The following is a 144,179-nucleotide window of genomic DNA, read 5'->3' as shown; positions in this document are numbered from 1 at the left end:
TGGGTCTATTTTAATTCCAAAGGCCAAGGGAACTTTATCAGGATACATATTATCCTGGATCCATGAAATAACTGGCCTTTAAAAATAAAAATCTGCCTGACTCTATGGGAATTTAACATAGGGGGGGGCCTGACTTATGCACCCTGTATTTTAAGGAAGAACATTTATTTATTTATGATACATTATTCATACACAAAGAAAATTGGTGTCCTTAAAGGTTGGATTTTTCCTCATTTTTCTAATTAAGGCATTAAGATCAATTTCCAAAAGATGATTTTTTATTCCTCTTTTTAGGCAACTTTAGCATGGGGGTAATAACTTATTCACACCACTGTATATATATATATATATATATATAAGTAGGAACTTGAAGACAACAATGCATATCCAGATTCAATATTTGTGTCACTTCTGTTGATTGAGATATCTTGATATGATATAAATATATCTGAAAAATAATATTTGAATAATATTAAATAATTTAGTTGTGATATGTCATGCATCTCTAGTTCTGATTCTTTGGATAGACAAGGTGTCTTCATGCTCAACCGAGCAGTGCCTGTGGTTTTGGACGCAGCCTCAGTGTGCAGGTGGTGTGATTTTGACCTCTTGTTCGTCCACCTGCCTGTGTGCTTTGGCTCATGTGAGTTATATCTCATTCATGGTGCTATCATTTCCCATTCCTTGTTCTTTTCCTTGACATGCCCTCGCTCTTTCTCCCCATATCCACTTTTTATTAACTCTGTCACTTCCTGTCTGTTGTCCACATCCTTTCATCCCCATCAATATTCTTTGCTCTCTTCTTCTCTGTTTCCATAGAGATGGTTCATTTGTCCTTTTGAGCGCAAGACACAGAAAGTCCTAAAGATCTCCTGCACTATTATTTTCCTAGACTTTTTTCATCCCTCTCTCCATCTATATCTCAGCACTCGCTCTCTTTTCTCTATCCTTCTACCTCCCCCAAGACTATCTCTCCTCTTCCCCTCCCCTTTCGTATTTTCTTTTTTCATTTGCTCTTTTCTCTGTCAATGGACTGATTTCTTTTTATCCAGGAGCACAGCAAGATTAGGAGATATTGTATCATGGCCAAGACAGGCAAAGCCCTTTTCTGTCCCTGACATCTAATTAATGGTAATCCTTTAAGCTGCTGCTTGTAGAGCAGACCTCTTGGTCTCTGTCTCATTTGCAGTTACAGAAAAGAGAAAGGAGAAGTGTTTGGAAGTAGGGAGGGATGGAACCTTCTGCCTGCTCAGCATGTCCGGTCGCTCGACCTGTATTGAGAGACAAAGGTGTTTGTGCTGGGCAAAGGTGTGTTCATAAATGTTGGGTGATAAGGATTTGTAGTGCATTCATTCAGTAAAAGTCTCAACAAGCAATTTGGACTCCATTCTTTCCATCTCTCTTTCTGTGTCCCAATATGCATATTTCAGTCTTACACAGTATGCAAAAAAAAAAAGTAGGGATGGCCAAATATTCATTATTCATGATAGCAGACATCTGTGCACTTTTTGCTAAGTTAAGGAACCATAAGATTAGAGAAAGTTGAAAAAAAAAATAGAGAAATTTGAGGCAAGCAGCTCTTTAAAAAAAATGTTTTATTCATTACTGTAAAAAAATGTGTTTGGGTCAGTAAAAAAAATTGTAAATACATTTGTAAGAAGTTTCACCAAGGCTGCATTTACAAAAATATTTTTTTTGAAAAATACAAAAAAAATTACATTTATAAATATTTTGACTGTCCCAATTTAATGCATTCTTTCTGAATAAAATAATTAATTTCTTTAAAAAAATAGTGTGTCAGAAAGTATAGGAATGGTAAGCTGGCATTAGAAATTAGACCATTTGCACTGTAGACTTGGTCAATGGTCATAATCCTGCAAATCAAGATCCACAATTTCTGTAGCTCAAGCAGTGGAGCATGGTGCTAACAACAACTTCAAGGTCATAGGTTTTATTCCCAGGTAAATCAAGGGCTGATAAAATGTTTGCCTTAAATGCAAAGTAAGTCACTTTGGACTTTTTGGCCTAATGCAAAAAGAAAATGTAAATGAAAACAATGAAAGAAACTGGGCAGAGGTTGCAAATCCTCCCATTTAAATGAATTTTAATTAAACAGATGTAAATAATCGCTTTCAGCCCACGTTCATTTGTAAAGCAGTAAAAATCAGCTATAAAACCCCTTCTCGCGTTTGTCATAAACATTGTGGATAACTCCACTATTTTAGTTTCTCATTTAAAGATGATTAACATGGAAATAGTCGCATTTACACCTGCAACATTTCAGCTGAGTCCTGAAGGAATATTTCCTCCTGCCGTCCTTGAAATTATGTTGTTTTCTATTATTGCTCAAGCTTTGAAACCCTTGGCAACATTGCTCTGAGTAATTGTCCTCTCGAAAGATATAACAGCAAAATAGATTCAATTAAAAATGAACAAAGAATGCCATTTGAATTGTATTTTTTCCCGAGCCAGCCGTCCTTATCTGGGCAGTCTGTTGTTCCGTGCACTGTTTCCATCAATGTGTCTCAGTCTTTACCAGGACAAATCTATTAATGTTTGTTTGAGTCTGAGATGTCTGACCTGACTCCATGCCACCTTCAGATGGAGGAAGACCATTGTGAGAGCCAATATTCACACCTGCTGATGTCAGTAGTGTGAAAACCACAAAAATATATATTTTTTGCTTGGGCAAGACATGTTTTCACTCTTAAAAATAATTATAACACACCCACATGTTCAAACAAAAGCCAGACTGCACCTCCTACAGAGCAGTGATGAATGTTTGAATCACACATTTGTGTGTGTTATTAGCTCCCGACATGCTTGTTGATGAATGGGCACATCCCGCTTGTTCTGCATCGCCCTTCCCAGTCACTCCCACGCTGGTCCCGTGCCCAGCATAGTGCCACACGGAGCACTCAAACCGTAGTGTGCAACAATCTGACACAGAGGAAGTCAGGTGTGGGTGTTTCTGTGTGAAGACAGAAAATATGATGACCACACCAGCTGACTGACAATGAATACATTAACCGACATTGGAAGCAGAGGACAGGAGCCATTCGTTGGCCATATGTGCTCTGCTTAGCTGGATGGGAAGTTCATTGGGGACATTGTCTTTTATTATGCAATGATACAAATGCATGTCCGTATCTGATCACACCATATGTTCCTAACCCGCATTGTGGGTGTTTCAATTAGAATCATCGGATATGAATGTGTTTATGTGGTGGTAAACAAATGGGTCTATGTTTAGTCGACAGCATTTGTTGAATTATGGTGATTGCCATAGAAAATAATGCAGAACTTAGAAAATAAGGCAAAAAATCCTACAGCACTTTCAAATGGTAACTTCAACTGTTTTGTGTAGCCAATTTCAGAATGAACATTTATGTCAAACTATGCATTATTATGTTTTCTAAATTCAACAATTTTTTTTTTTTTTAAACAAAGTAATAGTGTATATGTGAATAAAAGCCTAAATTAAATCTATTTATAATATAAAGCGAATTGTGTCTATTCAGAAGACTTGGATTAAACCACTCTACTCAAATAGATTTTTTTATTTATTATCTCTTTATTTGAACTGTCAGAGTTTTGGGTGAATAGACCCAACATAAATCTCTCAGATTTCATAAAAAATTTCTTCATTTGTGTTTCAAAGATGAAGGAAAGTTTTATGAACAACATGAGAGTAAGCAATTGAAGACAGAATTTGGTATTTGGTATTTTGATGGTCCCTTTAACACATTTTGTTGACTATAAGTAACTTTGCACCTCCATGTCAACTAACTCTCATTAGAGTGTCAGTAAAGTATTAGTAGGGTTAGAATAAGTTGACATGTAGTTGCAAAGTTACTTCTAGTCAGTAGAATGTCTGTTGGAGAACCATCACAATAAAGAGTTAGCCGATATTAAGCAGACAGTCTACTAATACTCTAATGAGAGTTAGTTGACATGTAGTTGCAAAGTGACTTATAGTCATCAGAATGTTCAAAAGGGACCATCAAAATAAAGTGTTACCCAGAATTTTCTTTTTTGGGTCAACTATCCATTTAAAGGTTTGCAGAAGTAGCAAAGTGAGTAGAAGTATGTGTTCCCACCCAGGCACACATCAATAAAGCAGCATAGAAACTGACAGACTTTGATGGTCCTCTCACAGTGTCCCTGTGGAGTTTTGTTACCTTAGAGCGATTGTGAGGGGTGGGGGAGGGACTAGAGCGGCCAGCTGGAGTTAGGAAAAGCTTTTTTTGTGCACCGTTACCCACGACACATTTCAAATTAACCTTGCTTGCTTCACAAGCCCTTCCGCCGGGAGCCCCATCAGAGCTACCCACCACTGGACAATGCTCTATTAGGGGCATATCTCGCCTTTCTTCTGTTCAATCACCCGATGGCTCCTCTGGTGTGATAGAGGTCTGGCAAGAAGCAGTGAGATTTGAGCTGTGACAGTTGGAGATGCACCTTTGTATTTATATTGTTAGAATCCAATTCAATAAGACTGAAAAGGCCCAATGAAAATAACGTTGAATATAAAGAAGGAACAAATAAAACAAAGGTCTCTATTCCCCATCCGCATTATTTTTACAGCCTTGATTTTGTTCCCTCTCCTCTTCGCTCCTCATCTCTCTAGGTAGTTTCTTTTCTCCACCCTGTTTGTTGTCTTTTACACCAGGCAGTGTCGAAGAGACTAAAAATATATGTGTTTGCTTGTGAACGGTCCCAGTAGAACCCCTAGCTATGGAACAGGATGTGTACACTGATCAAATAAAGCCCAAATCGGAGGCACTGGGTCTTTAAGCACTTTGCTTGAGTGAATAATATAATCAGCGGATTATCGATTTATAACCTAGAATAAAATGGTACATAAATTGGACTAATCTCATTAAAGTTTAATCTAACACCCTTTATGAAAATGGACTTATCCAGAGTGATTACTTTAATGGATTGTTATGATCTGATGGCTGTAAGTGTTTAGGGAGCCTGTGAGGAAGGTTCTTCTGAGAGAAACATAAAGAATCAGTGGTGGAATGGATAGAAATGTCAGATGGGGTGTGCAGCTGTTATTTGTATTTTTATCGATCGGTTGCGTTGACATAAGTATTTGTTTTTGAATCTGTATTCAGATTGAATCGGTTATGGGATGGGCTTAAACTAACTGGAAAGCCCAACTCAGTTGCATTTACATGCTATTTTCTTTTTTATTCAAAGCTAAGGTGCACTATCATTCAGTATAATTTTTGAATGAATACTTTTATTCAGCAAGATCAAAAGTGACAGTAAAGATTTCAAATAAATGCTGTTTGCTGTTCATATTAGAATGATTTCCGAAGAGTGGTCTAAGAGTGGTTACAATCACCTTAGAAACATCTCCTAAGTATGTGATGTTCTCTCCCATTCTGACAATGAGAAACTTCTTCATGCATTTGTTACATCTAGACTTTACATATTGCAATGGGTTACCAAAAAGCTCTATTAAACACTTTCAAAGAGTTCGGAATGCATCTGCGCAAACTCGCTTTAAAATGAGAAATCTCATTACAACACTCATATCCCATCACTGGCTACCTGTATCATTCAGAATTAAATTCGAAACCCTCTTAATAGTTTCTAAATGTGTTCATGGTACTGCCCCAATATACTTTTCTAATTTGTTGAATCAATATACTCCAAGTTACTATTGGATGTTCAGAGCGATCTTGCTGAACTTAAACACAGCTAAACATTGGTGAGTCAACCTTTAGTCATTTCGGTCCCAAGCTATGGAACTCTCTTCCTGACAACCTATGAGCAATTGACTCACTATGCACTTTTATGAAGTATCTCAAAACATGTTTGTTCACTGTGTTCACTGTATTTATTTGATTGTTGCTGTTTTTTTCTATCAAAACAAAAGCACTTTGCAAACAGTTGGTCTCATTCACTTAGCATGCGTACACGCAAAGTTGTGCTTGAAATCTGCGTACAGACATTTTCACAAATAAATCATGATTCACCAAAAACTTTCATACATATTTTTTTTTTTTTGGAAAAATGTTTTGAAAACGACTTATATAACGACTTATAAATAGCTCTTTGGCCGTGGTTCGCCCACAAAGACTAACCTTACTGACTGCTCTCCCCATACAACGTGTATAAATTGGAAACATTGGCTGTAAATTTCCAAATCATTTATGTTATACATTATAACATTTTCAACTTCAAGCCTGCCAAGAAGAGGATTTACGCGCAATGGATGAACCGCCCACCAAGCACCGTAGTGGATGAAGAAGAAACCACACAAACCTCATTGGTTCTGCATGCACATACAAAAAACAGTTTGCAAACTTCATTGGTTGTGCGAGTATAAATGTCAACGGTGACAGATTTGAATGTCTACAACTGTATACATCAGTTAGGCTTCTGTAAATTTCAACAGCAACGGTAATCCTGACTCTAGGCGAGCTCAAATCCGATACAATGCTGCTCAGATCAGTATTCGTTTACAGAAATCAGGTAAACATTACCTGACTTCCACTAGATGAGAAATAATATCACAAAGCTTTTTGCAGAGAGTGGCATATGTTTGATGAGAGTGACTGAGATGGTTTGGGCATGTTTTATGCAAACGACTAACCTCGTGCATACTCCCGCTCATTTAGAATACTCCAAATTCACTAATGGCCCGTCTTAATCAGCTCCCTATTTCCCTAATCAGGGCACTGCAATTGCAAAATCCTACCAGTGCACTGAAATGCTCGCTCCCTAAAAAGTCTCACAATGCACTATGTAGGGTGCATTAATGCTCACTATGTTCCCTTAACGGAAGTTAAGTAAATGCAGCCTTGATGAGCACAAGAGTATAGTGTACTAGTGTACATAACATTTAAATGATAATATATAATAAATGCTTTAAATATATTCATTAAAATATTTTTCTATAAAATGCATTATTGCATTTATTTTTTATTTGTGATTCGTATTGAAGTCATAGTCAGCTGCCTTTTTGAATAAGGACTTTGGGCACATCCCTAGTGTCGGACCACAGAGTCGCTCTCTCTCAAATGTGAAGTACAGACGGAGAAGGAAGTGACATTCGGCTGACATTTGGTGGCTTACTGGCATTTTACAAGATAGATGAGAGGAAGCTTCACTTCAGCTGAGTTTAAGACCAGGCGTTCCACAAAACCGCTTTACTCAGGTCTCTTTTATCCTGAGGCACATGCACTAACCTCCAACACATGTGAATACACACACATTCAGGCGTTACTCTGTCATTCTCTCTCACACAAGCTGTCAAAATCTTCTGAGTTCTCATGTTTCTTTTCCACTTGCAGTGGAAAGGAGAACACCATGTATCCCCTCTTGTCGCTGTGACCCTGATCATAAACTCATGTTCTCCGCTCTTGAAAGATTGAAATCCAGCGAGGCAAAGAAACATAAACTTTTCATCAAGTTTCGCTCGAGACTGTCTCTTTCCTGCTCCGCCCCGCATGCTTCTCTCTTTCCCATTTCTTACATCTTTCCCCCATCTCTGGCTTTCTATCCATCAGGGAGGGCTCCGTTGGAGCGCGGCGGGCCTTGCAATTGTCCTCATAAATTGTGTGAGTGTCAGGGTGAGGAAAGGAACTAAGTGTGCAGTAAATAACAAAGGGCTCCGTCGACAGCGCCACATTCTGGTCAACGAAATTACCCAGCGTGCCCCGGGAGAAGAGAGGACGCACCCCTAACATGATGAATTGCGTTGAAGGATGGCACGGAAGACCACCCGGCGTCCTCCTTACCTGTGCCGTGAATGAGCGTGGCCACCCCAAGAGCCCTTGATGATTTAAATGGATGAGTGTCTTTATTTCTCCGTAAAAGAAGCTGTTTGTCTCTCAGCTTGTGTAATAACCGATCTTTCACCAGACGTCGGTAACTGCTATCATTTTTCATTCCCCCTCTCCATGATGCGCATGGGCTTTTTTTTTTTGCTTTAGCACTCTCTCCATTCTTTTTCGATCTCTTTCACTTTCTGTCCTGTATTGATCACACATTCATAACTGCCAGCACATTTTTGTTGCTCTTGATTTTCACTCAGGCTGTGTCATCCCCCCCCCCCCTCCACCACCTCCCCAATGTGTTATTCCATTAGTTTTTCTGTTTCTATCACTCTGTCCCACAATCTTCAAGGCTTTATTTTGCATTTTCACATTCAAAGGACATTTTCTATAAAATACAGCACAGTTTTTTTTTTGCTCAAATGTGTTACTGCATGTTTTCCAACCGTTACCCACACTGCAAAAGAAAAATTTCTTTTTTTAAAAACTCGTTTTCCAATGTCAATGAACCAAGCATAAGATATTAAGACTTGTTTTCATATATTATATATACAATAGTTCATTCTGGTTTTTTTTTTACGAAAATGGTGGTGCGCTGAACACCCTGTTCTGACGACGCAAGACGCAAGAGTTGCAACTATGGCAGCTGAGAAGGCCATTCTTTGTGTTCTTTTTGAAGTCTTTTTGGAGCCTGATGAAATCAGTATAAATACGTGTTTAATACTGCAAAATACGCTCGATGTTACAGTCACTGCCCTTGCCGTCCAGAATAAAACAGAACATCCTAATCAATTTGTGGATTTGTGGAAACTGTGGTTCCTAATTATTGTGATCCAACATTTGCCTCGCATTTCAGGATGAAAAAACAAACATGTCTTCAATTGTTGCGTATACCGAGCTGCAGCGGACACATTTGTAAACGACTTTACTTGGACCCATTGTGCGAGCTGTCTCTTTAATACCACGTGGTTTATATACATGTTGCTGCTGATTGGGCTGACATTTTTGACACACCCACCAAACAAGAGAAAACGTAGCCTATCTCAAACCTCGTTGCACACCGTTTCCAGGAAACATGTCGTTCAACCCGAAAACAGTACAAAACGTTGCGCACCGGTTTGAGCTTGAACGTGCCCCAGTATCACCATGGGAACCGTTTGTATCACTCCGCTTGCAGCGTTTTTCAAACCACCATCATTTTATAAATACTTTTATAAAGAAAATGGTGACGTGAGTGGCTTCAACTTGCTGACTTGAGCATAAATTTGTTCTTCACTTGCTGAAATTGAATCGGAACTGAGTGAAATACTTTACACTGCATGCTAAGGAGAATAAACGACAATCCAAATTAAAGAACTTCTGGTTAATGAACATCAACGTGTTGGTCTTGACAGACATTTTTTATGCACAAACTACGCATTCTGATTTTGATTCAGACATTCATGACTTTAATATTATTTTCTATTCTTGACTGATCTTTTTTTCATAGTTTTGGCCATAGATTAACTGTTGAATAAGTGTCACAGTCCCTGTGGTCGTTAATTGGTGGTGGTTGAGGAGATTCCCCCCTTCTATGTAAAGCGCTTTGAGTGCCTAGAAAAGCGCTATATAAATGTAATGAATTATTATTATAATTATAATTATTAATTTGATTCTCATATGCTGATGTAATATATTATAAACTTGACAGGTGATTTTTATAACATTTAGTTTGATCACTATCTTCTCAGTTGTTTAAAAGATTAAGGTAATTATACAAGTTTGATACAATGTTTTTAATTGTACAATAAAAGATCATGTCATCAATTAAATGACCCCATAGCAGATTTTGACTCCTATCTTTAATTAGTTTAATTAGGCTAATTTTACTTAAATTTAGATCTGTTTAATGTAATTTTATTGCTAAAAATAGTGTGTGTTTGTTTGTTTGTTTTGTTGTTAATCGCAGAATTTTTAACTGGGAACAGAGATACAAAAATTTTTTTATATATATTTAAAAAAAATTAAATACATTTTTTAAATTAAATTAAAAAAATAAACACATTTAAATTGAAATTCAGACATTGTCAATCAACAGTAATAATAGTTAGCTAATAGTTTAGCACCTCTTGACCATTTGTTGAAAAAGAAAAAACTGCAAAAATAGATTTAAAAAAAATAAATAATTTCGAAGCATTTCTGGTCTTTTTTTTGTACCTATTCACTTCAAGTACCAGATAACTATTTTCTCACATGCTGTTGTGCCCTCTTCCCCTCTCGTTTTTTTCTCTACACGTTTCAAAAACAGCGTTCACATCCTTTCCTAACTAACAGACACGTTTTTGCTCCTTTTCTATCATTCATCTCACTGTTTCTGGTTTTCGTTCTCTCTCACCTTCACTATCTCACATTCCCTTCTCACACTCCGCCTTATAACACTTTTACTCTTTTCTCCTCTATTTTTTCCTCTGCTCGGGAGCTTCATTATCTCGCATGTACCTAGAACCTATAATCTATTTTGTCAATCATAGCTCTCTTCCCTCCTTCCTGGCCCAATCAGATGTTTTGTTTTGGTCTTTCTCTCAGTGCTCCATTACCTGTGAGATATGGGCTTTTTTGGGCATGTTACACAAGCATTGTTTCTCTGCTGATAGTTGATTGACAGACCCTGATTTATGTTATGAGGTAATGTGGTTTGAACCACATGGAATCAAATTCCTTGACATGATAGAGACGCCATCACACTTTGTGCCGATATCCCATCCAGGCTGTACAATTTCTTTCCCAGCTTACACTGGTGACAGCCACTAGAAATAAGATGAATTGGTTTAAGAGAGAAATATTCCTCCTCCTTTTTTTCCAGGAAATTTCCAAAAATAACCTTGCTGTAAGACTTTGAGTGAATGGAGTATAAATGGTTGCATTTTTGGTATCACGGGCCGAACAATTGAGGCGAGTCCTTTTTATCTTTAATGCCTCGTTGTACAAAATACCCATTAAATTTTCTTTTAAATGGTCTCATTTTCTCCATGCACTTTTCAGATGGTGAAACATCTCCAAATAGACATGCAGTGCAATAGATATTGGATTGGGTCAATAATATATTTAATAGTTTTATTGTATAATCTTTTTGAGATTATTGATTTCTGTTCCCGTTTCTTGCTTGCAGGATGAGGGCTCACTTTGGAGTGTATTGACTGTGGTAGTGTTATGATACGGTAAGACTTGCCCTCAGGCTCCACTCAGACGCGTGCTGGGCCGCAATTATTGACCCCACTGACCTTCCAACAGCTCTATTTCATACATGCTGCCTTATGCATATAATCTTCTCTATAATGATTTCTATGAAAGTGCACAGCAGTGCCATCCCTTCCAAATGCCTAATTTTTTATCTCAGACATCAGCGTTTATCTCATCTTGCTGTAGTTTTCCATGAACACTGAGGAATTTAGGAACAAATTGCACCCACTGATTGTGTTGTTTATTTGCACATGCTGTTTGCATATTACTGTTTTCACTCTATATTTGATCAAATAAATGCAGCTTTACTGAGCATATAAGCTACTTTCAAAATAATTTGAACAGTAGTGTGTGTATACACTCACACACACACACACATCTCTGTTCAAATGTTTTTAAAAGAAGTCTCATGCTCATGGCTGCATTTATTTGATTAAAAAAAAGTAATATTGTGAAATGTTATTACAATTTAACATGACTGTTTTCTATTTTAAAATCTAATTTATTCCTGTGCTGGCAAAGCTGATTTTTCAAGAGCCATTACTCCAGTCTTCAGTGTCACACGATCCTTCTCAAATCATTATGATATGCTGATTTGCTGCTCAGAACACATTTAATATTTAATAATTCGCTCAATATTTTTGTGGAAACTGATATGTATTTCTGGATTCTTTGATAAATAGAAAATGCAAAATAACTGCATTTATGTAAAAAATCTTTCCTTTTGTAACATTATAAATGTCATTACTGTCACTTTTGCTTATTTTAATGCATCCTTGCTGAATAAAAGTATTCATTTCTTTCAAAACAAAAATCTTAATGACCCCCCAATATATGTACAGTATATATTCATGCTGCATGGGTTGGAAGTATTTCACAGGGATTGCTGCACCAATGCCAGTTCTGTTCTTTACCTGACCCTGTAGAACCCAGATGACTTCTTATCAGTTCCTTCATACATTTATCATTTCATCTACAGTTACACGGGAAGTGGTCCCATTGCATCCTGAGGGCTTCTGCGGCGTGCAGGCGGAGAACCGCTGGCTGCAGTCCTCTCTACTCTAATCCAAATCTACTCTTTCTTTCTCTCTCAGATGTTGGGTGTGTGAATCAGTGGGCTAGAGGTGACCCCCCAGCCCTATTACCCAAACTCACCGTCAGCAGCCAGAGCACATTTCCCAAATGAAAAGCTTCTCCCCCTCAGTCTCAAAGCTCCATCACACTCCTCCCTCCATCAGATTGCTGCCTCTCTTCTTTTATAAGTCTCTTAATGGTTTATAAATTGCGCGTAATGATTCCTCCTCTCCCCTCTGCGCTTGGAGATTTTTTATGGCCTTTCTGGTTTTGCGAGGCCAGTTTTTGTAAATGGGCAGTGATATCAAGGGCTGTGTGCAGAGCTGCAGAGAGGCAGGAGGTTAAACTGCATGAGATGTGTCTTATGCAGTGTTCACTTTGGGAGGAGGGGTTGGCTGGGCTTAATTCTGTCGAATTATTGCCTTGACATAATGCGATTGTGTTTTTTGTGTGTACTGTTCAGGCAACTTTTCTTCAGTAATCATCAGAAGTGGCTAAATACTCCCAAGTGTGATCGTGTTGTGATGTCTATATACTTTACAGCTTAAAAGTCTGGGGTTGGCAAGGTTTTTAATTTGTTTTTGAAAGAAGTCTCTAATATGCTCACCAAGATTGCATTTTTGTAAGATTCTGAAATATTTGTACAATTTAACATAACTGTTCTCAATTTAAAATGTTATTTATTCCTGTGATGGCATAGCTGAATTTTCAGCATCATTACTCCAGTCTTCAGTGTCACATGATCCTTCAGAAATTATTCTAATATGCTGATTTGGTGCTCAAGAAACATTTCTAATTATTATCAATATTGAAAACTGTTGTGCTGCTTAATTTTTGTGTGGAATCAGTGATGTACCTTTTTCAGGATTCTTTAAAGAACACAAAGTTCAAAAGAACAAAATTTATTTGAAATTAATAAATTGAATAAATACATTTCAATATTCTGTCACATTTGCTCAATGTAATACATCCTTGCTCAATATAAGTGATCATTTTTTTTATTTTTTTTATTACTGACCCCAAACCTTTGAACGATAGTGTTGTTAAAGCGGCAGTCCGCAGTTTTTCCTCTTTGTCGCCATCTCTGTTCGAAATCTGCAATTGCAGTCATTCGCGGAATTATCAACTTTAGGTGAGTTGTAATTCGACACGTCACAGCGCGGATTAACACAATGTTTGAGGAGAGTTGTGAGGCTGTCAGTCTCCGCGCCGGTGTGGATACTGGCATTCAGAATCCCAGATTATTCTTTTTGGAAGTATGACCATAACAATTTTCACTGGAAAAATGTCATCTGAACAAGTGAACACTTTTGTTCTGGTTCTGACATTGCAGTAAATCGCGTTGATTAAATAAAAAATCTCTTATCATATCACTCAAAACCGTGCAAATTATACTTTGTTCTCAAATTGTTAATGTTAACAACGTCAGACTCAGCATTGCGTGACTACATGTAATATCCTTCCGATATGTATCCTTGTTTTAGCATGGTCCGGTTGCAGTCTCTTTTTTTCTATAGCCACTCCGAAGTCCGAACAAAGTCTTTTGCATTTTACAACGGGTGAATCTGTTGTCACTGGTGATTGTCGTTTGAATCTTTCTATTAGTATAATTGATAAGTTTAATTATATCAACTACTGTGAGAAAAGGCTATAAATCTCCACCTCCAGCATCCTCACACGCAATATAGCCTACTAGCCGAGACTGTGTACAGATGTGACGTAATGACGCAAAGACATGCTCGAATCTCCCGCGGAAATCCACCAGTACCACTGGAATTAAAAACATTATTACAAGCCAGTGTTGTAGTCGAGTCACCAACTGTCGAGTCCGAGTCGAGTCTCGAGTCCCAGTGTTCGAGTCCGAGTCCAAGTCCGAGTCGCCAAAGAAGAGTCCGAGTCCAGTCCAAGTCGAGTCACCATTACCTGAGTTCAAGTCCGAGTCGAGTCTCGAGTCCCGTGTCCGAGTCGAAATTATATAGGCCACACTTAAGCTAAATCAAGCAACATTTTTCAGGCACTCTTTCTTGCAGCTATAAATGTGTATGATATCACTAGAATTGCCTTTAGCTTAGTTCAAATCATTGTCAGCTAGCTGTGGCACGATTATATTTAGGCTATTTAATTGTTTAAATACATTTTTGGATGATCAGTCAACTGGAATGGATAAAGAAAAAAGAAAAGAAAGCCTAATTGGACAGAGGATGAGAAATGCATTCTTCTTGACGAATATGGTAAAAGAAAAACAATTTTGAAATTTTGAAAAGCAAACTAATCCCAATGTAACTGCGGCAAAAAAAAAACACAGAAAATGCAGTGCTATAAGCAGTTGTAACTCCGCAGGAGAAGGGTGGTTGCGATGTGTGACATAGTCAAGGTCGCCGTCTAGTTTGTCAGCTAAAATAAACATAGGCCTAATTGTGTTATTGTATGATAAACGGGATTAAGCGCTGAGCGCGTCCGACTTTGGCTCAGCGCCAGCCATAGCACGAAAGCACAGTTTAAACCTGGCAGTGATGTCAAGTCACTGTACGTTCGCTCCTTAGTGGTCAGCTCAGCTGCTGCAAAGCGTGCCAAAATCGAAATTACTGATTAGATGTAGAGGAACTTATCTAGTGTTAAATGAGTGTTACGTTATTTTTCTCACGAGAATACAGCGTAAAATGAGTGACGTCAGTGAGTGTGTTGTCAAGCAAGGAGAGCGAGCGGTAGAAGTGTCTGTGAGGGAAAAAATAGATCACGGCCGGTCTTGGACCCCGAAACAGGAAAAGTGTAACATCTTATATCAATTTTGTATAACCTATTTAGTCAGAAACAACGTCATTCATTTGATGAATGCTCAAGTCCGATTTTATATATTCTCGAGTCCGAGTCCAAGTACTAGTCATCAGTCCGCGAGTCCAAGTCGAGTCACGAGTCCAGAGCATGGGGACTCGAGTCCAGAGAATAAGGACTCGAGTCGGACTCGAGTACTCCATCACTGTTACAAGCTTACCGTTTTGAATCGAGTTAAGGCAAGCATATAGCTTTGAACACTGGCTGGTTATGTATTTTCTCAAATATGTATTTTGGATATTTTTTAACCTAAAAAAAGCTACGGACTGCAGCTTTAATATATTTGTTAACATATGTACAAAAATATACAAAATCAAGATGATTTTAAAGTTAAATGAAGCAGGCTTTTGACATAGACCACCGTATATCTGATGTCTACCCAAGAAAGCCCACAATTCACTTGAGATAAAGAGTAAATGGTTCTGAGCTGTTTCATATTCATAACACATGTGAAGACGTTCATATAATCATCTTGTAACAGAATGACATGAATTCATCAAATAGGTCACAAATCTTTCTTTTAAAGGAATTGCAGATAACCGTGTCCTCAAGATCAGTTACAACAGTGACAATTTTGCTTAGACCATATTGAGTAATACTGAATCAAATTCATCATTATAAAAATACTAATGTGCTCACCGCAGCGGAAATTATGCATTTCTACGAATAAGCAAACAACATGCCTTAGATATGTAGGCAGAGTGTGCTGGAAGAGCTCAGATATTAAGAAATGATATTGCACTTCCTGTATAGATCTGAACTTGGATAGTGTAAATGAGGTCCGGTGTGTCTTTACTTGAAAAAGTCAATTTACCTAGATGATCATTATTATTATTGTCTTCATGTAAAACTCTAAACTGCCTTAAAATAAAATAATGCATACTTGACAAGTCAAACTGCATAAACTTGCAGACTGGTTTTCATAGAATATGTCTTGATTGTTTTTTTCCAAACATAAGAAAAGACAATTTGCCAGTGGGGTAAGAAAAATAAAAGTAGTTCAAGACATAATATACACTAAAACCAAGTCTTAATGTCTTCTGCAATTTTGTTTCTCAAGAACATTTCGTGTTTTTTTTTTTTTTTTTTTTTTTTGCACCAGCAGACTTGATACTTGAACAATTTGGAAAACACTTAATTGAACAGTTTCAGTATATCTCACATCATTATGCAGTGACACACTCAATACGTTTACATGCACTTTAAAAGTTCAGTTGGATTCAAGTAATAATTTGCCTTTCTAAAATGTCAAATGCTTTAGTCCTGTTGAAATCGTACCAGCTCATTTTTTTGCGAACTAACAGACCTATAGAATGCAATGTACATTTACACATTAATCAAAACCAAATGGCAATAGAATACCAATAAAACTAACTTTGAGTCTCATCATATAAATATTCATTGCATTAAAACACGTTTTACACCTGGGTCTCTGGGGTCTATAAGACCCCAAATGCATGTAACGAGGACGTTTGAAGTGTGTTATCAACTTTGTAATCATAGGAAAACTCAAGACGTATCATTCTTATACTTTAATAATAAGATTGTTTTGTTGAGATATTAAAAAAGAGCCTCGGGGTCTCTTCGACCCCTAGCAGAACATGAGAGTTAAGAAAACAGCACTAAATTTCATTGCAATAGAATTACTGACTCACTAATGCGTCTCTGCTCTCTCTCTCTCTCTCTCTCTCTCTCTCTCTCTCTCTCTCTCTCTCTCTCTCTCTCTCTCTCTCTCTCTCTCTCTCTCTCTCTCTCTCTCTCTCTCTCTCTCTCTCTCTCTCTCTCTCTCTCTCTCTTTCATTCTGTTTCCACTTGATCTCTCCCTCCAGCAGCATGAGGCTGGATGCAGGAGAGAAGAATGGAGGGAAAGATTGTGCTGAGTGCACATTAAGAACACATCTGGGGGGAGGAAGCTTAATAAAAAGACATTCTCTCTGCCTTGTCTTCTTCTGAGCCTCCATTTATTTCCACTCGTTCTTTCCTCGACTCCCTCTCTTTCTCTCGCTCTCCTCCCCGTCTCAATCCATCTACCTGCCTTCATCCATCCTCCCCATAGGTGGGTAATTACAGAGAGGAGAAAAGGGAGGATTTTAATTTTCAACTGGTTCATTGAAGGGTTGAGAGTAAGTATGGCTCTGCTTCTCCCTGTAGAAGTGCTGCTATTCTGACACCATATCATTTCCTGTCATTACGGTCCACGGCCCGGGAGGGAAGGCAATGCTTCTCGAGGTTTGGGTTGTGGAAGTTACATAAATACACCTTTGAGACTCAGAGTTGTGTTGTTGAGCAGAAGTTAGCCTGTCTCTGGCACAATGTCAAATGTTTTATATCCGCATCCATCTCTGTAGCGTTTACCTGTCTAACCCCTCACAGACTTCCTGTCACCTTATTGCACCTCATGCCAAGGGTGCCAAAACTTTCACCTTTTGATTGTCAAAAAATAGTTCACTCTTAAAAAGAAGGGTTCTTTATTTGCATCCATGGTTCCTTTATATATACACTCACCGGCCACTTTATTAGGTACCCCATGCTAGTAATGGGTTGGACCCCCTTTTGCCTTCAGAACTGCCTCAATTCTTCGTGGCATAGATTCAACAAGGTGCTGGAAGCATTCCTCAGGGAGTTTGGTCCATATTGACATGATGGCATCACACAGTTGCCGCAGATTTGTCGGCTGCACATCCATGATGCGAATCTCCCGTTCCACCACATCCCAAAGATGCTCTATTGGGTTGAGATCTGGTGACTGTGGAGGCCATTTTAGTACAGTGAACTCATTGTCATGTTCAAGAAACCAATTTGAAATGATTAGAGCTTTGTGACATGGTGGAAGTAGCCATCAGAGGATGGGTACATGGTGGCCATAAAGGGATGGACATGGTCAGAAACAATGCTCAGGTAGGCCGTGGCATTTAAACGATGCCCAATTGGCACTAAGGGGTCTAAAGTGTGCCAGGAAAACATCCCCCACACCATTACACCACCACCACCAGCCTGCACAGTGGTAACAAGGCATGATGGATCCATGTTCTCATTCTGTTTACGTCAAATTCTGACTCTACCATCTGAATGTCTCAACAGAAATCGAGACTCATCAGACCAGGCAACATTTTTCCAGTCTTCAACTGTTCAATTTTGGTGAGCTTCTTTTTCCTATTTGTAGTGGAGATGAGTGGTACCCGGTGGAGTCTTCTGCTGTTGTAGCCCATCCGCCTCAAGGTTGTGGCTTCACAAATGCTTTGCTGCATACCTCGGTTGTAACGAGTGGTTATTTCAGTCACTGTTGCCCTTCTATCAGCTCGAACCAGTCTGGCCATTCTCCTCTGACCTCTGGCATCAACAAGGCATTTCCGCCCACAGAACTGCCGCTCACTGGATGTTTTTTCTTTTTCGGACCATTCTCTGTAAACCCTAGAGATGGTTGTGCGTGAAAATCCCAGTAGATTAGCAGTTTCTGAAATACTCAGACCAGCCCTTCTGGCAACAACAATCATGCCACGTTCAAAGTCACTCAAATCACCTTTCTTCCCCATACTGATGCTCGGTTTGAACTGCAGGAGATTGTCTTGACCATGTCTACATGCCTAAATGCACTGAGTTGCCACCATGTAATTGGCTGCTTAGAAATTAAGTGTTAACGAGCAGTTGGACAGGTGTACCTAATAAAGTGGCCGGTGAGTGTATATATATATATATATATATAAAGGTTCTTTAGATTTTTTAAAATGCTCTTCAAAGGACTGTTCACTGAAAGATTCGTTGGGGGAACCTACAAACCAGAAACTTTAATATTAGAAGTAGACTTTCTAGAAATGTTTGGGATTTTTCCCCCTCACTATCCATTTTCCATTCCTTTTCTTCACCAAAAGCATTGGACACCCATCTTCAGGTTTACTAGCTCTATTCACGCCAATATCCACCCCTGGCCCACCATCAACCGCACACCTGTGTCCCATCCACCATTGCAGATTCTCATCCAACGCTTGCCACTGACTGTGTGTGTATACCACCTGCATCCCTCAAACTTGCATGGTGCATGAATTCATATTTTTTAGATGTCATTACAATCATTATATTTAATTAGGCAACAAATTAGTCCAAATTTTGTGATTAGTACTATGTGTGTGGATCTGTTCAAATGAACACTGCGGAATGTTTGCTGATTAGCATATATTTAGGATTAGTTAGCTAGCCCCTACTGGTAGATTCTGTACCTGCATCATCTGGCTGCAAATTTCATTTTTTGTTTTTATGTTTTATTTTTCAAGCTAGGAGGCATTCAATTGATCAGTTGAGACATTTTATAATGTTTCAAAAATATTTCTATAAAAAAAATTAGCAAGGCCATCAGGGTTCAAGCTTCATACCACCAGGGTGTTCTGCAGTCAAGCAACTGCTATTGAGATGAATGGTAATGTTAACAGCTACAGTAGCTTTCTCCAGCTATTACAGAGCTCTTTGGTAAGCAGCATATTGAAAGTTTTGAAAGCCATTTGAGATTTGATGTTGGCATCAAAAAGAAGTGACACAAAACGCTGGTCTCAATTTAACACAGTAGGGAAGGGAATGTTTTATGGCGATGGTCTTTTCCTGAGCTCTGATAATGAGAAGCTACAGCCTCATAAAACGCTACCTACAGGGCCGCAGGGAGCTGTCAGATCTGTGCTAGCCATGCATGTGCGCAGGTGTGTGTGTGTGTGTGTATGTCTGTGCACTCCCATTGGATCTGGATGCCTTCATCGCAAACGTATTCCTAGACATCTGCCTTATTTCTTTAAGTGGGCTGCAGCTGAAGATGGGGAATAGTTTGTTTACAGTGTACAGAAATTGTTTTCAAATTTCTTTTGTAATCCAGAGATATGGTGTAACCGCCTCTTTCAACCTAACCTTGCACAAATATGGACAAGGCAGACCAAAGGCCTTTAATGTTATTCTCGTTCTCTGTATGTGAGTCAGCGAGTAACATGAATTTATCTGTATGGTCCAACAGTAAGGGCAAAAAGGTTTTAAGGCCGATCAAAATCCAGTGTTAATTGCCTCACAGTTGTACTGCCTCAGGGATGCTTAACAAGATAAGCATAATTACTTGCCTAGAGTACATTTTAAAAGGGAAATATACTTATAATACCACCAAATAGTTTTATTTGATAATCCAGTTGCCTCTTTTAGACCTAAAGTGTATTTTCTTGACATAGATGCCTGCGGTGTACCCCATAGCATGAGGACATGGCCGTCACCCTCAAGCACTCTCTGTTTACACACTTACATATGAAATAAAATCTGTCTGCAGCGGAACAGTACAAAACCAAACAAATGTGTAAATGTCATATACAACCAGTTAATTCTAGTTTCCTATTTTAGAATACTTCAATATAGAATAATAGAATTGCTATACAATATGTAACTTTAAAGTGCATGAAAGAAAAGCAGTTCTTATAATGTTCCCAAAATAAAATATTTAAAGATTTCTATTTCAAATGCATGCTCTTCTTTTGACCTTTCTATTAATCAAAGAATCCTATAAAAAGTCTATTGTGGTTTCCACAAAAATATTAAACAGTAAAACCGTTTTGAACATTGATAATAATAAGCAATGTTTCTTGAGCACCATATTAGAATGATTTAGTAATGACTGCTGAAAATTCAGCTTTGCCATCGCAGGAATAAATTGCATTTTAAAATATATAAATAAATGCAACCTTGGTGAGCATACGGTAAGAGACTTCTTTCAAAAACATGAATATACATATCTGCATGACACATTTCATGTTACTAAAGGCCACTGGGAGACATTTTACACTTAATAAAAAAGTGCAAACATACTGATGAATAATTTCTGAGTGAAAACATTTGCGTACACACGGTAAGTGAATGAGCACCAGTGTGAGCAGGATAGTCTGTTTGCTGTACATGTTTTGAAAATAGATGAGGCTTTATCCTTTTGCTATAGATGGATTTGGCTTTTGCCCCAGTTTCTCCCACAGGCTCCAAATCGCTCGCAATTCCCTCTGCAGCATATCCAGACATGCCATGGTCCTGAAACGGGCCAATCCAAGCTACGGAAACATTAAAGAAGAGAAGAGGAGACACCAGCGGGCAAAGGAGATGCAGAGGATCAGGGAAGAAAGCTGTACGCCTCGTTCATCTCTGTTTACTCCAGCTGTCGCAGACTGAGAGAACAAGAAGGGGGTAGAGGAACAGGCGGGAGAGTTACACACCAAGCAAGGAAGGCTGAAAGAGAGAGAATGATGAAGATATGCCGGTGGACACTGCGGTTTCGCAAGGGCAGGCAATGGGGAAAGGTTAGTGAAAACAAAGGAAGTGGACAAACACACACACACACATACAGGAAAGTGCTGATCCATGGTCCCCGTCTGGGAAGGAGGAGAAGGTGCATTGATTGTGCACAAGCCACAAATGAGAAATCCATTGGGGTTAGCTGCTCCTGGCTTGAATGAGAGAAGGGGGCAGAGGAGGTCAGCTGGGTCAGCTGGGCGTCCATGTCTTTGCCAGGGCATGGCAGAGCTGGCAGCAGAGACACAGAATCCATTAAACAGAACATGGCCAGGAGGGTCAACAGTTTGTACCAAGCCACGAGGTCATTCAAACACTAGGCGTTTAGCCAGCTGGACAACATGTTTAGTGTCAAGCCATGGGAAATGTTTCATTCATCAGCCTGACACGCACACTCGCATCCATACACGTGTCTCACATACAGTCAAGTGCATACATGTAATCATAGGATACACAAGGGACCCTAGTGTAAAAAAGATATTTGTAGAAAAATGAGAGGCGCCAAGCATTTTTTTTAATTGAATTAATTATTTTAAGTAAATGTGTAGGTATTTTAAATCTTGGAATAGTGTAACATTTGTGTGTATTGTAACAGTTACTTATTTAGATAATATTTTTAAAGTATCAACCTATCAGTTTTATCTATGCAATACTTTTAACTTTAATTTAGGTGGTTTAAAATGTTACGTTTTTTTAAACATTAAGTTTCATCTTATATATTTCTACTTTTTATTGTTTTTTTTTATTTTATTTATTTCTACTTATTTAATATGCATTTTGTGTACACAAAGGACAAATTACATAGCATTGCCTGTTTTTCCCATGCTTAAGCCTAGTCAGTCCTTTTCAAAACTGAGCATATACACAGTACACCCAAGGTACTGTTTAGTAGCGTGACGTGCGTCCCAGTTAATCTTCACGCCATGGGTCTCTCCTTCGTGAGACTGTAAATCTCTGAACTCATACTTCATCCACCCACAAAAAGTAATTTAGAATCCCTTCATGCCCCTCTGCCACCACTCAGACCTAAAATAAAGAGCAGCCGTGGATGCCTGCTTGCTTTTCATCAAATCATTTACCGTTCCCCTGATGCTAGTGAACGGAGAGAGTCTTTTTTTTTCTCATTATCTCCCACCTCTGTTCAACTCTATTCAAACATGGCACCAGAGTCAAACATAATCTCAGCTCCGATATGATAATCCCCCTGACCATTTCAGATGGAAACCCACCAAATGCAAAGAAGGGAGAGGATTCATTACCAACGCCCCAAGGGCGAGCAGGGATAGAGGTTTTGGGCGGTAGGCAATGATGTGTTCAAGACAAGTGTGGCTCTCCTACCTTGATCTTACTGCAGAGTCAGCCAAACCCATCTCCGCTGGGACATTGTAACCGGACAGATAAGCATTAGTGGCAGAGGGTGACAGGTGAAGGAGAGTGGGACGGGTGGGGCAGGAGCGGGTGTGGTGGATGCTGATTGGATTAAAAATGACCGCTTTGCTTTTATTCAGTTGTCACACTGTGTTAGTCACCTATTGAGCCCGTTGAGGCGTGCCACACCTGTCATAAGGGCCTATCATGTCTATCGGTGTCTGGACATGTGTGGAGTTGGATTTGTGTTGGCTTATGAAAGATTTATGAAATTGATTCACCATGATTCTTTCGAGTATTCAGTTCAGTTTTCTAGCATCTGCAAGAAATAGAAATCATTGAGTGTCATATATTTTATATGTTGATATATCTGATGGTTTTATGGTCAAACGTGTTCCTTTAGGAATCATTCTAATATTTTGATTCGGTACTCAATAATATCAATTATTATTGGTGCTCAATTATTAATAAAGTTTCTTAATATTATAGATTTTGGTCTTTTCTATTTTTGTAGAAACAGTGATACACATTTTTCTTCTTTCTTTGATTAATAAGTTCAAAAGAACAGCATCTATTTGAATTTTACCTTAGCAAAATTATGAATCTTTTGCTAAATGTATGCATCCTTATTGATTAAAACGATTAATTTCTCTCTTGTTTTAATATTGATAATAATAAATGTTTCTTGAGCACCAAATCAGCATATTGGAATTGAGTGGTAATGGCTTTATTGGAGAAAAACAGTAAAGAGTTCTTTTAAATTGTAATAATATTTCACAATATTAGTGTTTTTTCTTTATTTTTAATCAAATAAATGCCACCTTGGTGAGCATAAGAAATTTCTTTTTATAGCTTTTAAAAATCTGTAATGCATATATACTGTATGTACATGTAAACATATAAAGTGTGTTTTATATTATTAATTTCCCCTACACAATTAAACCCACAAGCATGAAACAATCTTTTGTTCTGTGAAGGAAAGGGGAAAAATGTGATGTCATTGAGTTGCTTTGGAGAAAACCTTTAATTGATGCTTAAATCCTCTCCATATAGTTTTCCTGTTTGCTTTGGCAGAGTTCTGTAGGTGTGATAGCTCACACCATGACTGTTGATAATGTTTTTGAAACTTCCTCCTTCAAATACGTGTCTATGCGCATGCTCCAAAAATGGTACCAGCGTTGCATCAACTTGTCGGAAAAATATCTTCTTACTGTGATCGGGCTAAAGAAGAATCAAGTGCAAATGGGGAATGAGAGACATCAGAAAATAAAGAAAGAGATCTGGCCAATGAAAGTGGCCTCTTCACAAAACCAGATGGCAGTTTGTAGGCCATTAAACACTAATCCTATGTTTTATTGCCTCAGTTAAGCTTCCCTATTTATCACAGGTCATAATCACACTGTTATGTGGCCTAAGAGAATGGGGAAAACTGGTGCAGTGATATCATCTCTTGTGAGTATAATGTTTATGTAGAACTGAAGCATGTACATGCAAAGTCTCATGTCATTTTAAACAACTTTCTTTCAAAAAGTAGATTTTACACAGACTGGTGTGAATTGTTATTTTAGTATTATTTATATACTACTATTATAGTATTTACTTATTTTGAATTAGCTTTTATTTTTATATTTTCAATTTTAATTTTTGTTTGTTTTAGCATTTTTGTTACCTGCTTTTATTGTTTTTATTAATCTTTTTTTTTTTTTTTTTGGTCCGAATGACTTGTGCGCAAGTCCAAGTCTTCTGAAGTCATACAGTAATTTTTTATTTTTTGTTTTTGGCTCTTGATCATTAAATCAGTGAGTCAAACTTCAGAACTGGTTCAGACTAATTCGTTAACGAATCATTAAGACCAGGGCTATGTCTGAAATCGCATACTCTCTTGAGTAGGTACTTATTTTTGAATGAGTAATTACTTCACGACCGCTAAAAAAGTATGTTCTATAGTATGAATGTGTGTAGTATGAATGTAATTTGGACCATAATACATTCGCCATGTTGTCATTATCATGTGACCTACCAGCGTCAGTTACGTCGGTTCACTGCCATTCACAAATCCTCTCCAGTGGTATCATGGGATAGTAAAGTGTCCTTCGTATGCACACTTCAGAATCTCGCCGTAAGTAGTAGGTCATCCTGGGACTTTTTGCCGGACATGCTTTTGTCACACATTGTTTTTCGCATATAGTAGGAAAGTATGCGATTTTGGATGCAGCCCATTTTTGTTTACTGAATCAGCTGATTCACTAAAAAGATCTGAATCAAAAGAATGATTCTTTCACTAATCAGACATCTCTACTTATCTCATGAACGCACAAAGAGTAGCAAGATTAAGATTTTCAGTGAATAACTTTTTTTTTCTTTCTCACCACATTTACCTTTCAGAAGCTTAAGTCCCCAAAAAGGTTCTTACAGTTTTGGAACAAGATGAGGATGAATATATTAAGACATTTTTTATATTATCTCTTTATCCTGAATTTCCAGAGTAAGTCAGTCAATGGGAGGAAAAACATTTTGTGCCCAGTTTAATAATTCTGTACATTTTGTCTGTAACATTTGTTTGCAGTACAGTGAGCCATTACAATACCGCCAGACATTCCTATTTAGGCTATCTGTTGTTTAATTAGTATAATAACATTGCTGCTCAACAGACCTTCTCCTTCAGTGTAGTGATTTTAGTTTGAAAGGCATAGAAGTGAAAACGCCTGAGGTGTAGACGAAATGTGAGAATACAAAGCTGTTATAACCGCCGGATGCGTTTGCTCTCTCCAGACGGAACAGAGAGGTGGAATGAATCTTTGATAAAGAGGGAACGGGACAGGCAGGATAAAAGAGGGAGTTCGGTTAAACGGAGACATGGATGGGACAGCGAGATTCTCATGAGCGAATGAGAGCGAGAGGAGATGGAGGGACTTTAAGAGAGACAGAGAAAGTGAGAAGAGACAGAGAGGGAGCAATGTGTCCTCTACCGTTCCAGCCCCGAGGCGCATGGTCACCTCAGAGACTGCCCACTGAATTACCCACAACTCCTGGCTGCTCTCGGGAGTGTCTGGACAAGGGGAGCGAACGGGAGAAGTTAATGAGGGGAAGAGACGGAGCAGGTCTCCAGGGACCCCTGTGGGGTTTGGTGTGACAGGCTGAAGGAGTTTGCCCACTGTGATTGGGTAATTAGTAACATGGATTTGGCCCACAGAGTGGGAATTGATTGATTAGGTAGTGGAAGGATGTTTCTCTGCCACGTCTCTAGATGCTTGGATACTGGGAGCCCAGAGGATAAAGGTGTGCACACACACACCTACACTTACATTAACACTTTATTGTCTGGTTTGCCACATTTTTTTACACCTCTGTGCATACACATTGGTAAAAAAAAGATTATTCCTAAGGTTCTAATTAATTCCATGCAACCTTAAATTAATTAATTATATTCAAAGAATAATGTTAATTACTGCTTTATATTTGTCAACACAATCATCATTGGCAAGAGAGAAGAAGAGGTAAAGGTTAAGTAACTATTTCAAACAGAAGTTGCTGTTTACGTGAGTGATAAATATTACTTGCTTTTGCCTTAAGCAATCTTTTTTTTTTTACCTCTTTGGTATTCGTAAGTTTGTGTGTGTTTGGATAAATGCTGAAACTTACAATATAAATGTACTGACAAAAAAACATGAAAGTATTTCTCATACAGTCCTTTTATTATGTTATAATTTATTTTAAGATATATATATATATATATATATTAAGGTGTGTGTGTGTGTGTATATATATATATATATATATATATATATATATATAATATATATATATACACTCACCTAAAGGATTATTAGGAACACCATACTAATACTGTGTTTGACCCCCTTTCGCCTTCAGAACTGCCTTAATTCTACGTGGCATTGATTCAACAAGGTGCTGAAAGCATTCTTTAGAAATGTTGGCCCATATTGATAGGATAGCATCTTGCAGGTTATGGAGATTTTTGGGATGCACATCCAGGGCACGAAGCTCCCGTTCCACCACATCCCAAAGATGTTCTATTGGGTTGAGATCTGGTGACTGTGGGGGCCATTTTAGTACAGTGAACTCATTGTCATATTCAAGAAACCAATTTGAAATGATTCGAGCTTTGTGACATGGTGCATTATCCTGCTGGAAGTAGCCATCAGAGGATGGGTACATGGTGGCCATAAAGGGATGGACATGGTCAGAAACAATGCTCAGGTAGGCCGTGGCATTTAAACGATGCCCAATTGGCACTAAGGGGCCTAAAGTGTGCCAAGAAAACATCCCCCACACCATTACACCACCACCACCAGCCTGCACAGTGGTAACAAGGCATGATGGATCCATGTTCTCATTCTGTTTACGTCAAATTCTGACTCTACCATCTGAATGTGTCAACAGAAATCGAGACTCATCAGACCAGGCAACATTTTTCCAGTCTTCAACTGTCCAATTTTGGTGAGCTCTTGCAAATTTTAGCCTCTTTTTCCTTTTTGTAGTGGAGGTGAGTGGTACCCGGTGGGGTCTTCTGCTGTTGTAGCTCATCCGCCTCAAGGTTGTGCGTGTTGTGGCTTCACAAATCCTTTGCTGCATATCTCGGTTGTAACGAGTGGTTATTTCAGTCAAAGCCCACAGGACTGCCACATAATGGATGTTTTTCCCTTTTCACACCATTCTTTGTTAACCCTAGAAATGGTTGTGCGTGAAAATCCCAGTAACTGAGCAGATTGTGAAATACTCAGACCAGACCGGCCCGTCTGGCACCAACAACCATGCCACGCTCAAAATTGCTTAAATCGCCTTTCTTTCCCATTCTGACATTCAGCTTGGAGTTCAGGAGATTTTCTTGACCAGGACCACACCCCTAAATGCATTGAAGCAACTGCCATGTGATTGGTTGATTAGATAATTGCATTAATGAGAAATTGAACAGCTCATCCTCTAGGTGAGTGTATATATATATATATATATATATAGTTACAATTATATTTGATTCAATAGACCCTAACCTCAACAATTTGTATAACCTAATAGGCAGATACATTTACATTGACAACCATTTTGGTTACGTGTTTTATATTGATATTTTAGCCTCACATTTTCCAAAGAAAACAAAACAAAAAAAAGATTAACTAATAATTACATTATTAATTTCCATTTTTTTCCCCCAGCACTCACTAGCTGGCCTCCGTTACACTCACCCCCCTAATCCTCAATCCCATCCGGGTCACGGCACTGATATAAACCATCTGGTCCTAATCACCCCATTCTTGCAGGATTCGAACCGCCATTTCCATCATGGGGCGCGCATGCACGCTAAAAAGGACGCGAAAGACTGTAGCCTCTGGCATCAGTCGCTGGGGTGCCTCTCTTGAGATCAGGGGAGTGAGGTTTACCGGCACAGCTCTCACTTGCTGGCCTCCGTTACACTTGGATCCACCTCATCTCACTCCAGCGTTACAGAGAACATTTTTAATAAATCACGGTAAATATGATAATTCAGCCTATTAATTCCATGAAATGTTTTGATCCCATAAGAATTGTAAACATGTGTACATCTATCAAGTTGTACATATGCAAAATGTTTCAATTTAGTTGCTGTCAATGCATTAATAGTAAACGTTTCACACGTGACTATGCAAACATGAAATTGTATATGTGGCAGAATCACACTTCGAAATATCTTTCTCACTCGCATTGTAATTCAAAGAAATTCACTCAAGCTTGTCAGTGTATTAATAAATTAACTTAATCAGCAAAAAAAAAAAATATATATATTAAATCCAAAAAGCTTCACAGATCTTTATTGGAAAGTGCATAAACAATCTTTTTCATGCTCGTTCAAGTTATCATAAACAATTTTTGTACATGCACCTGTAGCGTCTGGACCAATCAGACACACACAAATTATTCATTGTATTTAATGAACAATCCAGCAAACTCACTATCCCAACAAAGGTCTGTGAGACTTCCCCCAAATCAAGCCAACACAGTGGCAGAACTCGGTGTCCTGTTACAGGACACAGTTTCACGACCCAAAAGAATGTGCAGGGAATTGTGACACTCTCCTAATTCTTGCTGAGAAGAAGAAATGAACCCTTTTAATCCTAAATATTCTATATATATAACCATGTGATAAATGTCTTAACATGTATCTAATTTTACATCTAATAATTTTTCTTTTATGTGGTTTGGCCAATGTATTCATTCTCTCTTCTAAACTATTTTGGTCTGAGACATGACTTGCATACTATGGTTAACCAAAATCATATGTTTAGCATGTTTAGTCTCTATAAACTCCAATCTTCGTCCCCAATTTGTTAATTCACATTACATTTTGCTAACTTCTTGAAGATTCTTTTTGTAAACACCCAATGAAATTAAACCTTCAAATACCCTGATAGAAAACAAAGGGTCGTAAAGGGTCGTAAAAAAACTCCCTCCAAAGGGGCAGCTTCGCATTGGCTCACGCACCTCCAGAGGGTGTGACATCTTTACACTTTAAAAATCACTGATCATCAAGATCAACTCTCTCTTGTCCTCTTGTCTTCGCTGGTCCTCTCTGGTCCTCTTGGCCTCTTGCTCTCTTACTCTCTTGGGCCTTCCTGACAAGTCCTAACGTGAAGGTGATGCTGAACTAGAAGTCCCTCAAGGACTCCCAAGCTTGCGCCAGGCTGCGGCCTTGTCTTTCCATTCACCAAAGACCTTCTGACTCCCACTGGTTCTCTCTCATCAAGACCACATCAGCAAAGATCAACTGGAGCCTCAACAAATTGCATCAGGACAGTTTAATGCAAATGGACGAGACATGCAAGTATCAAACTTAGTCTCATTATTTGATACATTAAGTAGCCTTACCCCTTTTCAAGAAAGGCATGTTAGAACTAAACTGATGGTTTGTTCAGGCTGTTGATCTGCTGAACATCAAACAATGCTATAACTTCTTGCTTTCCTGTATTCTGTTCCAGCTCTCTTTCCCTTGGTAAACTCTATGCATGTATGTATCTGTATTTTAGAGTAGTTTAAATGTTTAGTCTAGTTAATAAAGTCTTTTTCATATCACACGTAAAGTTGTCCATGTCTCAAGCTCATATCTGGAGTCACTAATCATAGATCTTGACTACTTGCTCTTACTGTAGTAGTACTTAGCAAGAAAGACATTTCCCATGCCCCGGAAATGTACATTTCGGTAACACTTTATTTTAAGGTGCTTGTAATAAGCAGTAATTAACAGTTAATAAGACACTTATAAGACCTTATAAGATGCATATAAGATGCATATAAGCATTAACTAATTGTAATAAATAAATAAAATTAAATAATAAATTTCTCAAGTATCAATACATTGCACTTTTAGAACAGCCGAACAAACATAAATGGTAACACAAGCTCCCAGTCCCTTAAATATTTACCTTCCCAAGAGGGAGTAGTTTCCCTGATCTCTTCAGGGCCTGGACCTTTAATTAACCCTTATATGAAGTAGTTAATGCTTATATGCATCTTATAAGGTCTTATAAGTGTCTTATTAACTGTTAATTACTGCTTATTACAAGCACCTTAAATTTCTATTAATTAATTAATAACCAATATTGAGTGTTCACGGGATGAACCGAGTAATTGGTTGTAATGTTACATCAAGTTAACCCGATTAACTGATCCAAATATTCATAATAAATTATAACAAGTTATGATTGATTATTAATATTTCATAGAGCTAGTTTGCTACACACCTGTGGAACAGTCTTTAAGATGCTAACAGTTTAAAGGTGGAAGAAAATTAATGTCACTACAATAACTAAGGACATTAAAGAGACCTTTCTACTGACTCACCTGTGTGAACATGCCATAGTCCTGCTGCAGGTGGCATGACGACTGCAGATGTGGCCAGAGCAAAAAACTGCAATGTCCGTAATGTAAGACGTCTGAGACAGTGCTACAGGGAGACAGGAAGGACAGCTGATCGTCCTTGCAGTGCCAAACCACGTGTAACCATGTATTTCCCCAGATGTGTTTGAGAATTTCGCTAGTGTCTTGGTGGAAGAATGGAGTAACATCTCACAGCAACTGGCAAATCAGCTGGAGTCTATGAAGATGAGATGCATTGTAGGACTTAAAGCAGCTTTTGGACACACCAAATACTGACTGACACTTTTGATATTGACCCCCCGCTCTGTTCAGGGATTCATTATTCATTTAATCATTTAGCAGACGCTTTTATCCAAAGCGACTTACAAATGAGGAGAGCAATAGAAGCAATTAAACTAACAATAGGGCAACAATATGCAAGTGCTCTGACCCTTCCCAGTTTAGTCTTACGCAGTATACTTTTTTTTTTTCTTTTATAGATATAGAAAAGAAAGTGTTAGTATTAATGGATCAAGTTTCACGTCTGTGAAATTTGTTCCGTTTATGTCTCAGTTGTTGAATATTTTTATGTTCATACAAATATTTACACATAATAAGAAATTTTCTGGGGACGTGGGAGGACACTTCTTTTTTTCTTTTCTTTTTTGCTGAGTATAAAGTCAGTTTGAGATACTAAAAAATTTGCTTTGGCCATCATAGAGTACTAAGAGCAATGGATTAAGTATTTCAATTATTTGACAATAATCAGCTTGGCCAAATCTACAGAACAAGAATGTTTTCATCAAATTCAGCTTAAGCTTTTAGTTTGGGGATTTTTTTATAGCGTTTAATGTGACAGACTAATGCGGGCCACAAGAAATCGCTTTCCCTTGGATATGAAAAGGCATTCTTGTGTGATTGAGACCTTTATTGAAAACCACCCGTCCTCTCATATCAATCATGTCTAATCTGTCTTCAGGGAAAACAGCGCAAATCCACCGTCACCCCGTGGCTCCTGAATGTGGCTCTGGGAATGGCACAGGGGAGAAATCTTTCTGTTCGAGGCCCAGCTGAGAACATTATTGGATCGGCCAGATTATGGGGAAGAAAGCAAAGAAAAAAGAAGGTCCAAGCAAGCCGGATTTAGCTCTATGGAGACTGTCAGTGACAAGATGGGAGTTTGCAATGCTGAATGCTCACCAGGAGCTCCCACGGTGGAGGTTCACCCATCCCAAAGGGCATGCTGCTTGCTTTGGGATGGCATGGGATTAAAGGCGGTCCAGTCTCAGTGGAGCCTCAGGTTGGCAGGATATTAATTAAGTAATTATCATGCCGTGAGGCGCAGCTATGAATTATGCATGAGGTCTTGATTGGTACATTTGTGATTGTGTAATCTAATTCCAGCCATATGTCTGACGCCTTTAGCTGAGTGTCTAACATCCGACAGCCCCCAAGCACAAATACACACAAAGACATTTTCAGCTTTTCAATTATATGTTTAAAATTCATACTTACTTACTTACGTCATCATCATCATGGATATATTCGGAAAGCCAATATATTCTTGATATGTAGACTGGGACTAGTCACACTTTTTATTGTTCTTTTAAATTGTTTTTTATTAAATCGTTTATTGAAAGCACTGTAACATTTTGTAACAACATTGAGGCATATACTATAGCCATTTTATAGAGAAAACATTACATCATTTTAGAATTGAAGACTCAAACTAAGATTTTGAGTCAAAAGTCCAATATGTTTCAACAATAGCTCCAATCTCCCCTAATATATTTATGCTGCAGTTATTCTAAAACATCATCAAACAATTATTCATATTGACTAATTTACATACCTCTGACCTGATTTGACATTTAACAGAACCAATTTGTCTTTGGAACAAAAGACCAATTTCCTATTGTGGTCATTAGAGTGCAATTAATTCATCAATTTGGATTATTCTTCATGTTGATAAAGACTGAGCCCAGATTAACTCTCTTTATCTAGTTCACATAATGGTATTTGCTCAAGTGTAAGATTATGCTAATCTGAGAGCGTATAACAAAGATCAATAGACCAGATTACTGCATGATAGAAATAATGAAATAAAAACAAGCATTTAAACATTTGTCCCTGAAAGACGGATCCCAAATCATGCAAAGATGTGAAATTGTTAATGCATACCGTTAGCACATCAGATCAAATCTTTATCTATAACTTTTTATTTCCTCAATATGCCTGGGTATCTTTGTTATTTATTTATTTGATTGATTTAATTATTGCTGCAACACTTCAGAAGACTTCAGGAAACAATTATCTTCTTCATGATACACTTTGCAGGATATTCATGATAATGATTTTTCTGATTAACAAACTTTCGTTGGCGTGGTCGTTACTGTAATGATCCCTGTAAGATGCTTGTAATGGTACTCGATCTGCAAGAAGGCAATAAGAAAGTCCGCACAAATCAAAAGTGTTATTCTGAATTACACTCCAGCTGAAGATATATCTGTTGATTTTAGCACTGACGGCATGCTGTGCCCTACTGTATCTGCTTCCGCTTCACTGTGTTGTATTACCACACTTTTCCTTGTTTTATTAATAAAAGAATGTCTGAATGGTGGGGTATCTTTCGGTTCTCTCACTTCATGATTCAGGAAGAAGCCTCACATCCACAAGTCAATAATGAGCAAAAAATCCATGCAACACCATGTACTGATGGCTAAAAAAAGGGTTTGTGTTCTAGTATTTGAATTGTTTCAGCGCTCTTCGAAGGTCTGCCTGCTCCAGTCTGAAGTGGACCAGAGGCTGAAACACAAAATTAAATAAAGTTTGCTTTAATATAGCAAATAAAGTAAATCATAAAATTAGAACTTCACAAATATCCGACCCTGCTATTAGGAACTGACTAGTAAATTATAAATATAATGATGTGTAGAGGTCTATTCAAACCAAGAAGGAAAATTGTAGAGATAACTATATTAGCATTCGTACAATGTACAATAAAGTTGTTTATTCTACAACGCTGCATGTTCACCGATGCAGAGATGAGTTACTTTTCAATTTATTCCATTTGGGAGCTGAGCTACACGTTCGGACAGGGGACTATGGGATTGAAAGCGGATCAGAGAAAGCATTGAGAGCGCCTACAATTTGAGAAATGCTCAACTTTATGCAAATGTGAGACAGAAAAAAACCGTCCTGCATCGCCGTGTGGTGCAGGTTGCGACGTCTGTCATGCATTTCAAAATATGCTGTCTGAGCTGTTTCTGCTGGATCTAGTACATAAATCGTATTTTGTATGTTTTACCATACAGTATTTCATTCAGAGTTCAAATGCAGTTTGGATACTTTAATTGCAACTAGACAGGCTTGGTTAACAAAACTGTATTAAACTGATAGTCTATCTTTACTTTAGGCGTATATAAATCAAGCTTGCATCTTTCCAACTGTAATTATGTGTATATTTGATTTATATTGGTTGTGTACTGAAAAAAAAAACTATACAGTAGATAGTGCACTGTGTTTTTGAAGCAATAATGGACATAAATTGCTTTGTAAATGGTATTCCATAAGCCTTAAAGAAACTGTGTAAACAACTAATGGAACATGAATTCAAATTAGATGTTGCCTCCTCATATCAGAAATCCACCACAAACCCATGATATCAAAGTATACACGGATATTTGCATACGGTGCAGTTCCACCCTATACTTATCATCAAGGAGCTCATCGATTCAGGTGTTCTTCTCTTACTTTTTTTTTTTTTTTTCACTCCTTTCTTATTGATTTTGAACATCTGTGTATTGGGCATTCGGTACGATGCTGAATGGATTGCATGGCGCCAGAATATCTCTGTGCGCCTGGTAATTTGTATCTGAATCATTTATCTTGTCCAGTGTGTTCTTGGTCGGGCAACCTTACAATCTGATTCTGATGCCTGACTCTAACAACTGTTTGTCTCTGTCCCCCTCCTTTTTAAACATTGTTTTTCATTTTCTTTTCTTTTTAGGTATCCGTTGTATTATATTTTGTCGGTAGCCATTTGGGATTTGCAGTCTAACCACAATCATGCAAAATCGCAGTAGAAAAGTACATGAGAGATGTTGTAATTCAGCTTTTACAGTATAAACAACTGTTCAAAATGCATCTAAAAAAGTGAATGTAGCACCATTGACTCGCTGCAGATTTATAGAGCTCATGTTCTGTTACATCTGTGTACGATGCGCATCCTCAGGTTAAAGAGATCCCTAGTGCAACGGCTGCCCTGGAGAAGAGATAAAACACAGACATAAGAAGGAAAGGAGAATAAAGAAAAGCGTTTCTCCTCTCCCGAGAGCGGCAGCCGTTCTCCCCTTCTGTGTTGGGTTTGAGAGCAGTTCTTTGTCTTCTGTGTTCCCTGGACCCCTGCTGTCTGAAAAGAGCCCACTGCAGGGGCCTGACTGAACTCGGACTCTGATTTCTGTGCTAAGGGTTCACACAGTGTAGAGCCCGTTCCTGAGTTAAAAGCACACAGTGAGTTTCTTCTAAATTGTTGATTTTTTTTCCTTCATCTGACAGTCTTTATGATTGAATTATGCTTCATGGTTGAGCTTTGAAGACATTTGATTTTATTCCAAAGTACGCCACAATTTAAGGAAAATGCATGATATTTTTGCATAAGCGGTGTGTTCCAGAAGTAAGTGAATTGCCTACTAACTAGGCAGCAGCCTTCTAAGAGAACACTCTAAATAGTTCACTTAAATTGAAAAGTTTGGGGTCAGTAAGATTTTTTTTTTACATTAATAATTTTAGTCAGTGACTAAAATTAAATGCTGTTCTTTTGAACTTTCTTGTCCATAAAAAAAATCATGAAATTTTTTTGACAATTTTGTTTCCACAAATTATTATTATTATTATTTTAAATTAAGCAGCACAACCATTTTCAACTGGGATAATAATAAGAAATGTTGAGCACCAAATAAGGATATTAGAGTTTACTTCTGAAGGATCATGTGACACTGAAGACTGATGACGGTATGAAATGTAGCTTTGCCATCACAAAAATAAAATCTGTTTTAATAATTTTTTTAAATAAATATTTTAAATACATTTTTAAATATTCATATAGAAACAGTTATTTTAAATTGTAATAATATTTCACAATAATGCTGTTTTTGCTGTATTTTTAATCAAATAAATGCAACCTTGGTGAAAATGAAAAAGAATTATTTTAAAAACATTAAAAGTCTTACCAACCTCATTCCAAGCATTATTGGGTATAGTACATTTAAATTAACATTAAAACCATTTTTGTCAATAATGTTCAGTACTGCATGACATGCACATTTATTTATTGCCATTTCTGCCATTTTGGATTTAGTTTTTTTACTAAACTCGTTGCAATGCACTATATCATTGTTTCCTCATAGTTTTCCCATTAGGTGTCACAAGAAGCAGCATAATTAAGATTTGTTTTGGCATTGAGCACTTTAGAGTCAGCTCAGGTTTTGGAACTGACCAAGTTTGACAGTTAAATTTTTTTTCAGTTTGTTCTTTCTTTGGGAATCAAACCCATGATCTTGCTAGCACCATACTCTCTTCTTTGAGCTACATAAATAACATAAATAAGTGTGTGTTTCCTGCTATAGACAATGATATCTTAATTCTTCTTATTTTTTAAAAAAGTTTAAATCAGTAGGGAAACCGTAATTTGGGCACAGTCGTTTCCCCACCAAATTTTTTACATTCCATCTTAAATGTTTAAAATCTTAATAAATCAAATTTTCACCTTACTGGTGTGACATATCCCTGCGATGGTAAACTTATGCTAGCGGTAAGGGATGGTAGACACACATATGCTAGCGGTAAGGGTATGACGTGTGTGTGTGTGTGTGTGCGTGTGTGAGCCAGAACAAGCGTGTGTCAGAGTTATATTTAGCTTGGCTTGTGTGCTCATTGTGTGAGGACCGTTGATAGCTGGAATCAGGTGTCCAGGTGTCTCTCTGCGTTTAAATTAGCACCTCTTTGAGCTGGCCTGCTCCCGTTTAGACTCTGAGAAATATGTGCTCTCCTCACACTTAACCAAGAAAAGATAAAACACTGCAGGCAAAAAACCTTTTATTCTGTCACGTGCCCCAACCCCAACCCCAACCCCAACCCATCTTTGCCTATATTGAGCAATCTTTAATTACCCCATGTGGAAGTGTCACTCTCGCGCATCTCCTCCTCGTCTTGCCTCTATTCACTGGCATCAAATATCAGTTAATTAACTCAGGACAGTGTCTGTAATAAGAGTGAGTAAGAGCATACACAGGAAAATATTGATTGAGTCTTTTAAATTGACCTGTGCTAAAACATTATTACATTTTCCTTATAGTTCAATACATAACTTAATGCAGTTCTGCTTCTGTTATCACTGTTTGTTCAAACAGAAGAGTGTAAGACGGATTAGACTGGTGGATGATTCATGCGGTTTGAGATAGAAGTATCATCGGGTGGTTGGCGGATTTGATCACAGGATCAACAGGAGGTGGAATCGAACCTACACCTTGGGCTTACATGCTGCTGCTGATGTGCTCTTGGGGAGGATATTTAGTCAGTGAGAACTGTCCAATAAATAAAAAATCTAGTTTTTGAGCCCTGCACAAGTGACTGGCCTGATGTATGCCAACAAAGGCAGCACAAGGAAACTATATAAGTCATTTGTTTATGCTTTAAATAGCCCTCCAAGAATCAGACACTTTTAACACACTTGTTCTAAAAAATAAATATAATTTTTTACGCTATACTGTTCAAACGTTTTGGGTCAGTATGATTTTTTTTTAAAGAAATTAATATTTTTATTCAGATGTACTGAATTGATCACAATTTACCATTTTTACAAAAAATATATATATTTCAAATAAATGCTGTTCTTTTGAATTTTCTGTTCATAAAAAATAGTGGTAATATTTTTGCGGTTTCCAAAAAAATATTAAGCAACTGTTTTCAACATTAATAATAAGAATTCTTGAGCAGTAAATGGAATGATTTAGAAAAGGATCTTGGGACACTAAAGGCTGGAGTAATGTCAAAATATTATAATATATCAATATTATTGTTTGTAATGTTGTATTGAAAGAAATGCAGCTTTGGTGAGCAAGAAAATCTTACGACCCCAAACTTTTGAACAGTAGTGTGTATATATATATATATATATATATATATTATAAGTTTGCTTTTAAAAGATTACCACAATTTAGAGTGAAATACAGGAAAGTAAATGGTAAAAAGTTTCTAAAGAATTAATGATGCATCAGATACTGTTAAATTATAATAGCCTACATTTCATGGTTTGATAATGTGGAGGAAAATATAGATATATGCTTATTTATTTAAATGATCATTCAATCAAGTCTATTTATTTGTTTGTTTGTTTGCATGGCCGTAAATTGAGAATGATGCTTCTCGTGGTCCAGATGAAGTTGAAATTGAATAAATTCAAATGTATTGTAACTGATATGGATTTCTGTGAGAAAAAATATTTAGTTGAAATGGTTACTTTTACACTCCTTTCTTATTGATTTTTACAACAGCCGAAAGCAGCATAAAACACCTATATTTTAATACCCATCCTAGATATTAAAAGAAACACATTGTTATATTGAAAAAAGGGCGAAACATATTGAAAATTCCTTATTAGATAGTTCATGCCTTATTGCTTGAGCACAGCAGTAATGTAACATCTCACACTTCACAAATGACCACATAAAGAAACATGGTATTAAAGAAATCTTTCTTTTTATGTTCTTATTCCATCCTTCCTCCCCTGAGGAGGTGAGATTGGTGTGATGCAGGAGCTTGAAGGCAAACAGAGCGTACACACACCTGGACCTTTATATGGGCCTCTAATAAGGTGACCAACACAGCACACAGCTGTAGTCTAGAATAGAACATTCACACGTTATTATTCTTGAGGTCATAAGACTCATTTATCAGACAGTCTCACAACCAAAGGTGACAGAAGGTGGCTTTAGGTGGTTATTAGATTTCTCAAATCCATTGTGATAGATAATTTACAAGCATTTTCCTATCATCTCTCTGTCTGACTTCACATAAAAGGTGCACTTTGTGTCTATTTTGCTCCCTTTTTATAGCTTTTCCAAAGAGCCGCTGTTCCATAACTCTGTTCTACTTTATCCCTTGCTACCTAAAGCTAGTCTCCACTTGTCTCTTTTATAGAGTGGGGTTGAGCAGTGGGCCCATGGGGGTCTCTATGTAGCTGCAGTGAAGGCCAGCAGCAGCTGAGACCCGTGGCTTGCTGGCGCTGCAGGAACACCAGAACTTATTGTCACTCCATGGCACCCTCCATCAAAACCATGATTAATAGAATGGGCCTTTTCTTTCATATAGCCTCCAGCGCTTTCTCACCTTCTCCATTTGTACTCTGTGCACAGCGCTCCTTCTCTCTCCTGTCCGATAACATTGGGAAGCTCTGCTCACGTGGCAGGCAGATGCTTTCTGCTATCCTTGACAATCGTTACACATACTTTCATTTTACCGTGATACTGCAAAACAGTCAATACACATCCAACTGCTCATAAAACCAAGACATTTATGAGATCGACAACCCTTTAAACGCTTTATTGGGTGGATGGGTTTAATCTTGGTGTAAACCTTTGAGTCGAGATATTAGTTTCCTTTCTAATTCCACAACATATAGAAGGTGAGGTGCGATTACAGTTGAGCTTTATTTAACATTAGTTCCTTACCAATTTGATTGTCCGAGGGGTGTTTCAAGAACAGCAGATGTTTCACTTTTTGTATCAGAGTTCTGCATTTGCCTGTTTCGGTCTATATACATTAGGGGGTTTTCAGTGACTTCAGTGACAGAGTCTTAATAAGCAAGTCATGTGATCATTAATCATTCAGTCGATTCATTCAAAAACACGGAATTCATTCAGGAATGAAACAGGCAACTGTCTTTATTGAGTAGTGCAGGGATGACGTATTTTTGTTGGCCAAATTGGAAGTAAGCATTCCGCCAACTCCTTCAGTCTTTATAAAAAAAAATTCCCTGAAAGTGTGAATTAGAATAGTTTGCAAGAGCGTGATTATAAACACAATGAGGCTGTGAAAGCAGACTAGTGTTATTAGGCTGTTTCTAAATGGGACTACATACTTTGTCAGGGACATTAAACATCATAATATCGAACAGGTAAACTCATCTACCTGTTCGATGCGATGACGATTAATGTCCCCAACAACACCATTTAGCTATACTTGTTAGCAAGCGCCTTTTTCAAGACACGTAAAAGCTTTAAAAAAATCATGATTCGGGTATATTGTAGAATAAGACATGGAAATAGCTTGAGTTGTTAACCAAAATCCCATTCAAAAAACCCATTAACTTCGGGATAATGGAACTGGAAGTGCTAATGCTAACTCGTTTCCAGGTTTAGGTCTACAAAAATGTCATCACTGCGCCACTGTTAGTAAATCACTGATTCATTTACTCAATCAATTTAATTAAAAACATGGATTCAATGAAACAGGTTATTGTATTTATGAGTGAGTTATTGATTAATCTACTCAAAAAGACTGATTTATTCGGTAATTAAATACCACTAGGCTTCATTTTAAACTATTGTTGTACTGTAGATGGAGCAAAAATTAATTAATCAACTGGCAATATTGTGTAAAAAAAAAAAAAAAAAAAACGTTTATGCCATTGAACAAGCGTTTCTGCACCCTTCTTGATCAGCTTTAGTCTTTGTTTTTGGTCATTTGAATTTGAAGCAAAGTTTATCCCCATGGTTTTATTGTTTCTTTAGTAGCAGAGCCATGACTCTGGGAGGTCAAAGACATTACAGATTTTATCAGCTGTTTCTGATCTCTCTGCCAATGAAATTAACACCAGCACACTGTCTTTCCATCACTCTCAATTCCACCGTCACCCCTCAATCCTTCTCTCTATCTCTGTGACTTCAATTCAATTCCTTCATCTTGTTTTTCTTTCCCTCTTTCCACATGTCATGCTCCCTTTTTTCAAAATTACATTATCTCCAATCCCTTTAGGTCTTCCTCTTTTTTTAGTCTTTCACCCTTTCTTTAATTCTTCCTATCTCTTCCCCTCTCCCTCTTTCCCGTTCTGTCTCCAGAGCTCCTAGTAAATGATGCATAGCTGGGTCCCAGACTCTGAGCGATCATTAGTGAGGTGGTCCAGGAGAGATGGAGTGAAGGATGATGGAGGGAATAAGAGAGAACAGCAAAAGACATGTTTCTGCCCTTGGGCGTTTCCCCGATTCGTCACCAAACTAGGTTGTTTGTGTAAAACGCCAGTAGGTGGCATTTCCTCGGCTCATGCTCATTAATTCTAGTGTGTGCACGGCACACACACCCACACAGATATGTTGCACAGTATAACACTTTAGCACAGTTTTTTTCTCTACGGTTGCTACCGTATGGCTGCTAGTTTACTGTTGCAGTGGTGAATGTTCCATTTCATTCTGAAGTGCCCATTAATAATTAGTTTCTTTTGTATAAGCTGATGTTTGATTAAGTGGATAGTTAAGACTCAAAATTCTGATTGGTTGAGCCACATTTAAATATTTATCACACCAATGAACACACATTAGATTTAAAAATGAGCGCTTCATTCATAAACCCGTAAGATCTTACCTTCATGCTGTGGAAACGCAAACCAGAACACAATGAACGGAGCGCTAAAAAGGGTCGGGGCTACGTAAGAGGCTACACACAAAAGGCAATACCAAACAATATATAATATACAACAACATACACACATTATGAATTGTAAACCCAATATTTATTAACAATGAATTTTGCACACAAGCTCTAAAATATAGGGAAACAGAGCATCTTACCATTGTCTCAAGTAGCCTATGCATTTACACCAAATTACTGACTGATATATGTGACCCATGTTGACATTTGAACTTTAAGTGTTCATAGTCAGTGTTCCCACAGGCTTTTATGCAGACAAAGGCTATTTAATTAACCTTTTAGTCTCAATAAATGTAACACACATAAATGCATGTACACACCAAAATAGTGCAAATTTATTCTTAATTTGGATAAATCAACTTACATCTCCCCAATGAGATCCATTTGCTCTGCTCATTCTCTGTGCATTATGCGTGAGCTAAATGTGTGAGGAGGACAAACTAAATAAATGAGCAGAGAAAGAGAGGAGAGGATGCACAGATGTGAACTCAATACGCTGGGAAAAGAAACACAGCCTCAATAGAGCATAATCTATTGCCACTTAGTCTAAATCAGTTTTGTTGCATGTATAATGCATATGGAGTAATTGTGTGGATACTTCAATTAAAGAATATTTAATGAAACAAATATGTTTCATGGCGATCAATTGTGTGGATTCTTGAGGAATCAAGAATATTTCATTTATATCTTTCCGTGCCAAATAGAGCCAAAACAGATAGCTACTTGTAAAATCAAATATAATTCAAACAATATTTGCTTATTTGGAGGAAATATTGTAAGTAAGTCCTTTTCACATTTAACTTGGCTGCCAGGTGCAGAGGCCTTCTTCTCAGCTGACTGTTCCATCTTCTCAAATCTCACGTTTCGTGCTCAGGTATTTACCCAGGTGACAGTGAGATGTGAGGACTGGATCACTCAGATCTGCGCTTCTTTTATGTGCTCTAAATGCCACAATGTGTACGCATCAACCAGGACCCTTTTCACGGAGCTCTGACTCATTCCTGTATGAATAGATCTGTTTACTTTGGAAAGCAATTTAAGATGAATCTTCTCACATAAAAAATAACCTACTATTTAGTGACAAACCTGCATTTTGTGTGGAATACAGTAGGTCTGACAGCTCTGAAAGGTATTGTGCTTCTCTCTGTCAGCATGTAATTACAGACAAAAACACGCATTTCAGATTAAATTCTGTTTACCTGTGCCACCCGTCGACAGGATTATGATATATGCCGGAGCCATTTGTGGGAATTTATGAATTTGTCTTGCCTCTTTATAAAATTATGGTATACTCTTTTTAAGGTTTGTGGTTTATTTTTTATACTTTAGAACTGGTATACGCTAGTTGTACAAAGTTTAGCAAATACCTTTAGCTGAAATTAATAGGACATTTCTTGGGCCCTTTATCACTAATAACTAATTTCTTTTTGTGCAAGTTTTGCACAACTTGGATCTGTTTCTCTCATTAATGATGCTAGCCATTCACGGTTCCACATTTTCCAAGCTAGGGCTTCTGAAAATGAAAAGTCAGAAGGCAAAGACTCTTGTAAAACTCTGTCTGACCTCTCTGCGATGCTCTTTTACTTTGCTAGCTTAAGGCCAACTCCTACATTTCAGCATGCAGCTGATGGAAGGGTTCAAAGGAGCATTTGAACAGAAAATATTCATTTTTCCCAATTGTTGTGGCACCTTTAATTTCATTAGGTTTTCCCCATACCCCGCAGGAGAGCTGAGTTTCTAGGGCAACAATCAGAGTAATAGTCTTGTCCATGCAATCTGCTAAAAGGCCCCGCGGCCCACAGGCCCAGGTGTACCTGGGGATTAGTACAAGGCGGGACAGGTGAACTCAGCATGGAATCACTCACAAGTCATACTGATGATAACCACGCACCCATTATTGCAGGGACTTTCCATTGTTGTCATATTGAGCGTATTATTTTTTTATGTTATAACTTATAACCTTACTCCTCACCCACGCAGAAACCTTTTTGCGTTTTTAGATTTTAATTAAAACATTATTTAGTCATTTTCCTCATGGGGACCATTGGGAGGTTCCCAGAATGCAGGTCTGGTCAGGTTATACCATCCTGTGGGAACAAAATGTGTAATATTGAGTTAATTATTTTTCTAGTTATTTTATATATCCTAAACCTACACCTACACTTAAATATGACCCATATTTGCATTTTTATTTTTTAATTAAAGCATTATGCCCTTTATGTGGAAAGGTTCCCAGAATGTAAATGATTTCAGGTTTTTCAGGATGTATGTTGCCCACAAAGTTAGCAAAACATGACCTGCACACACAAACACTGAGGTGAAAATAAACATTTTCCCAAAGAAAGTATAGAGAATATATATAAATATATATGTATGTGTGTGTGTGTGTGTTCAAGTATCAGTATTAAATGGTTTGAATATTACATTTCTTTATGGATATTACATATACATTCATACATACAGCCCATAGTTGTAATGTAACACATAGTGTTACATGAGAACATGGAGGCTACCATACTAATAAAGCTTAGTATGATCAGAAGAAGAAAACATATCTTTCTTGAAATCTATGGCATGACTTCCTTTCCGGCACAGCAGGGATAATTAGTCTGTGGTTTGGGTCAGCTCGATAATTCCTGAAAATAATTTTCTGTTATCCCACTCCATTACTTACAGACTATTTTTAGGGCTTACCCTTATGAATTTAAGGGACAAGTGCTTTTCAAATTTTGAAAGACAAAGCTAATTTAATGTTAGCAGCTAGACATTTATTTGAGCATCTTTCTTATAATGACAATAATAGCATGTGCGTGATGTTCTCATTGTCTCTCTTCAATAAACAGCATCATTTTCCATTATTCACCCTCTTTACCCCCACCGTTCCGTCACTCTCTATCTCTCTTTATGTCCCTCACACTCCTTATCTTCTCTCACCTCACTGTTACACGGCTCATCATGAGTTACATTTCCAATTAATCTCAACGTTATTCAGTCTGAAGCACTGCAAATCTTATCACAATTACCATCTGCCCAGTAACTGAAGATGCGTTTGAGATATGCATGTGAGGTAATGAAAGCAAACCGTGTTCCATTAGTAAGCTCTGAACTTATCTGAGCCGATGACACTTGCAGAGTATCAAATCGTTATGACAGTTTTCTCAGCTATAACGTCTTATGGACTGAATTAAAGAAGCAGAAAAGTAATTCTAGGTCCATGCTCACAAATCTTTTATCATTATTAAATGATTCTTAAACAGTAATGTCAATCATTCACTCTTTTGGTGCTTGTAAAATCCTTTTTTTTTGTTTTGTATTTTATGACCAGGTAAAACTGTGAATTCTGGAATACATCCATGTTCCATGAAACTAAAGAGGGAGAGTTAAGGGGAATCATCACTGGTCTGCTGGAATTATAAGCTTTCAAAGTCAGGTTTGTATAAAAGACTGCCAGACACATGTCATTTTAACAAGAACATCGTCTGACACTTTTAATCAGACTTTTTTTTCCTAACAACCATTTTTAACGTGTCTTCACAGGATGTCTTCACAGGATAATATTTATTTTTTAGCCACTTAAGCAGGTGTAAATAAAGTGTATATACACGAATTTAACCTGATATATGGTGAGACAAAGTAAAAGTAGTGCTGCATGTGCACCCATGAAACCCATGTCAGAATTTTTTTCAATTTAAGATCAGGTCTAAATTCTCAATAAATATAAATTATAAACATAAAATAGTTGTTTACAGAGCATTTTCCCATGTCTGCTTTTAGCAATACTGCAGGTCAGCCACTCTTCCCAGACTCTAATAGATGGTCTTCCTCTATCTGCATTACAATTACAATTTTTCAAAAGATTCCGCTTCCTTAGGTAAGTGGATGGCCGTTTGAATAACCTGTTTAGATTTTAGCCCCTGCTTACACAACCAAAACCAGAGAGATCTGACTGCAGTGTTCTGAAGGGTAGCATTGTAGCAGTGAAACCAAATGGACAAGCTGGACAATTAGTCTGTATTCAGCATCTGAAATGACTCAAAAGCACATATAAAATCTGTCGCCCTCTTGTGGTTTACTTGAAAACACTTTCATGAATGCATGCACTGATTGAACCTGATTGAAAAATGCTGGGAGGCATGCATGACTGTGAATTGTAATTGTGTTACTAACACTATTACTGAATCTATCATTAATAGCCTACTTTCTAACCATCCTTCATTATCAAACCACCCTTAATTAGCCTAATTATAATCATAGAAGATCAGAATTAGAGACAGCCAATTACATGGTAAAGGCCAAAATTGAATATCATGGCTAGGCTCAGGGGCGTCGGACTGGGGGTAAAACCAGTACTGATTACCAGGGCCCCAAGGGGAGAGAGGGCCCTTGAAAAGTCTGGAATATATTTTATTTGGAACGTGGGGGCCATCAGGACTGCCTATACATAGGGCCCGGGATCTTGTGCTACGCCCCTGGCTAGGCTATAATACATAACTTAACCAATTTTCTTTTGTTATGTTTAAAATGTAGTACATTTTAACAACAACAATACTAGCCTACTAGTACTGGCAAAGTAATGCAGCTCACCTTGATTAAGAAACAATGAAAATGGCTATGAATAAAACTATTGTAATTCTATCAATAAAATATAATAGTATACGTATTATGTAGGCCTATGCGTGTGTGTTTTATAAATTTTGTAACAACATTTACATGTCGTAATAAACATTTAGTTATATATTAACAACATTGTTGTTAATATATTAAATATTTTTTGTCTTCGTGAATCCCGGAGTCCGTCTCCGGGCTTTTCGTGTTTCCATTCACATCTCAATTCTTGGCTGTGTTCGCCAGCGCTCAGTGTGGGAAGGTTGATGTTGATGATTGGCTGATGGGAGATGAGAGTCTGGAGGCTCGCGCTTCATACCCGCGTCCGTGTGTTTACACTCAGTACTCGAGACACAGACGAGCGGCAGCGTCAGGACTATGGCGCTCCACAGATAACAGCGGAGATCTCACAACTATGGCATTATATTCAACGCTTACGGACAACTTTTCCTTCTCGTCCCAGCAGGAATAAAGCTGTCAAGTACTTTTGTTTTCGATTCGTTCGCGGAAGATTCGGTTGTTTTCATAGAGTTCAAGAGAAAACGCGTTGGCTGGTTCAGTGGAGTTGTGAATGAGATGAACTTTACGCAGGTTGGCTGCTATCTTGTTTTTTTTTCTACGGACAAGGACTGCAGTGCAGTGTGCCTAATTGAACATTTTGTTTAACTGTAATTCCAATTTTATCGCGTCCTTATTTGGGGAAAGTTCTGGAGCAGACTGTGCAAACCACAGTGCAGTCTTTTTTTTTTTGTAAGTTTGTGAAGTTTGAGGAGGAACCCGCCTCCACATTTCACACTGTTTGAAGTAAGGATTCAGCTAAACTTCAGCCGACTGGAGCGAGAGCACCTGGGGGGAATTTGGCAGTAGCGTGACCGGGTGAAGATGCTCTCAGCGTGGATACACCGCGACCAGCCTCCCGCTCCCTTTCTCGGTTTAGTTGTACTCTGCGCAACCTTTGTGATCCATGCAGGTACGAGCATTTTTTCAGTTTAAGAAATTGTACTAAACACTTCATTATACATTCAGTCTTTAAACATACGGTAGCGCAGGAGTGTGTTTTCTAAGCAGGCATTCATAGGCTACATACGTACACACCCAAAACACAGATAAGTTTAGTGATAGTGAGGTCGTCAAGCAGGATTTGTATTTCCCAACATTTGACGACTATCAAGTATTAGGGATGCCTTTTGATTTTCTTTTATATAATCAGATGATTCATGGGTCGTTTAAAAGAAAGCTACATTGGCCTATTAGGCTACACTTTTTATTGGTTAAAACTAACTGCTACCTTGCTAAATCATTAATAGAGGAATTATGGAGAAACATGCATTGAACAATTGCTTGTGTTGTTCCACATTACTAAATCTATCCACACATTATATCTTAATTATAACAGGTGGCACTGTTCAATTTAAATATTAAAACATGTGCAGTGGTCTATCCATCCATCTATCGAGCATGTGATAGGTAACTAAGAACCAGATGAAGGGATGTGACTGCTGCATGTGCACTCATCTCTCTCTCTCTCTCTCTCTCTCTCTCTCTCTCTCCCTTCAGAGAGGAATATTCTGTTGATCTCCTCTCTTTCTGCTTGCCATGCTGAGCTTCCAAGTAGCGGATAAAAAGCAGAACCCCTGGTGTTCATGGAGTAATTAAGGTTTAGCTCAATGCCTTCCTGGCTCCTGAAAGACAGAAAAAATAATAAACCTTGTACAAAAAAGGAAACAACATCTGAGGGAAAGCAGAGATAGTCAGTTCTGAATTTAAGTGTGCTGCTTTAAAATCTGTCCCTCTCTTTTATTTAACTTTTTGGGTTTGATGTAGTTTATGGTTATGTTTAGCACATACTCTTGATTAAGTGGTGGTAGTCATTTCCCTGAAGATGTTTTTAAAGCTTAATTTTGTATTGAGTAATAAATTGTCAAAAGTAGCTTAATTTCGTTGTAATCACTGATGTAATATGCAAGGCCTAAGATGCCCACTACTGCTTACGGACTTTGTATAGAAGAATTTGGAGGAAACAAAGTGGATTTGGCAGCAATGATTGTGCAGCAAGTTCCACATCCCTCTAAAACTCATTCTGAAAATGAATAATAAAAATAACCAAACCATTTGCTGACATCTTTGACAAGTTATGGATGTAATACATACATATCATACAAAGGAGAAATATTCAGGAGTAGATCATGTTGTGATGTGTTATTGTTTCTGCATGAAGGCTAGCTTGCCTTCTGTCTGACCTTAGAAGTGATGGGAAGCAATGAAGCGTCAAAGAAATCTCTCTCCCTCTCTGCGCTCTGGCCACATATGTAATCAGATTGACATGGAATTGCACATTCAAAGCGTTTAGCTGATTGGTTTTCCAATGGGAGTTAGAAATCGGAAAGAAAAAGGACAGGTTTGACTTAACTTAAGATGTGGAGATGGATGTGTACTGTAGTTTAAGTGTCCTTCCCCTTAATGAACTACCTGTAGAAGAGTCCGTGGTAGAAAGAAAACATGCCTATTTCGTCCTGGTGGTTTTAATAGGAATGAAACCGGGGATAGTTGTCTCACAGGGAATAAGTCTAAAAATAACTATAAGGGTTTGAATTTGATCTGAAAAGCTGAAAACTGTTCTGAGGATATTTATTTGGGCAAGTTGTCACGCATGTTTTTTAATGTTATACATAGATAAAAATTTCCATTGGTGTTTTTGCACATCAGCTTCTAGAGTTTTGCTGTTTTATGAATTGAATTGTGTTTTATAATTGATTTCCTGTTAAAATTTTACAATAGAGTGTTGTGACACATAATACTGTAGTGAGACAACATGTCCTGCTGGATGTGTGTTCAGTGATCTGCGTCTTTTGTCCTAAACAATAACAGTGTAAATGTTCAGTTGCTTTTTTGTGTAATCAAGAGACAGAAAAGAACTAGATAAACCCAGAAATATTCACAGTCATATAAAAGTGTGACAATTTGTCCCGGTCTCCCCTATACAGTATGCGAGAAACTCATTGCATACATCAACCGTTTGCAGAAGCCCGACTCTCGTTGAGGAGATGCCATATTTCATATCATCCATAAAACATCAGAGTCAAGATGGATAACGTTTATCTTCTCTCTCATTCTGTCCATTCCTGTATTCTGCCTTTCCCCCCTCCTGTCTGTCTGTATTGTGGATGTGCTGAGCTCAGATTTCCTGTATGGTACAGCTCTCTTAGTGTTGACATACACATTAATTACCCAGACTGCCAGGAACCCATTTCTGTCTCCTTTGCCCCATCAGCTTTTCTCCTCCCTGTTTGTGTGTGTGTGTGTGTATGCATACAAGTGTGTTTGTTTGGCAGAACATTCCTGTATACACGCTTGAGCTGGATCGAGACGGGAGACGTGTACTGTTGTGTAAGTAATGGAGTCGCACTGTCTGGATTTGCGTGCGCGTGTTTTGGGAGTTGGAGAAGATAACACACTCAAGACTGCTCTGAACTCAATAGGATTAAGTTTAGGCCCAGTGGCCAGCACTGCTGGTTGAAAAGTGGGCGGGGATAGGTCAAGCTGAAGTGCCTAAGGTCAAGATGGAGGAGGGAGGTGTGCTCTTGCATGCCCATCATGTTTGGAGAGCATAACATGTCGGATCCTCCCAGTCAAGGCTGCCGGAATTCTCCGCTGGTAGTCCAGGGCGTGGGGGGATAATTGGTTATCTCTGTGAACAGGTCATCTGTGGTTGAGTTTGCTTGCTGTGTAATGTAAGATACACATAGCAAAATTCAGTTTTCAATGCAAAATCTACAAAAGGCAGAAAGGAGCGAGAACTTAAGAGAACCAGTAAGCCTTGCAATTAGGTTTAGAGGAAGGGAAATGCGAAGGAAAGAATGCATGGATTTGTGCGAGGTCTGGCGGAGATCTGAACCGCCAGTCTTGTGGTGTGCATTAGCTTTATGGCCACTGTGGGAGGCAGAGAGAGGGGTGAGGAGAAGGCATTGGAGGAGATCGCTGGTTTTCAACTCACCCCCCATACTGTATTATTCATCACTGTAAAGTGGCCCTCTTTAATATTTTAAAGCAGTCTATGGTTGTGTCTGTGATCTGTTTATGATGCAATCGAATCCTTAAGTAGTATTGGACATGTGTCGTCTGTGCATGCAGGCGTGAGTGTGTCGGGACAGACACTTGTTGAGTTGTTAGTATTATTGCCTGACTTGATTACATCCTGAACTGTCAGATGATTTTCAACATATCTGTATCAGTCAGTACTTATTATTATTATATTATTATTTTATTACATTTTAACTATACACATGTACATAGTACATTACCATGTAACAGAACAAAAAACAACAACAACAACAACAACAAAAAAGCTTCTCAGTATTTTACATTGATATTCAATACCACCTCTTTTCTTAGTCTTCTATTAACACCTTTCCAACTTAACCACATTTTAAGAATGATCTGAATGGTCCCCAAACTCCATCAAAAACTCTATATTTATCCCTTAAAATATAAGTTATCTTTTCCATTGACATATTTGTTACCATTTCTTTTAGCCAACATCCTATACTTGATGTACAAATACTTTTCCAAATTTAAAGAAATAAGCCGTTTTGCTAGAAGAATACATATAATCATGAATATATACTCTTTCTTTTTTTACTTGATCACCTTAGGATATTAAGGAAATAAAAAAGTGAAGGTGACATTGGAATGTTAACATCAAGGATCATTTCTTTCACACCTTTCCAAAAATTCTTGGCTTTTACTCCCGAAATGATATAATGTACCTTTAAACTCACTGCATCTTTTAAGTGTCAGGGACATTTTCATTATATATATATATAATATATATATATATATATTATACACTGAAGACCAAGTAATAACCACTCAGCTTTGCCATTACACGGATAAATTGCATTTTAAAATATATGAAAATAGAAAACTTTTTCAAATTGTTTATTTTTCACAATTTTACATTTTTACTGTTGCTGCACGATTAATCATATCGCAATCGTAATCGCGATGTCAAGCCTATGCGATTATATGACGCAAAATACTGCGATTTTATATGAAATAAACAAATTAGGGCTGTTAACGCAGCATCTGTTATTTTTTGTCATCCTTTGGCTAGTGTTACATGATCCCGCTCTTATTCTTAAACCATTCAGCGAGACAAGTCAAAAGAGCGCGCTGCCTGTGAATGTCCTGACTGAAAGACGCGCGCCAGTATCATGCGCATGCACAGACCGCGCGCCAGAATACAGTTCTCTTTCCGCTTGAAGTGAACGAACAATAACACACACAAGCACAATTATGCCAAAATATCATTTGTCGAGTGTCTTCATAACATAAGAGCAGTCTTATGATGGTCGTAAAAGTTGTGAGAGAATAAGGCGCGTGTGAGATCCGCGTCTCTGTCAGCAACTCTTGCTTTCTGTCAGTAAAGTTAATCAAAGAACAAAGGGAAACGAGAAAAACACTCACTGCTCTTGACCAAATAACTTGTGTAGCTTTAAATAGGATTTTAGTCCATATCATTTATAATTTATGCAGCGCAGACTGTTTGATAACTTTATTCAATTTCTGTATATGTCCTACCTGTTAGACAGGAAGAGCACAGGTAAACATATCATTTATTATGGGTTTATGCGAGGATTGTTTGAAGTTCACTTAAATTAAAATTAAATTATTTTTTATCCAGACATCAATGGCTTATTGATCATTATAGGTGTTGTCAATCATTTAGTTGTTGTTGGTAGTTTGAGTTGAGAAAAACACATTTCAGAATTATCACTAATCTGTGTGTGCATTTTGCTTTAGAACCAAGCAAGTTGACACATTTGTTTATTATATCGCATATCGCATTATTGACCTCAATAATCGCAATATGACATTTTCCCCAAATCGTGCAGCCCATTTTTTACTGTATTTTTTTAATCATAATTATGGTGCAAATTTATGGTGGTGTACATGCACGCCAGTGCATCCATATTTTATACTTCACAGAGCATTAAAAAGGAGATGCTATTCACCAGCCAAACACTTCTATCTGATGCATACACCCTTTACTGTACAGATAAATGATAAAAAAGACGTTTTCAGTCCCAGAATTCTCAGGTACCTGATTTTTCTGTTTCTAGGACACAAAATGACCCATATGTTTATGTGGGAAAGAGTGTGTGAAGCATGAAGATCAGACCGTTTCAGAATGTGCAGCCGTATCCATCTAATGCTTAAGAATGGGAGAGATAGAGGGGAAGCCAGAGAAATATATCTTAGAGAGATGTATTGAGATAGATGGTGCCCAGGGATTGCCTTTTAAATAGACTTTATTAAAAAAAAGAGAGTGAGATTGAAAAGTCAAGAGTCAGAAGCATTGGCATTCAGGCATCATTAAGTCCTTGGTACAGTCTGAGAGAAGAAGACAACGATGGGGCGAGAGGAGGAGGAAGAGTGAGGGACAGCGACAGAGAGGGGCGTTTGATGAGCAGATCGTTGAGTGGAGATGTTTTTATTAAGGTTCTTATCGATGCCTGGAGCTCTCTGTATTAATGGTGGACATTTTTAATGCTTTGCCAATACTGTGCATGTACGCCACCATAAATCTGGAACAAACAGGAGAGAGAATGAGTGTGGGAGAGGAAGGAAGAAGAGACCAGGTTAAAAAGATTATTTATTTATTTATTACACGGGTCTCTGTAGTTGATTCTAATTGGTCCGTTGTTGCGTTCAGCAGTCATATATTTATGTATAATAATGACCATTTAATTATACATTTCACTGTTGATCATGCAACATACCATGCTACTTTCATGTCTGCCATATCATTTTGCTGCATGTCTTTTTATACCAGGATAGTTCACTGTAGTTAAAACTATTTTGGCAAACTTTATATATATATATATATAGGCCGTAACACCCAACTTCCTGCAATCCAATCAATTCCCGAGGACGAAATCAAGTCCTGCCCTACATTTTTCTTCAAGAAGCCGTTTCACTCGGATGTACGTGACTATAGGGAAGAAAAGACTATCGTAACTTCTGTTTCATGTCGACTTCAAAATAGAGAAAAAATGTTGTTTAAATATTTTAGCTAACCAGTCGATGTAAAAAGCAACTCTGACTGCAGATTAATAGGCCGATTGTTTTCTACTTTATATTGGACTAGATCCTTTATTCTAATTTAGGTTAGATGATAACTAATTTCAACTCAAATCAATATTTAAATTAATATGTGTCTATTTGTTTATTAATTAATTTGGTATCATCTTGCAATTAAGCATTGTCTAATGGTCATTATTACAAAATAAACCTCTTCAGCTTCACGTCAGGGTCCCTCCTGATCATCCCGTCTGGGCTTATTATGCAATAACGACCAGCTGATATTGCAAAATTCTTGTTGGACTTGCAGCAGCAGCAGAAACATTGACTTCAAGGGTACGTGAACTAGAGGAACAGAGAAGCCGTTCAAAGAAAGTTGAGTGTGTGTAAAGCGATGGGTGAATGATGGGAAAGCAAAGAAAGAGAATTTAATGAAGTCAAAGCGAGGAGTGGATAGTTGAATGAGAATACAAGAGAGGGAGGCTCTTCACCCCTCCCGGGTTTACGGCAGCTGGGTGGTGGTGGGTCGGAGGGGCGGAGAGTGACGGGGTCCGTAGAAGAATGACTCGGTGGGGTGGCTTTGTGCCGGGGTTGAATAGAGAACTGAATAGGACTCTTTTCTGCCACCGTGTGTGGGGTTGTTTGTGGGGTGAAGGGCTAGAGGGAGGAGGGGTTGGCGCGCTCAGACCTCCTTTAGGCAGCGAAGGAGTGACTGACAGTGTATGTTTGTGTTTCCTGTCTCGGCTTTCCATTCATAGTCACACTTCTTATTCAGTTCTCACAAACAACACCACCAAGAGCCGACATGTTTCAGTCGGAATTCATGGGGCTTTACTGTACATATGACCAAGCCTTTCATCTTTTTTTCTTGCTAACGCCAACGTAATGGCTCCAATCTTCACTCTTCCTTTCTAGGAAACTCGCAATGCCTGAATATTTCACAATGAGCCAGACCTTCAGCCAATGCTCATGCCAAGCCAACAGTGTCTTTGGCGGAAAGCCTTTCCCCAGGCTGCTGTGTCTGGCAGGGTCCAGCAACTGCTTTATTCAGTAGCTCCATTCCAAGCCCAACTGCATGACAGACATCTAGGAGCTCAGTTTGTTTGAGTTGTGCTGGCTAGAGAACCCAAACCCCTCATTTTGATTGATAGATGGATGTGACTTGTAAGTTGGTCTTTTTTTGCTCTCTAATCTTCTTTTCTGAGTCTGACTGGCAAACGACTGCTTGCATCAGGATCTTGAAAGTAATATGTGAAAGTTAAAAGAGTTATAAAAATCAGGAGTGAAGGGCCTTCAGCTCAGACCCCCTGATGGTGCCTGTGGGGGTCTGGGTAGCATGTCGGATTCCTTTCGGCAGGGGTCTGGAAGCGGTGGTGCGAGGGCCACGTGAATAGGTCTCCTGCGGTCCACCTGCCTTTGTGCTTCCTGCCTTGAAAGAGAGACTTTCTGAGGCCATGGAGATTTCCCTCATCTTCTTAGCCTTCAAAGGAAGTTCAACCCGGTCCATGCCTGAAGATTAGACCTCAGCCAATCTGTGGCTTATGCCCAGGTGTGACTATTATCATTTTGTTTCTGTGTCTCACACAGAGAAGAGATGGTAGTTTGCACTGATATAAAGGAATATTCCAGGTAAATGCAAGTCTGTAGAATGCTGTCGATTGTTGCTTGAAATAACTTTGACTTTTGACACCTTAAAAAAATGCATTTACGCACTGTGTAGTGTATGGGGCAAGTGTAGAAAGGTTATCTATTCCTACAAATCTGTGATTTAATTAAAAACACACACAAACTCAAAATTCCTCACACAAAATAAAAGCCTTTCAGAAATACTCTAGAAATACTAATATAATAGTTCATAAAAAAATTCTAAATCAACTGATATATAACTGATGATATATATTTTAAAATACTGTACTATTGAAAGGCAAATAATACATGTGGTTACAATTTTTTTATGAATTCATTTGATTAGATAAACATTTATGAGAAAACATCCAGAAATCCTTAAAAAATTTAAATGGGGAAAATGTGATTTTATTTATTCATTTCTTCAGCCATCATCTCTTTTCAGTATTTCATTGTTTTTATTGTCAAACACCTTTCTCTTGTTCTTTTTACTAGTCCATTGAATCTCCGTTCCACTCCTGATTGTGCACTCCCTCATGTGCTCTCATTCTTTCTGGCTCCTTTATTGTGATGGGGGTTAGTGAAGTTGCCTTTGAAAGGCGGTGTAGAGAATCCTATCTCTCTGAGTTTAACGCCTATTAAGACTCCCATCTGCCCCAGGGATAGAGGAATATGGGAATCTGAGGATCTCTTGGGGGGTTTTATTAGGGTTCTACCATGGTTTGCATGCTGCAGGGGACCTCTTGGGAGGGATGTGACATGTCTTACCCGAGAACACACACATGCTTGCTCACCGGCTGGTTTTCAATGTCAAAGTGCTGGAACGAAACGTCCCCTGTGTGTGTGGCGTGCTGGTAAAGGCAGTCTGATGGTGTGTGACCAAAGAGTAATGTCCTCTTGTGGCGTCTCTTTAGTTTTCTTTGTGCCAGATGTAAAAGGCCACACACAATGTGCTTTTGTAACAGAGCAACTCTGAATCTGCCTGACCAGGAAATGAGAATGTGGTGTTTGACACTCAAGAGAAGTGTATAAAATGTTAATAAATATATATAGAGAGAGGTCTTCAAATAGAGTTTCACAGTAAAAGCAATGCAGTAAATGTTTCTGCGTAGGATTTAACCTTTACACATGAGCCCAATTGACAGTCAATCTTTACTCATCTAAAGCAGGTCATGTCTAGTTCAAGAGGCCTGGTTCCACAGTCAACGCCCTTGGGATGAGTGTCGTGGATTTTGGCTGCACCCTGACAGCTGGGCTTGTTCTGGAACAGGCAGAATAGTGATGCTTAATCCTCATGGAGTGCGTGTTGTTGCCACTTCCACACCCTCTGGCATGACTCCCAGACTGTGGTGCTGTTTTCCCACCGACTAGGTTCTGGTTCTGGAGCCGCTGCCCAATCTTGAACGTTTAACGTTTTTTTCACTGCATAAGGTGAATCAGGATAAATTGGTTCTGTAATGCTCCTTAAACCTGCTTTTGAACTGAGTAAATATAGAGATTTTTCGAATAATCACAGTCTTCATTTGAATAGTCCCAATATCAAGTGTGAATGTTTTGCAGTCTATGTTGAATGTAATGCAATACAAATACTGTGTTTCTGTTGAGTTGTCCTTATGAGCTGCACATAAAAACAAACAAATGTTGTAATGACTTTCATGAACCCGTTATTTTTATTTATTCAAAAACACAGTGCAACCAGTGTCTCCTGATTCCTGAAACAAATTACTTGCGTCGGTAAGTCGGTTCTTTTCATGTTAAAAAAGACAAATTACTGGTTTAAATGAGTCTAAAATACTCTATAAAATAAATTATTTATTTAATTAGCAGAACAAAATAAGCTAGATGAATATTATACATGAAATATACCCAAATGAATTGGAATCAGAATCAAATCAGGAAAGCCAGATTACTTTAGATGTTAAAATATGTTCTCAAAACTCAAAAAACGTGTAAACAAAGACAACAAATGTAACAGCCAGTTACAGTATGTCATTGTTCAGCTCGCCCCCTCAATTGAAATGTGGGCTCTGGCGCGAGAACCAGCACCATCATTCTCGGTTTAAAAGGGGTGTGAGAGGTAGCAGAACCTGACAGGTTTTAGGTGATGGCATGATTGAGAGAGCACGAATTGGACAGTTCAGTGAAGCAGAGGGGATCTTAACTGGGATTCACAGCAAGTCCATGTTCATAAGGCCTGTCAATCAGGTGTGATTTCACACACCTCACTTGTGCAAACCCACTTTAGATTGTCATCTTTGCGTGTATTGTTGGCGTAATATTTGGATATTCTGTGTGAACATGTATTTTTACTTATGCCCCATCTTCTGTGCCCCAAGCCTCTTACCTGCTGATGGACAGATGGACGGCACGGCCGACCTCACTCTCACCTTTCTGCTCACTCAGTTCTGCTCCACCTCTCTGCTCCGATTAGCAGGTGAGTGGAGCACGGTGCAGCTACTTGCAGACCCAATGCTTTACTGGGACATCTCCTATAAGCTGTCACGGCCAACACTCACCCAAACCCCTCCTGCCCATCCATCCATTCACAGTGAGCACTGTCCTTATGTCTGTAAATGACAGCCATGGGGTTGGCTAGCGCCCTATCACAGTGTGGCTCATGTTTACGAGGATTAAGGAAACAGATGGACGGCCATGCTGACTGGTGTGGCTTCATTAACTCTCCGCGCGCCCGTTCTAAACTCCGCCACCCCTGCACATCTCGCTCCGGACTCCGCACAGAATTGAGCCAGACCTGAGGTCTGTGTGGAGGGGGAGCAGGATTGCACTCATGAAGGCTGTGAAGATGTTTATTGATCTGAAAGCTGAGATGTGGGCAGGGTGTTTCTTCTTGATTGATTAATGTTGAAGTGAAGCGGTTGGACTTTCTTTAAAGAATGATTTTTGACATCATGTTGTCAGACCAGGGGTGAGAAAGTGTTTTTTCTCCTTACGGAGTTCTGTATGTGACTATAGGTCTACAGTGAGTGTTGAGGTTTGTATGGCTGTATGAAATGAGATTTATTTATTTTTATTATAAATATTTATATATTAATTGGTGATATTGAATATATATTCGGTTTGGTCGGATATATAGTCGGATCGCACCTCTGGTTAGGCGAATAGTTTGTCGGATCGGCATGCTAATGCAAGTTAAAATGTCACACTTTAATCGTGTTTATAGTACCTAACTAAAATAGGCTGTGACACTATGAGGAAGGATTACCCCAAAATGTTTGTCAGTATGCAAGTTCGAAGGACTTTATTTAAATGAAATGCATACACCTCTTTAGAAATGGTCACTTGTCTGTGATTATCCCTCCACATGCCAATAGGTTGTCGACCCCTGACGTACAGTATGAAAAATGGATATTCATTATGAGATTTGCTAAAGATTACAGTGTTGTTAAATAATTATTGTTTTTAAAGATGACCTTCAGATGACGGCAAAGGTAATCATATAAAAATAGGAGAACCTGAACCATTCAATATCCAACTGCTAAAAAGCCAATAACAATAAAAAAAGACATTTTCTGTTTTGAAAATAAATTTCGTTTCTTGCACTGAAGATGACAGAATACATTTGTCTTTTGCTGCAGAATGAGAGAGAGCTAAAATTTGTTGGCCTTATTCTTTTTATAGCACCAAAATCAGTCTGTCTGAATGTGTCTATCTGAGCCGTCTCTTGTCTATATCTCATATACAGCGCAGTTAAGCCTCACAACCTTTTGTGTGATGTGTAGCATTTTAACATTAAACAACTGAAACTGGAATCTTAATAGCTGACTTGAGCTGGGACAGACAGACATCCAGCAGGCCATGGGATAGAGAGGTTTGATAGAAGATGCTTTCGGAAGGACAGACCCACAGGGAGTCTTTGTGTGTATACTCCGGTCTGTCAGGAGAGATGTAAGAGCTGTACCCGACAGTATGTCACTCAGGGGTAGACAGGTGGAAGAAACAAACTGGCATGAAAGACTAACTTCTGTTCCGGGGTCAGGAAATACTTTTGGTTGAGGTCTTTTTGTTACCATCTGTCCATAACAGGGATTTAGGCACAACAAAGAATCTACAGGGATCTGTGAGGGTTAACTTATTCCCATGCACAGATTTTATACTTTGCGAAACAGATTTTATATATTTATATATCTATGATTCTATATTTATTTGTTCACTTACATATTCTTTTATTTGCTATTATTTACTTTATTTTATTCTTCTCTTATTTATTTGTTCATTATTATAATTTTAGTCATTACACTTACTTGTTTATTATATACTGTTTTAATTATCTATGTATTTATTTATTATTTTGAGATACCATCACTGTAACGTCAAGTCTCTCATAATCACTTACAAATGCACATTTGGTACTTTTAGTTTTAGTTGTAGAATGTTGAAAGTAAAATTGGGGAGAAAAGAAAGGATGTGTTTAAATCTTCATCACGCTGGCTGTCAGTAGCAAATAACGATTATGTTGGTGTGTACACATCCTCGTTATTAAGTGCAAGAAAGCTTTTGTTTCATTTATTTAAATTACCAAGTGTGTCTGACAGGGAAAAAAGCGAGTCTTTGTCAGTTGATGTGTCCACCCACATCTCATACGCTTGCTTACAGCTGTGTTTGAGCATGTATTCGTTTTTTAGCAGTGAGCGTGTTTAGGTCGAGTGACAGTTATACAGTGTGTGGACTGTGTAAATCTGTCCTAAATGAGGCCTGGACACTTTAGCGCCACAATTTACACATTTGTCCTGAAGGTACAGACACATTGGAAATAATGACCCATAATCGACTGGAGACAGTCGGAGAGAAAGAGAGAGAGAGAAACGGTGGGAACAAGGATAAACAGAACATATCGAAACAAACCCATCCGTTCTCTGTTCCTCTTCCCTCAACGAGAGGGCCAATTACATGACTATGTCTTACCTGTCTTTCATCTAGTGAGGGGAGCAGTGTTGAAATGACGGTCCTCTCGCATGTAATTACACAGAGACGTCCTGGATAAGGGTGTCTGTCGCACCCCATGACAGAGATACAGCCTTAAATACCTCAGAGGACATAAAAAGAGTCGTCTGACTCGTTTGATCAATCTGAACCTTGAGGCTGCTTCTCTTTTGAATAGTCTGTGTGCATAATCTCATTTTCAATCTAGTTTTGGTGGTTTATTAGACACATTAGCACTAATAATAAATTATTGTTATTGTTACTCTTTCACTAACAGAATGTGTGATGTGTTGGATTTCTAACTATAAACTATGATTTACATGTCAATGATGCCTTTTGAGTATTCAGAAACTTAGGGCACCCAGCCACACTGAAGTTGTAAAGTATTAGATATACTACTTTTGTCACTATGGTGGAATTTCCAACTTGGATACGATACCTTGAAAAATATATATATTCGATACCATTTCCGACACCATGGGGAAAACTGCCATATACATAAATACAGATTAATGCTTATAAGTAAAGTTATAAAACAAGATCAGTGAGTTATTTTCTATTTGTCTTTTGTTCTTTGATTAACATGACAGACAGCAGCAGGTTTGTTAGGCTGCTGTCACTTTAAGAGCAATGCACGGACCCAATATACTGTTACACAACATGTGTTCTCTCAATGTTCCAAAACTGACTGCTTTTACCTGAACCGCTTTTGGTGTGAGAGCGAAACCTGCGGGAATGAGTAAAATGATGCGTAATACAAGCACTATTCAACCGGAGCGAATGAGACGAGTGAGTGAGAGGAGGCGGGTGTGTGTCATTTCACCATCGGAGAGAAGAGAGAGCGAGAATGTGCTGCTGGTATCAGTGTATTAATACAGTGGAAAAGAAGTATTGGAACAGTTTCAGATATTTCCGTATCGATACATATCGAAATAATGATTGACAACAACACTAACAGATACTGTTATTCCTGAACATTTTTCCTAAATATGTTTCCTATATTGATTGGTTTAATTATCTTCTTGAGAGTTCGAATTATTATTTAACATGAGATAAGTTCTTGTGCAGTAAAATTACCACCACAGAGACTGTGAAACAACATATTCTAGTCTTTTATATACTGTGCTGAGGCCTACAGGGCCCGGTTGCACCAACACTGCTCAAGTTACAACTTAACCTAGTTTTGACATAAAGGGGCACTAAGTTACAACTCACTCATTACTAAATATTTTTGCTTTGCACCTTTAAACTTAGTTGATTCGTAACTACGCATAAACTAAATGTTTACGGAAGCCTACAATCAGGAAGTAACTGTTGAAATAAAACAGCAGATTGATCGAATTTTATCAATAAGCTCATGCTTTACCCAACATACTTCAATCCTTTAGACATATATTTATGATATTTACACTTGGTTACATTTTAAGAGAGAGAGAGCATTGTGAATAAATTTGTTAGCGGCTTTTCAACACAAACCTGTCCTACAACACGCTTCTGTGTGCATCTATCCATGTTGTGCATGTCAAGTAGAATCAGTCATAATAAATAAATGTCATTTCTTATGTTTTTTGTGTCAATATTTATTTATTGATCCTTATTCATTTCAAATACAGTTTCAGAATGTTATATAAAAATATCTATGATGTCATTCGTGATTAAGTAGTATCGTATTAAATGGAAACTTATGTTTTACCGTTGGATACATAGGGCATTAAAATGAAGGATGAACTGAAATTCACAGCATTTCAACACAACTTCTGCTCACATTTTTAAAAGCTGCTTTTGGGTCACTGAGGGTAAAATTCACAGTTTGTGACTACGCAGCCATTACGTTACAGAGAGCCTACGACCTACTAGCTACGATCTGTCTTAAGAACAAATGGTGCAACCAAAAAAAAGTTACAAACTAGCTAGTTATTACTGTGTACTTTATGTTCCAAGAACTTATGAGAGGCGGGTGCAACAAAAATAAATGTTATGTCTTTGTATACTTTATGTAAGGTATACAGTATTATACCTAATATATTATATTATTATAACAGTATTTTCCAGACTAACTAGCCTATAAATTTAGTGATTTCATTGAGCATAATAACGTCAGACTGCAGTCTTCTGTGAGATTTAAGAGGCTTTGATGTCATATGCTCGAATGGCAGTTCACCACAATTCATCAGAAGGTCAGAAAACAAAGGCTTCAGGAAAAAAAAAGATTTTGAACAAAAGACATAAATATATGAAACAGAGGAGCGGGTTGATTAATTTTGCAGCTATAGATAAAACATCGTCATGCACATCTTATGGCATTTTTATGTGCATGTGTGAAAAAACTTACTGGCAGTACAGATCAACATTTTTTTATATACTTTATTATTTTTTAATGTTCCAAAAGTAATTTAAAATAAGTTATATATATATATATTTTTTAAATTATAAGTTATACAAGATTCAACTCATTTTTAAAGACAGTATAATGTAATTTAAGTTGAAATGACTTAAAATCCAAGTTGATTGAACTTTAAAATGTAAGGCAGCAACTTTTTTTACAGTGTGGCTTCCCCATTTTTGCTAACCTAAACACCATTCACACCAGGGTGCAGAGCAATCACTAGGGGACATGTTTCCCCTTTTTTTAATTTCTATACTCATATATTTTTGGTTCCCCAAAGAACCACAGTTCTTAAAAGAACCATTTTCATTGTGCGAAGAACATTTTAATAATCCAAACTTCCAAAGAACCTTTTTCCAATATCAACAACCTTTTGTGGAATGGAAAGGTTCCATGGATGTTAAAGTTTCTTCATGGACCATTAAAGCCAATAAGAACCTTTATTTAAGAATATATGTCCATCCCATTCACTTTTTGGGGGGATAGCGATTCATTTTTCAAAAGCCATATCTTAAAGGGATACTTTACACAAAATTGTCATTTACACAGGCTTGTTTTGTTCCAGACCTGCATGTGGAACAAAAAAGATATTTTGAAGACTGTTTCAACTGTTTTTGTCCATTCATTCATACATCTATTGTATGGACACTGAGAGGTTTTTAAATATCTTCTTTTGTGTTCCACGTGAAAAAGAAAGTCGTACAGGTTTGGAACGATATGAGGGTGAGTAAATGATGACAGAATTTTGGATTTTTGGATAAAAATTCTCTCTCATTTACTCCTCCCGTAATCAGGTCGCTCCTGAAGCTCCAGGTTTTCACTGACTGTTTTGTTGTATCACAGCCCTGGTGAGAGTAGGTTTAGCTAACTGGTTCATACTCGGTCACTTGAGGATTTTCAGTCCTGGCTTTCAGATTTGCTTTGAGGCTGAAGAGAGAGAGCTGGATGGCCAAAGGGAATGGAGGGTGGGATAGAGGGGACTCACGGAAGAGAGAGAGGAATTGCAAAGGGATTAGTGTGGTTTTGATGAAATGGTGTTGTCCATCTCAAAAGACCTACACAGACTTATTATCAAATGGTGTCCGCAGGAGGGAGTTCAACCCCCCACCTAAGCTTTTTTTTTTCATGCTCACTTTCCCCCCCCCCCTGTTTATTCAAAGGATTATGGATCCCTAATCTCTTTGAACCATAACTCAGATTAGATTCTGTATTATTTTTAGGGCCGGGCCTGTTCCCAACTCACGCTCGTACCGACCATGTTACTCTAATAGAAAATTGATTAAAATGCTTTACCACTGACCAAAACAAGAACATGACATCAGAGTGATGATATAAACAAACTACATCATTTTACAGCACATGTATTCATCCCTTCACCGTCGACGGTGACACACTGCAATTGATTTCTTTGTTGGAATGTTTGTGCTTTTGTTCGTGTGAACGTTTGAGCATGCCCACAGGGAGATCGAAGAGACTGAGATTGAGCGGGAACAAGCCTCATTGTCATTGTGTCATACATATTCCCCCTTCAGCATATTTTCTCTGCTGATTATTTTTGCATACTTGGCCTGAACTGCCCTCTTTTTGTTTATGTACTGACTCAGGGGCAAAAAACACACCAAGGATTACAGAGCCTGACCGCTTGATGCATAATGTGCACAAAAATGCCAACCGAGTTCAAGTCTGATTGTTTGGCGCAATGCAACTTATGTAAGTGTGCAGACTGCAAACAGGTTTTTTTTTTCAGATCTGGAAATGATGTTCAGTTAAGTTGATACAATGAGCACTTCTGAAGAAAATGAATCACTAGATTAGTCATTAGAGTTTTAAGGCATTTAGCAGCAAGTTAACTATGTCCATGAACAAAACTGTATATTCTGTGAAATAAAGAGTGTTTTTTTCTTTTGAACTGATAGAAGTTCTGATCACAGTCTATACATACTGTTTTTTGTGGTGTGTTTTCTGTATAGCCATTCTATAGCTTTGCATGTTTGTCAGACAATCTCTTCCTGTCTAAATGAATGATTCTTGACCAGAATAAGATTAAGGGTTCCAACGGTCATGGAAGACCTGTGCCTTTTATAAGAATAAGATTATATTTCATTGTTACAATGTATTTAAATAAATTTTAAAAGGGATCTAATATAATTTTTATACTTTATATATATATTTTCCGATTTTTTTGTTGTTGAAAGAAGTCTTATGCATTTATTCAAAAATGCAGTAAAACAATTAAAAATAACTGTTTTCTGTATTAATATATATTTATGTATATATTAATATATATTTTTGGTGATTAATATTCTAAAATAAAAGTTTGTGTTTAAATAATGTGTGTATATATTATATTATATATGTGTGCGCGCATGTCTGTGTGTGTGTATATATATATATATATATATATATACACACATACATATATCAAATATATATATATATATATATATATATATATATACATACTGTATTAGGGCTGGGCGATATGGGCTAAAAAAAATCGATTTACGATTTAAATCGACCCCCTCCCCTACTTAAAATCAATCTGCAGATGACAAAGAAATTGTTCAAAACAAGTTTTAACTTTATTTTGTTTTGATTTTGCTTTCTGGGATTTGATCTGGATTTCCCCCTTGGGGTTAAAGTGCAATCAAAAACAACAAGCCAAAAAGACAAGATGGCAGGCCCTGCCATTGTAAATAGTGAAAATGTAACATAACATGACATGACATGACATGACATGACATGACATGACATAAAATGGGTGGATTAGGATTGGGGGGTATGTAAAAAAAAAAAAAAAACTTGGATCACAATAAGTGTATTGTGCGATTGTCAAAACATTTGGTAACTAAACAGAATTTTATTAAGTTTAGTGACAACACAATGTTTGCATGGTACACTGACTGGTATGATACTGTTTTTGTTATTGCTACACAAATTTCACAATTTAAATTCAATTAAATTCGTGTGATTTGATTCTGATCTTGATTCAATATCGATTCCTTTGGATAAATATTAGGTACAGTAGATACATGTTAATAAAAAAAAAAATAAAAAAAACTCACCTAATGCTGTAAACATACAGAGAGAGCCCTGCCGGCTGGTATTATTATTAAAGGTTAAAAATAACAGCTCAAATTAAATATAGCCTAATGTGTTTTTTTTATATAATAACAACGTTATTGTTGTTTGTGTATCGCTATGGCAAACGCGCGGGGGGAGGGCTGAGCCCGTTCGGAACTACGGTAGCCCAGAGGGGAGCGTCGGCGGATGTTAAAGAGAGTCGACGTAAACTACACATTCGAGTTAATCGATAAAATCGATCTATCGCCCAGCCCTATACTGTATAGAAATATAATACACACATAATATATACACACATATATTATATAAATACAAACTCGCGATTAATTGATTTGACAGCACTATTTTCAAAATGTAACTTATTCCTATGATGGCGGCAAGCTGAATTTTTAGTCACATGATCCTTTAGAAATATTTTTTTTTGCTCAGAAAATATATCTTATTATTATCAAGGTTAATATTTGTTATTATACAGATATTTTGTAAATATGTGGAAAATGTGATGTGATTTTTTTTCAGGATTCTTTGATAAATTTACAATTGAAGTCTTTTGTAGCATAAATATGTTTACCATCAGTTTCAATTAATTTAATGCATCCTTGCTGAATAGAATAATCAATTTAATTGAAAATGAAATTAATATTGCATGTCACTGACCCCCAAAAAATGGTAGTGTAAAATAATACATACAAATCTAGTTGTGTACCGTTTCTGCAAGAAATCATTTTGGTGAGTACAATATTTTAAATGTTTATTTTTTTTAAATCCGTTTTCAGTAATCAATGATTACTAATCTCTAAAAACATTATGGAAATTCATTGGCCAAAAGGTGTGTTTGAAGCTGCAATAAGGACCAGACCCGCTGCAAGCCAAAATAATCTGGCTGTCTGAGATTAAGAATTACATCACTTATTCAATGAATGTTTAGTACTGTGTCATTCAGGGGACTTGTGGAGCTGTACCTGGGCACCTGGGCTGTTATGTAATTGCAGAAGCTCATCTTTAATACAGACATAGACACATACACACTCATCTGTCCTCTTTTACTTTCTCTAACATAGTCTCCTGAAAGATGGGGTTTGCTCTTAGTGTCCTCTTGTTGCTTCACTGCTTGTTTGTCCCCCCCCCCCCCCCTCCCCTTGTTTAAGATGAATTATGAAACAAGAAGAGGAAGCAGAGAGCTGCTGCGAGTGAGCGTTTAGGTGTTCAGCCCCAGGCATAGAGAGATACAGAGAGAGAAGGAGACTTTGTCTTCTCCTTTAGCTTACTAATGCATCAATTCCCACTGGACCCCGTAATACTCACCAAAGCTAAACAAATGAAAGCATGCACCAAACCTCATATTAGAATTGGTTTTATTGCTCATATGTGGGAGATTGAGGGGGTTGCTGTATGTTTACACTAGCTTCCTCTCAGCCGGGGCCCGACTCGGGCTGCGTGTACATTTCATTATTCTTCCCTCCTCCAGGGACCGCCTGAGAGGATCTGGTGGGCTAGGCTAAACAGAGCACAATTAGATTATGAGCTGGAAGATTTTAGGGTGCTGACAGGTAATTGGTCACCACTTCTTTTAATATCAGCTTCCCAACTTGAGCATATTGGTGATGTTATCCAATTTACTTGCGCTTCTTCTGTGTGTTTTCATCCTATTTTTCTCTCGTCTTGCTGATAGCAATCTCATGCAATGTCTGTCTGTTTATCATTCCTTTGCCCTCTCACACTCTCTCTCTCTTTTTTCTCACGTGATGTTTTCGAATTGCATTTCATGGTACAGTGAGATCAGAGCATGACTCGGAACGGCCTCGCTCATTTCAAACTTCTGGGATAGATTTTAAGTATGCATGAGTCGTGGATGCGGACTCTCTTCAACCAGTCGTTGAATATTTTACTTCATAAAAGTTATCTAAGAACATTAATATACAACATGAAGTGTATGTCGAATGTCGTACAGAAGATAAAACTTGTTTTAAATTGTGCACTAGGGAGTATGTACATGCTGTACTTATTAAATATATAGCACTTAGGTGGGGTGATAAATTACTCCATGTCAATGTAAGTGACTTATAGTTGCCTTGTAGCGGTGTTAAACTTTCTAGGCTAAAATATAACCACTTAAACTACATTCAAATACAGAGGTGTAATATTATTTGACTCTTAAAGAACTTCATTGCATTAAAAGCTGACTGGTGTACTCCACGGTACATTAAATGGTCAAAAGTGTTTATGTGCAGTGATAAAAATGAAAAGATTTTAATAGTATTTATACTTTTAATTCACCAGAAATGCGCTGTACTGTGTTTTTTGGATGAGCCCCCAGACATTTTTTGTTAATTTGGTTTAGATTGTTTATTTCCCTGAAGATTCCATTCTTTGTTAGTTGCTAAAAAAGCTTTACCCCATTTTTTAAGGTATGTTTTAAAAGGGAAAGTGACATGTGAATGCCAAGTATGGTAACCCATACTCAGAATTTGTCTTCTGCATTTAACCCATCCAAGTTAGTGCACACACATTAGGAGCAGATTAGTGAGTAGTGAATACACACACACACACACTGCAAACCGATACACACCCAGAGCAGTGGGCAGCCATTATGCTGTGGCACCCGGGGAGAGATTAGGGGTTAGGTGCCTTGCTCAAAATTGTTACCAAAATTACAATTAAAATACCTCCTTAAAATCAATTCCGTTCACACACATTGCACATTGCGAGTAAAATATGTTTTATGTGTGACCATGTAAATGGAATTCATGATTAATAAAAAATGCAATGTACTATTGTCATGCAGAGGACATTTGTAGCTAAGTGGTGAGGTTCTTTTACAGGTTTGATCCCAAGCTGAGGTGACCTGTGAACTGGCAATTATTAAGAGAACACTATTACCATTTTGCCCTTTGAGCAGGACGCTTAACCTCAGGTTGCTCCAGCGAAACTGTCACGTCTGCTGAGTAACTATTCAGCTTAAGTTAAATACCCTGAAGTATAAAGTCAGAAGACCTACCTATCTGTTGAAAATATAGTACTTACTACTTTGTTAATCTTTTTCATCCATTTAATCGTTTTATTTTCATGGTCTGGCTATTAATATATCAAGGAGCTGTTATTGAATCTTAAAATGCTTGTTATTTTAGTTTTTTCTTTTTCCTTGTATTGTCTTGAGGGATTGTGGCAGTGATTCAGTGCAGTTAAATGATCCTGTTAATGCCGGCTTAGTTATTAATTGTTAAACATTTATGTTGCTACTTGTCTAAGTTAATAATCAAAATCAAAACTGTTACTGTATGTACAAACTAAATTCCATCAGGTCCGTTGGTCAGTTCTGCAATCCACACATTATCAGTACTGGTTAGATAATGTTTTCACTTTATTTTAACTTTTTGTGCTCTATACACTACTGTTCAAAATGTTAAAGGTCCCATGGCATGGGGTTGTTTTATTATTTTATAATGTTTCCTGGGTTGCCCTTATAATGTTAGAATCAAAAATAGTCATAATTTAGAAATAAATTATTATTTGATTTTAGCCTCTGATTTGAACGCTCTGTTTGAAGGGGCGTGTCTGCTGTGGGATTCAGTGTAACCGGCCACTGTTGTGATTGGCTGACATGCTTGCAAATGAAATAGCTACGTATTACATGTAATGTGAAACTCTCTCGAATACTTTTACTACAGCTGTTGTACGTTTTTACTATAACAGCTATCGAGATTAACAAATCGTGAGAAGTTTTTAAAGTAGCTATTTAGATCTATTCCCATCACATAAAATGTTGCCATGATGAGCATTGAGCAAGCAGATGACAGTCTGTTGATCGCGAGAATGAAGATCTTAACATTGCAACGCAGTTTCTGCACTCTCTCTAAAGCTTTCCCCAATGCAAACACGATGATGTACATACAGTAAGAGCTTCGTTGTGCAGTGTAACGTGCGTCATTGATTTCATAACGAGTTGTCCAGATAAACTCGCGCTGTGTGGAAAGATTGTTCTTTGATCGCTTTCTGTATATAATTTTTCACAATTTAAATAAGATTATTTTCATCCTACTAAAAGAAACGATGTGAAGTTGATATTTTAGTCACTGGCTTGACTTATGCATAAACAGTATTGAACGATTTTGAGAGAAAGATTAACCTGTCTGAACTTAAACAATTAGGCTACACATCAGAAATTGTTGCTTGGTAGCTCGATGATTTATTTTCAGACGTTCATCGAGGCCAGCTCTGTATTGGCCCAAGTTGAGGAAACAGTCGTCGGTGAAATGTTTGGACCATACAAAACTTTGGGAAGTTGTGTCGTTGCATTTCCAGAGAAAATAAAATTAACCCATTGTTTCTTCAGAGGCTCGGATGAAGGAACTAAAAAGTACTTTTGTGTAGGGATGTCACGGTACCAAAATTTCAGTAGTCGGTACCGATACCATTAAAATTTTACGGTTCTCGGTACCAATTTCGGTACCACAGCAAAATTCAGTTTGAACTATTTTTCCAATTTATTTAATTATTTAAAAAAAAAAAAAAATCAATTCAATTAAATGACTTTATTATTTATGAAGGTAAATTTATGAAAGCATTGAAAGCTACATGCTGTTTTAACGAAAATATCGATGATATTGATTGAGAAATATTGCTTATAAAAAAATCAAGTGAAAAATAAGCAACCTTCTATGCACACATTATTATTATTATTAGTAGTAGTATCATTTTTTAATTGATGGAGACGTAGTTAAATCTATTGTAGAGTAGCCTAATATAATTATTTCTGTCAATATCTTTAAGTTAAACCAAACTTTTATTTTGACGGGTTGCCGTGAAGACCTTTGAGTTTCTGTGCGTGTATGATATGACGATAGTTTTTCTCAAATGAAAGGTAAAATGCTCATGAAGTGACTCTCGGAGATGAATTGAATCATGAATCATGTCATCATATCGTGAGGCAGCAGAGACTGAAAACAGCGCGCGCGTCACTCGTGCTTCAGTGTGTGTGTGTGTGAGGTAACGTTAAATGAAACCGCGCGTCTGGGCCGTTCATTCACACACAGACAAGCAGAACATGCAGGGTTAATATTTAATTGCAGTTTAATATACACAGACACCACATTAGCAGCGCCGCCGGTCGCCATGTCTCAGCGCTTTCATGAAGAGGACGCAACTTCACGCCCTTCGTGCATGCATGCGCATCCAGAACCGGGTTTGACCGGGTACTCGGTACCACCGGTACTTGGTACCGTGACGTTTAAAAATGTTTAGTACCGACTTGGTACCGAAGTACCGAATATTTTGACAACACTACTTTTGTGTTCATTTGTACATCCGAACACTGATCAACTGCCATGCTTCGCTCGTTTGCAAGCCATGATATCTCTCGAGGAAAAACTCAAATCGCGCTCGCGCGTTCGTACTTCCTAGCTCATTTTCTCATGGGCGAGCCAAATTCTCTGGGCGGGCAAAGCAGAGAAAGGGGAGGTTACCTTTCCTCCGTATGACGTCATACGGAGGAGATTCAAGATCAGCCCGTCTGAGGTTTCATTTTCTCAAAGGCAGAGAAAGATAGCCAAAGCTCGGTTTACACCGATTGAAATTTCTATCCACTGGGGGACCATATACAGGCTAGGGGAACTCACATTAATGTTAAAAAACCTCAGAGAGTGAAAATTTCATGTCAGGGGACCTTTAAGGGGTGGTAATGTTTTTGAAGTATTTTATACTTCTTGTGATGGTAAAGCTGATTTTTCAGGATTCTTTGATGGATATAAACTTCATAAGAATAGCATTTAAGGGATATTAAAATGTTTTGTAACAGTGTAAATGTCTAACTGTCACTTTTGATCAATTTCATCCATCCTTGCTGAATAAAAGTATTAATTTCCTTTAAAAAAATGACCACTAACGTCTGGACAGTAGTGTAAATGATACTGGAACTATTAAAGGGTCAGGCATGATTACTCTGACCGCACCTCATTTACCCCCATCATCCATCCATTTGTATCTGCATTGTAAAACTTTTATTGACCATTCTTACCTGTGCAATAACCTTTCATGTCTTTGCGGAGTTGTCCCATGGCCAAAGGTCCACTCAGGTCTTTTGTAGTTGTCTTGGGCATTGTTTCAGAAGCCTAAGTGTGAAGAGTCAGTTAATACAAGACCCCTGAGATATGTAACATTCATATGACAGGCTTTTCTCTTAATAGCAAACAAGCACTTTCAAAAAACACACGCCCATTCCACTGAAATAGCAGGTTCATTGGCCCTAAAAGGTTTGAGAGCATCCCTCAGGGACACTTGGATATTATATTGGTTTGAGAGCGTGGGTGTGTGCGAGGATGTGTGTGCACGCCAGTTGCGGTGTGTATATGGAAATTATTGTAGACTCATATATTGGTTTTTCTATTCTCTGGTGCGTGTGAATTCTACATTTTATGTAACCTGTTCACATGTTTGTGAGAGTGCATGTCGACGTACTGCAGACTGAGACTGTTATTTCACCTACAGTATGTTTTTTTCTAAAGCTTTTACTGGGAAAACAGTTTTTGGCTTGCATGTGATTTTGCTATGATTTCACAAAGCGATTATAGGCGCTCGTGGAAAGATAATCTTTTATGATTGACTGCAATAATCTGGGCTTTCAGGAGGGTGGAGGTCTCTTTCAGTGAGGGGATGGGTGGCATTGTTTTCTCTGCTCCTGTAGACCACCCATACCATGACATCATCCGTTAGAGCCCCCATATGTTGCCTTTGCTCATGTTAATGACATTCGTAAGTGGATTTACCCACTCTCTAAGATTTTGGTTTTAGTAACGGTCACCGTGTTGCCGTGGAATTCGCACGGATTTGTCTGTAACGGCACACTCGTAGATAAAGTGATTTGTCTAAAGCACCTCATGTCATTTGTCTCTGTCCTCTCGTCTAAGCTGGCTGGCCTGCTCTAATTGTGTTTGGCTTTGTTTAAAGGGATAGTTCACCCAAAAATGTCATTTACTCACCCAGTCATGTTGTTCTAATCTAAACCACTTTGACTTTCTTTCTTCATGAATGAGGAATGGAGCTTTCAAGCTTCAAAAAGGGCACGAAAGCATCACAAAAGTCACTGATTTGTGCTTTAGAAGCTGTTCTTCTGAAGCCATTGTATAACTTTAAATGAGAAGCTGGCCTAAATTTAAGCCATCATTCACTGATAATCAAATTGATGAGCTGTTACTGTAGCTGATACTACTGGATAATTGATTCAGTGAGTCGAACAGGTCAGTGCAATTCATGAACGAATCATCCAGACTTGTGAACTGGATCAACTAATGCGTTGAAATGCTTTGACTCAAAAGAATGATTCATTCATGAATTAGATTATTTTTATTTTATTTTTTTTGCATACTAAAAAGATTACTTTCCTCTGTGGAACAAAAATTATATTTTGAAGAATATTGGGAACTAAACAGTTTCTGTTCCCGTTGACTTCCATTGTATGGACAAAAACACAATGGAATTCAGTGGGAACATTCTTCAAAATATCTTCTTTCATCTTCAAGGCATACAGGTTTGGAACGACATAAGGGTGAGTAAATAATCACAGACTTAATTTTTTGCATGGACTATCCCTTTCATAGTAATTGCATGGAAATTAATTTTGCATTCCACAGAAGAAAGTAAGCTTGGAACGACATGAAGATGAGTAAATAAAAACAAGCTTTTTATTATCATTTGAACTATCTCTTTAAGTCTATGTTCAGTCTAGTCTTTTTACTCTTTTAAAACTTTTCTGCTCATGGTCTACCCTGCTCTAATTTAGTAATAATCAATAGTATTCTCTCTTATGCAGGTCAGACTCAACCTACATCATTTTTCTCTTACCTTTTCCTCATTATTTTACTCTATCTGTCCACACAGCATCTCCCCATCCATCTGTCTTCCAGTCTTTCTATTGATTTACCCTCTACATTTAAAGCCCTGGCCATAGTGCTGTTGTACTAAAAGGCTCCTCTATTACACTTCAGCCTAAGAAATCTAGACTACAAGCTTAGAAATATAATAAATATGGCCACGAGGTAAAGTCCGGCGTCTTTTTTTCCCTCTCTATCTCCATCTGTTCAGTCACTCGGCAGCCTGTTTGGCTTATACGAAGGTTTTGAAGGTAAATCTTATGTCAGCTTTTGGCCAGAGGGACTGAGCTGATGAGAGGTCTCTTTATCATCCTAATGGGAGCCACATAGCTCTGGGCTTGCCTGCATACGGTGTGGGACCACGGAAAGGCCCATTCCACCCCTCTCTGCTCTGGAGACAGTGTCCTTATGCAGCCGTGCTATCTAGAGAACACTGCTGCATACAAACAGCTGACGCAGAGACAGCATGAGACATCCATGCAGCATGTCAAAGCCGCTATGATGCACACTGAGTTGAATGGTAAAATGATGCATATGTGTAAAAGAAAACTTTGCAAACAACAAATAGAAACACTTAAATTCCTTGGATCTTAATCTCAGGAGATGCCTGTACCAAAGGGGTCATGGTTTGGCCTGGTTAGCATGATCTCATTTGCACCTGTTGGTAGATGTCTTAGCTACACCATCTACACCACCTGGTTGTAAAAAACATGTTTCTCAATTCTCAATCAAAAGATTGCAGAACATTCTTTTTTAAATGTATAAATAATAAATCTTCTCAATCCCAGTCTTATTTTAGTATCGGTGATATACTGTTATAGTTTTGGTAATAATTTGAATTAGATTTATTTGTTTGTATTTTCTGTTTTCTCTTTTCTCTTTAATTTGAAAGTTTTAGTAATTTTGTTGTGTTTTGTCATTTTGATTAGTTTTCATCTTTTAATGTCTATATAGTATTTATTCATTTTTATTAGCTTTAGTCATTTTAGTACTAAACTAAACAACTATGAGAAATGTTGTGTTGGCAACTATAGCTGAAAAAAAAGTTTTGTATATATTTCAGTTGATATTCATTTAGTTTATTACATAACAATTTTTTGTGGTTTTAGTTAACGATAATCACTCAGATTTTAAGCATCCATTACTTCAGTCTTCTGTGTGAAAACTTTCTTTTTATCAGAAGGACACTTAATGAGATGAATGGGAATGCTAACTGATAGTTTTCTTCAGGTATTATTGCCCTGTTTGCAAACACAACAAAAATACCCTTAAAATTAAACAGACTGATAAGGAAGCAATCTTACAGAGTGCACTTACATGCACAGCAGGATTGTTTGAACCGATGCTCTCCAAAGCACTGCCACTGTTACAGCGACTCCTCGCTCAGTGCCCTGGATGAGTGAAAATGAGTGGGGAAAAGGACACTGTGAAGGAGGGAAGAGCAGATGAAGGAGAGGAGAAAGAGACAGGGAACGTCATTGCTTGTTAACGTCATAGCAGGCATGGGGGCTCGTCACGCTAGTCACTCTGTCTCGGCATCAGAGAGGAAAACATTCAAGCCCAGGGCTCTGGACATGTGACAGGACCAGTCTTTCTTGACCACAGCTCCCAGTAACACACTGTCACTTTCTGTCAATCACTGCAGTGCAGCTGTGATTTCACACAACCTGCAGTTTGTTGTACGTCAAGCGGAGGGCTTTCATTTGACAGGACCCCTGATAATGCTCTTTCAATTAATAATGCAATATAACAGTTTCAAACTAAATTGATCAAACCATGCTGCCAAAATGTAGTTAGTCAGAGGAATTAGATCAGTCATGACACATCAAATGACTGACATTCTGTGAAGATTTGGAAGCTGATTACATTTCCAGCATATTCTTCATTCTTCAGAGGTTCCCATATTTTCCCGCAAGTGCAAATTTAGCCAGACTTTGATTTTCAGCACAAAATCTGGTCCACAGTTTATTCTGGCCAAGAAACACCCATTTAGGGTGCTCACACTTGTAGTTCGGTTCGCCTAGTTTGTTTGGTCCGGACCAAAAAAAAAGCTAAATTTGCTTGTTGTATGTACAGCCTACATATGATGGTATTCTGACCAGCTGAGAACTTGTGAAGAGCTTATAAAATGTGTAAAGGAGTCAAAACCGGCAGGCACTGTTTTTGGTTCGTTTACATGTCTTTGGTCCGTGTTGCGTTCATATTCCATTCTAACCTCACCAAAGTTCGTATGGAAGCAGACCGAGAGCCATCTTTTGGTCTAGGTCTGTTTGTTTGGTGCGCACTAGGGTTCGGATGGCAGCGTTCACAGTTATTCAAATGAACCGGACTAACAGAGCAATCGCACCAGGGTTTGTTTTAATCGAACCAAACATGCCAAGGGTGAACGACACACCCTTAGGGACTGTCTAACTGACATATACAGTGTCCATCTACAGTTTGTCTCAGGGCTGGACAATTAATTGAAATCTTTGAAATCTCAATATGGCTTAGTGCGATTATCAAATCGCAAAGATTTTTAATTAAATCAAATTTGTTGTCAACAAAGGACTGTCTGCTGTTTTCCACGTAACATAAAAGCTCATTTGAAAATGAAGAAATTAAGACCGCCATAAAAATATAGTAAAATATTGTGTAAAATTGTGCATCCGTAATTTGTCCATTTTATGTGCCATTTAGGGTTGGGTATATCTGAAATACTGTAGATAATACAACAGCATTTTCTAATCGAAAGACAGACTAATAACAAATTTAGATAATCATTTCTTTTCACTGTGTATATTTTCATTCGAATCTCATATTTTAATTGACCTGTTACAACCTAGCAATGCCAAAACATGTTCAGACTCGCTCATGTCTGCTCATAGTAAAAATACCATCAGCATGCCAGTGGCTGTTTTGAATAATTTAAAACGGAGTGCTGAGTCACTAGACTGGGAAAACAACCAGTAATGTGAGTGAGAGACATTATAGCCTTTAAGAGCTTTTTTACTGTTGTTTTAATGGAGATGGAGGACAGGAATCCTGTGCTGTCTACCTACAAGGTGAGTGCAAGGGAAAATGAAAGGTTATGAGGGGTTTGAGGGTGAGAGGTTAAATAAGTTCTATAAGATGGATAGCGGCATGGTGGAAAAGAAAATCAGTAGGAAAGAGCAAAAAGCAGGGTAGATAAAGGATGTAAACAGCATTAAGCTTTGGTAATCTAAGCACAAGACACATTCACTTAGCCAAAGCCAAAGTAGGGTCTGGAGATCGATGAACCGCTCCAATTTTACCTTCTGTCTCGCTCACTCTATCAAATGTATCTATCTTTCTTCTTCTTAGGTTAACTTTGTCTGTCTGCTAATTTCACCCTCTGGCTCCAACTCAAAGCTTCTTTCCATCTTAACTGTGTGTGTGTGTATGTTGTGTTTCAGCGAGGAGCACTGTTGGTGCTCTTTGTACCTGTTCTTGCCTGAGCGAGCACCAGGGGAGCACTCTGATGCAAGGGGACGCAATGACAGAGCCGGGTGACGCCAATCCCCCTGCTTGCATGCTCGTCCGTGTGTGCATGTGTGAATGTCTGTGTGTGTCTGGCTGTTTACAGCCAATATATCACATCCCATCCATTCACAGGCATGAGTGATCATACCAGTCTTTCAGCATCTGTTATGTTCGTGGGATACGGGAGTGATACAGCATTGTGTCGGCTCATGAGCGAGCTTCAGTCGGCTATCTATTCTTACCGCTGTGCATCTGTGCATATACCGATGTGTGTTAGTTAGTCCATCGCAATGTGTCAACTGGTTGCCGGCTTTGCACGTCTTCACATGTCTTCATTAACATGACAGTGGTGCAGCATTGCTAAAGCATTTTGTCAAGAGATGCAGGGCTGTCACAACAAATTTCTTGAGGACAGCTCAGAGCCAGAGACAACAACGGCCCAACATACCCCTGGCTGCACTAAACTCATCCAGGGAATTGGGTTAATACTTTGTCTCTTTATTTTCCTCTTGCTTTCTCTTTCTGTCTCGCCGCTTGCTCTTTCTTTCCATGCTCCAGCCTTTCCCATGGTTACTTGGACACGGCACACATGTTTTCATTCCCTCCCTCTTCCTGGTTCTGTCCTCCTCCTTCTTAACAGACTGCCTTATTCTGTCTCCACTGTTCCCCTTTTTCCTTGGATACTTAAACAATCGACCTCTTTCCCAGTCTGGTGTCCAAAATGTCTTTAATTTCAGGCTTCTGACTTTCTTTCTTAGGATTAGCCGCAACACACTTTCATATTCTCCCGATTTCAAGAGTTGCTAGGTAAATTCCCCTTCCCCTCTATCTCATGTTCTTTGTCCCCTCTTTTCTCCATATCTTTTTAACATTTTCTCTTGAGTCCTGATGTTATTTTGCTGGAAGGTACATACATCTAATCGTATCCCTCTCTAGAGAACCCAGCCACTGATACAGTACCAATGTCTCACTAGCCCTCTGATGTTTGCTCTTTTTCATTCCTTGTTTTTTGTCTTGTGTTGATTGATTTTGTGTTGGGTTTTTGTTTAGTTGTGTTCTTTCTTTCTTTCTTTCTTTCTTTCTTTCTTTCTTTCTTTCTTTCTTTCTTTCTTTCTTTCTTTCTTTCTTTCTTTCTTTCTTTCTTTCTTTCTTTCTTTCTTTCTTTCTTTCGTCACATGTGCCGACACCACAAAATCTCAAAGCCAACACTGGCATTCTGATGATGCAGCAGTTCACATGTTCATTCTCGCACCCAACTAGGCAATTGCTCATTAAATGCACACAGTGCTGTTGTGTTTAACAGGGGGGTGGGGGTTTGTCATAGGATTTTTATTGTTGCAAATTGCATTTTACATACCCACCATATACAACCCTACCCAGCCCCAAACAGAGCAATCTTTTTTTTTGGTCAGGTGACGTATTAATAGAATGATACAATTATCAGTCTGTGTCTAAGGTCTACTGTATGTTTCCTCATTCTGCATGAATGGCTCAAAGAATTGGAAATGCATGGACTAATTAAAAAGTTTACAAATTACGCCATAATCAAACTAAAAATACCAAATACCATTTTTTGCTGACTTTGCTCAAAAAAGACGGTGATTATAGAGAAACAACCGTTAGTAACACATAAGAGATACAGGACTACAGTACTGTAGTTATTATTTTTGCAGATTTTAACAATCCACATGCCACTGGCTCTGAATCAGAAAATGAGTCTAATGCGACCTATTGGAATACATCATGTTCATCTTTTATTTTTGCTATTTTCTGGTGAAGATGGACCATTTTATTCTGTCTTGCTTCATTTTAAGGGAATTATTGGATCTGTGAACTAGCCTATGGATCTAACTGATACATGTGAGAGAGTGCATTTATGAATGTTTCAGAAATGTGAGGTTTGAAAGGTAATGTTTAGTCTTTGACTCTTCCGAGCGCAGAATAAAACTGAATGACTCACAGGTTGGTCTTCATTATTATCCACAACGAGTGAGCTTCTCTCAACATGCCATTTTCTATAATTACCACAGTCTCTGTGATATGATACATTGAAAGAAAGACAAAGAAAGAGTCTGTCCATGGTTTAAGATGAAGGTGAGGTGGAGTTTTGAGAGGGTCCACATTTGAGGGTGTTTCTGAAATGTTAGCCATTACCCCATCACTGCCTGAGGCTTGTGTCTGATGACATCAGGGGTCAGAGGTCAGACTGATCACTTCACCTCCCCAAAATTGGGATTTTTGTTTTTGAGTGCTTGACTTAGTGTGTGTGCCTCGTCCTCTATATGTCCTTCCACTGAGTGGTAATCAGGTGGAGTGGTTTGTTGAGGGGAGAGAACCTTTGTGTGTGTCTGTGTGTGTGTGTTTGGAATAGAGTGGGTAATTGTAGGGAGTCTAGAGAGGGCCTGTAATCACCCTGCCCTTAGGAAGGAATGCTGCTCATCTTCTCATCTAATTACACCCATTTAAAGCAGCCTGGCTCCACAGCTCAACCCCAAGAAGGGGGGTGGGGTATGTGTTGGGGGTAAAGGTGCACAGAAGGATCTCTCTACGTACTCTCTGTAGAAGTAAAATAGTCTAATCCTTAGTTGGGTTCTAGAACATATATATATATATGTATGTATAAAATTGCATGAGCATATGTGGATCAAAATTAAGGGATACATACAATTATATACATATATTCTAAAATATTTGTGTAAATGACACTACATCTTAATGGTAATCATTAGATTATAATAATCATCAGATTGCTTTAGGGGATCAATTAGTTCACATGATCAAATTGTGAAAGCAATTAGATTCCATGATCAAAGACACCTTAATTGAAGAATTTCTGGAACGTCAGTAGAAAAGACAACTTTTTAACATAGCAAGATATCGGCAAAAAGGAATTTAGAATATAAAATATCCAAAACTAGAGAGATAAAAGTGGCTCATAAGCTCTGTTTGACTTCAGATGAAACACTTCTCCCATCCAGATCGGACACTGAAATACCCTTTGGGCTTCTGTCTTTTGGAAAAAAGACTCTTGAAAATTAAGTTTTCTGGAGAAAAAGAAAGAAAAGAGAGGATGATGGTGTTGAATTCAGTGCAGTGCTGTTCCATAGAGATCTGTGTATCAACTAAAGCTCCTCAGGGAGATCAAGTCCATGTGACTGAACGTCGTGGCAACCAGCCACACACATGTGCCACCTTGCATACACAGTTACACACCCATGAAGTGCCATCACTTGACTTTTATGTTAAGACTTGCTTGTTTCAGTGGCCGCTTTCACATGGCTAAAAATCCCTCTCTTGATCTCACTCTTTCTTTCTCTCCCTGATGTTTGTCTGGGAGTGATTGATGGTTTGGGGGTTCTCTGCCTGTTCCCATGCTGTAGGTGGGGTTGGGGGAGAGAGGTTTACAGAGGGGGTTCTGCAGAATGGGGCAGTTATTGATGGTGGCTGATAAATGGGCTCAGTGGGGGGCGGCGCCCTCTAGCTGCGCCCCAATACAGAGTCAGCAGCACAGGAAGAAGAGCACTGATGGGCTCTTCGTCTTCATGCTATTCCCATGGAATGTGTCACATTCTCGTAGGCTGTGTCTAAAATTGGATACTTTCTTGAGTAGGTACTTATTTTGAATGTAATCGGGACGTACTACATTCGCCATGTTGTCATTGATGTGATCATGTGACCTACCAGCGTCAGTTACGTCGCTTCACTGTCATTCACAAATCCTCTACCGTGGCCACATAGGATAGTAAAGTGTCCATCGTATGCACACTTCATAAGCTCGCCGGAAGTAGTAGGTCATACGAGGACTTTTTGCCAACTCTTACTTCATACTTCTTTTGCCACATACTGTTTTTCGCCTATTATTATAGTAGGGAAGGATGCGATTTCGGATGCAGCCTTAGACACATTTCAAACTCAGGAACACCTGATTTAGACCCAAAAATTGTATTCTGCCATCAGTTACTTATCATCATGTTGTTCCATACTCATAAAACTGAGTCGTGTAGACCACTGTTATGCTTGATGCATTTGTGATGCTTTGTCATTTGAAGCTTTTGCTCGTTCAATTTAATTATATACAATATATATATACTCACACATGCATATTTATGGGTAACATACATTGACTATTTTATTATATATTTATATATAATATATATTGCAAACATGTATATAATTTTTCACTGTATTTTATAAAACATAATATAAAATATTCTTTGAAATATTCACCTTTTGTCTTCCATGCATGGGAGTAAGAAAAGCAAGCGTGTTTGGAAATGTCATTAAGGTGAGTAATTGTGGCATAATTTGTATTTTTAGTGGACTTTCCCTTTAAAGGGGTCATATAATGCCATTTTTGTACAAGCTAGTATGATTCTTTAGGGTCTAAATTAAAAGTTTGTAATATACTTTTCATTAAAAATTCTCATTAGTATTGTAAGAAAACACTTATTTTACTTGGTCAAAAACAGCTCTGTTTTCAGCACGCCGTTTCATATGACTTTAAATGATAATGAGCTTTGCTCACCCCGCCCCTCTGTTCTGTGCGTACACCGTTTGAACACAATAACACAAGAACCACGCGTTGTTCAGTATAAACGTGGGATTATGAATTATATTGAGAACATCATACATAGAAAACATGCCGTAATGTACCCTGAGTGTAAACCTTAGACTCATTCATTGTGAGGCGTGCAGCTAGCGATTTGCAAAGATATATATAAATATTAATATAAAGTTTAATAAAACGTTACACTCACTTCAGTTGTTCTAGAGGTTCAGCAGGAACACGAATAGTTGGTACCAATCCTTTTTTCATGAGCAGCTTCTTAGCAAATCCAGCTTTATACTGATCCTCGTTTATAAAGCAGTCTGGTGTGTGAAATGATTCGCGCAAACATGAGAGCATTGACGTTGCTCGTGGGGAATATTCCCTTCGAAAACAAACTCAGCCACTGCGTCTTCAGCGGTTCGGATTTAGGAACATTAAAATGACTGCTGTGTTCGTTATTACACCCAAGAACAGAACACCACAATCGCTTAGACGCCATTCTGCTCATAGACAGTGCTCCAGCATGTCAACAATGAGCGCGCCGGTCCGCGCAGACTATGATTGACAGCTCCCTCACGAGCGAGGGCGGGTCAGTGTTGAAACGTTGCTGTCAATCAACAATCGTGGGAGGGGCTTCCGAGCGTGTGATGTCACAAAATCAAACGGCTCAATTTGAGGCAGGGGAAAACATATAAGGAGATTAAAACAAAAACACTGGATGGATTTTTATCATTTTATGATGGTTGTGTACAGGCACTGCCAACACACATTTCAGTACAATCAACTTGTAAAAGTGCATGTACCATTATATGACCCCTTTAAGAATCAGCATTTAATTTACAATACATGTTAATTTTGCCAATGTTTTATCCAAAGCTATTTTGAAAGTTTTCCAATGAAGGTTTTATCCAAAGAATATTTTTTTTTTTACCCTAACGTTTTTATATTGATTCACTAACAAACGTCCTACCCAAACTCATACCATTTTGTTGAGCCAGATTTCAATATCGAAAATAGATCCTTAATGTTTTCTGCCATTCCAAGTTAATGTAGGCCTACTTAACACTGGTGGCAAATTGAATTTTTACAATATTTAGTTTTAGAATGTCTGGTCAAGTAAGTGTACCCACTTACCATAGCATACCAAAATCCATATTTGTGATGGATTTTTTGGAAATGACTACCAACTGTTGATATTAAAGGTGGGGTAAGCGTTATTTGAAAAACACTGTTTGGAAGTTAGTCGGACCGACACACGAACAACAACAACAGTCGTAGCCAGTTTGTAGCCACTCATATTATATGACGTTACATATGGCGGACGGTGGAGGAGAGAGAACGAGGAAGAAGGAGATTTGAAGAAAGACTGCAGAAACAGAGATGAGACACAATACAAAAGAGAAAAGCTCAGAAGAATATCAATGGAATATTAAGAGGTGATCGGGAAAGAGCTTTAGGACCCGCGTTAATATTAGAGACGATTTCCAGCGCTGGAGAGAGCTAAGCGGAAAGGCCTGAAAACAGGTTGTTGCTTTGATTCCGTTCCACATGTGAGTAACACTGGGTTTGAGTGTCATTGATTGTCTGGAGCTGCTGTGCTGCTGGCAACTAACAACAAACTCTTGTTTGTAATTACTATTCTGTACTGTATATTATTTTTTCTGTGTTTTCTTGTCATTCGTTCATCATCTGCACTTTATTTTTCGTGAAATATTATTTTGTTGCGCTTCTGCTATGATAAACAGACAGCGACTCTCTTGGATTGGAGGCCAGCTAGTGAGAGTCGCGTTGACGACTGCTAGAGAATGCTGTGTTTGGCGTCATTGTTAGTGCACTCGCCTCGCATGCCAGTGATCGGGGACGGGGTTCGAGACCGACTCGGAGCAGGGCGGTTAGGATTGGAGGCTGAGTTTTGGAGGCGGAGCATTGAAGAGGGTGTGTGTGTGTGTGTTTGTTTAGTTTGATTTCAACTGATTTCTGTAGGTGGAAGGTTATTTGTGTTAATGCTCCTAAATTATGGAATTCACTACCCCAACACTTCGTAAAATCTCATCTGTGGCTACATTCAAGACTCAGCTAAAAACATCTATTTAACATGTATTTTGGATAATGTGACTATGGGCCCTATCTTGCACCCAGCACAATTGACTTTGAACACCAACGCATGTATCATTCCTATTTTGCACCCGACGCACAGCGGACTTTTCCCTCCACAGATGCACGTCGGTAAATTAGGGATTGAACTTGCGCTCCCGGGGGCAGTTCAGCGAAAAGAGGAGGTGTGTTCCGACACAAACGTTCCCTGGTGCTATTTTGCAGTTTCAGGAAACAATTTCGCCCCAGACCAGGATAAACTTAGTCTAAAGTCAGTGGCGCATTCAGATTTTAACGGCGCATGCTTGGCCATAATGTAGCGTGTGTACAACGCGCATACACTTTGCTTCTCTAATCTACCCATTTTTGCAAACCATGCATAATTACAAGAAACAATATTACCACACGAGGGAAATCATTGTGGTGTCCATGAAGATGTGAAAAAATAGGCTTAAATCTAGCTTACACATTTACCCAAATTATTATACGCCTGTTTAACCGATGCTAATTTGGGTGGGTTTCTCCCATCCCCATACAATGTCACTTCTCTGTCTTTTACGGCCCTGACGAGAACGTCGATCTCCTCGGCTGTGAACAGCTCCTGACGTGCCCCTGGCAAATCCGCCATTATAATAGCAATCCGCCATGGAACAAGCGCGCCTGCTTTTAAAGGGAATGTGAGATGACGCTCTGATTGGTTTATTGGACGTTACGCCCAAACCACACCTATGAGTAATGTAGCTACTTCAGACCAACCCATTTTAGATTTGCGTCAGGCGCAAGAGTCTTTTATCCCGCCGGTATAATAGCAACAGCGCCCGAGATCCGCCCACAAAGTTACTTGCATTTCGCGTTTTATACTTATGTTTCAGATCATTAAAATAGGGCCCTATTATGTGTCCTATGTGTTTGTAATGTGTGTAGGGGTGTGTTAACCCTTTAAGGTACTACTCAACCATTTGGTAGACCACACTTAAAGTCACTATATTTTATTGAAAAATGCATCAAGCTTAACTCAACCTGAATGAGCCATCTCTACCGTTTGGTGTAGTTGTGCAATGCTAAAAAAATCCACTAGATGGCACTGTGTCTGTGAGCAGCATGCCATTTCAGTGTTCCTTCAAACAGCACATGACACAGCGAAAATTTGCTCCTCCTTTGATGACGCATATCGGCGGGACTTTTAAAGGTAAGACTATTTGGTTGACATATTATCGTTTCAGAGGAGTTGTTAAACAGAATTATGTAACTTAATTAAAGAAAAATAAGTCTTATAAGGGTCAAATAATTTTTTTAAACATGCTCTACCAAACGGTTGAGTTGTCCTTTTAAGGTAGTAAAAATTAGCTAATAAAATTAGCTAATGTTGGTCAAATTAGCTATTTACAATGAACAAAAGGGTTAGTGTTGTTAAAATGATTAATTTTAATATTATTCAATTACATATTTGATAAAAAATATTTGATCAATATCATTTTTTTCAGCATTTCTGTACTGTATTATGGTAAATATCAAGAATACATTTGAAGAATTAATACCAATTCTGGTGTTACTATTAATTTCATAATTTAAAATTGACTATGTTTGTGTATTACTATATGACTAGCATTGTAAGAGCCATCAATAGCAGCCATCAGATTTTTTTATTGGTCAAGAAAATGCACTTAATATGACTTGTTCTGAATGTTGTTCTTTTATTATAAACAGACGTCTCAACCGTTTGGTAGAGGATTGTATCTAAAATACTGTAAGGTCTAATTAAATTTTTTTTTTTGATTGTTGTTATTGTTATCATAATTGAATAAAAAATGCAAAGAAATAATTTTTCCTTTGCTTTTTTCATGGTGCGTACCTTAAAGGGTTAATGTATTGTAATGTACAATGTAAAGCAACCTTGAGCTACAGAAAGGCGCTATATAAATACAACTTCTTCTTTTTCTTCTTCTTCAAATATCAACAATGTCCAACAGCGTTTTTGAAATATAGCTTACCCTACCTTTAAGAACAAACACACCACAGCTGCTGTTCGTTAATACTCTCAGTGGTTATTATAAAGCCTGGGGGAGTGGGCATGTCTGACCGGAGGGGTGGAGTCAAGCCCTGCTTTTATGCAAATAATATATACGTTCATGACATGTGTTCTTTGTGTCTGTTTACACACACACATACATCTCCCAAGGGACCTAGACATCTGCGTGCGCATGGACTTGCATATTTGTCCAGCGGCTTTTAAAATGTGCTGAATGGTTGAGAGCAGCATTCTTGTCAGTTCAAATATCTGTTTCCCACAAACCCTCACCTATGTCAATCTGCCAGCCACCCTGGAGACTCAATCCACACACACACATACCCACATACACGGAGGACAAAAATAGCCCTGTCACACACTAGAGCTTGTTAACATGCTAGATTCAATCAAAGGCGTGACATTTCTGTTGCCATGATGATTCCCCGAGCCATTATTCTTAGATCTTCATCTCGCACCTCATTTGAGTAGAATCATGTGTGTTTGTACATGCTAGTGTTTACATCTTGCCGTGTGTGTGGTTGTGTGTATCGGAGAGAGAAAGCCAAGTGATGATGATACGCTGTACTGTCCTAGACAAGAAGTGTTGATTCTGATTCAGATTAGAGAGAAAATGGAGACTGATAAAGTGAAGGGCATTCTGGGAAATCCATCCAGGATGAAATATGTCTTTTATATTAACTGATTGCTTTTGTTCTTTTATGTTTTGTATCTCCTGTCCTCTACAATCACTCAGTTTTTCCAAACACGTTTTGCCTCCCCTTCATGCTGTGTGCATGGCAATTTAGCAAGTAAAGATGTAGTTTGTTTATGTGAGCAGTGAACTCAGCGTGACCTTGTAGATCTGCCATGTTACTACTTTCTTTACTTTAGATGTGCTAATGGACTGCCGAAACCTGTCAATATAGACCTTACTCGCAGTGTTTATATAAATGCACTCTCTAAGCAGTATCACTCTCTCTTCCTGTCTCGGGTGTTTTTTATCTGTTCTCAGTCAATCTTGTCTTTTTCCTCCTGTCCTCTTCACACCTTATCCTTGATTCGTTTCATGTTCTTCCATGGTACTTCTGTTCCCTATCTATTTTTCCCCTCACATTTTCTGTGCTGCAATTTAGAGGAAATCCAAAGAATTTAAATATGGCCAGTTGTGTTATACTAATATTAATAGACATTTATTGCATTTTTGTCCTAGCTCCATTTCAGATATTTGTGTGTGCGTGTAAACTCTTGGAATATCAATCACTTGTAATTGTCTTATAAGAAGCACCAGGTGATGTTTTATTATCCATCTATTATTGTCCAACTTGCGTGCCATTACTACAGTGTTACTGTGGAGAACCTGATGATGATGGTGTTGGTGGTGTTTGGAACACACACACACACACACACACACACACACACACACACACACACACACACACACACACACACACACACACACACATACAGGCATATGTGGTTTATGAGGTCAATGTGACTTTTTAGTGGTTTACGGGGACACACCTTTCCCAACATCCAATCGACATGAAAGTCATGTCAAAAAATTTAATTTGATCTACAAAAAACAATCCATGCTTCAAAATAGCAATTTCACTTTTACAACACACAAATAATTATTATGTGACATTTCACAGGCTTATGAGGCCCATGCTGAATTGTGGTTTATGAGGTCACTCTACACACAACATGCTGAATTGTGGTTTATGAGGTCACTCTACACACAACATGCTCAATTGTGGTTTATGAGGTCACTCTACACACAACATGCTCAATTGTGGTTTATGAGGTCACTCTACACACAACATGCCGAATTGACCCTTCGCAAAGACCCGCCCCCCTTATTTACTGTCGCTATTAGGGGTGGGAAAAAAAATCGATATTGCAATATATTGTTGTGCTCTCTGTCGCAATAAATAATCGATACACTAACGCCCAATATCGATATTTTATTACAACACAAAATTATTAATTTACCCATTGTCAGTGTCACTGTCACTACCCAATATCTACCATTCTGTTTGCGGGGGGCGCTGTTCGAGTAAATAGGGGTAAAGTGGCGCAAACAGCGGCCGGTGAAGAACACAAGTTAACTAACAACAACAGAGAGAAGCGAGAAGAATGGCGGAAACCAATATAAAACGAATCAAAGACCCACCCGCTAGTTTCCACTCTAAAGTGTGGAGACACTTCGGGTTTTACGAGCAGAGAGAGCGCAACGGCCGCGCGCGCGCACTCTCACGTCTTCAAACAACACGAGCGCTGTCTTGCTCTCTCCCTCGCGCATATTAATCAAAATCAATTGACACGATAGTAAAAGGTCGGAAGACCGCAGTTTCACGTGGAGCATTTGGAGATTTTTAGAGATTAGAGACTCTAGGCCTAAACTCAATGAACAACATCTCAACACTAAATTATAAAGGCCGGTCTCATATAGACGCCTGTCTCGAATACAAGCCGGTGCAGTTCGACGATTTGGGAAAATAAAAACCCGGGAAGTTTTACGGTATATTAATTCTCAATATGTACACATGCATTGTTAATCTTTCTTTTCAGTCACATATATCGTGATATATCGTTGATGAGATTTCTTCCAATATATTGAATATCGTAGATATCGCGAATCGTGATATTATCATATCGTGGACCACATATCGCCACAGAATTGAATCGTGAGGTACCTGTATCGTCCAACCCCTAGTCGCTATGTCCGACAAGCTACGCCGCTCTCACCAGTGGCGCAAAAAGTGGGTATGCGCTATATGCGGCGCATAGGGGCGCAGCACCATGGGGGGCGCCAAAGCGATGGTACATTTTTTTTTATTTAAATTTAATAAAAAAAAAAAATATATATATATATATTGTATTTTCTATATGTAGCTGCTGTTGTGCGTTTCTAAATCATTTCTGCATTTCTTCAATGTTATATAAAATTTTAGAGGACTAACAGGCTAGAGTAGGCGCCCTCATGGAGAAGGGGGGCGGGGTGATATCGCGAGCGGGCAGGGGCGCCGTGAGCGCTGAGCGAGGAGGTACAAGTAGCCTAGTGACTTGTCGTCGAAAAAGATGGATAAAACAAAATGCTGGGGGGCTAAAAATAGAAAAAGAAGGAGGGAAAATGAAATGGCATGTCATTTGATGTGACAGCAGCTAAATAAGTGCATGCTGAAAGCCAACAGGTAGGATTTAAAGTGTGACATCCAGGCATGTAGGCTATCTATATCTCTGTGGCCATCGGGGCTACCGGGAGATTCCCGGTGGGCCGACGTGCTTTTTCGTACTCTCATACTTTTTTTTTTTTTTTTTGTCTTAACGGCCCATAAAACTCGAACATCGGCGGCCCATTCGTTTTTTTTTTTGCTTAATTGGAGGCGCTGGGTTAGTGCCGGTGTAATGCATTGGGCAAAAAAAGTCAGCGTTAGTTTTTTTCTGACACACCGGCCCATGAAACATGTCATCATGTGCTTATATCTGTCAAGTATAGAAATTAGTACAAAACTAAATATGAAAGTTTTCTTTATTTTTCAGTGCATTTGTTTTACAATATATGGCTATTACTATCATGGGATTAATATTATAACAATTATTATGTAGTAGTGTAATGTAGACAGACACTAACTAAAAGAGGTTTAAATTTTTCTTTGTTTAATTTGCACCCTGAATATGGGTTGGAGCTTTTAATTTTGAACTCTCAAAGTGCACCAGACTGCTGAATTTAACATTAAAGAACAGAAAATTTTCTTACGGGGGGCATGCCCCCGAACCCCCCTAGAGAAACAGAGGTCCACCTACCACAGTTTTACCTAAAATCCTGTGAGAAACACTGGTATTGCTGTTCCAATGGAGCTTATAGTTTTTTTTAGGGGGGTTCATCACAGTGGAGTAGCTATAGTTTAATTGTATTAATAAATGACAATTTTGCACTTATTTTATCTGTTAGCTCTCACTCATTCCTACTCACGTATTACATGGCACACTTTATTTATTTGTTTATTTATTTTGGGGGGGCGGGGGAGGGGGCGCAAAAATTGTTGCTGCATACCCCTCTGACACAGGGTAGTTGCGCCCCTGGCTCTCACACACACACAACCATGTTCTCACGCAGTGAAAAATACATCGCGGATCAGAGAGGAGACTGACAACACGCTGACAGACAGAACAGACCAGGTTACTTTTCGGGTTACTTTTGATATTAAACATATTAAACAAAGTCTCACCTTTCAAAAGTAATTTTTTGAAAGAAATTTAAACAATAAATACGGTTTTGTGACTCTTTAATGTGTCTAACAGATCGCTGTAGAGCCTCAGTTGAAGCCGCTCGTGAACCGATCATCTCTTCCTTCTAGTTCATTTATAGCATCAAATAAATATTGAATGAACATCAGAAGGAATGTTGTTTTAACTGCGGAAAGGCGTCAGTATATTCAGTTTTTCAAGTTCAAATCCTCCCATGTTAATCTACTATCTCTCCTGACTGGTTTATGAGGTCACTCTACACACAACATGCTCAATTGTGGTTTATGAGGTCACTCTACACACAACATGCTCAATTGTGGTTTATGAGGTCACTCTACACACAACATGCTGAATTGTGGTTTATTAGGTCACTCTACACACAACATGCTCAATTGTGGTTTATGAGGTCACTCTACACACAACATGCTCAATTGTGGTTTATGAGGTCACTCTACACACAACATGCTCAATTGTGGTTTATGAGGTCACTCTACACACAACATGCTGAATTGTGGTTTATGAGGTCACTCAACACACAACATGCTGAATTGTGGTTTATGAGGTCACTCTACACACAACATGCTGAATTGTGGTTTATGAGGTCACTCTACACACAACATGCTGAATTGTGGTTTATGAGGTCACTCTACACACAACATGCTCAATTGTGGTTTATGAGGTCACTCTACACACAACATGCTGAATTGTGGTTTATTAGGTCACTCTACACACAACATGCTCAATTGTGGTTTATGAGGTCACTCTACACACAACATGCTCAATTGTGGTTTATGAGGTCACTCTACACACAACATGCTCAATTGTGGTTTATGAGGTCACTCTACACACAACATGCTGAATTGTGGTTTATGAGGTCACTCTACACACAACATGCCAAATTGTGGTTTATGAGGTCACTCTACACACAACATGCTGAATTGTGGTTTATGAGGTCACTCTACACACAACATGCTGAATTGTGGTTTATGAGGTCACTCTACACACAACATGCTGAATTGTGGTTTATGAGGTCACTCTACACACAACATGCTGAATTGTGGTTTATGAGGTCACTCTACACACAACATGCCGAATTGTGGTTTATGAGGTCACTCTACACACATGCCGAATTGTGGTTTATGAGGTCACTCTACACACAACACACAAACCTAGCCTCATCCTGGTTTAAGGGGACTGACAAACATTACAAGGTCTACTATCACAATTTAAATAAAAGTATTTATAAAAAATATATATATATATTTTTAAATGGTACTTTTGAATGTAGTTTCCACAAAAAAATATGACAACTGTAGTAATGATGCTGAAAATTCAACTTTCAATCATAGGAATAAATTATAATTTATGTGGTCCATAAATTATATATTTAAACTATATTCACATAAAAAACAGTTATTATAAATTGAAAATAGTTCACAATATTACGTTTTCTATTGTATTTTTGACAATTCAATTAATTAAAATTGACAATGCAATGATGATAATCTTGGATATTTGAGAAAACGTACACAATTTACTCTGAACAGAATTTTGGATCAGTAAGCCGTTTTAAATGTAAAAATACATGTGCAGATATTTAAAAATGTATTTAACAAAGTACCAACAGATGTTGAATGCTAGACATACTGAAAAATCAAGCTATGAACTAAAAAGGTTTAATGCTTTAATTAATTAATTAATTAATAATAATTTAAAATATACACATATGCAAGTTTAGGACTGTGTTAATGAGTGAGTATTTGATTGTTTAGTTCAACTAATTAATTCAGACGACTGAATTAATGAGTGAGTGTTTGATTGTTTAGTTCAACTAATTAATTCAGACGACTGATTCATTAAAGAACGAAGGCAAGTGCCTGTCTTTATGAATGGATCATTGAATCATTGACTTGAATGATTCATTCAAAATGCTGAATCATTTAGTTAAGAAATACCACTGTGTGTTGCTCAGAGATGCGTGACTGTTCTGCAGTGATCTTTTTTTTTGGAAATAATTTAAAATGTATTCTATTTAAAAGTGTAAGCCACTTATTGCAACTTTGTTTATTGAGTGAATAAAATCAATGTTAAATCTGCAATCGTGCTGATATCCGGGAAACAACACCACTGGCCGTCTCATGTTGCTTAACTAGGCTACATCATAAACTATAAATGTAAAAACTAAATTTGAACAGCAGTGGTTGTTCTATATGTTTCTTTGTCTGTACTAATTTTTTCTGATTTCTCCACGAGATTCTCTCACGTCAACTGGTGTGACTGTTACTGTTACAGTTTTTTTTCAATCGCTAACAAGCGCTTACCCATACTTCAGATACTTTTTCTAAACTCTTAACACAGACTCACACCTACAAAACACAATTGGCCAAATGGATAATTTTCCTCTCAAAAACACAATTTGTTAAATATATACTAACTCTTCATTTTAAAATAGAACACATCTTTCTCTGCACACACTAACTTTACCAAAACACTTGAAATCTGTCTCAAAATGAAATTATTCTGTCAAAGAATAACACTTGTTTTCACTTCACAAGGTACATGCAGTCAATCAAAGTACACCAGGTTTCAAAATACTGGCTGTTGTTAACATTAAAAAACTGCATAGACTTTGATGTTTCAGTTTTACAGGTATTTGCATGCAAAACATGCAATCCACCGTTTTTACACTACATTTCTTGGTTGGGAACTGTATGTCCACACATGTGCAGTAATGTTCACATTCAAAAGCATTCCAGTAAAAAGCAAATCAGTTTTTTTCACCTCTTACTGCCTCTCTCACTGCACCTCTCACTGCTCCTGCACCTCTCACTGCTCCTGCATCTCTCACTGCTCCTGCATCTCTCACTGCACCTCTCACTGCTCCTGCATCTCTCACTGCTCCTGCATCTCTCACTGCTCCTGCACCTCTCACTGCTCCTGCACCTCTCACTGCTCCTGCACCTCTCACTGCTCCTGCACCTCTCACTGCTCCTGCACCTCTCACTGCTCCTGCACCTCTCACTGCTCCTGCACCTCTCGCTGCTCCTGCACATCTCGCTGCTCCTGCACCTCTCGCTGCTCCTGCACCTCTCGCTGCTCCTGCATCTCTCGCTGCTCCTGCACCTCTCGCTGCTCCTGCATCTCTCACTGCTCCTGCACCTCTCGCTGCTCCTGCATCTCTCGCTGCTCCTGCACCTCTCGCTGCTCCTGCACCTCTCGCTGCTCCTGCACCTCTCGCTGCTCCTGCACCTCTCGCTGCTCCTGCATCTCTCGCTGCTCCTGCATCTCTCACTGCTCCTGCACCTCTCACTGCTCCTGCATCTCTCACTGCTCCTGCATCTCTCACTGCTCCTGCACCTCTCACTGCTCCTGCACCTCTCACTGCTCCTGCACCTCTCACTGCTCCTGCATCTCTCACTGCTCCTGCACCTCTCACTGCTCCTGCACCTCTCACTGCTCCTGCATCTCTCACTGCTTCTGCACCTCTCACTGCTCCTGCATCTCTCACTGCTCCTGCATCTCTCACTGCTCCTGCATCTCTCACTGCTCCTGCATCTCTCACTGCTCCTGCACCTCTCACTGCTCCTGCACCTCTCACTGCTCCTGCACCTCTCACTGCTCCTGCTCCTCTCACTGCTCCTGCACCACTCACTGCTCCTGCACCACTCACTGCTCCTGCACCTCTCACTGCTCCTGCATCTCTCACTGCACCTCTCACTGCTCCTGCACCTCTCACTGCTCCTGCACCTCTCACTGCTCCTGCATCTCTCACTGCTCCTGCACCTCTCACTGCTCCTGCATCTCTCACTGCTCCTGCACCTCTCGCTGCTCCTGCATCTCTCGCTGCTCCTGCACCTCTCGCTGCTCCTGCACCTCTCGCTGCTCCTGCACCTCTCGCTGCTCCTGCATCTCTCACTGCTCCTGCATCTCTCACTGCTCCTGCACCTCTCACTGCTCCTGCATCTCTCACTGCTCCTGCATCTCTCACTGCTCCTGCATCTCTCACTGCTCCTGCACCTCTCACTGCTCCTGCACCTCTCACTGCTCCTGCATCTCTCACTGCTCCTGCACCTCTCACTGCTCCTGCACCTCTCACTGCTCCTGCATCTCTCACTGCTCCTGCATCTCTCACTGCTCCTGCACCTCTCACTGCTCCTGCATCTCTCACTGCTCCTGCATCTCTCACTGCTCCTGCATCTCTCACTGCTCCTGCACCTCTCACTGCTCCTGCATCTCTCACTGCTCCTGCACCTCTCACTGCTCCTGCACCTCTCACTGCTCTTGCACCTCTCACTGCTCCTGCACCTCTCACTGCTCCTGCACCTCTCACTGCTCCTGCATCTCTCACTGCTCCTGCACCTCTCACTGCTCCTGCACCTCTCACTGCTCCTGCACCTCTCGCTGCTCCTGCACATCTCGCTGCTCCTGCACCTCTCGCTGCTCCTGCACCTCTCGCTGCTCCTGCACCTCTCGCTGCTCCTGCACCTCTCGCTGCTCCTGCACCTCTCGCTGCACCTCTCGCTGCTCCTGCACCTCTCGCTGCTCCTGCACCTCTCGCTGCTCCTGCACCTCTCACCTCTCGCTGCTCCTGCACCTCTCACTGCTCCTGCATCTCTCACTGCTCCTGCACCTCTCACTGCTCCTGCATCTCTCACTGCTCCTGCACCTTTCACTGCTCCTGCACCTCTCACTGTTCCTGCATCTCTCACTGCTCCTGCACCTCTCACTGCTCCTGCACCTCTCACTGCTCCTGCATCTCTCACTGCTCCTGCACCTCTCACTGCTCCTGCACCTCCCACTGCTCCTGCACCTCTCACTCCACTGCTCCTGCACCTCTCACTGCTCCTGCACCTCTCACTGCTCCTGCCTCTCTCACTGCTCCTGCACCTCTCACTGCTCCTGCACCTCTCACTGCTCCTGCACCTCTCACTGCTCCTGCACCTCTCACTGCTCCTGCACCTCTCGCTGCTCCTGCACCTCTCGCTGCTCCTGCACCTCTCGCTGCTCCTGCACCTCTCGCTGCTCCTGCACCTCTCGCTGCTCCTGCATCTCTCGCTGCTCCTGCATCTCTCGCTGCTCCTGCACCTCTCGCTGCTCCTGCATCTCTCGCTGCTCCTGCACCTCTCGCTGCTCCTGCACCTCTCGCTGCTCCTGCACCTCTCACTGCTCCTGCACCTCTCACTGCTCCTGCCTCTCTCACTGCTCCTGCACCTCTCACTGCTCCTGCACCTCTCACTGCTCCTGCACCTCTCGCTGCTCCTGCACCTCTCGCTGCTCCTGCACCTCTCGCTGCTCCTGCACCTCTCGCTGCTCCTGCATCTCTCGCTGCTCCTGCATCTCTCGCTGCTCCTGCACCTCTCGCTGCTCCTGCATCTCTCGCTGCTCCTGCACCTCTCACTGCTCCTGCACCTCTCACTGCTCCTGCATCTCTCACTGCTCATGCACCTCTCACTGCTCCTGCATCTCTCACTGCTCCTGCATCTCTCACTGCTCCTGCACCTCTCACTGCTTCTGCATCTGTCACTGCTCCTGCACCTCTCACTGCTCCTGCATCTCTCACTGCTCCTGCATCTCTCACTACTCCTGCATCTCTCACTGCTCCTGCACCTCTCACTGCTCCTGCATCTGTCACTGCTCCTGCACCTCTCACTGCTCCTGCATCTCTCACTGCTCCTGCCTCTCTCACTGCTCCTGCACCTCTCGCTGCTCCTGCATCTCTCGCTGCTCCTGCATCTCTCTGCTCCTGCATCTCTCACTGCTCCTGCCTCTCTCACTGCTCCTGCCTCTCTCACTGCTCCTGCATCTCTCACTGCTCCTGCACCTCTCACTGCCTCTCTCACTGCTCCTGCACCTCTCACTGCCTCTCTCACTGCTCCTGCACCTCTCACTGCTCCTGCACCTCTCACTGCTCCTGCACCTCTCACTGCTCCTGCATCTCTCACTACTCCTGCACCTCTCACTGCTCCTGCACCTCTCACTGCCTCTCTCACTGCTCCTGCACCTCTCACTACTCCTGCCTCTCTCACTGCTCCTGCACCTCTCACTGCTCCTGCACCTCTCACTGCTCCTGCACCTCTCACTGCTCCTGCCTCTCTCACTGCTCCTGCACCTCTCACTACTCCTGCCTCTCTCACTGCTCCTGCACCACTCACTGCTCCTGCACCTCTCACTGCTCCTGCATCTCTCACTGCTCCTGCACCTCTCGCTGCTCCTGCATCTCTCGCTGCTCCTGCATCTCTCACTGCTCCTGCACCTCTCACTGCTCCTGCACCTCTCACTGCCTCTCTCACTGCTCCTGCATCTCTCACTGCTCCTGCACCTCTCACTACTCCTGCCTCTCTCACTGCATTTCTCACTGCATCTGCACCTCTCACTGCATCTGCACCTCTCACTGCATTTTGTTTGTTTATTATCAGCTGAGATATATTGTTTTTGAACTGATATCAATGCAGAAGCAGAGGTTTTTATACTGTATCCAAGGTTTGGAATATTGTTTTTGCTATTGTGGGATGGTGTGTGTTAACATTTGTGAATACTACAAAAACAATCCATAATTCAAACGCTTGTTAGCGACTGAAAAAAACTGTAATACAATATTCATGATCAACTGAGGCAGTTCAGATGTTTGTATTTCTGTATTTGTTTTTCTTATTTAAATTGCTGATTGTTTTTTTCTTGGTGTTTAACAAAACCTTAAAAAATTAAACAGCATCAGCAGGAGAGTAAAAACGTTCAATGGAAAATTCATTTTTTTAAATGGGTAAAAACAATGGTCACTTAGGCCCCGTTTACACGAGAACGATTCCGGGTGAAAACGTAAAAATATTTTATCGGATGTGCCTTTCGTTTACACGGCAACGGCGTTTTGGGGGCTTAAAAACGCAAAAAAGTGAAACCACCCTCCAGAGTGGAAATCTTAAAAACGCTCCACCGTCGCGTTCCCGTCTAAACGGTAAAAGGCAAATCTGCTCACGGTGGCTCTCGTCGCGTACGCGTTTACGTCACAGGTATGCGCTAGTACAGGAAAATAACAACCAACATGTCAGATTATTTCCATACGTCGGACCTTCAAGTTGCCCTAGCAGCTCTGAAAAACATACAAGAGTCTTTTTAGCAGTTGTACAAAATATTCTAAGATATTGGTGTTGTTGTGTGGCAGTGCTTCACATTGCCACCTAGCCGCCTGGAGTGCATACTATATCGAATTTCACACACTTTTGCGTCACCATATGCACGCGGATTTCCCAACCATAACGCTCGTCTAAACGCAGAATAAAAAGTGATAACGCAACGCCACTTTTGCGTTTTTTTTTTCTTCAGATCGTTTCCGTGTAAACATAGCCTCAGTGACAGTAATTAAAAAGAACATTGTCACTCAGTGAGTTAAAAAAAAACATTACTTGTAAAAACAACAATAACATTACATGTCAAACCTTCTCCTCCACCAAAAAAGCAAAACAATACCAAAAAACATAAACAAAACACAACACATCCTAAATACACACCATATATGACCTTAGTTAACAATTATAATAATACCAACAATGGTAATCAAATACCTACAAGGTAAAATAAGACATGAATACATGGAGACATGAATACATGGATACATCTATGATAATACCAACAATGGTAATCAGAATACCTACAGGGTAATATAAACAGACTATGAATACATGAATACATCTATGATAATACCAACAATGGTAATCAGAATACCTACAGGGTAATATAAACAGACTATGAATACATGAATACAACACCACAAAATTAAACCATGCCCACCATGTAGTGTAACAAGACCTTCTGTTTATAGAGTACAGTGACGGGAATTAAAAAAACTGTTACTTCTAAAAACAATAACATTACATTCAGAACATTTTCACTTAGTGACAGGAATTACAAAACGTTACTTCTAAAAACAATAACATCGCGTTCAGAACATTGTGACTCATTGTCACTTTTGTCATTAATTAAACTCCATGCGCTTAAAGGTAAGCCCTCGGTTCCTAACAAAGTCTCTGATGTTTTGAACTGTCCTGTTTTCTAGCACTGGATGCTCACACCTTTTGCACACCTCACATTCTCTCATTAAAGCCAAGTGACCTTTGCTAATGTGAGATCTGAAGTGACGCATTACTTCATTCACTTCAAATTTTGTCCATGGTCTTTTGGGTGTCCGCTTTCCTCTGCTTGAGACTAAAAACAAACAAGATGTTAAATTGTTAGCATTGCTGACTACCATTTTTAAGTCATGTGCCTTTTAACCAGAACTTGTTCCGTGGTTGAACTAATACAAACATATGTAAGCATTTGACTTGCGTAATTAAACCTATTAAACAGTGTTCAGAACTAGGAAATAAGTGTTACGTTTCTTTTTTCTTTAAACTATTGTTTTACAACACTTGTGTGTGTTTACTCATGGTTTATGAGGACATTATTCGGTTTATGAGGACTCATATGACTATTGTATGTTACTCAGCAGTAGACTATTGTTTTACAACACTTGTGTGTGTTTACTCATGGTTTATGAGGACATTATTCGGTTTATGAGGACTCATATGACTATTGTATGTTACTCAGCAGTAGACTATTGTTTTACAACACTTGTGTGTGTTTACTCATGGTTTATGAGGACATTATTCGGTTTATGAGGACTCATATGACTATTGTATGTTACTCAGCAGTAGACTATTGTTTTACAACACTTGTGTGTTTACTCATGGTTTATGAGGACATTATTCGGTTTATGAGGACTCATATGACTATTGTATGTGACTCAGCGGTAGACTATTGTTTTACAGCACTTGCGTGTGTTTACTCATGGTTTATGAGGACATTATTCGGTTTATGAGGACTCATATGACTATTGTATGTGACTCAGCAGTAGACTATTGTTTTACAACACTTGTGTGTGTTTACTCATGGTTTATGAGGACATTATTCGGTTTATGAGGACTCATATGACTATTGTGTGTTACTCAGCAGTAGACTATTGTTTTACAACACTTGTGTGTGTTTACTCATGGTTTATGAGGACATTATTTGGTTTATGAGGACTCATATGACTATTGTATGTGACTCAGCAGTAGACTTTTGTTTTACAACACTTGTGTGTGTTTACTCATGGTTTATGAGGACATTATTCGGTTTATGAGGACTCATGACTATTGTGTGTGTTAGTTAGTGGTAGACTATTGTTTTACAACACTTGTGTGTGTTTACTCATGGTTTATGAGGACATTATTCGGTTTATGAGGACTCATATGACTATTGTATGTTACTCAGCAGTAGACTATTGTTTTACAACACTTGTGTGTGTTTACTCATGGTTTATGAGGACATTATTTGGTTTATGAGGACTCATATGACTATTGTATGTGACTCAGCAGTAGACTTTTGTTTTACAACACTTGTGTGTGTTTACTCATGGTTTATGAGGACATTATTTGGTTTATGAGGACTCATATGACTATTGTATGTGACTCAGCAGTAGACTTTTGTTTTACAACACTTGTGTGTGTTTACTCATGGTTTATGAGGATAATATTCGGTTTATGAGGACTCATATGACTATTGTATGTTACTCAGCAGTAGACTATTGTTTTACAACACTTGTGTGTGTTTACTCATGGTTTTTGAGGATAATATTCGGTTTATGAGGACTCATATGACTATTGTATGTTACTCAGCAGTAGACTATTGTTTTACAACACTTGTGTGTGTTTACTCATGGTTTATGAGGACTCATATGACTATTGTATGTTACTCAGCAGTAGACTATTGTTTTACAACACTTGTGTGCGTTTACTCATGGTTTATGAGGATAATATTCGGTTTATGAGGACTCATATGACTATTGTATGTTACTCAGCAGTAGACTATTGTTTTACAACACTTGTGTGTGTTTACTCATGGTTTATGAGGACTCATATGACTATTGTATGTTACTCAGCAGTAGACTATTGTTTTACAACACTTGTGTGTGTTTACTCATGGTTTATGAGGATAATATTCGGTTTATGAGGACTCATATGACTATTGTATGTTACTCAGCAGTAGACTATTGTTTTACAACACTTGTGTGTGTTTACTCATGGTTTATGAGGACATTATTCGGTTTATGAGGACTCATATCCTCCTGAGACCCAGAAAAAACAAGTTTTTTGAATTTAGTTGTTTTCCATGTCATCACACTGTTTAGAGCACAATAAACAAATGGTAAAAAAACATATATATAAAATAATATTTTATTCATACGTTATGCTATGTCCTCTGTAGTGGACGCCAGGACTAAGTTGTTTAAAAAATAAAATGACATGAAATTATATGTATAGGCAAAAACAATGGGATTTTTTTTTCAATCACCAATACATTTAGGGGTTTCAGGATTTTTTCAACCAAAATTTGTATAAAGATTATTCTCAACTATGTTATGAAAGAAATAATGGAATGAATTGATACACCATTTTACTTTTTGCAATATGTGGGTAGAATGGCCATAAGTTAATATTCCCATTCAATGCAATGTATCTATACACTGTATCTAATTTGCACATTAATGTGTTCTGGGAGCAACATTTAATGAAAGAATAAAGGGTAATAATTGGAGTAATAATTGGCAACATTTTAATAATAATATCTAACATTTCATAGGAATATTGATGTATAATTTATTTCCATATTCACTTGTTGTGTCTCCCAGAATGCCTGATAAACATGATTTTAGTCCTGATGTCCTCTACAGTGGACACGTTTGAAATCAATGCCCTGTTCTGTAACAGAAAGTTTTTTTTTTTTTAAACCCCTTAACATTTTCCTGAGATGTTGTTTTATGAAATACAATTTGAAAAGTAGTCCAATTTATATTATAATTACACTATATTATCATATTTCCATAAGAATGCTACATTTGATCACTAAATTAATGTCAGACATTTTTAAAGACCAAGGAAAAGTTGTTTTCATGGTGAAACCTCCAAACATTTGGTATCTCTGAAAAGTCCTGAATGTGCTCTTTACAGGACACCCAGGTTGTGTCATGTGACATGTATGATGTCAGAGAAATTCACTAAAATATAATGTCCACTACAGTGGACAAAAGTCTATTCTTGGGTCCCAGGAGGATATGACTATTGTATGTGACTCAGCAGTAGACTATTGTTTTACAACACTTGTGTGTGTTTACTCATGGTTTATGAGGACATTATTCGGTTTATGAGGACTCATATGACTATTGTATGCTACTTAGCGGTAGACTATTGTTTTACAACACTTGTGTGTGTTTACTCATGGTTTATGAGGACATTATTCGGTTTATGAGGACTCATATGACTATTGTATGTGACTCAGCGGTAGACTATTGTTTTACAACACTTGTGTGTGTTTACTCATGGTTTATGAGGACATTATTCGGTTTATGAGGACTCATATGACTATTGTATGTTACTCAGAAGTAGACTATTGTTTTACAACACTTGTGTGTGTTTACTCATGGTTTATGAGGACATTATTCGGTTTATGAGGACTCATATGACTATTGTATGCTACTTAGCGGTAGACTATTGTTTTACAACACTTGTGTGTGTTTACTCATGGTTTATGAGGATAATATTCGGTTTATGAGGACTCATATGACTATTGTATGTTAGTTAGCGGTAGACTATTGTTTTACAACACTTGTGTGTGTTTACTCATGGTTTATGAGGACATTATTCGGTTTATGAGGACTCATATGACTATTGTATGCTACTTAGCGGTAGACTATTGTTTTACAGCACTTGTGTGTGTTTACTCATGGTTTATGAGGACATTATTCGGTTTATGAGGACTCATATGACTATTGTATGTTACTCAGAAGTAGACTATTGTTTTACAACACTTGTGTGTGTTTACTCATGGTTTATGAAGACATTATTCGGTTTATGAGGACTCATATGACTATTGTATGTTACTTAGCGGTAGACTATTGTTTTACAGCACTTGTGTGTGTTTACTCATGGTTTATGAGGACATTATTCGGTTTATGAGGACTCATATGACTTTTGTATGTGACTCAGCGGTAGACTATTGTTTTACAACACTTGTGTGTGTTTACTCATGGTTTATGAGGATAATATTTGGTTTATGAGGACTCATATGACTATTGTATGTTAGTTAGCGGTAGACTATTGTTTTACAACACTTGTGTGTGTTTACTCATGGTTTATGAGGACTCATATGACTATTGTATGTTACTCAGCAGTAGACTATTGTTTTACAACACTTGTGTGTGTTTACTCATGGTTTATGAGGACATTATTTGGTTTATGAGGACTCATATGACTATTGTATGTGACTCAGCGGTAGACTTTTGTTTTACAGCACTTGTGTATGTTTACTCATGGTTTATGAGGACATTATTCGGTTTATGAGGACTCATATGACTATTGTATGTTAGTTAGCGGTAGACTATTGTTTTACAACACTTGTGTGTGTTTACTCATGGTTTATGAGGACATTATTCGGTTTATGAGGACTCATATGACTATTGTATGTTAGTTAGCAGTAGACTATTGTTTTACAACACTTGTGTGTGTTTACTCATGGTTTATGAGGACATTATTCGGTTTATGAGGACTCATATGACTATTGTATGTTACTCAGAAGTAGACTATTGTTTTACAACACTTGTGTGTGTTTACTCATGGTTTATGAGGACTCATATGACTATTGTATGCTACTTAGCGGTAGACTATTGTTTTACAACACTTGTGTGTGTTTACTCATGGTTTATGAGGACATTATTTGGTTTATGAGGACTCATATGACTATTGTATGCTACTTAGCGGTAGACTATTGTTTTACAGCACTTGTGTGTGTTTACTCATGGTTTATGAGGACATTATTCGGTTTATGAGGACTCATATGACTATTGTATGTTAGTTAGCAGTAGACTATTGTTTTACAACACTTGTGTGTGTTTACTCATGGTTTATGAGGACATTATTCGGTTTATGAGGACTCATATGACTATTGTATGTTACTCAGAAGTAGACTATTGTTTTACAACACTTGTGTGTGTTTACTCATGGTTTATGAGGACATTATTCGGTTTATGAGGACTCATATGACTATTGTATGCTACTTAGCGGTAGACTATTGTTTTACAGCACTTGTGTGTGTTTACTCATGGTTTATGAGGACATTATTCGGTTTATGAGGACTCATATGACTATCGTATGCTACTTAGCGGTAGACTATTGTTTTACAACACTTGTGTGTGTTTACTCATGGTTTATGAGGACATTATTTGGTTTATGAGGACTCATATGACTATTGTATGCTACTTAGCGGTAGACTATTGTTTTACAGCACTTGTGTGTGTTTACTCATGGTTTATGAGGACATTATTCGGTTTATGAGGACTCATATGACTATTGTATGTTAGTTAGCAGTAGACTATTGTTTTACAACACTTGTGTGTGTTTACTCATGGTTTATGAGGACATTATTCGGTTTATGAGGACTCATATGACTATTGTATGTTAGTTAGCGGTAGACTATTGTTTTACAACACTTGTGTGTGTTTACTCATGGTTTATGAGGACATTATTCGGTTTATGAGGACTCATATGACTATTGTATGTTAGTTAGCAGTAGACTATTGTTTTACAGCACTTGTGTGTGTTTACTCATGGTTTATGAGGACATTATTCGGTTTATGAGGACTCATATGACTATTGTATGTTAGTTAGCAGTAGACTATTGTTTTACAACACTTGTGTATGTTTACTCATGGTTTATGAGGACATTATTCGGTTTATGAGGACTCATATGACTATTGTATGTTAGTTAGCGGTAGACTATTGTTTTACAACACTTGTGTGTGTTTACTCATGGTTTATGAGGACATTATTCGGTTTATGAGGACTCATATGACTATTGTATGTTAGTTAGCAGTAGACTATTGTTTTACAACACTTGTGTGTGTTTACTCATGGTTTATGAGGACATTATTCGGTTTATGAGGACTCATATGACTATTGTATGTTACTCAGAAGTAGACTATTGTTTTACAACACTTGTGTGTGTTTACTCATGGTTTATGAGGACATTATTCGGTTTATGAGGACTCATATGACTATTGTATGCTACTTAGCGGTAGACTATTGTTTTACAACACTTGTGTGTGTTTACTCATGTTTTATGAGGACATTATTCGGTTTATGAGGACTCATATGACTATTGTATGTTAGTTAGCAGTAGACTATTGTTTTACAACACTTGTGTGTGTTTACTCATGGTTTATGAGGACATTATTCGGTTTATGAGGACTCATATGACTATTGTATGCTACTTAGCGGTAGACTATTGTTTTACAGCACTTGTGTGTGTTTACTCATGGTTTATGAGGACATTATTCGGTTTATGAGGACTCATATGACTATTGTATGTTAGTTAGCAGTAGACTATTGTTTTACAACACTTGTGTGTGTTTACTCATGGTTTATGAGGACATTATTCGGTTTATGAGGACTCATATGACTATTGTATGTTAGTTAGCAGTAGACTATTGTTTTACAACACTTGTGTGTGTTTACTCATGGTTTATGAGGACATTATTCGGTTTATGAGGACTCATATGACTATTGTATGTTACTCAGAAGTAGACTATTGTTTTACAACACTTGTGTGTGTTTACTCATGGTTTATGAGGACTCATATGACTATTGTATGCTACTTAGCGGTAGACTATTGTTTTACAACACTTGTGTGTGTTTACTCATGGTTTATGAGGACATTATTTGGTTTATGAGGACTCATATGACTATTGTATGCTACTTAGCGGTAGACTATTGTTTTACAGCACTTGTGTGTGTTTACTCATGGTTTATGAGGACATTATTCGGTTTATGAGGACTCATATGACTATTGTATGTTAGTTAGCAGTAGACTATTGTTTTACAACACTTGTGTGTGTTTACTCATGGTTTATGAGGACATTATTCGGTTTATGAGGACTCATATGACTATTGTATGTTACTCAGAAGTAGACTATTGTTTTACAACACTTGTGTGTGTTTACTCATGGTTTATGAGGACATTATTCGGTTTATGAGGACTCATATGACTATTGTATGCTACTTAGCGGTAGACTATTGTTTTACAGCACTTGTGTGTGTTTACTCATGGTTTATGAGGACATTATTCGGTTTATGAGGACTCATATGACTATCGTATGCTACTTAGCGGTAGACTATTGTTTTACAACACTTGTGTGTGTTTACTCATGGTTTATGAGGACATTATTTGGTTTATGAGGACTCATATGACTATTGTATGCTACTTAGCGGTAGACTATTGTTTTACAGCACTTGTGTGTGTTTACTCATGGTTTATGAGGACATTATTCGGTTTATGAGGACTCATATGACTATTGTATGTTAGTTAGCAGTAGACTATTGTTTTACAACACTTGTGTGTGTTTACTCATGGTTTATGAGGACATTATTCGGTTTATGAGGACTCATATGACTATTGTATGTTAGTTAGCGGTAGACTATTGTTTTACAACACTTGTGTGTGTTTACTCATGGTTTATGAGGACATTATTCGGTTTATGAGGACTCATATGACTATTGTATGTTAGTTAGCAGTAGACTATTGTTTTACAGCACTTGTGTGTGTTTACTCATGGTTTATGAGGACATTATTCGGTTTATGAGGACTCATATGACTATTGTATGTTAGTTAGCAGTAGACTATTGTTTTACAACACTTGTGTATGTTTACTCATGGTTTATGAGGACATTATTCGGTTTATGAGGACTCATATGACTATTGTATGTTAGTTAGCGGTAGACTATTGTTTTACAACACTTGTGTGTGTTTACTCATGGTTTATGAGGACATTATTCGGTTTATGAGGACTCATATGACTATTGTATGTTAGTTAGCAGTAGACTATTGTTTTACAACACTTGTGTGTGTTTACTCATGGTTTATGAGGACATTATTCGGTTTATGAGGACTCATATGACTATTGTATGTTACTCAGAAGTAGACTATTGTTTTACAACACTTGTGTGTGTTTACTCATGGTTTATGAGGACATTATTCGGTTTATGAGGACTCATATGACTATTGTATGCTACTTAGCGGTAGACTATTGTTTTACAACACTTGTGTGTGTTTACTCATGTTTTATGAGGACATTATTCGGTTTATGAGGACTCATATGACTATTGTATGTTAGTTAGCAGTAGACTATTGTTTTACAACACTTGTGTGTGTTTACTCATGGTTTATGAGGACATTATTCGGTTTATGAGGACTCATATGACTATTGTATGCTACTTAGCGGTAGACTATTGTTTTACAGCACTTGTGTGTGTTTACTCATGGTTTATGAGGACATTATTCGGTTTATGAGGACTCATATGACTATTGTATGTTACTCAGAAGTAGACTATTGTTTTACAACACTTGTGTGTGTTTACTCATGGTTTATGAGGACATTATTCGGTTTATGAGGACTCATATGACTATCGTATGCTACTTAGCGGTAGACTATTGTTTTACAACACTTGTGTGTGTTTACTCATGGTTTATGAGGACATTATTTGGTTTATGAGGACTCATATGACTATTGTATGCTACTTAGCGGTAGACTATTGTTTTACAGCACTTGTGTGTGTTTACTCATGGTTTATGAGGACATTATTCGGTTTATGAGGACTCATATGACTATTGTATGTTAGTTAGCAGTAGACTATTGTTTTACAACACTTGTGTGTGTTTACTCATGGTTTATGAGGACATTATTCGGTTTATGAGGACTCATATGACTATTGTATGCTACTTAGCGGTAGACTATTGTTTTACAACACTTGTGTGTGTTTACTCATGGTTTATGAGGACATTATTCGGTTTATGAGGACTCATATGACTATTGTATGTGACTCAGCGGTAGACTATTGTTTTACAACACTTGTGTGTGTTTACTCATGGTTTATGAGGACATTATTCGGTTTATGAGGACTCATATGACTATTGTATGTGACTCAGCGGTAGACTATTGTTTTACAACACTTGTGTGTGTTTACTCATGGTTTATGAGGACATTATTCGGTTTATGAGGACTCATATGACTATTGTATGTTAGTTAGTGGTAGACTATTGTTTTACAACACTTGTGTGTGTTTACTCATGGTTTATGAGGACATTATTCGGTTTATGAGGACTCATATGACTATTGTATGTTAGTTAGTGGTAGACTATTGTTTTACAACACTTGTGTGTGTTTACTCATGGTTTATGAGGACATTATTCAGTTTATGAGGACTCATATGACTATTGTATGTGACTCAGCGGTAGACTATTGTTTTACAACACTTGTGTGTGTTTACTCATGGTTTATGAGGACATTATTCGGTTTATGAGGACTCATATGACTATTGTATGTTAGTTAGTGGTAGACTATTGTTTTACAACACTTGTGTGTGTTTACTCATGGTTTATGAGGACATTATTCGGTTTATGAGGACTCATATGACTATTGTATGTTAGTTAGTGGTAGACTATTGTTTTACAACACTTGTGTGTGTTTACTCATGGTTTATGAGGACATTATTCGGTTTATGAGGACTAATATGACTATTGTATGTTACTCAGCAGTAGACTTTTGTTTTACAACACTTGTGTGTGTTTACTCATGGTTTATGAGGACATTATTCGGTTTATGAGGACTCATATGACTATTGTATGTTACTCAGCAGTAGACTTTTGTTTTACAACACTTGTGTGTGTTTACTCATGGTTTATGAGGACATTATTCGGTTTATGAGGACTCATATGACTATTGTATGTGACTCAGCAGTAGACTATTGTTTTACAACACTTGTGTGTGTTTACTCATGGTTTATGAGGATATTATTCGGTTTATGAGGACTCATATGACTTATTTGTGACTCAGCAGTAGACTTTTGTTTTACAACACTTGTGTGTGTTTACTCATGGTTTATGAGGACATTATTCAGTTTATGAGGACTCATATGACTATTGTATGTGACTCAGCAGTAGACTATTGTTTTACAACACTTGTGTGTGTTTACTCATGGTTTATGAGGACATTATTCGGTTTATGAGGACTCATATGACTATTGTATGTGACTCAGCGGTAGACTATTGTTTTACAACACTTGTGTGTGTTTACTCATGGTTTATGAGGACATTATTCGGTTTATGAGGACTCATATGACTATTGTATGTGACTCAGCAGTAGACTATTGTTTTACAACACTTGTGTGTGTTTACTCATGGTTTATGAGGACATTATTCGGTTTATGAGGACTCATATGACTATTATATGTGACTCAGCAGTAGACTTTTGTTTTACAACACTTGTGTGTGTTTACTCATGGTTTATGAGGACATTATTCAGTTTATGAGGACTCATATGACTATTGTATGTGACTCAGCAGTAGACATTTGTTTTACAACACTTGTGTGTGTTTACTCATGGTTTATGAGGACATTATTCGGTTTATGAGGACTCATATGACTATTGTATGTTACTCAGCATTAGACTTTTGTTTTACAACACTTGTGTGTGTTTACTCATGGTTTATGAGGACATTATTCAGTTTATGAGGACTCATATGACTATTGTATGTTACTCAGCGGTAGACTATTGTTTTACAACACTTGTGTGTTTACTCATGGTTTATGAGGACATTATTTGGTTTATGAGGACTCATATGACTATTGTATGTGACTCAGCAGTAGACTATTGTTTTACAACACTTGTGTGTGTTTACTCATGGTTTATGAGGACATTATTTGGTTTATGAGGACTCATATGACTATTGTATGTGACTCAGCAGTAGACTTTTGTTTTACAACACTTGTGTGTGTTTACTCATGGTTTATGAGGACATTATTCGGTTTATGAGGACTCATATGACTATTGTATGTTACTCAGCATTAGACTATTGTTTTACAACACTTGTGTGTGTTTACTCATGGTTTATGAGGACATTATTCAGTTTATGAGGACTCATATGACTATTGTATGTTACTCAGCATTAGACTTTTGTTTTACAACACTTGTGTGTGTTTACTCATGGTTTATGAGGACATTATTCAGTTTATGAGGACTCATATGACTTTTGTTTTACAACACTTGTGTGTGTTTACTCATGGTTTATGAGGACATTATTCAGTTTATGAGGACTCATATGACTATTGTATGTGACTCAGCAGTAGACTTTTGTTTTACAACACTTGTGTGTGTTTACTCAAGGTTTATGAGGACATTATTCGGTTTATGAGGACTCATATGACTATTGTATGTGACTCAGCAGTAGACTATTGTTTTACAACACTTGTGTGTGTTTACTCATGGTTTATGAGGACATTATTCGGTTTATGAGGACTCATATGACTATTGTATGTTAGTTAGCAGTAGACTATTGTTTTACAACACTTGTGTGTGTTTACTCATGGTTTATGAGGACATTATTCGGTCTATGAGGACTCATATGACTATTGTATGTGACTCAGCGGTAGACTATTGTTTTACAACACTTGTGTGTGTTTACTCATGGTTTATGAGGACTCATATGACTATTGTATGTTACTCAGCAGTAGACTATTGTTTTACAACACTTGTGTGTGTTTACTCATGGTTTATGAGGACATTATTCGGTTTATGAGGACTCATATGACTATTGTATGTTACTCTGCAGTAGACTATTGTTTTACAGCACTTGTGTGTGTTTACTCATGGTTTATGAGGACATTATTCGGTTTATGAGGACTCATATGACTATTGTATGTGACTCAGCAGTAGACTATTGTTTTACAACACTTGTGTGTGTTTACTCATGGTTTATGAGGACTCATATGACTATTGTATGTGACTCAGCAGTAGACTATTGTTTTACAACACTTGTGTGTGTTTACTCATGGTTTATGAGGACATTATTTGGTTTATGAGGACTCATATGACTATTGTATGTTACTCAGCAGTAGACTATTGTTTTACAGCACTTGTGTGTGTTTACTCATGGTTTATGAGGACATTATTCGGTTTATGAGGACTCATATGACTATTCTATGTTAGTTAGTGGTAGACTATTGTTTTACAACACTTGTGTGTGTTTACTCATGGTTTATGAGGACATTATTTGGTTTATGAGGACTCATATGACTATTGTATGTTAGTTAGTGGTAGACTATTGTTTTACATCACTTGTGTGTGTTTACTCATGGTTTATGAGGACATTATTCGGTTTATGAGGACTCATATGACTATTGTATGTGACTCAGCAGTAGACTTTTGTTTTACAACACTTGTGTGTGTTTACTCATGGTTTATGAGGACATTATTCGGTTTATGAGGACTCATATGACTATTGTATGTGACTCAGCAGTAGACTATTGTTTTACAACACTTGTGTGTGTTTACTCATGGTTTATGAGGACATTATTTGGTTTATGAGGACTCATATGACTATTGTATGCTACTTAGCGGTAGACCACTTTTTTACAACACTTGTGTGTGTTTACTCATGGTTTACTCATGGTACGGTTAACACACACAAGTGTTTTTAACAATAGTGTACAGCTAAATCACATTTAGTAGCAATAACATAATTTCACTTAAGATCATGTTATAACGCGTGTGAAACTTAATTGTCAAAAGTATTAACAAACCTCTTCAGGAGATGTGACTTCACTTCCTGTCAAGGCTGGAGCGTCAGGCTCATGGACAAGCTGGAAGACAGAAACAAGGAGAAAGGAGCAATCTGAAAGAAATCTGAAGCAACTGGATGATAATAGTATAATTTTTTTAATAACTTTTGGAAATATTCTACCTTGCACGTTTTCTGCCCACAGCGAGAACGCCATGGCAAGTCATGTCCTCCATAATCATAGGTTATCTCTTCACCCTTATTGATGTCTTTCACAGTAAATAAACAAAGATGAGGCTTTCCTTCGTTCAATTTTCTTCATTTTGCCATTTGGCTTTTGCCATCTGGCTTCTCCAGAGTGAACCTTCATCAGAGGAGGCATCAATGCTATATGAGAAAAAAAAGTAGTTGTTACAAATGTTCACTAAAGTTATGCTCTAGAAAGGAATACATAATTGGTAATCATTTTAATCTGCCCCAAAACTGTGTGTGGTATTTGGTTTCAGGGTTGAGAAACACATTTCAAAAGATGCACAGGAATTTACATAGAGCAAAATACAGTCTACTTACCAGTAGTCACACCCTCTGTTTTTGAAGTAGTATGTATAATCATTTGTTGTTTTTTTCAACTTCCATTTTTCTAAGATGTTCCCCTATATTGAACAATAAAGGAACCTTTCATGATACGTGTTGTGGCAAACACACCCCGACCTAAATGAAATATGCGCAGAGGCGCTGTTTAGTTTCGGTTACATTGGTTACATTGTTTTTGTGTATGCTGACCACATCATAACACGTATTTATAGCAACAAATAAATATAAATAAATAAATGGCGGTAATACCGCATATCGCGCTATTGAGCCACTCAAAATTACCGCAAGGGAAATTCCTTCACCGCGACAGCCCTATTTCCAGGTCTAGTAATCTTACTGTTACCTTTCTCAGACCAAGGGGGATTATAAGTGCTGCTGCTAATGATTCAAGTTTTTCATACAAGTAGTTTACCAGATAGATTATTATATGTAGGCTTAATATAGTCTAGGCTAAGCCAAATGTTTGCAACAGGTGAGCCAGTGCACAATTATTTTTTATGTATTTTAATTTTCTGTGCATAATTTATTTTGTTAAACTACATAAATGCCATTCTGTACCGTATCCCAACTGTTAAAATAAAACATCATTTGAGCAATATAACATGCATTTTTATTCAGTATATAAGCAATATTTTGCTTTTTATGTTAAAGACACTATTGATACCGTGAGAAATGTACATTCTCAGGAAAATAGCCGCTTATCAGTTAATCGTTAATCGATCGATAAGGTCAATAAATGAATGATTAATGAATTAATCGATAATTTCCATCCCTAGACCGAGCATTTTGATTAGACAGACATTTTATGGTTCTACTCCATCCACAGATGATATAAATACATTTAAACAACTTAACTTAGTGCTTGCTATCAGGATGTGAAGAGAATTTCAACCAGCATAACAAAAAATGTTTTTGAACCAAATCACCTACCCTGCCTTTGACCAAAACACATTTGAAGAGTACTTCACTTATACAAACATACACATTTTTTTTATATTATGAACCAAAAACAGAAAAGAAGACCAACCTAATTATAAGTATTAAATACATTTATTTAGGACTAACATTTAAGGGCAGTAGCACCTGTGCACCTGGAGCCCTGCATTTAGATCAGTGGTTCTCAACCCTGTCCTGGTGTACCCCCAACACTACACGTTTTCCTTGTCTCCCTAATCAAACACACCTGATTAAACTCATCAGCTCATTATCACATGTAGTGTAGTGTAGTGTTGGGGGTACGCCAGGACAGGGTTGAGAACCACTGATTTAGATGAATAGGTGTGTAAGCAATCAGGCCATCCTTAAAAATATTCTTGTTTGCCGTAACCCGACCGACCCTGTCAATTTAGGACCGACCCAATTATTTATTTATTTTCCCTTTTAGTCCAACCGACTTGTCGGTTGTAAACTTGCGTTAAGACAGACCGATTTTTTTTAAACTCTTCAAACAACTAATACAAATGCAATAAAATAATATTAGTTATATTTTAGTAAGTATTGTGAATATAAATTGCCTAGGCCTACATACAAACGTAGGCTACGTTCTCTCTCCTATTGCAGTCTTTGATTTTGACATTTTAGCTGATGATCAATAAAATGCATCTCATCACCGAAAGCAACGTGCACTCCATTAAATCTGCATATAGCGCGGGAATTGAAGATCGGATTTATATCCGCAAAAAGAAATGTATGTGATCAGGTGTAAATGGATCGTTTTGATAAATCAGATAGCTATCCTTTATTGAGAAAACGCATTTAGTGGGTAGGTGTAAACAGCCCCTAGACATCGGTGAAAAACTAAATATAGATGCATTTGTTAATGTAACACATTAAGGGCCAATCCCAATTCTACCCCTTACCCCTTCACTTACCCCTTCCCCTCTGTTTTGCGCGTGCACGTGAAGGGGTAGGGCTGTCTCAATTCTCTTTTGGTTGGAGGGGTAGGGGTAAGGGGAAGGGCCAGATAGCCCTTCAAACGAAGATTTTTCGGGACCACACTTCAAACGAAGGGGTATGAGAAGTGTCACTGCATACACCGGCTACAGACGCAAAATGGCTGCCCACGCAAAAATATTTACATTTTTAACGACAAATAATGATTTCCTTTATGTTACATTCAATCTTGTGTTCATATTTACGGTCAGTTTCTTCAAAGAAATGTTTGTAAAAAAAAAACATCGCTGAAGTTTGCTAACGATACTCCCGCAACATATTTTCATGTCAACTGGTGAAAATAATTGCGGAAGGGAATTGGCTTATATTTTACAGTACATCTGCTATGAACGCATTGTTTTTTTGTGGTTATATGTGAACACGATATAAACGAACAGTGCTTACAGTTTCGTGCTTTTTGCAATATGATCAGATCAACCAGTCTTGTATGGTCTTTATCAAACAGGGACACCTGAGGAAACCCGGAGGATAATTCGTTTTCGCGTTGACAACGAGCAACATTTCCTCAAGTCCAAATACAAGGCAAAACAACTTTGGGAGGGAGTCTGTTAAACGTTACTGTGCTTCACAAGACAAATGCAAAAAAATAGCTGTAACCCATGCAACTGAGATGACTGCAGCTGACGACAGCATCTTGGAAGTTTGTGATAAACATCGGCGCATCTGTGACGTAGGCGCTAGCGACGACGTATAATGACGTGTAACCGTGTAGTAGTGGTGTCCCATTTCTTAGGGGAATATTTTCACCCCTTCGCCTTGCCACTCTGTTTCAAGGGTCAAGGGGAAGGGTGAAGGGTTAGGGGTAGACGAAGGGGAAAGGGGTAGAATTGGGATTGGGCCTAAGGCTGCGTCCCAATACCTCCCCTTACCCTAGATTTCTGCCCTAACCCTTGTTTTTGCGCGTTCTCGTGTAGGGGTAGGGTGTCCCAATACTCCAAAGAGCAAGGGGGAGTGCTATTCTGCCATTAAAATCAACCCTCAAAACATAGTGCGGTCCGATGCAGGCTTAAAACGAAGTGGAAGATGAAATTACCCAGGATACCTTGCGAACTCAGCGAGCCGGTCAAATTTTTCAACTAAGATGGCGGACACCGCTGGAAAGGAACAATTTTATTTTAAGTATATTTTCGCAAATACGCATGTTAAAATGTCGAAATATGTTGGAATATGTTAGTTTGATGCACATCCAATGGACTGTTGAGTTTTCAACACTAATGTTAGAAAATATTTCACGAAGCTATCTGACGATGTTCATATGATATCTGCCGAGTGCTTCAAAAGCAAATCAAATATACATCTGATCTGGGTAAGTTAGTTAATCTAATTTTATTTTCGATTTTGGCTTCCAAGGATTATAAAAAGAAGATATGTGAGGTAAAATTATTCAAAACTAGCCGCGTTCGTCTAGCGCATCATCTTCCCTTCACAGCGCGCTGTCATTTCTCTCTAAACCCAAACCTAACGTCAGAATCAGCACTGAGCACAATCGGTGATTGTTGTAAAGTGCAGTGTCTGCGGTTTCTAAATTGCGGGACGTTGGTGGTAAAAACAGCTACTAAAAGCACAATGATCCGCGCAAGAGACGTTGGCCCGGTTCCCATGGCGGCGCGCACGCGTTCGGAAACGGATTGCAACTAACGTTAGACAAGCAAACTTTGGGTTTTGTGTGCGCTTCTAAACGATCAGATACAAACAAATATATGGCAAAATTACCGGAAATGCGTCTTCTATATTCCACATGTCTTCTCTGTTGATTCATCAGATGTAGATAAACGAAAACAGCCCACACAACAGGCAACACAACAACTGGAACCGGCAATTTTATGAATGAAAATAGTAGTAGAAGTAGTAGACAGACACTTTGACGCTGCGCGTGACGTATTGAGGATTGCCGAGCTAATTTGCATATAGTGGTGTCTCATTTCATAGGGAAAGATCTTCAACTCCACTTCCCTCGTTGAGGGGACTTTACTTTCGAGGGCACTCAAAACCAAGTGAAAGTTTTAAGGGGGGAGAAATGGGACAGGGCCTAACATGTTTACTCCTAGGTATTACATTGTTATTAACAACTGTTATTTTGTGAATTCTAAAGTAATTGTAATCTATTTGTTTCCTCTGAAAATCCACTTTTGTTGATATCTAGTATTATCTATTAGATATCTAGTAGGATCTAATATTTTTAAGGATGGCCTCACACTAGTCAAACAAACCGGGCTCTGGGGGTCAAACGTGCTCGGGCACAGCTCAGATCAGATCATCTACTGTGAGTACACCCTAGGTTCCATCTTCTTTGTGGTTAGATCTGACACTTTGGTCTATTTTGAAATGTATTATACTCCATTATTAGATTATCCAAGGCATGCATGTTACACTGTACACGTCAAGAGATTGTATTTCTGGTTGAACATTGTGTATCTAGTATAATAGAAGTCGACTAACTAATTAATAGATAGGCTAAGGTTTATGAAAAAAAAAGAAGAAAAAAAACTTACCTTTGACAGGATTTATATATCTCCGGTTATTACGTCGTTGTCCTTACCCAGCTTTACATTGATTTCTGCATCTTTTAGAGGATTTGGTCCTCTGATCCGATGACTCAGTATCACTACAAAATATCATCAAGTCAATCTTTACAGATAAACAGTATAATATTAATATTAATAATATTAATATTATATATAAACACTATAAATACAAAAATAAAAATAATACTACAAACATTTTGATGTTAAATATTCACTATTATGATGTTAAATATTTAAAAAAGCTTTTATCATTAGCTATGGCTCCACACTAGAGAGCTGCTTAATGGCAGAAAACTTTACTAAAAAGTTAGTAATTATAACTAAAAGCGACACTGAGATGCAAAGATAGAGTGTGAGACGATCCACGCATTTTAATGATAAGTTTGTGAGGAGCAGAGTAAGTTAACTTATTGTGAACAGAGCTGCTCTGGCATGCACACACGTAACGTAACGCATGTAAATAATTACATTGCATACTGTATAAACCTGCATTGCATATATTTATTTAAATCATAGGGTTTATTAATTCACAATAGCATTATGCTTTATTATAATTTAATAATAATTAAATGGGTTTAACATATAATGCAGCCTTGTAAACCGTCTAATAATGCTTTTAATGTTTCCTCGTCCGTGAAATTCGCGGCAGTTGTTTGGGTGAGAAAATAGCTCCAGTCTCAAGGCCGTGACTCCTCGTGTTAGGAGTGCACCTCAGCCGGCTAAACCTGCCAGCTCTCCCGCTCAGACCGCCGCGACCGCACAGACAGCGACATTAGAGGAGATTGGGCTTATTCCGATGTCGATCTACTGTAACGTATTATTTGAACTTTGATAAACTATGAAAATATATATCGCAGAAGTATTTTCTTATTAGACGCAATGACCTTTTAGCAGTGTGCTCTGCCCAAGGCCACTTTATTTCACAACGATATATTTAATTTAAATTGTATTTTTTAATGATTACCACATTCGTTGCGATCTACATCATCTTTGCGTCTCAGAGCTGATTCTACAAGCAGTGCTCCTCTCACGCGCCATTACTACAGTTTAAGTGATTAAATTACATCAAATAAACATTTGACAACTGAAACTAACGCTGAGGAATCAAGGATTTCATATTTATGTAAAAAAAGAAGAAGAAGATATTATCAAGTACTTACTATTTCACCATAGATCCAGCTGCTGCGTTGTTCACTGAAGCGGCTGCAAATCTTCTCTGCCGTAAACAACCTGCGTTAATTTGGCGCTAATGTGTGTGTAATTTGGCGCCAATGTGTATACTTTGCAATACTAATTCCCACCTACAGGGGCACTGTTCCGAGTACACACATACACATCATGGTTTAAGAGGACAGTGTTTGTAAAGGTTATAAAAAAGGTAGGGAGTGTCATAACAGTGCAATAGATACATTAATTAACACAAGTAGTAATGTAGAAAACATACAAGCATTATTTTTTATTATTATTATTATTAGTCAATAATTATTACAATAAAAAATTTCAGAATTACGAGGTCACTAAAAGTGGTCTCATAAACCGATTGGTCTTGTAATGCTGGTATGTAAACCTGAAAATTGGTCTCATAAACCACATATGCCTACACACACACACACACACACACACACACACACACACACACACACACACACACACACACACACACACACACTTTTTTGTAGTGCCTATTAAAAGTATAAAGAAACTTCACACACATTGATTTAAGGTGTGTCGGTCACCTTAAATTTACACCTAGGTGTAAATATTTCTCACTGCCCATGAAATAGTTTTTCTATATATCTGTATTTTAGTTGCAAAACAATTAGGTCAGTTTTTGTTTCGTTGGCTTAATGCAACAAATAGTCCATATACCTGTACTGTTCAAAAAAACAATGTGTGTGTGTTTTGGCTGCATTTGTCAGATCAAAAATTAGAGTAAAACAGTAATATTGTGACATTATTATAATTTATAATAACAGTTTTCTATTTTAATATAATTTAAAACTGAAACTTTTTTCTGTGATGGCAAAGCTGAATTTTCAGCATCATTACTCCACTCTTCAGTGTCACGATCATTCTAATATGCTGATTTGGTGCTCAAGAAACATTTCTCATAATTATCAATGTTGAAAACAGTGTTGTACAGTTGTGTACATTTTCAGGTTTAGGCTATTTAAACAATGTAAAGTTCAAAAGAACAGCATTTATTTAAAATAAATCTTTTGTAAAAATGTTAGTCTTTACTGTCACTTTTGATCAATTTAATGCATCCTTGCTTAATAAAAGTATTAGGCTAAGTTCTTGTTTTGAACTGTAGTTTGAAATAAACATAAATAAACCTTTCTAGATAAGCTTCTTATGGTACATTTTCCATTGTGTTAAAAGTCATTAGAAGATGCACGTCACGGCAGATGTTTTCTTTGTTTTAAATAGCTTGTGTCACTTACATTGATAACTCTGTTTTATTTAATTACTAAATCCAATATTTACTCTCATTTGATGCTTTGAAAGTATTATTTTTGTACCCTGAGTGAGTTTGTGTGTGTTTGAAAGAGGTTATTGTGCCAGTAATGATGCAGGCATTATAATTTCATTTCTGCTATGACTACTGTAGTTAGCAGAGATGCTGAGAGAATATTCCTGTCAGCTCAGCTCTGTGTCACTTCCTCAGACACAGCACTCTCATCATCAGCAGGATATAGCTGGGCTATTACTGAGAAATAACTCAAATGATCATGTTATGTTTACTGGAGACAGACAGGGAACCTCTCTCCGACATGCAGTGGGAATGATGATACAAAAATATGAATGTCATGCATTGCAGTTATTTTACCACAATAAATTCCTGTAAACATGGTAAATCTTTTTTAACTTTCTATTCATAATACTGAAAATAAGTATCATGTTTTCACAAAAATGTTGATCAGCACAACTCAACTCAAGAATGATTTCTGAAGGATCATGTGACTCTGAAGAAGACTGGGGTAATGATGCTGAAAATTCAGCTTTCTTGCCACCACAAGAATAAATTACATTTTAAAATATATTAAAATTAAAAACCCTTTATTTTAAATTGTAATAATATTTCACAACATTACTGATTTTACTGTATTTTGATTATTAAATAAATGGTGGGCTTGGTGAGCATAAGATGTTTATTTTATTTTATTTTATTTAATTTTTTATAAATCTTACGACCCCAGATTTTTGAATAGTAGTGTATTCCTTTCATAAACAGCAACAGAATATAAACCAATGTTTAGTACATAGTTTCATTTTTTACAGTTTTTCTCAGTCGCTTTGGTGCATTTTTCAAATCATCCTTAATATTTGCAAAGAAGTATGTGTATTCTCAAAACAATTCATACAAACAGCACCACACATTGGATTACCTGCAAAAGCCTGTAACTTACTCAAAATCTTTAGTTCATCTCTCAAAAGTAAGTATTTATGTCAATGAACATATCAGTGCCATCAGAATGAAAAGTCCTTGTGTCATTGTTCACAAACAAGATAGTCAAAATGCTTAGTCATGTTGTCAATTCACGCTGATTTCACGCAGCCGCCATTTTGAAATCGAAAGCGAGGCTCCGGTCGGAAGAACCCCGGAAGTAAAGATAAACAACAATGCCTTGGACTACCAACCTGAAGCTGCTGCCGCGATTTACACTAATGGATGTTAATATCCAATATAGGATATAGTTTGTTCCTGCTTCTTTTTTTACTTTCTGAATTATATATATATATATATATATATATATATATAAATATTAATTAATTTCACTGTATATAGTCTAAAGTATGAAAGAAATGTATGTACATTTTTAGAATAACTCATTTCTACATTAAACACAACAATACGCCAATGCATTCGCGACTCTTCTATGATTAAAGGCGGCACTTCCGGTTTACTTCCCACCGGAGCCTCGCTTTCGATTTCAAAATAACGGCTGCGTGAAATCAGCGTATAAAACACTGCACTCTGTTAGTATTACCTGATGTAAACTATGGCAACAGTTTAGATGACAGTTACTGAAATGTACAAAGCTGCGCTTCTTCTGTATGCCATATATCCATTTCAAAAGTACAAATTTACACACTACTGTACGTGAGTTATTGATTGAAAGAGACTGGATAGGATTCACAGTTATACTTTTACTAGTGGTCTGACAAAAAAAAAACATTACAATATTATTGTGATATAGAAAATAAAAAGAAATAGGGGCACAAAGGTGAAAATACAACATTAGAAAGGCAAACAGAAAGACCCCTTGGGCAGAACTTTGCTTTTGCATGCAGCACTGTACAGGTCCTTCTCAAAAAATTAGCATATTGTGATAAAGTTAATTATTTTCCATAATGTAATGATAAAAATTCAACTTTCATATATTTTAGATTCATTGCACACCAACTGAAATATTTCAGGTCTTTTATTGTTTTAATACTGATGATTTTGGCATACAGCTCATGAAAACCCAAAATTCCTGTCTAAAAAAATTAGCATATTTCATCCGACCAATAAAAGAAGTGTTTTTAATAAAATAAAATAAAGTCAACCTTCAAATAATTATGTTCAGTTATGCACTCAATAGTCAATACTTGGTCGGGAATCCTTTTGCAGAAATGACTGCTTCAATGCGGCGTGGCATGAAGGCAATCAGCCTGTGACACTGCTGAGGTGTTATGGAGGCCCAGGATGCTTCGATAGCGGCCTTAAGCTCATCCAGAGTGTTGGGTCTTGCGTCTCTCAACTTTCTCTTCACAATATCCCACAGATTGTCTATGGGGTTCAGGTCAGGAGAGCTGGCAGGCCAATTGAGCACAGTAATACCATGGTCAGTAAACCATTTACCAGTGGTTTTGGCACTGTGAGCAGATGCCAGGTTGTGCTGAAAAATGAAATCTTCATCTCCATAAAGCTTTTCAGCAGATGGAAGCATGAAGTGCTCCAAAATCTCCTGATAGCTAGCTGCATTGACCCTGCCCTTGATAAAACACAGTGCACCAACACCAGCAGCTGACATGGCACCCCAGACCATCACTGACTGTGGGTACTTGACACTGGACTTCAGGCATTTTGGCATTTCCTTCTCTCCAGTCTTCCTCCAGACTCTGGAACCTTGATTTCCGAATGACATGCAAAACTGAGCAACAGTCCAGTGCTGCTTCTCTGTAGCCCAGGTCAGGCGCTTCTGCCGCTGTTTCTGGTTCAAAAGTGGCTTGACCTGGGGAATGCGGCACCTGTAGCCCATTTCCTGCACACGCCTGTGCACGGTGGCTCTGGATGTTTCTACTCCAGACTCAGTCCACTGCTTCCGCAGGTCCCCCAAGGTCTGGAATCGGTCCTTCTCCACAATCTTCCTCAGGGTCCGGTCACCTCTTCTCGTTGTGCAGCGTTTTTTGCCACACTTTTTCCTTCCCACCGACTTCCCACTGAGGTGCCTTGATACAGCACTCTGGGAACAGCCTATTTGTTCAGAAATGTCTTTCTGTCTTACCCTCTTGCTTGAGGGTGTCAATGATGGCCTTCTGGACAGCAGTCAGGTCGGCGTTCTCAACCATGATTGCGGTTTTGAGTAATGAAACAGGCTGGTAGTTTTTAAAAGCCTCAGGAATCTTTTGCATGTGTTTAGAGTTAATTAGTTGATTCAGATGATTAGGTTAATAGCTCGTTTAGAGACCCTTTTCATGATATGCTAATTTTTTAAGACAGGAATTTTGGGTTTTCATGAGCTGTATGCCAAAATCATCAGTATTAAAACAATAAAAGACCTGAAATATTTCAGTTGGTGTGCAATGAATCTAAAATATATGAAAGTTGAATTTTTATCATTACATTATGGAAAATAATGAACTTTATCACAATATGCAAATTTTTTGAGAAGGACCTGTATATATGCTTGCCAATTGAAGGTTCATGAGATGCAACTTTGAGTTTTTCAGAGAACTGGTTTCTCATTGTTTGATCAACATTCTCTTCATTAGTGAAAGTCAAGATTCACTTGCACAATTCATCAATTCATGGCACATTTACAAAAAATCTAATAGAACCATTTTGCATTTAATGACTTATACGATGAACTGATGACTCGATGTTTTGAGGGGTAAGACTATCGCACAGAGAACTATTTAATACATTTTGAGCAACATGGCATTAGCAACTGATAATGTAGGAAACCGCTGACAATTGTACATAATCAATTGCATGAATGCACCAAAGCAATCGCAACTTGTTCAAAAGAATGAGAAACCGCTTTTATGATGCACAAGTGACAAGATGATGTGGAGGTTGAACAAGTAGTTTTGAGAATTTCATTTCTGATCTGAGAAATGCACCAAAACGACTGAGAAAAACTGTAATAACAATACAAACACAATTCTTCTGCCAAGTAATATTGTCCATTAAATTACCCATAGGCTGATTACGGTTGCCAAGCAATGTGGCAACGTGATGCATTAATATATAATTGAACTGATGTGTGTGACAACAGGTGTCTGTAAATCAGCCGGGTTTTTTTTTTTTTAGCCTCATCCAATCAGTTACAATCACAAGAACAAGAGGGATATTGTTTTGAGTATAGATCAGTCATAACAGGTTGGAATAGCTCAGGTTATATCAAGGTTATATCCTAAATGAGTCAGGAACACCAGCTGTTTGCTATATGCAAATTGCTGTAAAGTGGTAATTATTTTTTTTGAATTTGTAGAGTGTGTTTTTGCAGTTCTACCTGTTTTGTGTTGAGTGAGTGGTATAATGTGTTTTGAACAGAATATCTTAGTTGACAAACCTGTATGGTTTTCTTGAAATATCTTCTTTTAGGTTCCACAGGAGGAAGAATTTTCTTTTTCTTTTTGGTCGATACCATGGTAGTCAGTGATCACCAAAACTTTTACCAACATTCATAAAATATGTTATTTTTTTGTGTTTCACGGAAGGTTTAGGACAACAATTTTTGGGTGAACCATATGATCTTTCAGAGCAGTATATCCTCACTGCATTTCTGTAAATCAAAAAGGCAAGATCACTTTTGGGTAGAAGAGTTGAGACATGTTAGTACTTAAAGTCTCTGTGGGCAGGATTTTACCACCCATTTTCACCACTTGTGGTCTGACTGTTGAGAAATGTTGATTCTCAGCATTCATGAAGTCCAGACACTCTAGGTTTTAAAAGCTTCATGAAGAGAGCTGCAAAGTTGGGGGTCAAGCTGTAGTCAATATATATATATATATATATAATGTGCACGGTAATTACAGCCCTTGTAGGCTAATGATAAACTGTGGCTCCCATGACTGCAGACTTTCTGGAGCTAGCAAAATTACTCTGTCTGACACCCTCCGTGGCTTTTTGAGTGAGCGTCACCATTCTTTTGTGTATAAATTGTGACTTGCCATTGTTCTTTTGTGTGTGTGTGTGAGAGACAAGACATCTGATTTTAGTCCACATCATTTCTAGCTGTGTGTGTTTATTTGTGTGTGTTGTCCCTTTGAGCATTTCTGTTTCTCTTCCATCACAATCTTAACTCCAAAATCGCTTCTCACACATCCCAAAAGTGCAGCTGCCTTTGATTTGGATGTTGTCTTGTTTTTTTGTGTTCATGAGTATGTGTGGTTGTTTGCACATATGTGTGGATGTTTACACCCTTCCCAGAGACCGAGATCTGGGAGGCTATGGTCCCGGCTGTGTCTTGTCTATCATTACCGTGATAAAAGACCTGCAGTCGGGGGCCTCTTAAGAGCTTCCCTCATTTTAGAAGTGCCAGGACCATTCCAGCTAAATTGTGGGCTGCCAAAAGGCATGATGGGTATTCGTGTCTGCTCTTCAAACTATGTTTGAGAGCAATCTTTGTAAAGTTAGTGTCCAACCCAATGGAAGGCCAACAATTTTGTGTTTGTCAAACTGCTCATCCAAACACCCCCTTAAAAAAACATTATCTTATCTTATTTTATTGTTTCATCATTATCTATTTTATTTTATTTTATTTTTTTCATTCATTTAGATTTTTATTTCCCATTCATTTTCTATATTTATTTATTTTTCTAACTTGTTTTTTTGTTAGAAATTATGCCAGCAAAGCTAGATAGATAGATGGATAGATGGACAGACTGATAGAAAGACAAACGGAAAGACAAATAAATAAGCATTTATTTTCGGTTGGTCTGTGCATTTAAAGACCGACATCTTTCCATGTGTTCAGTCTGTATCTCTGTCTCACTGATTCTGTCTCTTTCACACTGACTTTCACACAGGCTTTGTCACCCAAAAGATCCTGCATTCACACACACTCACACACACACACACACGTGAGGAACTCTCGTACACATTCTCACTCGGCTTCTCTTGTTGTTTTCGACAAAATGTCTTGCTTTTTTTTCTCTCTGTGTGTGACAGGGAATGACAGGCTATATTTTTGACTGGTGATTTTCTGTAGCAATCGATGCCATATGGAGGTAGTGTGGAAAAAGAGAAACACAATTGCTTATCGACAGAGAAGTCAAAGTCTGAAAAAGACAAGCTGACAGCTGTCGAAGGAGAGAATGACACAAAGGAAGGAAAGGAGAAAAGGGACGAGAGAGAGAGAGAGAGAGAGAGAGAGAGAAAGATGCAGAGTTAGTCAGTGGCACAATACACATTCGTCTCTGGGAAAGGAGAGCAATATTTGTTAAAGGACTGAAATGATTGTATCTTCTCTGCGTTAAAGTATTAATATTTTAGCTTTTTTATGATATGGAGAGTACAATGGCGAAAATTATATATTAACAGCATCTTTTAAGGTTGAAATTGCGAAAGAATGCTTTTTATGGTTTGTGACCCCGATCAATAGATAGATAGAATATATTTTATTTTATTTCTAGAGAGATAGATGCATAGATATGTGTCTTTTAATGTTTTCTCGCTGTGAGCTTGGAGAAAGGACGTAGCTGTCACATAATGACACAAAGTTGGACTGACACTTTCTGCTAGGACCTTCTAGTGGCCTTCCAGCCACTGACCTATCTGATGTGCGTGTTGATAAATTAGATTTTGTTGTGTGTAACGCACACAATAACACTACACAGGGCTTCACCCATTTCAGCATGTGTTGTCAAGTAAAATCTCAAGACGCCATGTCTTAAATACTATTGAGATATTAGGGGCTTTCACACCGGAGGAACGTTTTTTTATAGTTCCTATTGGTGGAAGTACCCGCTTTTTGGCATGTTCGCACCAGGAACAAGGAAAGATTTTAATTATAGGAACACCTTTTGGGGAGGACTAAATTAACGAAGAGTTGGGACCCAGCACAATAGGAACTACCAGTGACGTAAGTGTACGTTGATTGGCCGAACGCATACCATATGAAACACTGGTACCTGCCATTTTAAAAAGCAGTGTAAACACACAGTTTATACTTACTCCACAAACATGGAACACAGAGGTGGATGGCATTTACCTGTCGCCTTTGTCTGCGCGTTTTTTTTTTTTTCCTCCAGCCTCGATGATATGTAGCACTGCAAGTTGTCGTTGGAGATTTTGTCTCTTAGCCCTCCATTTTGCTCTTTCAATCACATAACTCATGTTTACATTCCATCTACATTATCACAAATATCACTTCCGGCAGGCTTACGTCTACTGGCGGTACGAACGCAACCAGGTGTTGTTCTCGTGGGACCATCCTGGTGGCTAGTTCAGATAACAGCCCAGTGTGAACACCCCTGTTTCATTAGGCGATATTAACTTAAATACCAGCACTAAATATGTAATTACTAGGAAATGTTTGTGATAACGCATTAGTGTATTCTGGTCTTTGGTCATACTATATGATATGATAATACTTTATACTGTACTATGTCTGCAATTTTTCTTGCATAACAGTATCTATGTTCACAATTATTCAACAAAACTGGTCAAGCCCAGTTTGTTTGCTCTCTTTCTCTTTTATTCTCTCTTTTCTGCCCTTTCTATTTCGAACTGACCTGTATAGCGTTTCTCCCTCTTTGTATGTGAAAACACCCTCCTAAATCCAATTTTCAGTTTGCTCTTCCCTCACCTCTTTCACCTCTGCAGTCTGCGGACAAGTCCAGACCCCTGTACCTCTCACACACGCTTGCTCTATCACACACAAAGGTGCACGAAGACGGTTGACCCGCATGTCAGCCTTCAGAGCACTTTATGGTGTCCTTCAGCATCAGGATATGAATGAGAACTAAATAATGCTCTTGCACTGCAGAAAGCTAAGCTGTGCCATCAGAAATATTTTAGCACATCATTACAATGCCAAATGATGATAGTTGTACAGTATGTGCGTGATAATTAAACTCTTGCTGTTTCTTCAACCATGAGAGCCTCTGCAGTTTAATGGCCGAACTCCCCCCCTGGTACGGCCAAAGGGAGTTGTCATCTCGCTCAGAGTCTTTTTTTTTTATTTGTGATTGCCTTTGTTGTCATTTGTGATTATGCCTGTCAATGAAAGAGCAACTCTGGGATAAATATTTAGGCTTGACGTTGCAGACTAGGGAAGAATAGAAAATGAAAACAAATGTTGCGCATTAACCTTGTATTGAATTGGGGGAAGGGGGAAACCAAGGACATTTACTATCTGAACACATGCTTTTAAGTTATAGCACATTATCACCCCACTATAGTTAAGGTTAAAATACCATTTCACAGTTGACAAACCTAAAAAATTTGTCAGTTTGGAAAAGTGTGTGCTACAAATCACAGAATGTGCGAACCAACAACTTTCCCATTTTGCCCCCCGGCGCCGGTGTCTACAGACCTCATTTTCACTTGGTAGTCAATAGCCTGTGTAGCGTTTAATGCTTGAAAGGTTAACAGCATTGTCGTGTTGGAGGTGACAGGGCCTGGGTGCGGAGCCGTGAAACACGCTGGCCCCCTGGATGAGTGCTGTGCTGTGGTGCTGGGAGGGATCTGTCACTGGGAAAATGTCAGGGGATAATGTGTGATCACTGGGTGTTTCAATGGAAGGTCAAGCTCCCCCACCTTCTTCTTGGCTCTGTTTGGACTCCTCGGAAAGGAGAAGAGCAAATGCTGTATTACTAGAGTACACCTGAAATGTCAGGGATTTTGGCTTTCTCAACACACACCGACTGTCTCGCCATTACCCCTGAGGCCAAACTCATTTGCTGTGACAGATACACGCTTGTGAATACACACTCGCATAAACCGTGCACATGTTCTTACAGCTCTCTCTTTGTTTTTGTAGATGGCAGCGATTACAGCGAAGTTCTCCCGGACTCGTTTCCGTCTGCTCCGGCCGAACCATTGCCCGAATTCCAGAGCGAGCCAGAGGACGCCTTCATAGTGAAAAACAGACCTGTCAAACTTTCCTGCAAGGCTGCTCCAGCCACTCAAATATACTTCAAATGCAACGGAGAATGGGTGAACCAGAATGACCATGTGACCAAGGAGAGTTTGGACCCTATTACAGGTAAAGTTTGCCATATTGACCAAAAGATGTGGACACCTGAACACAAGACTTATATGTGTTGTTGAACATTTAATTTTACTACTATGGACATTAATATGGAGTTAGACATTTCAGTTCATCCCACAGGTGTTTAGTGGGGTTCAGGTCTTGACCTTCTGAAGTTTATGTGTACTGTAGAATAGGAAAAAACCCTTTCCAGGCTGATTCCAGAAAGTCGGCAGTACAGAATAGAGTGCAACAGTCGAGTTCCAGAAATAAAATTTCCATTCATTTTCTCCACAGAGGAAATGATTTTGAACGATAACTTATAAAGTTAAACAACATATATGTTGTTTCTATAAACAATCAACATCTTTAGATCAATAGTTTTATAGTTATCTGTCATTTTTAATCCAATTGTGTCATTCGCTATGCTTCAAAGGATTGTAGTTTTTTCCCTCTACAATCTTGTACCCTTTTTATGTCTGATTTTCAAATACCTTTTTGCTTCAAATTGAAGTTTGTAATGTTGTGATTCACCTTGTAGCTGGTGGGTTTGGTTCATGGCTTATACCTCTTTAAAGGCGCTCTAAGCGATGTCACGCGTTTTTTAGGCCAAAACTTTTTTTGTCACATACAGCAAACATCTCCTCACTATCCGCTAGCTGCCTGTCCCCTGAACACACTGTAAAAAAACGCGGTCTCTGCAGACACCCCAGGCTCCACAAACGGCAACAAAAACAAACTGCGGCGACCCGCTCCACGAAACATAACAAACTGTTCCAGCCAATGACCGACAAGAAGGGTTTGGGGGTGTGGTTTGGGGGGTTAGTGTGCGGATGAGGAGGAGGGAGGGTCTAGCTAGCCTCCGTTTTGTTTGACAATAGTTCGAACGTCAACAAGAAGTGACGTCACCCAGGATCGCTTAGAGAAGCTTTAACATTCTCTAGGATGTATTTGTATGCTGTGATGTTGTGATTTGTCTTTACTGACAGTACTGGAATAATCAAAGTCATTTATTTAGAAGTGGTTGTCAACATACTGTGTACTTTATAGTCTACTTGCATGTCAGTGAACACGGCTATGGCCATAAGATCTGTGAGGGAAGCCTGAATCATAAAATGATCAAAACTGTTTCACCCTGTCTGCCCCGATCAAGCTTTTTTTTCTTTAGTACTTATAATCTTCCTAATAACTATATTTACATTAGCTTTACATTTTTTTAAATATTTTTTATACATTTTTATTATTTTATTTGCATGATTTTTTAAAACATTTTTTTTAAAAAAGTTTATTATTTTATGTTTAAATGTTTATTCATTTTGTATTGATGTTATATTATTATTTATAGTTTTTATATATTATATATATATTTTTAATAATTATATGTCTTTTATTATATCTGCCAAATGAATCAATGTAAATGCAACTATTATTTTCAAATAAAAAGCACAGTGTGGGAGCTTGCAATTTCACTACACTCAGTAACACATATGTTTCAAACTTGATTGATATATTCTTTTCTTTTTTTCCTGTCTTAGGTCTGGTAGTGAGAGAAGTAGATATCTCTGTTTCCCGGACGCAGGTAGAGGAGTTGTTTGGGCTGGAGGATTATTGGTGCCAGTGTGTTGCCTGGAGCTCGGCAGGCACCACAAAGAGCCGGCGGGCTTACGTCCGCATCGCCTGTGAGTTTGTGTTCAGCAGCTTATGTCATCTGTTGCTGTGACATGCCTTTTTAGAAGACAGCTCCTGAAGAGAAACCAAGAATTTTGACTATTTTCGCTATTGCTACTTTAATCCAGAACACATATGAATAATACTTAGCTTATAATTTAAACAAACGGAAACACTTTTTTGTTGTTTGTTTTGTTTTAAAAAATCATTTCTGTGTTTATCAGACCTAAGGAAGAACTTTGAGCAGGAGCCTCTTGGCAGGGAGGTGCGTCTGGAGCAGGAAGTCTTGTTGCAGTGTCGTCCACCAGAGGGCATCCCGCCTGCTGAGGTGCCATCTCGCCTTCCCATCCTTTCTGTTATTGTCTCAACCTCCGTCTGGGGTTTTCTTCAGTTTGTTCAATGCAAAATAACAAACAAACAAACACTGATTGTTTGCTTGATGTTTACACTTTTCAGGCTTTGATAAAACTTTCAACCACACAGGATATTTTACACTGTCCAGTTTCATTAATTTACACCTCTTTTGTATTCAGAGCATGGTGCTTTTTAATTTTCTATTCAAATGATTGTAAGTGCAGTTTTTGGTCCAGATACACATCATTCTTCTACAAACTGAATGGATTGATTTTTTATAATGCCACAGGTGGACTGGCTGAAGAACGAAGAGCTCATTGACCCGGCGCTGGATTCTAACTTTCTAATTACCATCGACCATGACCTAATCATCAAGCAGGCTCGACTCTCTGACACGGCTAACTACACCTGCGTGGCTCGCAATGTGGTCGCTAAGCGACGCAGCAGCACTGCCACTCTCATCGTCTACGGTAACCACTTGACCAATCAGAATCCCTACAGCCATCTGAATCACTGAAAGAATCTATCAAGGGGAAGAGTACTAGAATCACCCCTAGAATCACCCTCTGAAATACTTGATCCTTATTGGTCAGTTCCAGCATTCTACAGTCTAAAATCATCGATAACTGTATATTTGACCAGTGACCTACATTGTACTACTTTGATGTCTTTTTGTATTACTCTCTCTGATCAAAACAAAGTGACAGTAAGAACATACAAAATATTTGAAATAAATTGTTTTACGCTTGCCTCAAAAATATTAAGAAGCACAACTGTTTTCAACATTGATAATATTCACCATATTAGATTGATTTCTGAGGGATCATGTGACACTGAAGACTTGAGTAATGAGTATGACTGCTGAAAATTCAGCTTTGGCATCACAGGAAAAAATTACATTTTAAAATATATTCAAATAGAAAACATAAATTAAATTGTAATAATATTTCACAATATTACAGTTTTTACTGTATTTTTGATCAAATAAATGCATCATTGGGTGAGCATAAGAGACTCCTTTTCAAAAACATTAAAAAAATCTTACCAACCCCAAGCTTTTGAAACAGTAGTGTCCATAACAATATTTCAGCACAAAATCAATATTTCATGTTTATTTATTAATTTATTTGGTAAACACCTGTGTACTACGCGGGACTAAATACATTAATCTGGTCATTGTTGCAAAATAAACTCCTTCAGGATGTTTCAAGACCCTCTGCTTCATATTGGGGTCCTGGTCAATTATGTAATGATAATGTCTGGCTGACTGTACATTATCCCTCACGTATGATATAAAATGCAACTCTCTTGTACATCTTATCCTGCTGTATGGCTCATAGTGTTTCCTTTTGCATTGCTGCTTGTTTTATTTCTTTCTTTTATAGTCCAGTTACTGTAGCTAAAAGGCTCCATTCTCCTCAGATCAAACTGCATGTCTCATGATATTTATATGTGTATCTGGTTTTCCTTCCTTAGTGAGTGGGGGTTGGTCATCCTGGACAGAGTGGTCAGAGTGCAATGCTCAATGTGGGCGGGGCTGGCAGCGACGGACACGCAGCTGCACCAATCCAGCACCGCTCAATGGAGGAGCCTTCTGTGATGGCCCACCATTCCAAAGAGTCACCTGCACCACCCTCTGTCCAGGTGAAGACTGACATCTGTCACAACTTCACATGACACACTTGTATAACCCTCCACTAACAGATTCACACATGATCCACTGCGTAATCGCTGATTTTGTATTTTCCTAGTGGATGGAGGCTGGACGGAGTGGGCCAAGTGGTCCGCGTGTGGGACGGAGTGCACGCACTGGCGCAGTCGTGAATGTCAAGCGCCCCCACCGCGTAACGGAGGACGCCACTGCAGCGGCAGCATGATGGAGAGCAAGAACTGCACAGAGGGACTGTGTGCCCGCAGTAAGTCACATGACCCAGCATCATCAGTGACAAAATGACAACGTTTTTTGGAATGTGACTCTACCACTCTAATGAGTATCTGACAGATATGAACCTGGTCCTCACCTAGGTTATTATAGCGAACTTAAATTAAAACCATAAATAAAAACATTTGTTAAAATAAATTAAATTAAATATTAAAAATGTACACATTTTATTTCAGCTAGTTGCTAAGGTAACATTTTCTCTTTTTATTTAGTTTAACTTGATGTACTAAAATATTTAAAATTGAAATTATAAAAAAACAGACAATTTTTTTTTTAAATTAATAGAAATTGCAAAACACTATAAAATTACTCAAACTTTAACTAAAATTAAAATGAAAACAGTATAAAATTAAAAAGCATATATTAGTATTTAAAATGGTACTACAATAATGCTGATCCTCAGAAATGAGTTAGCACAGGGCTCTGGGCGAGCACAGATGGACAGGAGGGTAAACGGTGAGGTTTGGCCAGTCAGACAAAATGTACTTTAATACTAGCTAGTGAAGAAACACACCAGCCATGTGACGGTGAGCCAGATTCATCTTGACAGTGGGTGCTCATCCTAGGGCTGGTTTTGGAAGAGCACAGCTGACAGCATTGAATACTCCCATGAGAACATCAATAGCTTGCTCACACACTTACATATGCACACACTGTTCAGCCAGAACACAGTGCATACTGGAAGTTTTAGTGCGGCCTGTCTGGAGCACAACCCAGATTCCAGCATTAATAATGCAGCATAGACAAACACACACACATTCATATATATATATATATATATAAATATCCTCACAAATGATTCCTCTAGTGCCTACCATCCCTTGAGAGCTGTAAGATATTTACTTTTGCTCTGCCCGCCATAAACCTTTGATTTCAATGTTTATGGTTTGATGTTTCATTTGCTTGTATTTGCATTTATTGATTATTTGTTCCACTTTCAATTGCAGTCATCTCTGATCCATGCTCATAACTTTGCTCATCCATCCTTGTTCATTATTTTCCTTTTTCTTTTTTCTTTGTTTTTGCCTTTTTTTCTAACAGATAAAAAGGTTTCTATTGAACATTCAAGCCATCGTAAGTTTTCATTTTAATAACAGTGTTTTTTATTTGACACTTTGTTGCATCCACTTTCCACCCTCTCCCTCTGTGTGCCTGGCTACTTATGTGATTGTGTCTGGGAAAGCCATGAAAAAGCAACTGGAAATATTAATCTAAAAGATGCAATATACTGTATGTATGATGTGTGCGTGTTTGTGTGGGTAGTTTCACTCTGTCATTTCTTTCCTGTTCATCTCTAGATACGCAGCACACTTGTCTTGCATGATAAAACAGAGCCATGTGAAATGAAGGGAAAACAAGTGAATTGAGATTATGAAATAGTGGACAGCACCTCACAGTCTATATTTAAATGATCTACAGACACTTTTTACAGCTTTGGCATTTTTTATTATTATTATTGGTGATTGACTGGTTGATCGATTGACTGATTGATTGATTGGTTGATTGATTGACTTAATAAACAGTCCATTTTAAAATTATCTACAGGCATGAGACATTTTGTGCAGCTTTGGGAGTTGTTTTTATGATTATATATTTATTTATTTTCTTATCACCATTACTAATTTTTATTTTATCAATTTAATTGATTGCCAATTTAAATATAAAATAAATATAATTTTCACTAAAATTGTACGTTTCAGCTGTCACAATATTTTGGAACTGCCATGGAGCACCTACTTCTGTTAACAGGCCAAGGGAACATAGTAATAGCTTGAGAGTTTTAAAATAACCAAATATTGTTTGATTTAATTGGGTTGGCTTCTATATAGGTTTATACATTTTCTTGATTACCGTTTAAATATCATTTTCAGGTGTAAGAGGTTGTTGTCCTGTTCAGTATAGTATGCAGAATTATGCAATTTATAAACACACACACACACACACACACAGGAAAATGTGCATACGCCTTCCAGGAAAATGATGTATAATACATATGCAGCCTTGGTTCAGAATAGAGTGCTTTTTGAAGACATTGAAGTTAATGACTGTGCATCATTCTGGCCCAGAGCGATCAATAGTATAGCTTACTGTTCAAGTGATGCTAATATTCTGAGACCAATGTGACATTCAGCACCAAAAAATAACGTACCTAATTCGGCTTGGTTCCATTTGCTGTAATAAGTTAAGATGGCTGTCAGATTCACTTCCGTCCCGTCACTTGAGCCCTTTTTCCCTCTCTCAGTCTTCACACGCATCTGCTCTCTTCCTCATTTTCTCTCCTCTACGTCTCTTGAGTGCAGTACCTATGTGATCACCTCTATCTCTACTCTCCTCCTAAAGCCTTTTTATAGTATACTAAGCAAGGTATGTAAATATAGTACTTAATACAGCAATGGCTGAATTAAGAAAGAGACAGGGATCAGGAGTCAGGGAAGAGAGTCCCACCGTGGACTTAGATCTACAGCACCCCCAACTGTTCAGACAAGTTCAAACTTTTAGACCCTTTTTATAATCCTCAGACCACCCACAATCTGTTTACTGACCACAAAAATAGCAAGCATCACCAGTTACAATCTGATGATTGGCCAGTGCTATGTAACTTCCTGGGGAAAAAACAGTTCAAGTATTACATATCCACCTTATTTTGCAACGCAGAAGTAAGCTGTTTTCTGTGAATGTGTGAGACTTCCAATACATTAGCCGCTTTAGACTTTAGTCAGGTTAGACACCATATTGAATTTAAAGCGGATGAAATTGAGGCTGTGAGGGATAGACTTACAGTCTTTACAATGTCAAGCACTGCATAAAGGTCCTAGATCACATTATTTCTATTATAACTCACAAGTTTTTATTGAGTTTTTCTCTACTGAAAGTTTTTTTCTTTTTTTCGGAAAGATGTTTCGTCAGCTGAACAATCGGTATGTTGTTAAACAACAGCACAATCCATTAAACACTGTACTTCTGTCCCTCACAGCAACATTTTCATTCCTGTCAAAAATTAAATATGGCACTACCCTGATTAAGGTCTATAGGTAAATAACTAGAACAATAACAAAATGCAGTAAATAGTTTGTGCTACAAACCAGTGTTTATAATTACGACTATACATTAAAATAGCATAAGAAATACCAGTTTGCAATATCAAGCTGCATAATAAGCTGTTTTGTACAGCTAAAAATAACATGAAGCAGATGACACCGGAAGCCTCGTACATTCAAGTTACAAATAGTCACACCCGCACTTAAGTTAAAAATAAGGTGGATAAACCTCTGTAAATGATGCATAAAAACAAAACAAAAACTTTGATTGGTCTCTTTACACGCTGTTCAGTGGGCATCTCTTGAACGGAACAAGCTGCAAGACTTTATGCTGATAGTTTAAAGTCTGGGTATTAAGCTCTTCTCCTTTTTCCAACCTGTTTATTTTCCTTTGTTCACATTTTTGTGTTGCATAATGCATTTATTTACACCAGTGACATGTTTGTATGTATGAGTAAATCTGTACCTGTATGTTTCTCAGCTCTTGGCTCCGGTGCTGGTGTAATGGTGTACGCAGGGCTGGTGGGGGCTTTGCTGCTGAGCGTGATCCTCGTGCTGTGTGTGGGCATCCTGGTCTATCGCCGGAGCTGCCGCCATTTCCACGGTGAAATCACAGATTCGTCATCGGCCCTTACTGCAGCCTTCCATCCTGGCAACTACAAACCACCACGACAGGGTGAGACATCCGTGTTTCCTCACTATCTCTTTCTCACTTTTTTTAATGTTTCATTCTCACTCCTCTCAACCCCTTCAAACCTATTATAAACTCTCTTTCCCCCCGCTATATATGTTAAGTTTTAATCCTTTCTCCTGCTGTCACCTGCTCTCTCAAAAGTATTTAATCTGCTATAACTTGTTTATATGGCTCCTCTTTTAAATCCTCTACCCTTTAATACTCTAATTTCTTAGGCAAATCCTCTCTTGCAACTTTGCAGCTAGCCAGAAACATTTCCTTCTCTCTTTTCACTTCTCTACTTTGTTAGATAATCCACATCTACTGCATCCGACAGCCCCTCCTGACCTCACAGCCAGTGCCGGAACCTTTCGCGGGCCGCTTTTCGCACTGCAGCAGGCCACACTGGACTCTCAGCATAAGATCCCCATGACCACGTCTCCCCTGCTGGACCCACTTCCTAGCCTGAAGATAAAGGTGTACAACACCTCTACCATGTCCTCCCTCGAGCTACCGTCAGGCCCGGGCTCTACTGACGGGGAGATCATGAGCCTGAAGACCGTGGGCTCTGGACCTAAAGACTACCGTGGGCATACACTGCCCAGGGAGCCCAGTCACAGTGCCAGCGCCACACTGGGCTCCCTGGGTGGCCGTCTCACCATCCCTAATACAGGTAATAGGCTTTAAAGGAGCCGTATTTAACACTTTTATAGGGTTTTTTCCCAATCATTTTCACTTCTGGTAGCCCTCATTCTTCCCTCGGGTCATTTTGACCCGAAACTCATTAAAAAAAAATAGAAAAATTGAGTGTTCATCAGGGGGGTCCAAGACCCTAGGACTTTGAACTACGAATACACAAAACAATTGTGGTTGAAATTTAAAAAAGTAACAAATGCTTTGCTCCTGGGTCAATTTGACCCCCTTAGGAATGAATGGAATGCGAGGAATGCTTCAGTACACATAGAAAAGCCAAAAAAAGCTTAAAATACTAACTAAAAATGCAAAAACTTTACCAAAAAATTATTTTATAATGTCTACATGTGTATATGAATGCACACTGAAGGAAACTGACTTAAGGATCCAGGAACAGCTCATTTGCTCCAAATAAGCTTTCTGGACAAAAAAAAAAAAGCATAATTTTAGGGCTTCGGGTCATTTGGGAAAGATGTATTACAAAGTGCGGGGGAAGGATGAGGGTTAGTCAAGTCCTCTTATGTTAGATACATTTATTAGTTTGTTGTACCAACAAAAAATTGTTTTGCATGCCCACACCTGATCCAAGTAAAATAAAATCACTGTGGAGCTTCTTCTGTATGATTAAATTATATTATATAGACACACTCACACACACAGATGTACTGTAAATATATATATATAAATACTGTATATAAAATGAATTTTAATATAAAAATATAAAAAAATATTTAATAAAAATTATAGCTCACATTACAGTGCAAAAATACTGCAATTATAAACTGAAAGTATTTAATTAAAAATGTATATTTTTTTATTTTTTTAACCTCTGTTCCCCCTTCTCCCTGCCAGGGGTGAGCCTGTTGGTTCCACCAGGGACGATTCCTCAGGGCAAGTTCTACGAGATGTATCTCATTATAAACAAATGGGAGAAAACAACGTAAGTCAGCCACTTAAAACAGTTTTTCAGTGCCCCGGCCCCATCCCACTGTCATTTCCTGACTTATAACACTTGCATTTATCTGTCACTTTGTGTAGTTGCAAACAGTTCAAAACATCTCGACAGTCCTTGCAGAGCAATATTGACTGCAGAAAAGCTTTGACCCCTGTGGCAGCATTAGGGAAAAAAATAACATTTCAAAACTGACACAGCAGAAAAACACAAACAAACAAATATGTCTTGAATGGTTGTCTGAGCTCTGACTTTTTTGCTGAGGCTCTCTCTTTTTTTCTTCTTCTTTCTTTATTTTACTGTTTTTGTTTTATTGTCAAATATGAAATATATACATATTGCTCTGCCTTTAGAGCTTTCAGACTGCAAGCATTGTCTTCCTCTCACCATTTGTATAAAAAAATATTGTTAGAGCCATAGCTCTGGCTTAGCATGTCTTTTTTGGCACAGTGAGGCTGAGCCTTGGTGCTCATGTGGCCGACACAAGTTTGAATTTGGCATGCAGCATTTCTGTATCCCACTTCCCAATCTTTCCTTTCCACTATCATTATAAGTACAAGTGGCAAAAGGATAAAAACAAACAATTTCTAATCTAATATTACTCCAAATAAAGGAGGACAGAATATGGGATGTTGTGTTTATGATATTGTACTTAATTTGAGTTGCATGGATGTCAGGTTGCTCACCTCTGTTGCTGTGTTTGTGTGTCAGGTTGCCATCAGATGGTAGTCAGACGGTATTAAGTCCAGTGGTGAGCTGCGGACCCTCCGGCATGCTGCTGAGCAGACCTGTAATCCTCAGTCTGCCTCACTGTGCCCAGCTAGAGCCCCCAGACTGGACCCTCACCCTCAAAATGCAGAACCATCAAGGCTCCTGGGAGGTGAGCATAATGTCTGAAAAATGAGAGCGGCTATAGATCATTGGATAATGACAGAGAATCAGTGAAGGATGAGGTTGGGTAATTGAAAGAGCAAGAGGAATGATGAGTGTTAATGGATGACAGGTTAAATCAGGATAGTATATACTCTTGACAGACATCACATCATTAGACATACCCTCGGTTTCACAGACAAGGCTTAAGCACTAAAATGCATGTTTGAGCTGTTTTAACTAAAAACAACTTGCTTTGTCTCATTGTTATGTCTCAAGATGCACACCAGTAATGTTTTTTTCCCCTAAGGCATGTTTATAAAACCTACTTAAATGTCCTAGTTGAACTAAAGCCTAATCCTGACTTAATCTAAGGCCTGTCTGTGAAACCAGGGCTGAATCTGAAATCGCCCCCTATACCCTCAAATAGGGCGTTATTTAAAGGGACAGCCATTTGTAGTGGTGTCCGAAACCATAGTGGACATGAGTGCACTTATTCAATCCCATATTGCACTGCAATAACGAGTGTACAACCGAAGTATGATCAACGGCTGTCCGAATTCGCTCACTTGTTTTTATTCACTTCTTCAAGTGAACAGTATTAGTGGACTAACGTAGGAAATAGTGAATGATGGTTTGGGGGGCGATTTCGGATTCAGCCCAGGCCATAGTGTAACATTTTTATTTTCCTCCCATCCACTAGGAGGTGCTAACTGTGGGAGAGGAGAGTCTGTCCTCTCCCTGCTACCTACAGGTGGAGGAGCAAAGCTGCCATATTCTGATGGAGCAGCTGGGAACGTATGGTCTGGTGGGACAGTCGGCTCCCCCTCGACCAGCCTGTAAGAGACTGCAGTTGGCCCTCTTTGCTCCTCGGGCCCCGTGCCTCTCATTGGACTACAGCCTGAGGGTCTACTGTATACAGGACACACCACATGCCCTTAAGGTCAGTTTACCTGCCCCACTTAATGGACCTTCCCAAGTTTACTTTACCAATACAATGTTTGGATTGAAAATATAAAATAAGTATACATTTTGTCTTTATCTTATTGCAGGAAGTATTAGAAGTTGAGCGAAGTCTGGGAGGGGTTTTACTAGAGGATCCCAAACCCCTCCTCTTTAAGGACAGTTACCACAACCTGCGGCTATCAATTCATGACATTCCTCATTCACATTGGAGGAGTAAACTCCTGGCTAAGTATCAGGTGAGAGATTTTGTATTGTTATTGGTTATATGGTTAGAATTTAGAATTTCTTCTTGTTTTGTTTGGTTTAATGTATTAACTTGCTCCATCTGTGAAACGACTTTTATTTTTGTCACAAATCCCTCCTAGTTTTCAATCCCTCTCCTCCAAACCCCTGTGGCCAGTTACATACTGTAAACTGCTTACACTAGTCTTAAAAAGTTAGTCTTTATTTTTTCCACAAGACTGGTCCTAACTTTTTAAAGTTAGTTACATAAAATGTAGTTTGGTCTACTTTGAAACAGAAATGTATACCCCTTGGCTATCTGCTAGTTGATCAAACTAGTTCTTAAGATGGTCTTAAAGGCATAGTTCACCCAAAAATGAAAATTATGTCATCATTTACTCACCCTCATGTTGTTCAAAACCTGAGTTTCTTTCTTCTGTTGAACACAAAATAATATTTTTGAAGAATGTTGGTAATCAAACTGTTGAAGTTAACCATTGACCTTCATAGTAGAAAATAAATACTATGGATGTAAGTGGTTACTGTCAACTGTCTGGTTACCAACATTCTTCAAAATATCTTCCTTTGTGCTCAGCAGAAGAAAGAAACTCATACAGGTTTGGAACAACTTGAGGGTGAATAAATAATGACATAATTTTCATTTTTGGGTGAACTATGTCTTTAAGTGGCCAAGTTTATGCAAGTGGCCGCTGCATCAGAATTACATCAGATTACAGAACTGAAATGAGTTGCAAATGGTATTTCAGCTTAACTTTAATGTTCAAATTAAATAAATTAATACTTTTATTCAGCAAGGATGCATTAAATTGACAAAAAAAAAAATCAGTAAATACATTTATAATGGTTCAATTGTCACGGTTTGGGTTTTGTTTCTTGTTTCTTGTTCCTGGTTCTTGTCTTGTCATGTGATTCCGTTTGTCATGTGATCCTGCCATGTGTCTTGTCATTGGTTAATCGTCTGATTATTGTTCACAGATGTCCCTTGTCTTGTCGTTAGTCTTGTGTATTTAAGCCCTCATGTTTGCCCTGTGTCTTTGTCTAGTATTGTATGTTATGTGTGAATGTTACTGGTCCAGGTTCTTGTTTTCAGTTTTCTGTTTCATGCCTCATGCCTCGCCATGCCTTTGTTTTGTGTTTGAGTGTTTTATTAAAGTTTGCATTTGGGTCCTAAAGCTTGCTGCCAGCCATTCATTACAGAACATACAATACTAGACAAAGACACAGGGCAAACATGAGGGCTTAAATACACAAGACTAACGACAAGACAAGGGACACCTGTGAACAATAATCAGACGATTAACCAATGACAAGACACATGGCAGGATCACATGACAAACGGAATCACATGACAAGAACCAGGAACAAGAAACAAGAAACAAAACCCAAACCGTGACATCAATAGCTTTCGATTTCAATTAAATGCTGTTTTTTTAACTTTATATTAATCAAAGAATCCTTAAAAAAATTGCACACTACTGTTTTCAACATTTGATAATAATAATAAATGTTTCTTGAGCAGCAAATCAGCATATTAGAATGATTTCTGAAGGATCATGTGACACTGAAGACTGGAGTATTGATGCTGAAAATACAGCTTTGCAATCACAGGAATAAATAACATTTTAAAATCTATTCAAATTGAAAACAGCTATTTTAAAGCTGCAGTCTGTAGCTTTTTGGGGGTTAAAAATTATCCAAAATACATATTTGAGAAAATACATAACCAGCCAGTGTTCAAAACTATCTGCTTGCCCTTAGCTCGATTCAAAACGGTAAGCTTGTAATAATGTTTTTAATTCCAGTGGTACTGGTGGATTTCCGCCGAGATTCGAGCATGTCTTTGCGTCATTACGTCACATCTGTACACATAAAGAAGAGTCTCGGCTAGTAGGCTATATTGCGTGTGAGGATGTTGGAGATGGAGATTTATAGCCTTTTCTTACAGCACTTGATATAATTAAACTTATCAATTTGATGGCGGATCCAGAAAAGTTCAAACGACAATCACCAGTGACAACAGATTCACCCGTTGTAAAATGCAAAAGACTTCGTTCGGACTTCGGAGTGGCTACAGAAAAAAAAGAGACTGCAACCGGACCCATGCGAAAACAAGGATAGATATCGGAAGGACATTACATGTAGTCACGCAATGCTGACGTTGTTAACATTAACAATTTGAGAACAAAGTATAATTTGCACGGTTTTGCGTGATATGATAACTTATAAGCGATTGTTAGATTTAATCAGCGCGATTTACTGCAATGTCAGAACCAGAACAAAGGTGGATGTTTCTTACTAGTTCAGATGACATTTTCCGGTGAAAATTCTTATGTTGGTCATACTTCCAAAAATAATAATCTGTGATTCTGAATGCCAGTATCCACACCAGCGCAGTGACTGACAGCCTCAAAGTCTCCTCAAACATTGAGTTCATCCGCGCTGTGACGTGTCGAAGGTGTTGAAGTACAACTCACGTAAAGTTGATAATTCCGCGAATGACTGCAATTGCAGATTTCGAACAGAGATGGCGACAAAGAGGAAAAACGCCGGACTGCAGCTTTAAATTGTAAAAAATATTTCACAATATTACTGTTTTTGCTGTATTTTTAATCAAATAAACGCAGCCTTAGTGAGCAGAAGAGACTTTTATTTAAACCATGAAAAAAATCTTACCAATCTAAAACTTTTGAATGGCATATGTACAAAATTGTGTAGGAGTATTATTAAAATGTTACCCATTTGAGCATCGTCAGATGCAATTCATGATGTTCCATTTCACTAAAAATGATCCTTTTAATTGTGTGTATGGTCCCAGGAAATCCCATTCTATCACATTTGGAGTGGGAGTCAGCGGCCGTTGCATTGCACCTTCAGTCTGGAGAGAGGAAGCCTGGTGGTTTCCCAGCTCACCTGCAAGATCTGTGTCAGACAGGTGGAGGGCGAGGGACAGATATTCCAGCTTAACACCGACATCCAAGAGGTACAGAAAACAGCAGGACCTATTCTGTCGAGTCACTAGTGAATGATTTGAAAATAATATATAGTATCTGGCGCTGACTTCTTTTCCCGTGTTTGTGCGTTTGCTCTTCAGACCTTGCCTCCCCACTCTCCATTGCCAGCAGGCGGTTCGTGTCTGCCTTCATCTCAAGTGGGCCCATATGCTTTCCGACTGCCCGTATCCATACGCCAGAAAATTTGTGCCAGTCTGGATGCCCCCAGCGCACGCGGTTGCGACTGGAGAATGCTGGCTCGCAGCCTGGGCTTTGACAGGTAATCTTTCCCGGCACCAAAAAAAAAATCAGCATATTTATTTCTACACGTGACGTAGACGATGAGAACTGTTTCATCTCTTTCCACGTCTCTCCCTCAGGTATCTGAACTACTTTGCAACCAAACCCAGCCCCACAGGTGTGCTGCTAGACCTTTGGGAAGCTTGTCACCAGGGTGACGCAGACCTGGTCTCCTTGGCGACAGCTCTTGAAGAGATGGGCAAGAGTGAGGTCTTGGTTGTCATGACGACGGATGGAGATTGCTGATCGGCCAATCAAAAAAGTGTGAAAAGGGACATGTTCGCCACTAAAAACCTAGAATTAATGCAAGCGGATGGAAACTGCACTCCAGTGCATCGTTACAACTTGCCTTTTACCTCAGTTCCTTTGTGCTCATGCAAGGATTGAATATTCCAAGGATTGCAAAGCGTATGAGCTGTGGTCAGGCGCTCTGGATGATCTTTGAATAAAACATATCTAAATGTAGCAAATGAGATGATGCTGCAATCACAAAACAGAGATGTTGTTTGAAAAAGAAGTCAGTTCTTTGGTGCATTTGCTGGTATCAGCTCATGATTAAATGATAGTTGCATCATACTGATACACACTGCTACACATAGCAAGTGTGAAAGTATGAAGTATCTAACGCCATTGCACATCGAGCAGCTGGCTTTGTTTCCTAGCGACCGCTAGATGCTTAAAGACACTGAGATTCTGTGTCCGGTAAAACAGCAGTGCGCCAAGCTCCTCAGGAAACGTGCTCGCATACAAATAAACAAGAGTAAAGGTGGAAAAAAGGCAGATATTAAAAAGGAGCTATAATCATCTGCACTAAAATCAGCTTTCATAACGATTTCACTTGAAACAAACCACATGCTTCGGAGAGTTGCTTCACTTTTACTTTAGTTTGAAGCATCATTTTCTGTGTCTTTTGAAATAGCGTACAGGAATGGATTTGTGCGTTCTCGTTAGCAGAGGACCAATCTTTTTCTTTCTCTGATCATACTGCCATTAGCCTCCGTTATCTCTCTTTTTTATATTCAGTCGATCATTTCTAATGCAGGAGAGCTTTCTGGTAAACTCATATTAGTTTCCTATAGGGAACGGACTTTTTAAAGTTATTATCCCTATTTGCGGATCACTGTTTTTCACTCTTCTGTTCGTAACTGCCGTTATGTTCTTTTTTTTAAAACTGCTGCAATGTTGCATTCATCTCTGACTGAAAAGAGGCACGATAGCAGTTAAACCTTGCATTTAAAGGTTTTTGTGATGTACCTCACAAGTAAGAGCTGACTTTTTTTGGTCATTGAAACTGAGATGGAGTGAAATTGAAATGTTACGCTGAGGTTAAATATGGTTTGATCCTTCTTGGGAAAGCGTACTGCAAATATGCTGCACTGGTTAAAGAGTATGAAATTGTGCGGATGGCAGAAAGCCGTTTTCAGGTTTTGATGCCAGTCAGTCGTGCTGTTTAAATTATAAATAGTAGCCTTGAAAGGTGGCGTAAGTGCTCTGTTGATTGCAGTATGACCCACTTGCTCTTTATTGTCTGTTTTGACTTTCGGGGTTTAATGGGTTTCCCTTGAGTAAGCCTGAAAGCCATGTACTACTTATTATCAGAAGTCATATAATCGTTTGAAGTGGATGCGGGTCCATTTCTTTTATTTTTCTTGACCTTTTCTTCACAAGTGTTCAAATGTCTGGCAACAAAACAAAACAAAAAGGAAATGTGCAGTATCTGTCCATGCCTGTAAAGGTGTGAATTAAATAACCAAGATGTGTGTGTGTGTGTGTGTGAGAGAGAGAGAGGTGGAAAAATACAGTGTGACAGAGCTTGTTTGCACCAACCTATCAGTCAGTGCTACAGTGTATATGAATGAACAGGCTTCATCATATCTGTTGTCCCCTTTTCCCATTATAAGTACTATGCAAGTGCACAACAAAAAGTGAATCTGTGGACGTCTTGATGTCTCTTGTATGAAGTATGTGGAATGGGAATCTTGTTACTGTCCCTCTTTTGATCACTGCTGTATCTAAGCTGGGGAAACTGGACCTCTTAGGCCTCTCAGCCGTAATAAATGCAAACAAAATGACTGTAATTGGGGGTCAGGGATCCGTGACCTCTGTGCCGTTCTCCTCATTTGTTTAGGAAGCTTTTGGGATGTCACTGTCTTGCGCCCTCACAATGAACAACGAGAAGTTTGTTCGGAGGATTTTTTTTAACCCTCTACATGACGAAGACAGTAAATAACATTGAAATTGTGAACTCTGAAGCTTTTAAATGGCTCTGAAATGTCTCCAGTCATCTCTCAGTCGATGTAACACGAAAACGCCTTTGAGCCTTTCACGTGTGAAGCTTAATGGGCTTTGCTTTTCTCTGGATGGTAGTTGCTGTTCATGGATTCTTAAGTGTGGCTGAACCTTTTTTTTTGTTTTGTTCAGATGTTATTTTATATCAAAGAAGGTACACAAGAAGTCAGGAGTCTTTTTCGAGTCTTCATGTAATGCTGTAAAGTAATACTGTACATAAATGTTTAGACTTCTTACTGTAACTAAATATAATTTTTATGCAATAAATTATATTTCCTAGTTTAACAAGACAGAAGTGTCTTTTTGTGTGTCCACTTTTTGAAAATGGTTATACAGCTCAAATAATAAAATAACGGAAATTATGTTAAGCTTTGACTGCAGTAAAATGTGAATATGGTCACTAAAATGAAGTTAATTTATTCCCATTTTCTCTCTCTCTCTCACCATATATATGTACTGTATGTATGTATATACAGTATCTTGCGGAAGTCTTCAAACCCCTTAAATTTTTTCACATTTTGTTATGTTGCTGCCTTATGTTAAACTACTTAAACAGAATGTTAAATCATGTTAAATTACTTTTCCCCCACATCAATCTACACTCCATACACATATAAAAAAACAGATAGGTGACAACTTTACAAATTAATTAAAAAAGAAAAACTGAAATAAGCACATGGCAAAAGTATTCAAACCCTTAACTCAGTACTACCTTTACAGTATTTACAAGTCTTTTTGGGTATGATGCGACAAGCTTTGCACATTTGGCGATTCTCTGCCATTCTTCTCCTCAGATCCTCTCAAGCTCTGTCAGGTTGGATGGGGGCCGTCGGTGGACAGACATTTTCAGGTTTCTCCAGAGATGTTCGATTGGGTTCAAGCCCAGGCTCTGACAGGGCCACTCAAGGACATTCAGTTGTCAATCAGCCA

The 144,179-nt window shown here is 38.4% G+C and overlaps 1 protein-coding gene and 1 long non-coding RNA gene across 4 annotated transcripts; one reads left to right on the top strand and one right to left on the bottom strand.

The window, feature by feature from the left end:
• Positions 1 to 46,529: 46,529 nt before the first annotated feature.
• Positions 46,530 to 143,538, top strand: unc5b (unc-5 netrin receptor B). 3 transcript variants are annotated; one of them, XM_056242870.1, is made up of 17 exons: positions 46,530 to 46,710; positions 126,062 to 126,286; positions 127,807 to 127,950; positions 128,164 to 128,267; positions 128,583 to 128,763; positions 129,770 to 129,937; positions 130,045 to 130,209; positions 131,277 to 131,309; positions 133,755 to 133,949; positions 134,284 to 134,619; positions 135,492 to 135,579; positions 136,303 to 136,471; positions 137,165 to 137,404; positions 137,514 to 137,663; positions 140,486 to 140,650; positions 140,762 to 140,940; positions 141,041 to 143,538. In XM_056242870.1, exons 1-17 carry the CDS (start codon positions 46,623 to 46,625, stop codon positions 141,204 to 141,206), a joined length of 2,796 nt encoding a protein of 931 aa, XP_056098845.1. In that variant the 5' UTR covers positions 46,530 to 46,622; the 3' UTR covers positions 141,207 to 143,538. The 3 variants fall into 3 exon arrangements, with proteins under 3 accessions (XP_056098845.1, XP_056098844.1, XP_056098846.1); XM_056242869.1 differs by having other exon boundaries at positions 134,257 to 134,619; XM_056242871.1 differs by lacking the exon at positions 131,277 to 131,309 and having other exon boundaries at positions 134,257 to 134,619.
• On the bottom strand, positions 127,808 to 133,844 carry LOC130077602 (uncharacterized). The gene is made up of 3 exons (XR_008805802.1): positions 133,740 to 133,844; positions 128,166 to 128,324; positions 127,808 to 128,014 (listed from the first exon to the last, which is right to left on the bottom strand). It is a non-coding gene; the product is annotated as an uncharacterized LOC130077602 (long non-coding RNA).
• Positions 143,539 to 144,179: the final 641 nt, after the last annotated feature.

This window comes from Rhinichthys klamathensis, unplaced genomic scaffold, assembly GCF_029890125.1.
Source record: "Rhinichthys klamathensis goyatoka isolate OS25496 unplaced genomic scaffold, OSU_Roscu_1.1 h1tg000764l_1, whole genome shotgun sequence".
In the NCBI taxonomy this organism is placed as follows: domain Eukaryota; kingdom Metazoa; phylum Chordata; class Actinopteri; order Cypriniformes; family Leuciscidae; genus Rhinichthys; species Rhinichthys klamathensis.
Note: the sequence above shows the minus strand (reverse complement) of the source record. Positions and strands in the feature narration are given on the sequence as shown.

Bases quoted from the DNA above. Each gene is read 5' to 3' on its own strand.
- unc5b (XM_056242869.1), top strand. From the start codon at position 46,623: ATGCTCTCAGCGTGGATACACCGCGACCAGCCTCCCGCTCCCTTTCTC. The intron at 130,210-131,276 runs GTAAGTCACATG...TTTTTCTAACAG, and splicing joins AGAGGGACTGTGTGCCCGCA to ATAAAAAGGTTTCTATTGAA. The intron at 140,651-140,761 runs GTACAGAAAACA...TTTGCTCTTCAG, and splicing joins TTAACACCGACATCCAAGAG to ACCTTGCCTCCCCACTCTCC.